Source organism: Diplotaxodon limnothrissa, linkage group LG6 (assembly GCF_057381915.1).
Source record: "Diplotaxodon limnothrissa isolate DT_005_m linkage group LG6, D_limnothrissa_male_GT1.1, whole genome shotgun sequence".
NCBI classification, from domain to species: Eukaryota; Metazoa; Chordata; class Actinopteri; order Cichliformes; family Cichlidae; genus Diplotaxodon; species Diplotaxodon limnothrissa.
This window is the reverse complement of record NC_140601.1, coordinates 11,784,319-11,928,497: the sequence shown is the minus strand read 5'-3', so window position 1 is coordinate 11,928,497 and position 144,179 is coordinate 11,784,319. Positions and strand designations below refer to the sequence as shown.

The 144,179-nt window shown below is 40.8% G+C and overlaps 2 protein-coding genes and 1 long non-coding RNA gene across 4 annotated transcripts; all 3 read left to right on the top strand.

Moving 5' to 3' along the window:
- The first annotated feature begins 13,857 nt into the window (after positions 1 to 13,857).
- Positions 13,858 to 20,761, top strand: LOC146630190 (beta-1,3-galactosyltransferase 2-like). The gene is made up of 2 exons (XM_085355648.1): positions 13,858 to 14,049; positions 19,782 to 20,761. Exon 2 carries the CDS (start codon positions 19,787 to 19,789, stop codon positions 20,759 to 20,761), a length of 975 nt encoding a protein of 324 aa, XP_085211774.1. The 5' UTR covers positions 13,858 to 14,049; positions 19,782 to 19,786.
- A 19,441-nt stretch (positions 20,762 to 40,202) lies between these two features.
- On the top strand, positions 40,203 to 87,238 carry LOC146630189 (vasorin-like). Of its 2 annotated transcripts, none has more exons than XM_085356790.1 (2): positions 40,203 to 40,438; positions 82,797 to 87,238. In XM_085356790.1, the coding sequence occupies exon 2, from the start codon at positions 82,818 to 82,820 to the stop codon at positions 84,906 to 84,908; it is 2,091 nt and encodes a 696-aa protein (XP_085212916.1). In that variant the 5' UTR covers positions 40,203 to 40,438; positions 82,797 to 82,817; the 3' UTR covers positions 84,909 to 87,238. The 2 variants fall into 2 exon arrangements, with proteins under 2 accessions (XP_085212916.1, XP_085212918.1); XM_085356792.1 differs by lacking the exon at positions 40,203 to 40,438 and adding an exon at positions 43,457 to 43,679.
- A 39,673-nt stretch (positions 87,239 to 126,911) lies between these two features.
- LOC146630188 (uncharacterized) lies at positions 126,912 to 127,636 on the top strand. The gene is made up of 3 exons (XR_014906252.1): positions 126,912 to 126,969; positions 127,108 to 127,207; positions 127,415 to 127,636. It is a non-coding gene; the product is annotated as an uncharacterized LOC146630188 (long non-coding RNA).
- The last annotated feature ends 16,543 nt before the right edge of the window (positions 127,637 to 144,179 follow it).

The following is a 144,179-nucleotide window of genomic DNA, read 5'->3' as shown; positions in this document are numbered from 1 at the left end:
AAATGAGTGTTTCTATTTCAAATCTGGAGGTGTTACAATGTTAACATTAACTCTTGACCTCTTAACTCTGAACTCCTAGAGGGGCTATGACACTAATAGAGTAAATTCACAGACTCCGCCCGCAGTACCACAGATTCTGATCCAAGCTGAAGTGAAGCCGTTTCAGAACATTTTGCTCTACATATTTCTGAGTTGTTTGCTATGCTTGGTAAGTCGTTTTTTTGTGAGATTGTTTCAATTATTATTATGAGCTTTTACTTCTGTGGCTTTTTGGAGTTGAGACAAAGCTGTGTGAAAGGCATTAGCCATGTTGCTCGCTGATAGCATAATAATCTGTTTTAGCTAGCTGAAATATATTGTCTGCGGGCAAATAGTACAGCCTTGAAAAAAAGCTTGCATATGAATTTTCAGTCAGGTTTTTGGTTAACTTAAATACACCTAAAACAATGTCTAGATTGTGAAATGTTGGTATAATGGTGCTTCTTCAAGCCTGAAAACGATCTCCCACAAAAAAAACGAGCAAACAGCAGTTGCAGACGTCCTGATTGGGTTGTACGTTTAAATCCCTCCAGAGTTTTGTGCACACGGTTTAGGTAAAAATGAAAAAGACTGAGCTTTTAAGTTTAGTTCACCATTAACTGTTGTCTGTGTTCTTCAGTTGTTTGAGAGAGCACCATTTCAACAAACATGTTCGGGTAGAATATTGCCTTTAAATACAAGTTACAGCTCAAAAATGATTTTTTTTTTTTACTGTGCTTCAATTGATTACCAGATTATTTGTGCAATTAATTAGTGCACAACTAATTTTTATTGAATCTCCACACAGGATATGCTTGTGAAGGTGGAATATGGGGGAAAGCAGAAGTGATGAATGGAGGACATTCATCACTTCCTCCATTGAAGAAAAGAACAATGAGCATGCTGTTGCATTTATCTATGTCAGAGCATTTGATAAACAATATTCTAATGAAAGTGAGAACATGTACATTGCTCCATATTGTTACATGTTTCAGAAAATGTTTTGAAATTGTAGTGCACAGTTCAAAAATAAATGTTTTTCAAAAACCATTGCCTCTTTGTAATACATGTTTATTTCCAAAGGAATTTCTAGAAGTTCAGAAGAGTAAAATTCAAACTTTTAAGAATTAATTAGAAGATCTCTTATGTAGTTAAACTAGAATACTCTGAGAGTTAGTATATAAACTCTTAACACCTAGTTAGCATTAATAAGTGTTAAATTATCAACTCCAGTTGATAGATGGCATCCATTGTCACGCAGCATACATTAAATAAAAATGTTGAGGAGGCAGAAAAATACCTTTTGATTCCTTCCTCCAGATCATCATTAACACTACTATAACAATACTAGAAATAATTTCTGAAGTAATTTGGAAACTGCGTCAACCTCAGAAGTAGCAAAAGCACAGACTTTCTTTACTTAAGTAGAAATAGAGATACCTAGGTTTAAAAATACTCCAGTCAGATTAAATGCTAATTCAGCTCTGTTGCACTAGGGATGGGTACCGGGTGTTGTGCCAAAAAGTGATTGTCTGCCAAAAACTGATTTCCAGTGTTTCTGTGTATTTTTTTATGTGTAATATCTTTACGTATGTTCGTAAATAGACTTCAGTGAACAGGGGATACAAAGGGGTTACATAAAGAATTAAAAAATTATCTGTTTTTTAAGTATCTTTACAACTTGTACTTACATTATAACCAATCCGGTCCTTTATCCCCACTTAAAATATTTTTACAGAACTATTGTAATATTTGCTGCCGTTTCTGCTGTCCTGTTGGGCAACTTACTCTTACAAAATACATTTTTAATGTTAATGAGATTTTTTTTACTGCATAAATAAAGGTTATATAAAAGTCGCTGCCAAAAACTGATTGCGGCTTGTATCTTGTTACACGAATGTTGTTTGTGGCTCAAGATGACTTTATGTCATCCATAAGGGATGCATTTGACATATGTTTAACATATTATAGCCCAACAAGTTACTTATAGCACTTTAAATATGAGCAATCGCTTTTTGGCAAATACCGGAAATCAGTTTTTGGCAGACAATCACTTTTTGGCACAACACCTGTTCCGGCACTGGTTCTGACATAAACGGTAGTAACCAGACCGAAAAGCAGCGCACATTTCGGTGCTTTTTTTCCCTGAGATGTCATACACTTTGGATTCTAGCCAATCATTTTACCTTTGCAAGCGTAGTAGGCGGGCAAACTCAGCAGCCTGCAACAAGTGGTATTATGTTGATACGGTGATACTGTGCAAAGGAGGTAACACCTCGAATCTGATGAAACACCTGGTGACGTATAGCATTTTTTTAAAAGCCGAGAAATGCGCCGTATTTGATAGCTTGCTGCAGGACCTCACACCGAGCATATCTACTGCGGGTGTGGTGCCTGTTATCGGACCCGGAGTTAGCAACATGAACCCAAAGAGGAGAGTCCTGGCCCCTAGCCCTGTCAGTGTAGCAGAAATGATGACGGATGATGATGGCAGCAGCAGCCGTTCTTCTCTGGGTCAGTAGCTTAATGTTGTTCGTGTGTAACCACGTTATTAAATTAATGCATGTAAGGTGAACTAGCAAACACCGTTGTAGTTACATGCGGCTGTCTTCTTGTTTGATGGCAGGTACTCCCTTCACCCTGGCCAAAAAGGCTAAAATGACCAAAGAAAATGTGGGAAACAGCTAAACATGAGAGGTTTTTGGATAAAGTTTGTGTTTTTTCCATTGTTTAAGCACTGCTTCCAGCCAAGAGTGATACCATAAATCCCCTATAGCTGCAGAAAAGGCTAACATTGTTATCTTTTTACAAAAAACAGCTAAACATGAGAGGTTTTGGACAAAGTTTGTGTTCTTGATTCTTTAAGCACCGGTTCGAGCACCGTTTAAGCACTGGCACCATTTCAAAAGTACCGGATTGGGACTGGTATCGGATAAAACCTAAACGATACCCATCCCTATGCTGCACTGTGCACCAATCCAACACAGTGCTTTACTGTGAATCCACCACACCAATTCAAATTAAGCTATATATTTATATACATAATATAACTACCCACTAACATGCAACATTTGAATAACAGCTAACAGGAGTTAGCACAGCTTAGCTTTATATATAAAACATGTGATAATATACGTAATTTATCAATGTGATTGATAATGATGACATCATATGTAAGCTTTAAATTTGCAGTTAATTTGCCCTTACCTTTAAATATAACCTCTCATCTTCCTCTCCTGTTCTTTCTGTTTTCCTACATCTTTCTCCATCACTGAGTGAAGTTAGTGCTCTCTCTTTTCTTTCCCTGGAAATACAGCAGCTGAACCTTTACCTGGCAACACACTGTGTGACAAAATGCAGACAAACAGTTTGTGTGATTGTTGATGTTTGTTTAGCTGATAGAAACATTACATTTGAAATGACCTAACACTTAAAAAATGCCACTCCTTTCATGCTTCCCCCCTTCTGTAGCACTAGATTCTGATGTATCACAAACACAACATACTTAGACCTACACTCCTTTCCCCCACTTAAATTCCCGAAGTAACAAGTCTGTTAGAAAATATAAGAAGTGGAAAACATAAATATTTATGTAAAAATGTAGAGAGTAAAGAAAAAAGTTGTCAGAAATTAAAATACTCAAATAAAGTACAGAATCCTAAAATTTCTACTAAAGTAGAATAACGTAGGTATTTGTACTTTGTAACTTTCCACCTATGGTCACCATTAGATGTCACAAAGTGTGGAGTACAGAGATGAGAACTCAAATGCAAATTTCACAACACACATTTAATAAACAAAATATGAAGCCCTACAGGTAATAACAAGTTCAATAGCTCAGAGAGAAAACCTCAGAAAAAGTTTCACACAAGGCATTGGTGACAGAAAATAATCTAAACAGGCATCCGTGACTCAGTTTCAGTGCTATCATTACAAAAAAAAAATGTGGAAAATCTTTATAGACCCTTTGATAAAACCTGCGCAAACAATCGTTTTCCAACAAAGGTCAAAGTGACTTCTGATGAAACAAAGAAATGGCCTGTTTTTCAAGTGTTATCATGACTGTATTATCTGCCTCCAGGAATTTGTTGCCATTTGTGAGTCCTTATATTGATGCTATAAATATTGTTCCCTATACTGAGGTAATGATTGTTAATCTTTCACTGATAAATTCAAAAAAGTAGCTGGAAACATTCAACAGAAATTGGCAGTACTAAAGAGGCTGAACACAATAGCTGTGGGCTGTGTTCACCTGGATTGTACTTTACATCATTAAGGAGGTGCATATCAAGTTGTTCCATAGGTTATAGCGCAGGATTTCAGAGGAGTGTTGATATGAGGCAGATTTCCCACTGAAGCATAAATCTTCAGTATCAGTGAGCTTAGAGATTTTCAGCTCTAACTCAAATGTTGTGAAGCTGTGCACTTTGTTAACAATGGCAAAGAAAGGTGATATAACTCACCACTTTTATCTTTCTTGTCTTTTTAGGGAACTTGTCCAGAGCATCTTTCCACAGAAGAAGATCTTATTTCATTCCTGGTTTCAGCTCCTGCTTCTATTTTGTGTTTTGGCCTTAGGCTTGTGTTACACCCTGTCCAGCCGCCCGCTGTCACTATGGCAGAGCTTCCCACTGCAGGAACAATACCAGTGGTTTTTAAACCAGAACAGTAGGGTTAATGCACCTGCTTACCGCATTCATCCCAAAAACAAAGTTATATTAAACAAAACCACTGAACCTTCGACTGTGCGATCTACCTCCCTCCAGTACCACCAAGCCTATCCACGCAACTACCATTTTCTTATGGATAACACAGAGGTTTGCAAGAACAAGATCCCATTCCTGGTTCTCATGGTTCCAGTGGAACCAAAAAATGTGGCAGCTCGGGACGCGATCCGCCAGACATGGGGCAAAGAAAACATAGTTCAGGGTGAGGTGGTACTCACTTTATTTATGTTGGGTGTCTCTAGAGAAGATGATGTTGAGAAGCTCAAACAGGAAAATTTGCAGCACCATGATCTGATCCAGAGTGACTTCACAGACAGTTATCTAAACCTAACAATCAAAACCATGGTGATCATGGACTGGCTAAGTACACACTGCCCTGCAGCAGCCTATGCCATGAAGATTGACTCTGACATGTTTCTGAATGTTGACAATCTAGTAATCATGCTAAAACAGCCGGGCATCCCCAAGACCAACTACCTGACAGGGATGCTTATGTGGAACAAACCAGTCGTTCGTTCCAAGAACTCCAAGTGGTATGTGCCTGAGGAATTGTATCCAGAGCCTGAATACCCGACCTACACACTGGGTATGGGATATGTCTTTTCTAATGATCTTCCAGAGAAATATGTGGAAATGTCAAAGTCAGTCAAACCCTTTAACATTGAGGATGCTTATATTGGGATGTGCATGAAAAAGCTTGGACTTGCCCTCACAGCACCACCAACACCCTCCCAGTTCAAGGCCTATAACTATGCATATAATCGCTGTGAATTTTCCAAGGTCATTACATACATTCTTGGTTCTTCTAAACAGCTGCTGGATTATTGGACAGACCTGAAAAAGCCTGGGCCACCTTGTCCTTAACACCTTAGCTTTATGCTAGAGTTTTAATGTATTTATAGATTGTTATAAACTACCGAAGTTATTTATTTTTTTAAATGTGATTTAGAGTTACTTGTTTGGAAAGGTGAAGGTGAACAATTGCTTCAAGGTTTTATAGGTTTACCAGGTCTCATTGGGGTGCACTTTTACATGTGTGATTATTATGTGAGAATGCTGAAGTTACTTAAATGCGTTTACAAATAATACAGCTGGGGTTAAACATTAAATTGACTGCTAATGAAAGGTGTAAATATTTTAAAAGATTATAAGGTTTATTTTACATATTAAAGTACATTTAATTAAATGGACTGTTCTTATTCATTTGAATGTAATGAATATGTTTTTCCAAAACCTCAACCTTTCAGTGTTCTCTTGAATGTTGTGAGAAACGCCATTCACATACTAGAGTCTATGATAATACCACAGTAGAGCACTGTCCTATTTTGTTTTCTATCACTGGCAAATCTGGGATCCTTAAAAGCCCTTAGAGGACAGTTTCTGACATACAGAAAGATACTAGTTACAGAATCCATATTTCTCTATAGTGCCTCAGATTGTTTTAATCTGCAAAGCAATTTCAATTCTTTTAGACTATTTCTTTATTTCAATTGTATTCATCTCTCATTGCATACATCTGTTATGTTCCCATTGTGTCCTTATCTCTCCCACCAGAAATAAGACACACAGACAGCAAAGACTCAAAACAGCCAAGGTTCACTGCACATCTTAACCTCCTAAGACCCAAACTCTTCCATGGCATGCATTTTTAATTTCTCTTTGGTATTTGGGCATATTGGGATCCGATGAATGTAAAAACAAAGAATTACCAGATTTTTTTTAAACTGAACTTTTGTTTCTGAGAAAAATGAGAGCCACATATGAGGATATTTGTTTTAAATTTTGATGAAACAGAGGCAGTATAATGTCCTCATAAGTTGATATCAGGCCCTTGTAGAGCAAAATTTAGTGATTTGGTCTAGACAACCAAAAATGTAATGGCCACATCATAGCTGGACTGGCCATCGGGCATACCGGTGGGCCGATGGCGATTTTTCGTTTTTAAAAATTTTTTTTTTTATGGTATAAACAATGAAAGGTGGTGGATTGGCCAGATGCTGGCCGATATGTAAAAGTAACTCAGTAACCAAATTTTTGGTGGCTGTGGCGGAGCTGCCACAGAGGCCAGCAGGTGGATGAGGGAGAGTGGAGGCAGGAGGAGGAGAGACCCGAGGCAGCTGCCGGTCCGAGTATCAGGTGAACTGAACTTCAGGTAAGAAGTTATGACCTGCAGTCTATCTGGGTCAGATATAAACCAAGTTTAGGTGGAGTTTATTTTCGTTGTGCTGACTTTTTACAGTTACAATAAGTTGTACTGCGTACTATGGGAGCTATGATGTTACTGACAGTGAACTTTATTTTATTCATAAGGTTAGTTAGTAGAGTTGCCAACTGTTCTGTAAAAAACAGAATCGCCCCGCATTCAGAGAAATTATTACGCACTTCGTACGGAGCTGAAAAAGAACACAGTTTGTCCTGGACGTCAGCTAGAATGGAAGAAGACACAAAGCTGGAGTTATTCTGCGTCTTTACGCTGTCAGCTGCCTCTTCTTCTCAAATTCTCTCACCCTCGCTCTCAGAAACGGCCCTAACCAATCTGGCGCCCTAGGCAAGATTTTAGGTGGTGCCCCCCTACATCAGCAGTGTAGTGTAATGTTGTAACAAATAATATTTCTATTAAATAAGCTTTACTTTGCATTTTAATTAACGTGGGATTATTTTTTGTATTTAGAAATAATAGTACCAACTTTTTTTTTTTTTTCTTTTTCAACATTTGTGGCACTGGCTGATGGACGGCGCCCTGGACGGCCCCCTGATGGACGGCGCCCTTAGCATTTGCCTATACGGCCTATGCCACGGGCCGGCCCTGCTCGCTCTCCTGTTACTACTTCAATCATGAAACTGATCAATGATCAGCTGGTCTTGATGCGTGCTTAATCATCCAGGTAAGTAAATCCCAAAAGGTTGATTCTGTTCATCTGGACATTTTCAGTTGGAGAAACGTTTCGTCACTCATCCAAGTGACTTCTTCAGTCTCAGCTGACTGCAGGTTTCCCCAACCTTATAAACACATGTGAGTGAAGTTGCCCCCCCTACCTTCTTCAAATCGAACAAAATTGATGTCAAACATTTGTCCTGCAAATTATTTTGTTTGTGCAGGTTATGTTTCCCTAATTTTATAAACAGTACATGTACAGTGAGAGAGAGATGTTACATCTGTCTTCACTTGCATCCCAGTCATAGAAGCGTTAGAGGTAGTTCATAAGAGATTACAGGATCACCCCAACCTCAGCAACAGGACCACTCTCAGCACTGATCAGTTGTGTTTGCTTTTGGAACTGTGTCTTAATTCCACCTATTTTGCATAAGGGTCAGTACAGGCAGAAACCTAGGTGTGCCATGGGTTCCCACAGGCCCCTGCTCAAAGTCACCAAACCAGTTCGTAAGCAGGTACAGGTGTGGCCAGAAGGGTCCTCAGAGGCACTGCAAGACTGCTTTTCCACCACAGGTTGCTACACACGACAACACCGCAGACTTTCAGGAATATACAGAAACTGTTACTGCCTACATCCCAAAATGCATCGATGATGTCACAGAGACCAGGTGTCACCGGTTGCTTAGAGGATCCACTCGCAGGACTCATGAGTAGTGTTTAAACAGAGATTGTTTATTACAGATCTTCACCAAGTGTATGTACAGACAGTGCGGGGTTAGTGCTATATACAAGACGTGAGGGGCAGGGGTCCAGGGAAAACGGGGAAATCACACACGCGCTCAGTTCAACCTCTCTCTTCTCCGCTAGCGACCAGTCACTCCTTCCACACTCCACACGGGGAAACACGGGGAATCTAGGAACAAAGAAACACTCGTTAAGTCTCTGAGACGGAGGCACAGGAAACTTGAGCTAGACGTGTACTGACTAGAGCCTTCACAGCAATCCAGCGTTGAACAGCTGATCTCCTCCTTCTAATATACCAGTTGGTCTGATGAGGCCCAGGTGTTCCCAATCCAGGAAGGCGTGGACCGAGGGCGTGAAGCCGCCATGAGTTCCACCCCTGCAAAACAGGGCAGAGAAGGAGAGAGGGGGAGAGAGAGGGAAAAGGAGAAAAGAAGGAGGGCTAGGAGTGGAGAGATTCTGATCAGCACCTTGCCGATCCTGCAGGTCGTGACACCAGGACTATCACTGTCCAGGCCAATCAGAAACCATGGCTCACAGGTCAGGTTTAAATGCTCCTAAAGTTGAAAAATGCAAGCCTTCAGAGCCGGGAATTAGGTGAGCCAAAGAACAGCAAGGGCAAACCTGTCACGTGGCATCAGCTACAGCAAAGCTTCAGCGACAGCAGAGATACTTGGAGGCAGTGGCAAGGAATACAAACCATCACAGACTACAAGCCCACTCTGCAGACCGTGGTGACACAATCCCCAGACAGTGTGTGGAGATCCCTTGCCAAAATCAGTACCGCCGTTCCCACGTGCCTCAAAGCCTCCACCATCATTACTGTACCCAAGAAGTCATCTACCTCCTGCTTTAAGGACTACCGTCCTGTCAAACTCACCTCCATCATTATGAAGTGCTTTGAACGGTTAGTCCTGCATCAAATCAAATCAAAATCTCTTTCGTCAAAACGCTCAAGTGATGATGGAATTTCAACTGCCCCTTACTCAGCCCTCACACATCTCAACACTAGAGACTCATATGTCAGAGTGCTGTTCATAGACTTCAGTTCAGCATTCAACACCATCATTCCCCAGCAACTCATTCACAAACTGGATCTGCTGGGGATCAGCACCTTGCTGTATAACTGGCTGCTAGATTTCTTGACAGGAAGACAGCAGATAGTACGGGTCGACTGCAACAACTCCAGCCCAAGAACACTGAATACGGGGGCTCCCCAAGGATGTGTGTTGAGCACCCTTCTCTTTACTCTGCTGACCCACGACGAGATCTACTACAGGGGTGAAGTTAACCATCTGGCAGAGTGGTACAGCAACAACAACCTGTCCCTGAATGTGGAGAAGACCAACAGCGACTCTACTTCCTCTGCAAACTGAGAAGCACAAGAGATTCAACCCCCATTATGAGCACCTTTTACAGAGGCACAGTTGAGAGTATCCTCACCAGCTGCATCACTGTGTGGTATGACTCCTGCACTGGGTTCTGCAGGAAAAAATGACAATGCACCTGCCTCATTTGGAAGGTCGTCTCCATTACAGGTGACCCCACTCATCCCTTCAGCAGCGTCTTCAGTTTGCTGCCATCAGGAAGGATACTGAAGAGCCTCCGGGCCAGAACACTCAGACTGAGAGACAGCTTTGTCCATCGGGCTGTCAGGATGCTGACCATCTCTGAATCGAGAAGGGGGGCCCAAGGGTACATCTTTCGCCATCCTACAATGCTATGATTGTAGCCATTCCCCACTTTCTGTGAATGGTACTCATGGCCATTCTTCAGTAGGCTTTGATTAGTTGTCATTGATCAATGCTCATAAGAATTTGCATACTAACAATCATGGAACTAACCCCCCAGCACTTTGTTCATTCAGTGGTGCTAGTTTCCATCCCTATGCAAATGTACTGTTTATAAGGTTGGGGAAACCTGCAGTCAGCTGAGACTGAAGAAGTCACTTGGATGAGTGACGAAACGTTTCTCCAACTGAAAATGTCCAGATAAACAGAATCAACCTTTTGGGATTTACTTACCTGGATGATTAAGCACGCATCAAGACATTATTTTATTAAAAATTTTAAAATGTTAGCAGCACAAACAAACATTTTTGCAGCACAAACCAGCACAAACGTTTGACATCAATTTTGTTTGATTCCATTAATGTGGGGGGGGGGGGGGGGGGGGGGGCTGGTTGACCTCTGTTGACCTCTAGAAATTTTTGTTAATTTCTTCAAAATGATAGCGGCACAAACAAAAATTTTTGCAGCACAAACCAGCAGAAACGTAGCACAAATGTAGCACAAACGTTTAACATCAATTTTCTTTGATTTGGGTAATGTGGGGGGGCTGGTTGACCTTTTGACCTTTACCTTTTCATTAATATCTTTAAAACAGAAGCAGCACAAACGACAATTTTAGCAGCACAAACCAGCACAAACATAGCACAACTGATTGACACCCATTTTGTTTGATTTAATTAATGTTGGGGGGGGGGCTGGTTGACCTCTGATGACCTTTAGAAATTTTTATTAATATCTTTAAAATGATAGTAGCACAAATGAAAATGTTTGCAGCACAAACGTAGCACAAACGTTTGATACCACTTTTGTTGGATTTGAAGAAGGTGGGGGGGGGCAACTTCACTCACATCTGGAAGACTGCAATTGACTCACACTCTCTAACTCATAGGTGTCTAACTCTGGCCCGCGGGCCAAATTTGGCCAGCAGCCTAATTATATTTGGCCCGCGAAGCCATACCAAATTACTATTAGAGCTGGCCTACTGGTATTATACAGCTAATATATATATATTGTTTAGTATTAAGTTTTGCTTGTTCCATATTCAGTTTTTCAGCAAAACTTGTTTGAGTCCATAAGAAAAGATTCATTCTTATACCTGGGGGAAGATTTTTTTTTCAATAAATATTAATGTTAGCCCGCGACCTTGTTCCAGTTTTGAATTTTGGCCCACTGTGTATTTGAGTTTGACACCCCTGCTCTAACTACACAAACAGACTGCATGAATTCAGATACCACCATGTAGTATTTCATTTATTATGCTGTAGTAACAAGTGGTACACTTACTGGAAATGACATTTGCAATGGTTGACTGATATTTGCAACATCTGCAAATTGCAAATATCATGTCAAAAATAGAAACATTTTAACTTAGACTAAACAAATGCCTAGTGGCAGCTAACAAGCATCTGTTGGTGGCAAGCTTGTTAGCACTGACATCGTCATTGTGGCTGATGATATTTTGTACTTATGCAACAGCTTTTGGTGGATTTTTTTTCTCTACAGCTCTTATAGATAACCATTTCCGGGTAGTTCAATTCTGTTGAATTGTCTGTTTAGCTATCAGTTATGCTCATCAGTTCCAGTTGCCCTTATGGTGCAATCTGATGATATCAGTCCATGTACCTGAGGAGGAATATAGTAGCACAGTTTTCAGCGTGGATATGAAAACTACTTTTATTTTTCTTGTAGAAAAAGTTCTCTCTCACAAGTAACTTTGTAACATAGGCATGTGTGCATATATGGAGTATGAGCATCAGAATGATGCATACATAGCTGATAGTTGAATATGAGGTATTATTGTGTTTTTCATGTGATGACTGCTAAGCAGGAGCATTCATGATGACTTATATGTTTCTTTTTATTTCAGTTCACATTAAAGGGACAAGCTGTGTGTCATTTTATTTGTTTATTTGCTGAAAACGTCTTCAATAAAGGAGCCCTCTCTCAACTCCAGATGCATTTTATGAATGGACACATTCTTCAAGACGGCATGCTGACATCCATTTTGAGGTCCCAAAAAAGAAAAATGTGAATAAAAATATCATAAAAGTAAAAACAAAAAACAATATGGTAGGATTCAAATTTAGAATTTTTGAGTATTTTATCAAGTGTGCTATAAAGAATTAACTACTGAGTTAATAAATTGTAGTTGCATTTTATTAAATTTATGACAGCAGCCATGCCTGCCCTGTAAGCATCCTGACAGATTACTGCCTGCAGGCAGTAATCTGTCAGGATGCTTTTGACAATGTGTTATTTCGTTGTTAGATGACACATGACTTCCTCAAAAGGCACCTGTTATGCAAATAACATGAAAACGCTGCAGAAATATGATACAAGAATAACACGCCTTCGTCTGACACCAAACACAGGCATTCAGTCTCAGCTACGTTTCTCTTTTTACTTTATTTATCCTTTATGAAATGCTTCATGTAATGCATCATTTCTCCTTTATGAAATAATAACAGTATTTCAGCAGCTCAACTGCTAAAATGCTTTTAAAACACTTTTTCATTAGGCTTAGAAATTCTTCACTGGTGTGCTGTTTGAACCTCTGCTGTCTGCATTCAAGGTCTGAAGTGTTGGGCTTGATGATGCTTGTACAGCTTTGCTCTGCTCACTGTGTAGTCTCATCTCATCTGGGCCATGATGGTCGTCTTACATTATACAGTTTTGCAGGCAGATAAAAGACACCATTATTTGTTAAAGATAAAGAAATTGTTTTGCATGTAAAGAAAAGCATTTCACTCTCACATTGACAGAATGCTGTTTCGTGTCAAAGCACTGTGCAGATATCATTTGGGGCCAGGGGAATTTTTCCAACCTCAGAAACGAGTGTCATAGTTTGCATTTCCAGGTAGGTCAGCCCTGGGCAACATTTACTTTGTATATTCATTTTGATTTCTTTGTTCTCTTTAGTCATGCAATAAAAATCAGATAAGGGCAGCCTGACGTCTACTTCGATCACACAAACATTACATAGAAGTAAGTCGTGGATAGGTACGGACTTTGAGCTTTACTTTACTTCATTACATATTTATATTTATTACATAAAATTATACTACAGTATATTTCAAAATAACTAACCAGTCAAATGTGACACGTTTGTGATCTTTAGAATCCCCGTACAGCGTACAAACAGAGGCAACCACATTTTAAGCACAACTTTAAAAATAAAAACATTTTATAAAAGTTTGGCCTTATTTGACCCGAAGAAGAGATCAGATGCCCATATTATTCCCTAAAGGTATACTGTATATACTGTGAATTTAAACAATGGCAGTAAGAAACCGTTTTCGATACCTCTGCACGAATGATCAGTTTCATCAAAACCTTCTAGGAAAGAATTGAGAAATAGCAGAATATTTTTTGACATATAGTCTTTGTTTAGGTTCCCCATACAAATATTTAGTACGGGTTTATATATTTCATTTTTAAAACGTTAATTAAAACACTAAATACATACATTTAGGATACTTTGTTTCTAATTGTAGTGTTTGGAAAATCCTCACAAGCGAACAGTTGGAAGTGTTTGGAGTGAAAAATATCAATTGTTAGAAATTTGTTCTAAATATAATTTCAAGATGATTTCCTGCCGACTGAGTTCATTGCGAATAAGCGGAAGAGACTGGATTGACGCGGGCGGTGCTCAGACTCGGCGTGACTTCAGGTAAACTCTGCACTGGGAGGTCCCCTGTCTGCGACCACACCGTTTAGGAACTCTTTGGAGTTTATCTGCGTAAAATCTGTTTATAAAGACAAAAGCGTAGAAGACCGCTTTTCACAAACAAGCGGATGGAAATCAAGGAACAACGCAACCTACGTGGGTTTCCCGTGTTGAATAAACTTTCCATCCACGCTTTACTTCGTGCTCCGATTTAATGCCCAACAAAAACAGGTGAGCACAGAATGATGTTATTACGTGAAAGGATTATTCTGGAATAAAGAAAAGTTCTCCTGATAAGACAAAGTCGGCTTGCATGCTTCGAGAAATTTCACCGAACGCGGAAATGATGGCTAAACGCCTACATTTATGGTGTCTGTAGTTTTTCCGTCTGCATAGCGGTTTCCGTTTGATCAGCAAACGTAGAGGGGGATTCACAAACGGCACACACTGCCGGTGTTCTGGAGAACAGGGCGATTCTAAATGTTAGCTGCACGAGGCTGGACACGGATGACCCATATGTAGGTCGAATGCTGATTGATTGATAAGTGGGCCGGAATAAGGAAGATCAACACAGATCTAAAAGTACAGCATGAAATGCACAGGCAGTGGTGGAGTGCATATTTTTTCATTGTTTTTGAACCCTCTTTTTCGCTTCTGTTTTTTGTTTGTTTGGACATCACTCATCTGTGCAGCTAGACTAACACTACACGTTGACTTCCTCATTGGAGTGTGGTGATCTCTAAAATGGAAAAAAGGCCAAGAGTTGCTCCTAGGCTTAATATTTTGTTATAAACAGCGAAAACAAGCAGAACTATTGTACACACCTGATTACCACAGTTTTCAAGTGTTATATTACAAGTGGAAGTGTTCTCTGCATTACACTCTATGAGTGTCTGTAGACTGCTTTCTGTCTACATCCGCTCCAGCATAAAACAAGTTATCAGGTTCAGTAGCCTATGTAAAACATTTCACTGAACCTAAAATACAGAATCTTTAACAGTGTACTCTGGACAGGGGCGTTTTTAGCGTTTTTAGCCCATTTCTGGCTAAAGCACCCCCAAAGATTTCTTACTTTTTTGACAATATTTGGTACAGGATATTGTCTTTTGTGTGTGTGTGATACACTACAAAAAATATAGAAAGCATGCAGTACTTGGTTGAGATGTAATATTTTAACAACAAAAGTATAGATACCCCCCTCCCAAAATGGTTTGTTCCAGCTCGCCTTGCCCCTGCTCTGGCTCTTGTGCCCTACGTGGTGTGCGATATTGCATATTTTGGTATCGATCCGATACCAAGTAAATACGGGCCAGTATCGCCGATACCATTACCGATACTTTTCAATAAATAAGGTGGATGCCTCATTGAATTGCTAAATCACAATTAATTTTCATGACCTTAAGTGTTTTTTGTGATTTTTTTCCTTTTGTATTATTAATTACTTAAAACCCAGGACATAATTAGGAGAAATCATTTATTTATAATTAAATAAAAAAATGCTTTATTATTGTGGCGGGCCATGGTCTGCGATGCTGCTGCAGAGGAGATGGACTCACCTTCACTGCATCTACAATGATGCCTCACCGGCTTAAAACCTGTGCGCTGCTTGTGCTGTTGTTGTTTTTGGTGTTGATGTGTACAGCTGGCAGCAGGATGGCTGCAGCCATTAAATGTAGGCTATAGTTACAGCAACCGGGTGATCACTGTAAGGGTGGACAGCGCGCGGCTTCGGGCGAGCCGGAGGCTGGCGCGCCAGCGGGACCTGCCAAGCTGGAGATGAAGGTCGAGGTGCGCGGGGGTCCTGCCTGGCCCTGAATGCTGTCCGCCCAGCTGCCTCTGAGCCCTGGCTCACTTCCACTGCTGCTGCGCCGCCGCTGCTTGCCACATGGGTGGCCATCAGGCCAGCTCCCGGGCTTCCGCTGGAGTCGCGGGCGACCACCAGAGTGAACACTTCCCTGTCGCTGGGCCGGGGCATGGGGCGCCGATGGTCCGGGCCGATTCCCTCGCCTGCTCGCGGGGTGGGGTGAAGCGGGCGATGGGGGTATGTGGCAGGGCGTGTTCTGTGATGCCGCTGCAGGTTTGGTGGTGGTGATGTGTACGGCTGCCAGCGGGAGAGCTGCAGCGGTTGAATGAACTGTTACAGCAACCGTGTGATTATTGAGCGCAACACCGAAATATAAGGGGGGGGGGAAGCAAAGTGTTTACTGCTGACACAGGAGCGGCGAGTCCAGCGACCTGGCTGTTTCGTTTTTGCCGAAAGCACAGCATAGCATAGCAAACAAGCAGAACTGTCAAACAAAACATAACATAAAAGAATCGATCTAACCAGGCTAGTATCGATCCGATACCGATCCCGACTTGGGATTGATACTATCGATATTTGGATCAATCCGCCCACCACTAGCCCTCACTGCCAGACCGATAGTCGCTGAGATGCAGAGGAGCGGAGGTGTAAGTGCCTGCCTTAAAACAGGACATATTAGCTGCATTTAACCTTCAGTTACTCTTTATATAGTTAGGTAGGAGTCAGACCATGTTTCTTTTTAGCTGAAAAACATTACACCCGAGTAACCTGCAGTGTTGAAAACGTGTTTTCCGATGATGTTTGCTACCCTACAATCCGTCCTGCTCTGTAGTAAAATAAGCGACAGTTGACGGTCCTGTTGCTCCCATTGAAATGTATAAAGCCTATTTAAAATCTAAAACTTAAAAGTGTCTGTAGCCTGCTGTTGTTACCACTGTCCTGTTTGAAAAGGAATGAGAGAAGCCGGTTATTTTGTCATATGTGCCGATATTAAACCCAAGGTACTTATCAGCTAACTGACTGCATTCCCATTAGCCTTAACTCCTGTTGTGTGTGTGTGTACAGAGAGACAGTCACGTTCATAATGGATATAAGGAAGTTTTTTCAAAAAAGTAGCCACATTTAGTTAAAAGTGTAAGATCAAATTATCCGTCAATAAAGGATAATGTTGGATCAGTGTTTCAGTATTTATATCTTTTATTAGATGTTCATGTGTTTGGTTATTTGCCTTTTGGTTGAAAGTACATTGAGAAGGGACTTTAATAGTGATTTCAATAGTATTTTTTTCATATTAATTTAACTTTTTTCATTCAATACAATCTATTTGTGTATGATTGTCAGTCCAAAGAGGGAGAGAGGAAAGAGGGGAACGTGAGGAGAAAGTACAAGGTCAGGAAGAACCAGGTAAGAAAACAGACAGGGAACAGTGACAGGCAAAACAGAAACTGTTAAACTGCTTGAGAGAGTTGACCACGAAACAGTGATAGATTTTCCAACCTCAAGGTGAGGCGACATAGGTTAAAATGATATAAAAAATCTGCAGAGCCATATTAGTAGTATCTGCAGTAAAGAGCTTTTCATACATTGTACCATAGGCACAGTTGTCTCCATTTTTATAATTTTTTTAATTAATATTTTGTACATTTCAAGGACTCTTCTATTTTTGGAGTGTATTTTTTATGTATCTGTATTATATTATACATACACTTTAAAAGTGAATCTCTGTCCAAAAAATGCATTCAGTTTACTTTTTACTCACTGTGAGCATCATTCATTATTCTCCCCCAGTAATTAAGGTTAGGATATGTATTTTTTTTTTTATTCCAATCCATTTTTCTTTTGCAGCATTTAAATAACCTTTGTCAGATTTGATGGTTTTGATACAGACTTTTCAAATAACTGTTTTGGTTTTCTTTCACAAATGTGGGGATTAGATTTTTTTTTAGAATTGAATATTGATTTATTGATTAGCATTCAAATATCTCAGTGAAAACAGAATAAAGATCTACCACAAAGCAAGAAACCAAGACAAGGCTAATGAAAAGGTATTGGCTGAAGCATATGCTTATTAAATTGTGTTAAAATGTACAAAACAGTGATCTCATGTTTTGAGACTTGATGAATTTAAGAATCTTATTATTTAATAAAGAAATTTGCAGACTTGCACAGAGATGGTAAAATTATGATGACTGATAACGAAGACGAAGACAACAGTCGATGAGGACAGGGAGGAACAGGGGTTTAAATGCACCAAGGAGACAATCAGAGAGAACTCGGGACAACTGGAGACATTTAGGGATACAGGGACTGACAGAGACAGGGAAGAAGTCTCATTGTGACAAGTAAAGTTTATCTTGCTTGGCTGGGCAGCTCTCCTGGTGCTCAGCACCCCCAAAGCCCTGATCCTAGAATCGCCCCTGACTCTGGATGTTGCTTCTGTATTGACTGTTAAGATATTTGACTTCATAAATGAATGGCAAGGGTAGAGGGTTTTTAGAAATTGCCAAAGCTTTCTGAGTCATTATCTACCGCGTATGTTGCAAAAAAAATTTTCCGAATGTGACCCTGCCCTGTAACATAGAGATGTACTGAATGTGTTTTGGTTTTGTGAAAAATTAGTTTTCAAAAAAGAAACTGTGAAATACATGAAGTTGACATCAAGTGACGATGAGCTGGTCCTGATGTTTCTGAACCAGAAAAGGAAGAAAGAGATTCTGGCTATGTCTAGTTCTCACCAGAAGCAACCATCAAACCATGAGATTTTCATCTGAGGAGGCAAACAAATAGGTTCAGTGAGCCGATTGACCCCGAATCGCGTCTAGCTGTGTGTCTGAGTTAAAATAGAATTATTTCCGAATTGTATATTCAACACGATGAGCGCATTTGTTGCCAAGTGCAGTGGTCTGATTAGGTTAAAGCTGTTTATTCGTGTCCAAAAAAAAAAGATAAATGTCAAAACATTGTTCTGTGTGAATGGCTGCAAGAAAGAAAATAGGTGAGGCCCAAATAAATTTTTAACAAGAAATATTCACACAAATATTACACATCTGGTGTGTAAAGGCCTTTTGATAGCGAATTTGGATAGGTAACTGAGGATAGATCTGCACAGCAGTCCCACCTGACTGCTGTTTTGAGCTTTTCAAGGGCCAGCCACTCAGAAAGGTAAGCGTGTCCTTGAGAGCAATGGAAACAACTTCTTTCAGACATTAGATTAATTGGGTGACCACACTAAGGCCCAGTACGAAACAATTATTTGAACTGTGAATCATGCGGCGCTCCTTTATCACATTGAGAGTAGGGGCATGCATCGATCAGTAAATCAACAGCTTTGCTTCTATGAGCGGCCGTCTCGTGCCAAACGGGTGCAACGTCTGCATTGCTGTTGCTGTGGCACCAAAACTGTTTGTCAGGCTCCCACTTTCTTCACTTGTGAACAAGACCCAGAGATACTTGAACTCCTCCACTCCCGGGCAGTGACTCGTCCCTGACCCGGAGTGGGCAGTCTGGCCTTTTCCTACTGAGGACCATGTTCTCAGATGTGGAGGTGCTGATTGTCATTCACACTTAGCTGTGAACCCCTCATGAAGCCTGCAGAACCACATTCTCTGCAAAAAGCAGATATGAGAAATTGAGGGCTACAAAGCTGGAAGCCTTATGACTTTAGTCAAAGGAGCTTGCAAAGAAAAGCGTCTGGACTTCTTTAAGTTACTTGAAGACGTTTCACCTCTCATCCGAGAAGCTTCTTCAGTTCTAAGGTCAAATGGTGGAGAGTCCCAGATATAAACCTAGTGGGAGTATCCCCCCACAGAGGGACAAAGGACCCCCTGATGATCCTCTAATCGCCTGAGACAAGGTGTGAAACTGGGTGTGGGTCCCAATCAGCCAGAGTTTCGGGTGTGTTCATTGTGCAACCTGGCCCCACCTTATCATGCGAATTCCTGAGATCAGATGGCCCAGGATGTGAGTGGGCGTTAAGTAACTTAAAGAAGTCCAGACGCTTTTCTTTGCAAGCTCCTTTGACTACGATGACCTGGATGACTGAGAACCTTCACAGACCTTATGACTTTAATTCTGTTATTTATTAATTTGTGTATTGCTGTGTTATCAGAATACGTGCTGTACAAGTTCTCGCGATAAAATATGTTTCCTTTCTCTGTAGTTTTCATGGACAAGAAGAGGCACCTAAAAGGCATCTTCATTTGCATTGCAGCAGCAGTGATTTTCTATCTCAATTCCAACAAAGTGGTTAGGAACATTCCTTATCAACCAGCATCAGCAGAGCCACGTTGGGAGGATCCAGGACCATATCATGTGGCCTACCCACGAAACTACAAATTCATCATGGATGACACGCCTACATGTAGGACCACAACTCCTTTCCTTATTCTGATGGTTCCTGTTGCACCCGGTAATGTGGCAACTCGGGATGCCATCCGGCAGACGTGGGCAAATGAGAAGCTGGTTCTGGGTCAGCAGGTAGAGACTGTCTTCATAGTGGGCCTCCCTGGTGGAAGTGATGCTAAACATCAGCAAGAGAAGCTTCAGCAGGAGAATCAGCTGTACCATGACCTGATTCAGAGCAACTTTCAGGACAGCTACTATAATCTGACTATCAAGACTATGGTCATGCTGGAGTGGCTGGCTGCACACTGTACTAAGGCTTCCTTTGTCATGAAGATCGACTCCGATGTTATACTCAATGTCCCGAATCTGGTGAAACTGTTGGTGGATCCTAGCACAGCTAAGCAAAACTATATGACTGGGCTGGTTTGGTGGCATAGTCCTGTTTTAAGGAACCCATTTATAAAGCTCTACATGCCTCGATCTGTGATTGCTGAATCAGAGTACCCCCCGTATCCGCTCGGCTTTGCCTACGTCATGTCACTAGACCTTCCTGGGAAGATCTTGGGAGTGTCACCTGAGATCAAACCGATCTACATTGAAGATGCTTACCTCGGCATGTGTCTGAAACGCCTGGGCGTATCTCCTACTGACCCTCCAGAAGAAACAATGTTTCTTGTCAATCCCAGCCATTCTCTGAGCAGCTGCAGTCTTTCAAAGGTGATCGCTTCGACAACAACAAGCATCTTGCAAATGAATGGCTACTGGGAGAGGATCAAACGGGGAGTTCAGTGCTGAAGGTTTTCCAAAAAAGGTATTGTTTATAGGATTTTGGATCAATGGAGTGGGAACCTGAATCTGGCCAATGGTTAAAACAAAAATAAAATATTGCATATTTATTATGTGGCAAAATGGAGACACCTTTGTTACGGTACATCTTGCAAAATCTGATCATTAGGCCAAGTTAATATAATTTTCTTTCCTTTGAAAAAGGTCAATATATTTAACTGAAGCACAGAGGTTGTGAGAGGCTTTTTGTCAGGGGTTAGTATTAAGAGTACATTTATATATTTACATGTTAGATCTTTGTGGTGATATTGGATTTTCAAATGATAAAATGATATTGTAATCACTTTTTATTGAAGTCAGCCAGGCCTCCTTTATCCTCAGCTCAAGTGTGAGATGTTTAAGTTACTTTTATATCCTCTTGTATTTAACTTTAGCTCTTTTGTCTTTCTGTACTTTTTACTCTCTGTGTTTGTCTTTTATATTTGGTGTTATGGTATGGATAACACCAAAGGATATACATATAAATAAAGGATATATAGGATTTAGGATATAAATGCTGTGGTGTTTTTCCTAGTTCATGTAACATACTTGTTTCTATGTCAAGTTAAACTGATGTTATCTAAACTATGTTGCATGTATGATCTTGATGCAATGCGATATAGGAAAAGTACCACGAGTTTAAACAAACTGGCCAGTACTGGGAATACAGTTGTAGTTTCTCATACTTCCACAAGATGGCAGACTTTGATTCGATAAAATTTAAGCCACAACACTCCTAACCACTTTAAACAACAACAACAACAATTTTTATTAATCTGCTGCATATTTATCAACCCCACTCATTTAAAAGTTTGATGTAAATTTCTTCAAAACACAATTAAAATATTTACATTAAATAAAAATCATTTTATGTCTGTTTAAGTCCAATTGAAGTTTTTCATTTTTAACCAAAAATCCAGCATCAAAGAAATGTACTATGTGGTGTTTGTTTTCCAAATGAATGGAAATTTTGAATTTTTAAGGTAAAATATATAATTGTTAAACTACTTTTAATTACATTTACCTAACATTATCTGGCCATATATTTGAGAACAGTGACATTCGTCTAAAACGAGACAATTTTAAAATACAACTTTTAGCATTTAACAGACATCTAAAGAAAGGTTTAGCTCACACAGAAGGATTTAGGAATGCTGACTTGAACGCATCAGGAAGCTCGGGAGGAATGCCAGGAACCTCTTCCTCATCATTGTGTCAAGAGGAGCAACGATGCTGAGGTGAAAGGCAAGTCTGCCATTTATCCTGTCAGCCAGTGAGTTCGCTCATAAACTTCCAAAAAAACTTCCAGAACATGTTGATGAACATAACGAAGCACCAAAACCTCTGACCCATCAAGGTCAGAGTTTTAGGCAAGCACTCATGGGTACTGTGTATTAAGAACTGAATCTTTTTTGGCTCCAGTAGAAATCAACAGTGAGTACTGAAATCTTTGGTAGGTTCCAAACCTAAAAGGAGAGACGTGCATTTGATTGTCTGACACTTTTAAATATCACTTATGTGCAGTTTCATGCTTAGAATAAAGAAGTATTTCTTTCACACAGTCTGCACAACTGAGTGCTGTATTGTGCCTACAGCAGGAGCGTTAATGCTATTTGGGGAATGATGGTTTGACATCATGGATTTTCTTAAAATTTAAAGATGCTTAAAGAATATGAAAAGCATGCATGAAAGAATTACAGTCATTGTTGGCAATTTTAAAAGCAATTTTCATATTGATAAAAAGGGGGGGGAAACCGGCGAGTAACATGCTCAGAACTAATGGTCATACAATGGTTTGTCTCTGTTCCACGAGGGTAATGTGATAGGTTTGTGTTTTCATTTATCTCCAGCTCTCTGATCCATTAACTTTCTGTCAAGGCCCTGTTCTAGCTCCCGCTGACTGCAGCCTTAACCAAGAAAACAGCTAAAAATTTAAATAGCGACAATTTGTTTGTCATACTCTCTCTCCCTTCAGTATTTTATGCCTTTGGTGACACAATGAAGTGGGCACACACTGTTCCTCACAGATTTATTGATTACTTAGCACAATTACCCACCAATTTTGACTCCCAGTACCTTAAACTCTCGTTGAGGTTTTGAAGTACCAGGCTGTGGGAGCTGTTGGAGTTGATCGCACTACATGTGTTAGTGATGTCTGGCTCCAACTGATCCACACAGGGGGCCACCTGTGAGTCCTGTAAGACCAGGACCAGTAATCCCACTAGTCAAACAAACTTTAAATTTGAAGGTCACACACACATGGGTGTGCTAGTGTGAGTGTACCATACGTTTGTTGGTTTAGCACTGCTGTGCTTTTTGTCACTTTAAATGTTAAATGTTGCAACCATTTTTTTCTTCCTCCTTTTCAGACTACTTCCTGTCTCTGCCCACTAGACAGATTGTTTGAGCATGTGTCTGCGGTGTGTGCATTACTAGGCCATATATTGTGTTCCTGTTTCAGGTATAAACACAAACCCTCACAGAGACTATACAGACTTTTCAATTTGTACACTCACAACACAGGAAATTGCTCATCTTCTTCCTTCCTTTGATGCTATCAAAAAGGATTGAGTTGATGGAGCTCAGAATTATTTATTGTGTGCAGTCTTTCTCCTTCTCTCTCTGTAGCTTTGAGGAGAATTGGATATCATTTATGTTCCTAAGAAACCAAAGCCTTTCTCAGTAGTTTGGTGCGGGGTAATAGAAAGTGTGTTTTGAATTTACTGAAGCTGAGAAGAAGTTAAGCATACACAGATAAAAATAGACATACCAAATACCAATGAATGACACAATTGCTGTTTTTTCAAAGCATAAAAAGGTGACTTGCTTCACAGATAAAGGGAAACAGAGGGATTAGGATGATTTTGCTCCAGGCTAACGTGCAAACCCAATTTAAACTTCATGTCCATTTAAATCACAATGACAAGGCAAAATTGGACACTCTGAAAATATATTTTTACAATTGCTTCAATGACTTTGAAAGTACAAAATACATAAAATACTGTCCAACTGAGCTCCTCGCAGACCAGGTGTCCTTCAGACTAGCCTCCTATTCCCCCTGCAGATCGGCTGTCTGCTCTGTCACCCTGAGAAGAAAGACTGCACTGCAGGGTCATAAACTTGAGCTGGTCCTGTTTTGGCCGTAGACACACACACACACACACACACACACACACACACACACACACACCAAAAACATCCATCAGTGCATGTATCTTTAAAGCAGGTACAGTGGTTTAAGTTGCACTGATGTGCAGAATATTATGGTTTTTTTATGGGAAGTAAACCACTGAACAGATAACTATATTGAAGAGTTTTAATTGCATATGTTAAAACAGCTCTGTGCTACATGAACATGCTCCTCTACATGAAAACCACAGTGACAGAGTTAAGCCAAGCTAGTAGTATAATGAATCCAATGACAATACGAAAAGAGCTCATTTTTTTTACCTGTACAGCCCTCAAATATTGACACACTCATTTGAAAAAAATCTGGAGACAAGCTGACAGTAGAGTGAATACTCACAAACAATGTCTTGAATAATCAGGCCCCATCTTATCTTAAAGACCTCATAGAGTAATATCACCCCAGCAGAGCATTTGGCTCTCAGACTGCTAGTTTGCAATTTTGGGAGGCAGAACCTTCAGCTTTCAAACCTCTCTTCTGTGGAACCAGCTCCCAGTTTTGATTGGATAGTTTCTATACTTTTGATATTAGGCTTTAAACTAAATAAACTTAAAACACCAGTCATTAAATGCATTTAATCATTAGTTATTAATAATCGTTGGATCTCTTCCACAGTGACCTGGCAGCCTCCTGGCCCTCCCCCAGCCTGGTTCTGCCAGAGGGTTCTTCCTGTTAAAAGAGAGTTTTTCCTTTTCACTGTCACTAAGTGGTTGTTCATAACTGAAGAAACTGAATTTTTTAAAATAAAATACTTGTTTTTACAACAAGAAAACAGAAAACAAAGGCTATACGAGGCTTTTGGACAAACAACCAAGTAGTTTAAGGACAAAAGGCGGCTCTTTTGTTCTTTCTGTGCCTGGCTCTTTCTCTCACTCACACAAACACCATGGACAAACCATTAATGTGAAAGTAAGCCAGACTCTGTGGTGATTTAGGAGTAGCAGACAGTGTGAGGGTAAAGGCCAAGCTCTGGGTCTCATTCAATCTCTCTCCATTCACCAGCCCATAAATAATAACACAGGCACAAACTGACACAAGTAAGAGTTTGAGATGAAGGACATAGGGGGAAAAAAACAGAGAGGACGTGGTGTCTTTTGATGACTAAGAGAAAGAAGAACAGCAGCAAAGAGCAAGAAGACAGGTGTGGGAACAGAAAGAAAATCAGATGTCCTGCTGCTTCCAGCTCAGTGTCAAAGAGCGATGAGGGACTTGAAGCAGTCATACAGAACAAAGTTGTTTGGAAAAATCACAGAAGAATGTAGTTACCTCCACCAAAGACTTTGCAGCTGTGATTATGAGCCTCTGACTGATTATAAATTTATTGTTATTTAAAAAACAACAACAAAAAAGAAACTTCTAAAATGGAAAAAAAAAAAATCAAAAGTAAAACAACAAACAAAAAAACATTTAAATTTACAAATTACAAATTACTTTCATCATAGACATATTAAATGTTGGAGCACTGTAAAGCATTTTAATTTACAAACAGTCAATTTACACTATCGCATTTTTCACATTGTTTATTTCACAATAATAATAACGATAATGACAATCAATTAAAAAATCAAATTCAGGGCTTGAGCAAACCATTTGAATTAAAATATACACTCACTAACCAATTCATTAGGTACACCTTGGTAGTACGGGGTTGGTCCCTTTTTCATCTTCAGAATTACCTTAATGTTTCATGACACAGATTCAACAACATTCCTCAGAGATTTTGTTGTTTGTCGTTACACTGTGGTCATAAAGGGATGGATACAGTCAGCAACAGAGCTTAGGTAGCCCGTGGTGCTTAAATGATGTACAATTAGTACCCAAAGCGTGCCGAAAAAATCATCCCTGATATCATTACCCCACCAGCAGCCTGAAACACTGATACAATGAAGAATGGATCCCTGATTTCATGTTGTTTATGCCAAATTATGAGCCTACCATTGAAAATTTTAGCTTGAATTGACACTTTCAGACAAGATTGGTTTTCCAATCTTTTATGGTCCAAATTTGGCCTCAGTTTCGACATGGCACAACGTGTGCTCCTCTGCTTCCTTAGCCCATCTGCTTCAATGTTCCATGGCAATTCAGAGATGCTCTTCTCCATACCTCAGTTGTAATGAATGGGGAAAATCCCAGTAAATCCAACCATGCCGGGTTCAGAGTCACTTGAATCAATTTTCTTTCATCTTTTGAGCTTTGGCAGGTCATGTCGACCACTTCTGCATGTTTAAAAACAATGAGTAATAATTTTTCATAATTATTATTTCTTTTAAAAAAAGAGGATGTTTCAGTGGCAAGGAGTATAATAGGAGAAAATCAAAGAGCGTCCTTGTTTCCCTGAGCAGAATTGCCAGATGCTCTGTGTACACTGCCTTTTCTCGTTTCTTTACATTTAGTCAAGTTCCTCTTGACCACAAGGACCCCTGCCACTCAGGTTCTCACGATCCCTGTCAAGGAGTCACTCTGCAGGCTGTGAGAAGCACTGGTAGCCCCTGCTGCTGGAGGCCTCCCGCTGTGGTCAGTTCCCTAAAAACACACATGCAGACACAGACAAAAACACACACAAACATGTCACAGGCCCATGTATGTTGTATACACACAGAATTAAACAAGCGTACATAATAGTATACAGTCTCTTACTCCCGATTCTTCTCCAGCATCCTCTCTCCTCTTTCTCTCATAACAAACACAGCTGTTCAGACTGCCCTGCTACAGGAAAAAAGAAGCTCCAGCATAAGATCTATGCATGTTCTTGATTTATTACATATCTCTTATATAATCACAATTTGTGCTATTTTATTGATGGTTGAAAGACCTGAAAATTGGAATAATTTGTTCTTAACACACATACTTCTTGTAAACATAATTGTAAAAATAATGGTGATACCGTAGTTCTTGTAGCCACAGTAATGATAAAGTGAGACTGTCCCTATCAGGGACAGTGTTTGGTTTTGTTTTGGTTATAATGAAGGTAGATTAACGCCTGTGTGTCATGGGAAATGCTTTCCATACCACTTGTGCTTTGACACTGTAAAATCTGACAAGTTGCCAGTACTTAAAAAGATTATGCAGACTCACTGCATTAGAAAACTTACAGTTTATTTAAGATATTTAAGTTAGGGCAACTTGTTCAAAATGAGTACTTAGAATAACTTGTTTTTTCCGAGTGAGCAATACTAAATGAATTACTTCAGTTGACATATATGTTATATGTCAAGTTCTTTCAAGTACCATGCACTCACAATGAACGTGTGCATTTTAGTCACTATGTCTCACTCTTTCCATATGCAGTCACTATATATAATGCATTTATGCATACATTACATATGAAATTCACAGATAACAGTGTATTTTTAACCAAACAACTTATCAAGATCTAAACATACCTTTAACTTGCTATTTCCTGGTCATGCCAGTACTCCTGGCTAAAGATGGGCAGATTGATCCAAATTTTGTTTGTATATGATATGATAGGACCGATACTTTGTTTTGGTCCTCTAAGATCAGTATGTAGATCTCTGAATTTTGTTAAATTATTATTATTATTATTATTATTATTATTATTATTATTATTATTATTATTATTATTATTATTATTATAAATATACTTTAACCTCATAAGACCTGAACTCTTTCATGGCATGAATTTTTAATTTCTCTTTGCTATTTGGGCTGATTGGGACCTGATGAATGTAAAAACAAAGAATCGTGGGATGCATTTTTTTTTTTACCTGATTTCAGTTTCTGAGAAAAATGAGATCCACATTTGAGGACATTCGCTTTAAATTTCGATAGAACAGTGGCAGTATGATGTCTTCGTAAGTGCATATCAGGTCCTTGAAGAGCAAAATGTAGTATTTTGGTCTAGACATCAGAAAATGTGATGTCCACATATGTGGACACCAGGTCCTAGGAGGTTAAATATGTCTTGATGCATGCTCAATCATCCAGCTAACGAAATCCCAAAAAGTTGATTCTGTTCTGTTCATCTGAAAATGTCACGTCTCGATCAACCAAATCAATGTTTTGGGTACCTCAAATATAAATAATAAAAAAAAAAGCCTTTCTGTGTTCACTTTCATGTCTATGATTTTTATAGCCTATATAATATTTAAACAGCAGGAGCTGATCCAAAGTGCTTTAGAGACAGAAACATTTACAAGTCCTCTATAAAAAAAACTCAATGTCAAAATAGATGTTTTGTTCCGTTCACCAGTTATCGTGAAAAGTAAAAATCACAATCATTTAGTGGTTTAACTAGTGACTAACCCATTTTAGTTAGTCACTAAAATGGGTTTGGGAATTTGCAAAATGATGATTCATCTCACAAACCATGACACGCTGCTCTCCCCTACATAAGCTGCATTTAAGTCAAAAGTATCAGTATTGGTGGTCGGCATGAAGCTGGACACTCTGGTGACAGTGGCAGAGAAAAGGACATTAAAGAAACTGCTGGACATTATGAACAATGCTGGGCATCCTCTGCACACGGCCATAAACAATCAGAAGAGTCTGTTCAGTGACAGGTTGCTTCTCCCCAAGACAAGAACTAACAGACTTAAAAACTCCTTTGTCCCACACGCCATCAGACTGTTTAACTCCTCTCTGGAGGGGAGAGGGAGGGGAAACAGGAAACAGGAGGACAAAGGAGGGGGGAACAACTAAGCTGTAGTGCCTCTTCACCTCACTGTACAATACCTTGTGCAATACTTTTTGTAAATAGTCAACAGTGCAATAGACTCAATACTTGAAATGTGCAATTCACTTGTATTTTTATTTTTTATTCCTATTTATTCTATTTATCCCCTTTGTATATTTTATTTATATTTGTCTCTGTATTTATATGTGTGTGTGTGTGTGTGTGTGTGTGTGTGTGTGTGTGTGTGTGTGTGTGTGTGTGTGTGTGTGTGTATATATATAACAATTCTGTAACTGTAACTTCGGTCGTTGCTGTGCTTTTTTTGGAAGTCGAATTTCCCAGAGGAACCCACCCGAGGGATTAATAAAGTTCTATCTTATCTTATCTTATCTTATTGAGAATATTGTCAATACTGGCCCTGTACACTATCACATACAGTACAGTAGCAGTACTGGTGATGATTTTGCTGAAATTGACACACTTTGGAAAGCACTCCAGCAGGCTGGACCGGGACTAATCTTTGACATTCCTGGATTATGATTTACAAAGGACAAATCTGGAAAATAAAAATAGGTCCATAAATATCTGGACAGAGAGAACATTTTTTTTCAAATTTTGGAGAACATTTTTTTTCAAATTTTGGTTCTTTGCATTACCACAATGCATTCTAAATAAGACAACTCATTTCAGTTATTTAATTGGACAAATTTAATGACTGAATCTTCTATCTCTGGGCATGAGGTCACTGAGGCAGCTAAAGAACTCCTTGGTGGCAGAGCCCCTGGGGTAGATGAGGTTCACCCTGAGTTCCTGAAGGCTCTGGATGTTGTAGGGCTGTATTAGTTGACACGTTTCTACAATGTTGCGTGGAGATCCGGGATGGTACCTCTGGATTGGCAGACTGCGGTGGTAGTTCCCACTTTTAAGCAAGGGGACTAGAGCATGTGTTCCAACTATAGGGGGATCACACTGCTCAGCCTCCCTGTGAAAGTCTATGCAAGGGTGCTGGAAAGGAGAGTCTGTCCATTAGTCAAATCTCAGATGCAGGAGCAACAGAGCAGTTTTCATCCTGGTTGTGGGACACTGGACCAGCTCTTTATCCTCTCAAGGATTCTTGAGGGTGCATGGGAGTTTGCCCAACCAGTCTATATGTGCTTTGTGGTATTGGAGAAGGCATTCAACCATGTCCGTCAGAGTGTCCTGTGGAAGGTGCTTAGGGACTATGGGGTGTCTGGCCCATTGCTACGAGCCATACAATCCTTATACAACCATTGCATGAACTTGGTCTGCATAGCTGGCAATAAGTTGGACTAGTGGGTGATGGGCTCCGCCAGGGCTGCCCTTTGTCACAGATTCTGTTCGTAATTTTTATAGACAAAATTTCTAGGTGTAGCCAAGTGGCAGAAGGCTTTCACTTCGGTGGTCTCAGAATCTCATCTCTGCTCTTTGCAGATGATGTGGTTCTGTTGGCTTTATCGGGTGATGACCCCCAGCTCACACTGGAATGGTTTGCAGCCAAGTGTGAAGCGGTGGGAATGAGATTCAGCACCTCCAAATCTGGCCATGGTCCCCAGCCAGAAAAGGGTGCAGTGTGCACTCCTGGTCAAAGACGAGTTCCTGCCCCAGGTGGAGGAGTATAAGTATCTCAGGGTCTTGGTTACGAGTGATGGGAGAAAGGAGCGGGAGATTGACAGACAGATGTTTTGGGTCATTGTCCATTTGTATTATGAAACGCCACCCAATCAATTTGACTGTATTTAGCTGGATTTAAGCAGACAGTATGTCTCTGAACACCTCAGAATTAATTCTGCTGCTTCTGTCCTGTGTCACATTATCAATAAAAACTAGTATCCCAGTTCTACTAGCAGCCATGCAGGCCCACGCCATTAGACTGCCTCCGCAGTGTTTTACAGATGATGTGGTATACTTTGGATCATGAGCTGTTCCACCCCTTCTCCATACTTTCTTCATACCGTCATTCTGTTAGAAGTTGTCTTGGTTTTTCCAGAGCTTTGCTGGATTTCTAGATGTTGTTTAGAAAAGTACAATTGAGCCTTGAGGCTCTCTTTATTTCTCTTTATTTTATACTTGGATATCATTATGTCTACTTCCTGGAGAGTGTTGTTAACTTGGCTGTTGCAAAGGGGTTTCTCATTACCATGTAAATGATTGTGCAATCATTCCCCACTGTTGTCTTCCATGGACATTCAGATCTTTTTGTGTTGCTGAGTTTACCAGTGCTTTCCTTCTTTCTCAGGATGTACCAAACTGTAGATTTTGTCACTTCTAATATTGTAGCAATTTCTCTGATGTTTTCACAGCTTAAGGATGGCTTGTTTCACCTGCATAGGAGCACCTTTGGCCACATATCGTCACAGCAAAATCCTCCAAATGCAAGCATCACACCTCAAATCAGCTCTAGGCCTTTTATCTGCTTAACTGATAATGACATAACAAAATTGCCCATAAAATAGCATTTGAGTCAACTGTCCATTGCTTTTGGTCACTTTACAAAGAGGCTGGCACATGTTAAGGAGTTGAATTTCCTAAACCCTTCATCCAATTTGAATGTGGATACTCTCAAATGAAAGCTGAGAGTCTACACATGGTGTCCATGTAAATTATATGACTATTCCAATATAATTGGAATATGTTTCAGTAAACAGGTAAAAAACAAAACCTGTGTCAGTGTCGATATATATGAACCTAACTGTATAAGTGAAGAAGCATAACAGACTACTTTTGGAAAAAAAAACAAACGTATTTTTGCTCTCTCCCTGAACTGCCACTGATTTACAGGATAATCCAGGCTTGCATTGCGGTTAGGCTGGCTCGGTGGGCTCCTTTTGTATTTTACTTTCAGCCACGCTTGAAAACAAACATTTAAATTGATTCACATTAAGATAATACCTTTTAAAATAAATGTTCAGCTGCACTGATGGGAAATCAAAGAGAATCAATGCTAATGAGCACTTCTGATAAACCAAGCTGTGGGAGTTTTGTGTAATTTGTCATTGATCTTTAATCATAATGTGGTGCATTGTTCTACTGTTGCTAATTATATGTTTTGTAAGAAACCTGTTACCACAGAAAGCCTGAATGGAATTCACCCCCAGCTGTAGCCACAAAGACTTGCACCACCGGCTTCTGTTTGCTGTGTGTTGACTGGAACTGCTGTAAACCCTTTAATATTGACATTTGTCAGGCCTCCACTCATCATCGTTGTAATGGTATAACTGTAAAGTAAGCAAATTGGGTTTTTGGCCAACATCGCCAAACAAATTTTTTTCACATGTTTTTGTTTCATGAGTGTTTCTGAGATTCTTTTTTCTTTTTTTTAACCTCTTTCTTGTTTGCTGGCGTCCATCCTCACAGGACGTCTCACCACAGCCCATTTGCAGCACTGATGACTTCGAGCACAAACTGCAGTGAGAAACGTCATTAACATCTGTTTGTGGTCCACACAGAGAGGTTTAAGGCCATGTGAAAACAAAACAACAACACTGACGAGGCCAACAACTGCAGAGTCTGGGGCAGGGACCGAATGTGGTTTCCCATGACTGTGTCATCCCAGCTTCCCTCCCCTGTCCACCCTCCCTCGGCCTTGTTGTTTTTCTTGCTCTCTTCTTCCCACTCACTCTCTGCCATTAAATCTCGCCTAGTCTTCCTCTCTACGCTCTTCTCTCTTCTCTTTTACTATACCCTCCCAGTTCCTGTCAGATCATTTTTCTTTCCTGTTGTGCTGACATCTCACTGTCACCTCCTCTGCCTCTTCTTTCCTTCTTGTCCTCCCTGTTCTCCCCTCCACCAGCTCCAGCACTCATTTCATTAAGATATTGAGACATTCATCACATTGGATTATATTTATAACCACACTGAAACTAAACTGAGTCAATTCTATAATTGGGCCTACTGATTCCAAGGCTTCACATTTTCTTCCAATTATTTCAATCTTTTCCTTTTTGTGGCTCAACATATTACACATTTTCAAAGATTCTATCATGCTAAGAACAGGATCTGCCAAATCTCCTCATTGAATTGCAAATTTTAGTCTCTTGCAGAGCTGCTCTTAACGCGTGCATCATATTTGATATATAGTTTTTGTGAGTTTTTCAGACTTCTACTTCATTGGTGTGAACACCCCCCTCCAAAAAACCTAAAATAAATTGCATTAAACACATAAATTTTTAAGTAATAAAGTGGGGGGAAAAGCAAGCAAGAATGTCCTGAGTTTGAATCCATCATCTGCTCGGAGCCGTTCTTTGTGCAGTGTACATGTTCTCTGCATGTCTGTGTGGGTTCTCTAGTGGTACTGGTGACTTCCACTGATTTGCACATAATATGTAAGTGAAATTGAACAATCTAAACATAACTACATTACTCTTTCATATTAAAACTGTTCTGTTCAGAATGTGAATGCTTTTCAATTTTCTCTGTTTCTGTGCAAATTTGAAAAAAAAAAAGAAAGAGATTTCTCAGAATCCCACAGAATCAGAATAATTGATGCTCATGAAGCTGAAAAAGGTAAAATAACTATTTTCTACAGTTTCAATTTAACTGATCTGTGATTGAACACATAGCATGGATTCTTTATTGTGCCATCATGTTTTTAAAGAAAATGTCAGGATGTTTTTCTGCAATATGAATATCAAGATAAAGTTATTCAATAAATGATGGAATTGCTAAACTAAAACGCAAACACTCACAACTATATTTTAAGCATTGATATTAATTTGATTTTATTCAGTTTAATTTTATTTATATGTAGCAACCAAGGTGCTTTATATTGTAAGACCATACAGTATTAAGAAGAAAACTCCAACAGTCAGACAAACCCCATTGAGCAAGCACTTGGCGACAGTGGGAACGAAAAACTTACTTTTAACAGGAAGGAACCTCTGGTAGAACCAGAAAAAATAAACCTGGTTAGCTTTTTCAGTGCTCTGTGCGTGGGTGATCTTTCTGTTAGTCTGTGACATACAGACAGATATGACTGACAAGTTTTGGGGATAGTCCAATAATAGTGAAAAACAATTACCTGATTTGAATTTGGCTATATCTCCATTCGAAGGCATCTTCTTGGCCATATCCAGACAGCTTCTAGTGCAGCTACTATTTTTAGATCACTCACTAGACGTCCCATTCTGACCACTTGTGCTGTGCACTTGGCAGTTTCATCATGGACCTCAATCCTGGACAGAGCAACCCCATGTTTGTGCTAAAGGTTATCACAGCTCAATGATCAGGGCAAGGGGAGAGACCAAAACCATGCTTGTCTTTTTTTCTCTCCCTAAATTCATTTGGTTGTGCACCATGACTTGGCACCCAAAGGCAAAACCTTCCATGCTGATTTCTATTATAAAATCCTGAGGCTCATGGAGAGAACACTGAGCAAACACCGACAAATTGAAAAGCCAGGAGCTTTTTGGCCACACCAGTCTTACCAACTGCCTCCCTTCCTTACCAGGTATGTCTCCCTGCTTTCCTGCCCACGTTCCAAAAGTCAAACTGAAAGTTTGACATGTTGAACACTGCACACATTGTCTGAGACACAAGTGCAAGGGGACAGAGTGGGACTTTCACTGAGACATCTAAGAGAAGCTGGAGAAGATATTCTTGAACTGGATATCAGACAAATATATTTTCATTTGCATAGACCCCTTCCCTTTTTTTTTTTTTATCAAATAAACTACTGCATATTCACTACCTTCTCTCATATGCATATTTTTTATTTGCTGTTAATTTCCTTGCAGTGATATTTCCTTACAACATACGTAGTGTCCTACATACATACATGTATACATATATTTGATATATATATATGTTGCCCCTCCCATACTGTAACCCCCCCCGCCCGCGCCACATGCGCGCGCACACACACACACACACGCACAGCCAATGAGTGTGTGTGTGTGTGTGTGGGGTGGGACTGTGATAGGGCGCAGGTGGCAACCTAATCATCACTGCAAAGTGCTATTAATATACCAGAGTGAGAGGAGCACACACTGACACAGGAAATATGAAACACAGATATACAGAAAGGCAAGGAAAGAAGAAGAATCATATGGAAGCGCTTGTTCTGCATTAAGAGAACAAAAAACCCCCAAACAAGCACACACAAAAAAATCAAAAAGACGTTGTCACAACTTAAGAGAAAGAGAGAATAAGAAAAGTAGCATGGACACTGTTCTCATTTTCCTTCAGTGTTCCTGGCTCCAGACCAAACGCAGTCTGCCTGCCTCCCGTGGGGAGAGTAACTCCAGGCCTGAATTCCATTGTGTTATTTCATGTTTTCCTCTCTGCCACAACAATCTCTGCCCGAAGAACTTGTAAAACACACTGCACAGGCAGCTATGTGCACAATAGAAGCACATGCACCCTGGCTGGCACTTATACACATAAAAACACAAAAGCACAGTGGCTGATACACAGAATGCAAGCACAAGCAACGTAACACTCCCTCTGCTTTAGCTACTTTCCTGTCTTATTTACATTTCCTAAAGCTTCAAATTAGGACTTTGGGAGAGACTGAAACAGAGAAGCTGAAGTCTTACTTAGACAGAAGTCATTTCCGCTGTGCTGGGGAGGTCTTTGGAGGGTCAAGCCTTCCACAGCCTCGGCTGTGTGAATCACATAAACACTGAGTGAAACACTCCCGCTTTGTACCCGACTGCAGTCCTCCTACTCTGCTCACACAGCAAGAGCCACACTTAGCCTGTTACAGCACACACCACTTTGTGCTGTGGTATTAAGAGTGTTTCTGGAAGGGAGTGCTGTTGCATGTCTTCAGTGTCCATTCATGGTCTGACGGTGTTCAAAAATTTACTTCTTATACATACATACATACATGCATATATCTATCGATCTATCTATCGATCGATCGATCGATCGATCGATCGATCGATAGATAGATAGATAGATAGATAGATAGATGCTCTACCAAAACAACAAAAGACATGATAGAATGATTTGCACAGGCTCAGTAATGTTACCAGATTTAATCTGGTAATCTATACGTGGAAAAACTAACACATTATTATGTGACATTTATTCTTATGCCCTAATTACCCTGCTCATCCATACTAGCCATTACTAGGTTTCCTACCTTTAGGTTAGTCATTTTGCTGTATTGATTTCTTCCCCTGAGAACAACCCAGATTAGTGTTGTGCTGTAAAGCAGCAGATCAAACATAGCTGCAAAGGATCTGGCTTGCTGTGTTTGTTTTCTCGCGCTCCTGTCAAAATCTGTTCCTCTTTCTCAGCCTCGCATGTGCGCTCACACAAACACCCAAGCACAGGCTCACACGAGGCAAAGCAGCTCTGTGATGGGACCCATCAAACAAAAGCCAGCTGATGTTCGTGAGAGATTCGGGGCTACGGATTGATTCCATGTACAGCAGATGAAGAATGGAGGTTAAATGATTAATCGCATCTGATTTTGTTAGAGTACCACTAGATGATGTTGTATCACATGGGAGTCAAAGTAGAAAAACACAAAGGCGAAGTTATGATTTACAACGACAAGAAAACAAGAAGCACTCAGACCGTTTAAACTTCAACCGAGGCAGCTCACTATCTGAGCAGTATTTAATCTAAGTGGAATATTATTGCATTTTTTGTAAACTAATTTTTTCTTTGTTCTTTTTAAACCTACTTTAAAAGGTTTGTAGTGCAGTAAAACCACGTGCCAAGTGCAGGCATTGTTTGTTTTCCACACTGTTTAAACATTTTACTAAACACTGAAACATCATTGCAGTGTTTAGTAAAATACATTTCATTTTTTTGTGATAAATATCAAGTGAAACAAGTTTTTGATCACAATTTTATTTTGTTTACCAAAAAAAAAATTCTTTTTCAGGAACATTGTACATGTATTTAAAATATTACTCATTTAAATGTTATGACCTGTTACTATAATGTACTTTACAATATCATAATAAAGTAAATTTAGAATAAGAATTTACAATACCCACATATCATTACCTATATATCTATACGTTGTCAGTACAAACAATGGCAGTATGCAACATAATTTTAAAATGCTCTACGTAGCATTGTTATGACCTTGGCCTTCTGTTGGCCTTGAATAAAAAGGTCAGAGGTCAAATGTGACATGATATTTTATATCTTTATACAATTCTTCCTATATGTTGACAATACACAGCACACTTGTAAGAATCATATTTTCTAAGTTACAAGGCATTTTGTCAGGTTTTACCAAGAAATCACTGAGTTGACCTTGAACCTTGATGTAAGCCAAATTGCAATGGATTATTAACATGAGCCACTCTACAAACCTCAGATATTCATTTAAAAAGCACTCACAGTAACGCTACATAAAACACAACCTCCTTGGTGGAGGTAAAAATGCCCAAAAAGAAAATATCATCATAAGAAGTAAAATATGAAATAAAAAAAAAAGGATGGCAAAGGTGTGCCTTTATTGCTAGTCTGGAGTAGGTTTCGCACAATAGGACCTTCAATTTTACCCTTCAAGGCTGCAGTGCAGATAATATAAGATGTACATGATGAGTAATTATCTATAGCTGCCAAAGAGAAGTAAAAAGCAATTATAAAACCAACTAAGTGTACTGTACCTGATGCCATCCCATGGTATGGCATGATCCACTCAGTGAAATGCGCCCCATGCTGTGGACTGCTAACAGGTGGTCATGGGTTACCTTGGGGAAGGCGTAAAGCTCGACAAACTGATTGTACAGAGAATTTAAAATGATCTTCTACACAATCAGCCGTGTCTCTGGCTAACTTTATATTTTTATTGTGCGTGTGTCACATAGATGGATTTCATCTGGACATTGCTCACACATGCCCCGGCTTGTCTGACTGACCGTCTCAGTTTAGACTGTCAGATCTCCCAGAATGTGTTAATGTGCGAGAGGCATGTGTGTGTGGGGAGCAGCTGTACATGTACCGAAGTTTTGTATTAAAAACATTTCTTTTTCCTCTGTCTTCTCTTTGGTGGATTATTAATTTTTGCCTTGCTGCATACCCTAGTGACACCAGTGAGCATGGTTCACTATCAACGATGTTGTTAAACACATTTTACCAGGTTGAGAGTTGGTGACCATGACGACAGTTTCAGGTTTCAGTGGGTTCCCGTCCACACAGTGCAGCTCTGCACTTGAATATAGTTTCTCCATCCAACAGCTCATTTACAGCTTAAGTGACGGGCGGAAGTATTTGGTTAGCGGTGCACCTGCAGCAGCTTTCCCAAGACCGTGTATAAATATACAGGCCTAATATGGAAATGCAAACTTGGAAAGACAGAGGAATGCGATAGGTGGCTGAGGTTCTGCAATGCAGTTGTCATGGAAATGTCTACAAGAGTAAAGCAGATTTATTGTACTTCCCTCTTTTAATGATAATAATAATAATAATAATAATAATAATAATAATAATAATAATAATAATAATAATAATACATTTTGAGGGCGCCTTTCTAAAATCCAAGATCACCTTACAAAGAGAAAAAGATATCAATAAAACAGTAGATTAAATTATTAGATTTTAATAAATTAAAATACCAAAAACAACAAAATACAAAAAACAACAAATAAAAACCCAAACCCCCCAAATAAACCAGGTGTGACAGCAAGTAAAATCTGCATTAAAGCTAGTAAGCTAGTTTAAACAAATAGGTTTTGAGTTGTGACTTAAATAAGGGAAGGGAATCTATAGTTCTTAAGGCTGAAGGAAGTGAGTTCAAGAGCCGAGGAGCAGAGCGACTGAGAGCTCTGTGCCCCATAGTGATAAGACGAGCAGAAGGAACAACAAGATGAGTGGCAGATGAAGCTCTGAGAGAGCGGGAAGCAATGGTGATATGAAGCAGTTCACAGAGATAAGGAGGCGCAATGTTATGAATACACTTAAACGTGAGAACTAAGATTTTAAAATTTATCCTGGCTTCTGGGCAACCAGTGAAGCTGTTGAAGAATTGGGGTAATATGGTCTCTTAAGGGAGTCCAAGTTATGACCCGAGCGGCAGAATTCTGAAGAAGTTGAAGTTTATGGAGAGACTTATTGGGGAGACCAAACTTTTATCATGAATGGCGCATATATGTTTGAATGATTTCAGAGCAGCTAATTATGACTTAGCAGGTTACCTACATAATGTTTATGAGATCACTTCAACAGGAAATGTGGACTCTGCACGAGGATTCAAGCTTTTCATCACTGTAGAAGGGACAGAAATAAGCATTTATAAAGGTATCGCTGACCTTACAGCATTTGTGTTAACTAACTAAAAATTAAGGCAAAATGCCTAGCCAATAAAAAAGAGGTTTACATTATGTATGTGTTCATTAGCTGTAACTGTGGCAAACGGGGGCTTGTGGAAAAACACTGAGAGAAAGCTGGGAGAACCATCAAAAGTGACCTGTAACTCATTCTAAACATGACAGACATATTTGTTATGTGTTGTAAATGCCCTTCATTTGTCTTCTATCTGGGTGAAACTAAAGGAAACAAAAGAGAAATCTAAGGACAGATTACACTGGTTGATTTCAGATGTCAACAACCCGATTCTTGTAAGCCTGTAAGCTCTCCTGTTATAAGATCATTTCCTGTAGCTGATTAGAGATTAAATTCTCACTTCTGTCAAATCTCCCTGCAGTTAGCTTGGAGGGGTGAAGAGAAGACATGGTATCTCACTTGAGTCTGCGTTTCAGCTTCATTGCTTTTTCTTGAGGATGCAGGATTTGGAATCTAAAAGCTACAAATTTTCCTATGGAAAAAGAGGGATGAATAAAAAATTCAAAGACACAACTTTAAAAATAAATAAATAAATATAAAATAGTATGACCCATGACTAAAGGTGTCATTACCCTGTAATTAAATGGAATTTTAATTAACTTTATTTGAAATGACAATATAACCATATTCAGATGCAAATATTTAAACACTTAAACGTAGGTACATATAGGGGGTAAAAAGTCCCCCCCCCCCCCCCCCCCCCCCACACACACACACACACAGACAATCCCCAAAAACAACTTTTAATACATTGAAGTAGTGCGTGAGTAATTTTAAGTACTGCCTTTTCCTGGTAATTTAGCAGGAAAACAAACACCATTTTCCCATCTGACTTAGTACGACGCCGTACTCAGGGTGCGGGTTGCTTTGCTTAACTTACCGAAAAGGAGACACGCAAGTAAACAAGGACAACTGAATAATAGAAAATCCATCACTGACATAATCACATTGATCTATATAACGAATATTAAGTAACAATGTAAAAAAAATGACGCTGTGAAAAAGTCAAGTCACACCAAAATATTGTTTTTCTTTAAAATGACCAGAAATGACGCAGCACTGAAAATGACCTATAGGGTAAAATAATTTCTTTGTTTCCTGGTGTTTATTATATTTGTATGTAAATATAATTTATTTTCAAAATAAAATAGGCCGTATTATAAAGTGAGGTGGAGAGTAATGGATGGCGCTCGCAGGTGCAGCCTGCCTCGAGGTCGCGCACGGCAGCGCGCTCCGGCTCTGCACCGTACCTCCCACTTCCCCAGCTTGTTTAAGTGCTCGCCTCCTTTACTTCAATGAGCAATATTGTTGAAAAGTCAGTGCGCCGCTGAACGCCAGCGGACCACAGTCTTCAAGCACAGCCTGCGCGCTGCAGTGCCATGAGACACCTTCTGGTCTGAACTCCGTGCACACGCCGACCACGCTGCGCTGCAAGAGGAGGTTTCTGAACTTTTCTTGGAGGGTTTTGCATTTGATAGGAACAAAGTGGATAAAACGTCCGGGTAGAAGCTGCTCCAGCGTATTCCTGCGGACTTTGGGTTTCTTTGCCAAGGTAAGCCTTTTTGATAGCCACACTGAAAGTTGTGTGCACAGTGAACTGTGTTGTGGTTCCTTTAATTCTTTGGATTGAAGCGATTTGTATTAAAGAAAATCTGCTCATGCGTTTGGGTGCTGTGATATCGATTAGATGTGCAGTGTTAATCCGTTCTTCTGCAAACTTGGACGCTCCGAAGCACACTCGTAATTAATCCAGCATCGGCTCCTTCTAGTACCTTTTACTCAGCCAGCTCCGGACGTGAAAGCTTCCTTTGTGGTTGTGATTTTGTCAGCATATCCTCGCATTCCTCTCCGCATATACGGGTCAGTATCTCGGGTCAGGATCTGTTGGACAGACGCGCTCAGAGGAGACGCACTTAACAGAAGAGACGCTGAGAGGACCGTTTCCTACAGAGATACATGGAAAACAGGATTAGCTCTTATCTTGGTCGTTGCTTCAGACCGTGTTGGAGTCGCATGTATCGGATTAGAACTCGTTATCTGCCCCTTCACCGTTTCTGTCTCTCCCACCTCTGGCTGCTTGAGACTTTAATCTCCGCAATTAGCTGTTGATTCCCCAGAGACAAATCAAGGTATCACCTCTGGAACATACCGCCAGTCAGTTCAGAGTGATGATTTCATTTTGTTTTCTTTGTGATGTTATCCTGTCAAGCCTGGATATATAAATATATATATATATATATATATATATATATATATATATATATATATATATATATATATATATATATGCACATTTTATTTAGTGGCTGTTTTAAAGAGTTTGCCTTCACTTATATTTTAAATATAAAAGTATGATGATGATCAAAAACACAGATTCCAACTCAAGTTTAAGGACTATTTTATTTTTTTGCGCTTGTCTTTGGTTGATGTTTCTGTAAACTGAACACTTAAAAAAAACTTTTGATATCAATGAAAAACTTTGTAAGTTGAACAAGGTGCTGTCATTTTTGGGATCATGTGGTGTGGATTTCTCACTTTCCCCCCTGACATTTTATAGAATAAGCAACAGAACACAAATGCATAAACCTCTGAACTTGATAATAGAAGGCAAGGAGTCAAAGATTCCTCTAGGGGTTTTGGAAAGCTGTGCTGGGCATTTTACTGTTTTCCAGTCATCCACTTCAGGGTAGCCTGTCATAGGACAAGAGGCAGGGTACAAAGGTTTTTTCTAACTTTTGAAAAATAAACAGTTATTCTAAACAATATTTATATCTTATCCATCCTTATCCTTCTATCTTTTCGATTCATCCATCCAAAAGAGCACTTTTAGTCATCAATATTCATGTCTAAACTCTCTGATACTGCAGTGGTAATATGTAGAAGGAATGCCTGCAATGCATGGCTGACTTGTTGATCTAATAAATCTAGACAGCAATATGCTGAATCTGACCTCCCGTCTTCTCCTTATATTGCAATTCGCTGCCTTCACTGTCTGCTCCGTGATGAGTTTGGGGTAGTATAACAAACCCAGCGTGGAGTATGACTATGGGAAAAGCAAAGAAAGGTGGAGACAGATGGGATGGACAGAAGTGAATACAGGAGAGTAAAGCAAACATTCCTGACGCGGTGTCTCAGCAATTTAATTAAGGTTTCTGGTGAGATGCTGCAGCGAGCACCTCGAGGTGAAGGCTTAACCTCAACTCTCCTCATCTCAAGCTTGGACTAATCCCAGGGGTCAGCTAATAAGTGTTCAGGTCGAGCCACCATGACAACTAAATAAGGGGGAACATGAAGGAAAGTTCCTCCATCAGGGAGTTAATAAGCTCATGAATGAAGTAAAGAGGTACAAGGTGAAGAGGGTCGGTTGGATGGATGTGTGTGTGAGATTTCACTTGTTATCAGCCACACCAGCTAACACCCCCCCCCTCTTAGTGGAGTTTAAATGAGCCCTGTGGTCCTCAGATGTTTCACAGCTAAAAGTAACCATTTATACAGAAGACATTACATTTATTTGCATTTCCACGAGTCTTCCTCTAAGCTCAACATTATTGACTTCTTTCCTAGCCTTAACATCTTGACTCTTTACTAAAGGAGTGAACATAGCCTGTGGATCCAAAAAGTGACTGATCCTTTCTTACTAATGGCCAACAGGTGGCGACCCACCAGCCACGTTCTACAGTAGTGAGCCCACTTCTCCCTTTATTTCTGACCTCAGTAAACCCGTTCTTAACGAGTTCATGGTTTCAGGTGCTAGTTTAAAAATCTTAGTCAATGCAGTCTGATGTTCATTTTGTAAATTATGATTTTGAGCGATAGAGCAGGGTTATGCCTTAGGGTGTGGCTGTCTTGTGATTTTGACTGGCAGTTCGTTACTGTCCCACTCCTGATCGTCTGCTTTCAAAAATCCAAGATGACAACACCCAAAACGCCAGGCCCACAAAATGATGGGTGAAGTCATAGTCGGTACATTCATTTTTATATATTCTAGGTATATAACACTAGGTAGACTTTCCATAATGTGACTTTGCAAATGCATTCACATCCACATAAGTTGAATAACACCTAGCTCTTACACACAAACACACACACACCCCTCCTTTGAGGTTAGAATTTGGTCACTGTACCAAACTTGAGTAGGCTTTTTATTGGTAAACAACATTAGTGACACAAAAAGCGGTACTTATTTTCTAGCCCTTGTAATGAAGTGAACTTCCCTCCAACATCGTGCTATTTATATTTCCGTAGATTTGTAAGCCTCGATGAGCTGGCGGCACTGTTTTTCTTGGCTTTCCTGAATGAAAAGTTTCTCCCTCCCTACTTCATCCTGACACTTTTACCATCCTGTCATTCCTTTCTTGTTTTCTCTGCGTCCGCTGCGTTTTACATGTGCAGATGTGACATTTTTACATTGCAGAGAGACTCCCGTCAAGCCTCACCCTCCTGCTCCCTTGTTCTGGTTTCTTCTTCTCTGTTATCCAGCTTTGTTTTTTTCTGTAAGACTAATGCTTTTTTGTGGCTTTCTCTTTTATGTGGAACAGAAAGTCCCAATTAATCCAAGGTAAATTGTGATAACCACCCTCCCTGTATCATAATCAGTAACAGAATTTGTTTACATTCAGTGACACTTTTTTAAGTTTTGGAGCGTTTTCACACCTTTTTTTACACTCTGTTCTAAATCAATTGACGAGTTTGTAAACTTGTATGTTTTTCCAACAGAGAAAACTCCAAGTGAACTGAAATGCGTCACTACAAAACCATGTGAGGAGGTTTGAGAAACCAGGAAGTAGTGTGAGGTCAGTGCATCGAAGCTGAAAAAATAATGGAAATATTAATAGCACAGTGTTGGAGGAAACTTTACCTTATTACAGGCACCAGACAGTACATACTCTCAATTATATTAATTATACTATATTGCCTATAAAAACTTTAGTCAGCTATTGACCAAATTCAGGCCTGAAGGTCAGATTGTGTCTGAGGTGGGAGCATCAAAGTCAGTATAGGAAGAAAGTGCTGTAGCCTGAACTAGTGGATAATTTTTACTCTTGACATTTGTATTTATCTGGGTGACTTTAATCATTTTACTTCTGGTTGTTACAGTTTGTGTACTTTGCATATCTGCGGTACTGCTGCATCCCAGAATGCACAGCGTTTAGCTCAAATTTGCAGCGTGCACATGGTGTTTGGCTTGGCGCGAGCTCACATTCAGATCATATTCTCAACATAAACGAACCACTCTGGAGTTCGCCTGATACTGGACTGAGACCACCTCCTATCAGGGGTGGTCATTTTGGTCCACACCCAAGTGCCATTACCATGTTCACATCTGCACAAGTGAACCGCACCAAGGGTGGAAATGAAACAGAGTTCGAGTTTAACTGACTCAACAGCGAATGTGCGAAAACACCCTCAGTCTGTTTAGAACTCCAAAAAGCTTTCAACAGAAGCCTTGCAATGGAAAAAATTAATGTAAGAGACCTCATTTGAAACTGACTTTCATCTGCTACCTTGTTTATTTAGTGCTGTTCTGGTGTTTAGCCTTAAATTTGTTTCAGTATACACTAATAACATAGAAATACGTGTCTGAATCTCAAATAAAGTCCAATACTGAGTTTATGTGTGTTTAATTTGTTGTTCATAGTTGTAAGAAATTTTAAAGCATATCTCCTCTCTCGGAAAAATCCATTCCTGGAATCGTTACATTTTCTACAAAAAAACATATCAGTTGAACAGTTGAATATTTACATAGATATGTCTTCACATTGTATCTTTAAACCAAACGCTTTATCAGTATCATCAGCTGTTATTCTGCTGTTATTCAGTTGCAACTGTCATTTCCATCACATTGGTATTTGAGCACAAAGTGTAAAGATAGAGGGAAGAATTCGCTCTTGCTGTTGTTGCAGATGTGCGGTGGGTTGAGCTGCTTGTCAGCTCAATTGAGAACATTTAAGGAAGTGAGGGCTACGCTGATGGAGCAGACGTCCAACATCAAGCCTCCGACTGCTAATAAATCATTCTGCCGAGTTGGGTCATTACGCTGCTCTGGATTTGCTCCCTTTTGTTATTTTAGCAGTTGATGAATGCATTTCTTTCTAACTTAACTAGTGTGATAAATTTAAACAATTTAAGTGTCAGAAAGAGGAACTTGTATCATGTTATTATCTCAATGACTGAAGTATCCTAATTTCCACAGTCACAAAAAACATCTTTGAATTGTTTTGTGCAAAACCTTTAAGACAGCAAATTTGCAACGTCATGAAACACACAACCACTTAAAAAATACGCTTATACTCAATTTACTTTAAAAAAAACCCCAAAAAATCGAGACAAAGATTGTTTCAGTTACTGGAAGTGGATGCCTCTTTTTTTCTTGCAGCCTGTTATGCATCTAATTTTTGCCTAAATCCACTAAAACATTCATTTGAATGACAGGATTTGGGCTATATTGCTAAATTTGGTCTCTGTTTTCAGCAACATTAAAAAAAAAGGCTCACGTTACATCTTTACAAGCCTCCTTGACAGCCGAGGAATTCAAGACTCAAACAACACATAACAACGTGAGGCTTAACACGCTCACCAGAGGGGAACCTCCTTGAGTTTAAACCCTGCCTACTCCCCTTCCACCACCAAGGATGGTTTAGGAGTTGTTACTCCTTTTACTAACCCGTGAAGCATGCCCCCCCCCCCGAACACCCACCCTCACAGTGTGTTGTATAAACACTGGCGGCTCAATAGTCAATAGGAAGGTAAAGAGCGTGACACATGCATGCTCCTTGTAACATTCCTGCGTGGTACCAGGAGACACCAGGAGATGTAAGATGCCTCCAGTAGAACAACTGTGTTGCTTTATGCAGAATGCAGGACAGTCAACCTTCTGATGACTTGAAAATACCTATTTTTCCACTCGGTCATAGCACTTAATGTGTGACGAGTTTAAGAACAAAATCTTAGTATTCAACAAAAGTTCCCCTTGGGGTTGAGACCTTAATAAAACTGCAAAATCAGCTTCTAAAAATGACAATGACCATTAAGCAAGTAAGCATTTTCCTTGCCAATTGAGAGCTGAGAGAATCAGTCTCTGTTCCATATAAAGAAAGCTTTCAAATTCAGACTTGCTCCTTAATCTGCCTTTAAGATAACACTTCACCACCCTGTCCTTCAGTGGGAGATATACCTGAGGGCAAGTGTGTATCTATGTATATGTGTGTGTGTGTGTCTTTGGATGGGGGTAGTGTAGTAGATTAGAGAAAGCCCAGCTTCCAGCCCCCTCTTTCTGAGCCCCTTTCCATCTTTTTTTTTCCTCCTGGGGGCACATAGTCTTGCTTTGCACGCATACACACCCTTTCATTCCCATTCACAGCACAAGTCAACACACACACAAACACACATGGCCTGGGGACTGCAGGGCCTCACAAAGCATTTCAAAGATCAGAGGTCTGGACCTGTGATATTTTCAACAAGTCAGACAGACAACAGGTGAGGACAGAGGCCGTTTGACAAACCGGCATTGTTGCTCAATACAGCCGCGTGCACTAAAGTTGACGTGTGTGCCTAACTAGTTGTACGCATCAGGACTTTTGAAAGATCGCTGAGCCATTGTTAGGTGAGGTGTTACTTTAGGGGACCTCTATAAGTCTGCATAGAGGTGCATGTGTAGTATCGTGTTTACTCTCAGACAGGTAAGACCTGATTTTGTCTGTTTTCAAATCTCCGTTTGCCTATTTGCACAATTCATGAGTGAGGTTTTTTTTTAAATAGAGAATATAATGCACATTAACATAAACAGTTATTCGGTTACATTAAACACCCTCTAAATTTCAGCTCTGTGAGACTGCACAGAGCTGACTACAGATGATTAAGTAGCTTGTAGAAGCACCTTTAGCAGCAATACCTCGACTTGCTGTTGCCTTTCCTGCTCTACATTGTCTTATAAAACAACAGAATTCTGCAAACTACAGAAACTTTTGCTTTTAGACGTATAGTGCGAAATAATGAGAGGATGTGAGGTAAATCTTCTATTATATGTTTCCTAAAATGTTAATGCTGGTCTGTCACAATATTACGCTGCTTAATGCTTGCCTTAGAAGTCAGATATCGGTGCTGGGAGTGACATCACTCCTGTGTTGAGTGCATTTTAGTAGTCAACTTGGAAAAGCAAGGAAAAACAGGACCTGTTTAGCCCCTTAGGAAGGTACAGGCATCCATGCATCACTAGCAATGCAATGTAATGGTTATTATTTTGGCTTAAAAGCACAGCTGCAGCACATTGAAAGGCAGATCCTGGTCAATGCCCTGATATCACTTATTTAGCCAATCACAAATACACAACAGTGACTTTAAAGATTGCAAGTTGTACAGTTTTACTAATGTTAACATGCATTACGTGCGTTGGTCGTGCGGGTGTTGGTGTAAGGCTGGAAGTCTGACCTGAGGGGACGTTCCAGTTGAAAATTCTATCTTGGACCTTAGACATTTCGACTTCAAATGGAGTGCACCAATGGCTCTCAAAGCATGCATTATCTTGGTAGCATTCTGCAGTCTTCTTTGGTGTTGTGTTGTCAGGATTGCACATTTAACTCAGTGAAGAGTTACTGAAAGCTTGCTATGGCAGAATGAAGTCAAGAGTATTCTTAGGACCGATTGCTAGCAAGTTTAGTACCTAATTTCTAGAGCTGGGCTCAGGCCATTGTTTTTCGGTAGGAATCTGGTTTTAAATTTTGTATTTTTAAATTACTAACTTGGAGACTGATATCTTAACTCTAAATAAGACCTTAGAGTTTCCCTGTGATAGCAACAGAACAGTCAGTTGGTACATGAGAGTACTGGAAGGATAATCTCTAGGCGGTTGATCAGGCTTTGGTGTAAGTTAAGGGAGTACCAACAAAAAACCCACAAACCAACTAATTAATGGTTGTTAGTTTCAGGATTCCTCTTTTTAAAATGCTAGGTGAAACTAAACTGGGTATTCCAGCTTCCTCCCACAAACGGAAGAAAAACATAGTCTTTGGTTAACTGGACGTTGGTGTGAATGTGAGTAAAAATGGTTGCTGATGGACTGGGGTGGGCTGGATAGTCCAGGTTGTACCCTGCCTCTAGTCATATGTCAGCTGGGATGGCCTCCAATAGATAGACGGAGTGTAACAGTGACTAATGAATGAAGAGGCATAATTGATCCCTTTGGGGGTAAAAGGAGTTGTGCAACAGTGAAAAGATATCAACAAAAGTTACTGTAAAGTCGGCTGAATCACATCCATGACTGCAGGTGTGATGCTACACTTGTTACCCAAGAAATTCAACAGTCAGACACTTAGTGTCTGTGAATAACATAAATCACTGCTTCGCTGTTCAATAACAGCCTCGGGTGGATTAGTAGCAACTTTATGGGCTCTTTGTATGAATGTTGAGTCTTGCCAGTTATGTTGTAACTGGCAAGTTACCATAACTGGCAAGACTACTGTTATCAATTAACAGAAATTCTTTCATGTAAGAGGATAAATGTCATGCACATGTCAATCCACAATGATGATGTGTAAAGAAAAAAGCTTTTAGACAGTGCTAATCAGTACAGAAGTGCATGCTAGTGCTCATTCATATCTTGCATAGAACTTTTGTTGCCTCTCTCACATACATACTGATAGAAACACACAGGCACGCACAGTCACAGGTCTTCCTTGGGGGCCTCGCTGCAGCTGGCAGGGGATTAAGGGGTCAGGAGTTAAAGGGGGACTCAGTCAACCAGAAGACTGGGACAAGAAACTGACCAAGCAGAAGAAGGACAGGCAAAAAAAAAGAAAGAAAAAAAAAGTGTTGAGTCTGAGTCAAAATTGCAATAGAGGTGATCCAAATAGGAAGAAACTCACTCGACTGGTTTCCGTTTCGCCAGGAGCCTGTGGTGATACTTGGAACACCAAAGCAAGACAAAAGAGTTTGAAGAGGCTTGTGCAACTGTTACTTGCTTGCTTATTAGTATGAGAGCAGGTTAGGGTCACGATGTTCCAAGGTGTGCGGCATTCTGAAAGGTGAAACTGACTGCAGTTAAGTCTGGAATATAAAACCTAGAAATTATTATATAAAGGAAAAGATAAGTAAGCTTTTCACAAGATGATAATATATCTTTCAGATTTTTCTGGCTTCACTGCTTTACAATGCCCAATGCATCTTGGGGTTTTGAACGAAAAAAAGATCAAAGTATTTACATATGTAAATGTTTATGTCTCACACTGCAGTGACAAAAAAAATCAAAGGCCAAAGCGTGTTTTATCGACTCAGCACTGTGTTTGCTGTAAAACGGAAATTCGGATTTTAAATTGAGCAGAGGCTGAGAAGAATTACGCCAAGTAATTATTGTTCATGAGAAACGTCTGTGCACGTCACCACTTTAAAGCTGTTCTTTTTATCTGTAACATGGATAAGATCATGAGGAGGATTATTTCCTGGTCAAGAATGACTCAGCTTTGCTTTTATTTTCAAGACAAACAATGTTTACCTGGGTACAACAACATTTTGGGTAAAAAGTGGCAATCACATTTTATTTAAACTCCCCCGGTGTCTGACAGCAGCTGTGTGTCTGAGTTACTGTAGTCTAACATGCATCTGACTTGGCACTTTACACACATTGCCGTCTCGCTAAATCCTGCATAGCAGAATGTGGCTGTGGGCGAGCCTGTGGTATTTTTAATTTGGACATCTTGTTCACAGATGAATTCCACTTCAAAGAGCGCAGAGGTGGATCAAGAGTTAGCTTTTAGCAGCTTAAACAACAATGGCAAGCAGAGGGGTTCATAGTGGAAATGTAGCCTGTGTATTCAAGTGTATTCATATCGATGCCAAACACGGATGGTATAAGATATGAAAATTCAACTTTGAGTGTATGCTTAAGATGGGACTCTTTTGATAATTTTATCCCCTAAAATTAAAATTATCCACACTTTTTGCTGCTTTGGGGTCTGTTAGTGAATTGTTAGCAGCAAATTAGCAGCTGTTCCATCAATTATTCCGTGGAATTGGAGATGGGTTGCAAAGCAGCCTGCAGATGTGCCGCAACTGTAGGCAGGATTAGCCGTGCCTTACGTCTTTGCATCCAAATGGATTGCATTAAGTATCAGCTGAGCCATGAGTAAAGGTGAGCTGATCTGTTGGGACTGCTGCAACTAATGCTGTGCTTGATTTTGAGACAGCAAATAACGACACGTTTTATTAATCTTTAGGATGCACTAACTAAAATTTGCTCTCAGATACGTGGCAGACTCTGTTTTAAGTTTGTAGATAGGAGCCAGTGTTGATTTACTAGTGTCTGTCAAATGTGCTCTACATTAGCTGTGACTGCTGGATAAGACACTCCATAAACATAGACAGACCAATGCAAAGTCCAAAACAAGCAGTCAGCAGGTCAGGCAACTGCAGAAACCTTATTCCATACCACGGATGAGGCCAAGACACACCAGACTCCCTTCCCCAGAACAGATGGGATATATTAGACAGACTGAGGTTGCAAGGATTGATGGAGCAGTTTCACAGGCTCAATTGCAGCAGTTTGGTCTTAATATATCTGTGCTGAGTCTTGATTGGGTTGCTGTTCAGTTCACAGACTTCTGGCGTTCACTAAACCCCCTCCTTAGTTAAATTTGATGGCTGCCATTATTCAAAGGGATAGAAAAAGTGTGCATATGGTGGGGTTCAGGATGGGATGTGTCCTGCTAAACCCAGAGTTTGCCAGTAAATGAAGGTGATAGATAACCTCACGCACCATTAACGTTAGCTGTTGTTCTTTAGTCTTCATATATGGTACTCTGCAAAAGTCTTGGTCCACCCCTTTATTTCTTTATATTTTGTGTCCAAGGAGCCAGACGTAATTGCTTTTTAATCATGGTCTTGAGCAATAGTTCTCCAGGTTTTCTGAAGGCCTTTCTTTTCACTCATTTTCAGTCGAGTCCTTGAAAACGAATATTTTCAGAGGAATGTTTTTTTTGTTTGTTAAGGCACTCAACACTGACCTATGAATCATTCAAACTTAAAAAAGGCGCCTGTCTCAAGGAATAAGCTAGTATTTTGTCATAAATTAGATTTTTAGGCACCTTGTTACTTGTACCCTGTTGCACAAACACAGTTTGTCCCCATTTATTTGTCAAATTGTGAACATAACACAGTTTGACAAATATAAATTGTTCCAAAGATTAGGAGCCACCACTGAAAAGACTGTCGCCTTTTTCTGTAGAACATTTCCTGAAAAACTTCCAAGCTTACTGGAATTGTACAAACTGTGTTTTTTACAACTCTACAAAAAAACGTTTTTAAGGCCAAAGACTAAATCCCTGCACCCATTTTCCAAGCAAAATATTAAAAAATGAGGAATAAGAAAGAGCAAAAGATCTTTAGGTGTTCTTTGTTCCTTCATTATTCTGCTTCAGTGAGTTTAGTTGTGAGAAAACACTAAGAAACTAAAGCTTAATCTATAAGGGTTGCTAAACGTTGCTAGATTTTTCAAAATAATTTGCACATTCTTGATGTTGTAACATAAATTGTTCTCATTAAAACAGTCGACTTTCGCCATTTTTTTTTAATGCAGGGATCTTTAAAGAGGCCTCAGAAGTTGCCAGATCTAGAGGGAACGTCACTATGTTTGCAACACTATAAAGAGCTGCCAGTTCTAATTTAGAAGTTGTTAAACTGAGATTAAACTGATTGTAGCATGGAGTGATTTCATGTTTTTCAAACTGAGCTTTTACCCCCTCTAACCAGTAAGAAGATCAGAGACAAACCAAATAAACTTACTACAGATTTTCTTTGCATGCCTTGCATGTAAAATGACTTGTAGATAGAAATCTAAGAGTTCATACAGGATCCAAAGGACTTTAAACTCCGTGTAGTCTGTCAGCTGGAGATAGCAACACAGGACAGCTGAATAAGCAGACACCAGAGCACATTAAAGTAAAAAGTGCACATTGACTCAGCCTTGTTCCTCTAGTTGAAACAAACAATTTTTTTTATAAATGGAAGCTTTACATGTTGTATTTTAGGAACTTTTGTCTTGTCTTGTTGTCGTACTTTCTACAAACTGATGCTTTCCTAACTAAAATAGTGTTATTTTAAATAACCTGAGCATTAGAGTACTACGCTTGATTGCTGTCACTGGCCTCTTTCAGCTTCTGTGAAACAGAGATGTGAAGCAGATACCATCAGCTGCTTTGCAAAAGTTAACACTCTGCAAATTAACTGTTATAGGTACCTACAATATATATCAAGTCTAGCTATTAAATGGAGCTGGCATACATAAAAAGCCAGCCTTATTTATCCCATCAGTGCAAAATCAAAGGAGGTTACTTGTGGCTTCAGTGGGAGTCTGTGTGTATGTGTTGCAATTGTGCATTCACACTCCATCCATCTACATAAACACGACACCATTTTTTCTTCCTGTTCCTTTTCCAAACATCCCTCCGAGCCTCGAGGCTTTTCTGAGTCGTGTGTCAACGCCTGGCCTGCAGTGAAGCGTGTCAGCACTGCTCCTTCACATTTGTCTTCCCAGGAGTCTGATTCCAGCACGCTGTGCATTTTACTGCAGACATGCAGAATGGCATGTCTGTTATTTAAAACAAAAAAGAAGCACTGGATTTGTCGCAGATAGGGCAGCATATGTGGAATTTAAATGTAATAAAAGTTTTCATGTCTTGTTCACCATTCTCCAGCAGCTACAGTGTTCTTTGCTATTGCACAGCAGTGTGACATGTGACTCTCCAGCATTCATATTTTTAGCTTCAACTAATGACTTTGTAGCATTTTCCACTTTTTTGCTTTCATGGATCTTTTTGTGTAACTGCTGTTAAATCAACATGCTGTCATTCTGCACCACAAGTTAAATTAAACCAGTTTGATTTGATTCTGTAGCACACTCCTTAAAAACAGTTTGTTACAAAAACAGTTTGTTACAAAAACATACGGCTACTGCTATTAACAGTACAGTACAGCCAAAAGAGGTGATGATAATCAGCCAGTCACAATTTTTGTAATGTCTAATAAGCTTCCTTTTCCACACACCAGTGGCTGTAGCAATTACCTGTTGATACGCTGAGTGAAGTGCTAAAACTATGTAGTTTTGTCTGACTGCTTCACAGCTACAGCTGCTCAGTGGCATGGGTATTAGAAGTCGTTCCTCCAAGCTAAATTCTTTATTGACTCTCTTATTGTTTGGAAATCAATTTTCTTGGACTCTGTTTGACATCAAGTGACATAGTGTCAGGATCAGCTGGTCGATGGTTAGGTCAGTCTGCTCTCATCCGATCTATTTTCACTGGACAGACAACCATGAGCATTACTTTATAAGGGAGAACATAAAAAGCCTGTCAGATTAATAATTTTTGGCAGCGGGAGGAACAAACAACCTTTGAAACCACCCTTTACTTTGAGTTCTGTGGAAGTGCCAAAACCTGTTAGCACCTGCAAACTTTATGTTTGTGTTTACTGAACTTTTGCTGATTGTCACCAATCTAAGTAACACCTTGTTAAAAACGAATGGGCCAAATGTGAGGTTAAACTTTGCAAACATTTGCATATTAAAATGACGTTAACGCCATAACTGCATTAACGCGGCAAATCTCCGTTAGCGAGTTAATGCGGATCACCCCGTGCGTGGGGCTGCACGGTGCTAAAGCGTTAACGAGCTAACCGTGCTAACGCTGAAAGCACTATTATATATTCTAAAGCATAAAGGAATAAAGAAAACACTTGGAATGATTACCATTTATTTTAGAAGGGTGTTATATGTAAACAAAGGCATTTCTTTTCCTTTTTCCTCCACATTCCAAAGATATGACATCACAACGTGATTGGTCTGTTGTAATATTGATCCTGGACAAACATTATTATGATGATGAAGAAACAACACCAACACTGAGCGCACTATATATGCTGTAGCAAATTAAGGTAATCTTGATTTAAACACTTACAGTACATCCTCCTCTACTTCAAGCAGTCGATCGGTTAAAGAGACGATACAGCTTTACTCATCACTGAAATCAACATATTTTTGGTTAGCTATAATACTAAAGTCATAGTTTTGCAATGTGGGGCCATCAAAAAAAAGCATGCTAGCAGCGATAACAGAAATGAATCGGTTGCACACAGAGGCAAATTTCTGATTTAACCTATTCCTTTTTCTGTATAGTTTGCTGTTTAACATCCATCACATTCCTTCTTGAATGAAAACAAACCTAAGAAGTAAGACAGACTGTTAACATGACCTTTGACCTCGTGACACTACATCATTCGTTGGACGACTTAAGTGGTTCGACTCGCAATCTTACACTCTGCGGTGCACCACAGTAAGTTATAGTCACTTTACTGCAGACTGACTGGAAGGCAGTTACCGGTTATTCGAGGTATGTGATGATGAGTTTGATTATCTGTGAGCGCTGATAGTGAGGCAAGCACAAACAGATAGAAAACCTGGTTCCTGCCATTATAAATGGTGTGCTGGGAAGATGAGTAATTTAGAGAGTGTGTTTGTTTGTGTGTATGTTTCATACGCATATATTTCCCGTCTCTCACCGACACAAAGGCTTCTCAGCAAAGTCGCCCTCCCAGGACACATTTTATGTGTCTGTAGCTGCGTTCACACTGTGGAAATGCTGGCAGGGAACAGGTCTGGTCTTGTAAAGCTGATAGAACAGACGGCCTGGTTTAGCTCTGAACAGCACTGCAAAGAGTTAAAAATCTGTTCCTGTGTAAAATGCAGCCTTTGTTTCTGGGTCATGAACCAGTCAAGGTCAGTGGCTTTAACTGAGCCAAACAAACATACACACAGTACATACACACATTCAGTTTGCACTAATTGATTCCCCTTCCAGCAGGGACAAGAATGGGCTTGTGTGTGTGTGTGTATGTGTGCGTGTGTTTATTTTAAAGCATCTGTCAGGAGGTAAAGTAAATAGATAAGTGACAAAGTAAACACTCATCCCACATCGATGCCAAAATCGTTCTTTAGTGATGCACGTCTACATACAAACATGAACCGCTTGTGCCTCATATTAATGGGTTTTTCAGAAGGTGAAATTTGATCTTTAGATGTGTGACTGTAAACAACAACACTGCTTCTGATTTTTCACCACCCCAGTGAAATTTCCGCACAAATTACAGAGTACATTTTGGTCAAGCGAGAACTCCCATGACAGTTGCGCAAGCGGTGCTCTAGCATCCGAAGCTTGTGGTGAAAATAAGTTCCGGCATGTTCACAGAACAAATTTGGTTCTATGTAATATTTTGAACACTAAAACATAAAGAAATATAACATAATATAAAGAAATGTCTGAATAAATATAGTGTAACATGCTGGAAAAAGAGAAGCTGGTTGCATATCACCTATATGCAGGTAAACGAAAGTATATAGTAAGAACATTTCTTTGCTTTTCTGTAATTATTTCAGCCCTTTTGTATATGTATAAAAGATTATTAACTAGAATATTAGTTGGATAAGCTAACATAATCAGCGTGAGCCAAAAATAAATAAATTCCCAGCGTTTGCACGTTTGCAGAAACCGGGGTCTGACTTAAAGTCAGGTGAAAAAACCTGAATACACGTTTTTAATACACTTTCTCCAGTAAGCTAAAAATGTTGTGGAAATGAGACCTCCAGTTTCTTCTAAATTAGACTGAATAAGTATTACGTTAACATCCTCAAACTAACTTCACATCCTCAAATTTATGAAATGTGAGGCTACAACAAAAAAGAGGTCAACACAACCCTAAATTAGATAAGTGGTTGAGGAAATCGTTGGATGAATTAATTTTATAACTGCTTATCCAACTAAACTCTTTCTAAGCATACTAGGAGTAACTATTGTTTCTTTTTTCTGAATTGAGCAGTTTTTGTCTTATATTAGGCCTGATTCCAGGACAAAATAACTGGGTTTGCATCAGAAGTTAGTGAGGGCGATTGGCTTACTAGACCTAGCCTTAGAAAAAACGAAAATCAAGTTGTCATTTATTGATGTATATTGAGTTGTCAAAATTCATCAGGGTACAGGTGAGGTTAAATGTAGTTTTCATGGGGGGGAAGATTTAAAGTTATGGACTTGTGCGTACCCCAGCTGAAATAGGCTAAAAGGCAGCTGTACACCCTGGACAGGTCACTAGTTCAATACAATCAAACACAAAAGTGATTATAACCCCTAAAATCAATAATTATCCAAGATAATTTTATTGTTGGGTTCTGGTAACTCAAAGTTAGTTGAGTGCATATGAATGGGATACTCTGTACACATGGTTACAGATGGTTCATGTGGACCAGTAAACGGCCAATTAAGATAAGCTTCAGTTCGAGTTTCTGCTTTCTTAACATTCTGTCTCTGTGTATGTTTGCGGTGATGAACCAAACAAATGAAATTAGTCTGAACCAAACCTGAGCTTGATGTCTCAAAGTGCAGATAAGCTGTGAAGATGCTATCTGTCTTAAACTTGCACAAACCGGAGAACAGGCCTCTACCACCCGACTTTTCCCTCACAGTCATGCCTAACAGGGACCCTGCCAGAGGGCTGAACACACATGAGGGCGCCCTGTTGGCAAACAGGCAAACATCAGTCAGTAACTGGGGTGGAGGTAAGGGAGAAAGATGAAGGAGGAACAGTTACATCACACGTGTGTTTAACATTAAAGACGTAATTTGTCATATAAAATAATGATTGTAGGATGCAATAGAAATGAAGATGGGGCGGGCTTACTTAATTGAGAAAAATGACAGTAAAAATCTCAGAGAACCTTGGCTCTTTTTCAAAAGTCTTCATTGCTGTTGTGACTTCTATCACTGTCTTTGCTGCAGAGATTCTGTTTACAGTGAACAGTGCTTTAAAGTGAGCGACAAGTGACTGCAGGCCAAGAAGTGATAGATCCAAGGAAGGTGAATGAGGAGGCTCACTGCTTCGGGGTGACTCTACAAACATTTCAAAAAGACAATAGCAAGTTACGTGTGCGTTACTTATATCAGACTTGTTTTTATGCACTTACTCTTGCTATAAGGAAAATACCCACAAAAGGAGCATCTGGAGGATTACATACCTCACTGGGACGGTTTAGAAATTTTTTTACAAATAGTAAGAAGAGAAGGTGGGTGAAAGAATAGGCATGCTTGTATGGGTTGTGCCTGTTGCCCTTTGCCTGCTGGCACACCTGTGTGAAGCTGACTCCAGGTGACAGGCTTATTTACAACTGTTGATTGACAAAACAGATTTGGAAGCACTTGAGCGTGAAGACATGCACACAACCTTCGATTTTGTGACTTGTTTGCTGCTCCAATTGTTACATCAGAATACCCAACTGTGCTTGTGGTGCCTCATTGCTGATGTTGAGGCTTCAACTCTGTGGAAAACCCGGTGTCACCAACATTCACCCTGAATGCAGGCATGTGGCCAGTGTACCACAAGTAAACACATCAAGAAGAAACAAAAGCATATCAAGATACACAACCTTTGCTAAGCTTCTAGAAAAGGTTGTGGCTAAGCAACTTTTGGCAGCTCTAGATAAACATGGCATTTACAATAAGTTTCAGTCAGGTTTTCATCGATTTCACTCCATGGAGACAGCGCTTCTTAGGGTCTCTAGTGAAAGCCTGGTGAATAATGATGCAGGAAAATGCTCTGTTCTACTCATGTTGGACCTAACATCAGCTTTCGACACAGTTGACCACCACATCCTCATTGAAAGGCTGAAAAATCTTTCAGCACTTTGTGATTCCGTCTTGAAAGGTGCTATATAAATAAAAATGTATTTATTTATTTATTTACACAGACATATTCTTCTAGTTAGCAAAATGAATGAAAGTTCAGTTTGTGTTCTGTTAGTGTGGTGTAGAGCTGTTTGATGAGTTAATAGCAGCAAGGCACAATAAATGTGTTTTCTGCCCTAGATTTTCTTATATAGCGCTTTTCTACTTCAACTGAGCAATCAAGGTATTTTTTACTATAAGCCTCATTCACACAGTTACACACACATTCACAGAAGTGAACTCAGTTGTACTCTGACAACTTGGGGTTCAGTGTCTTGCTTTACTTCAAACATGCAGTCTGGAGGAGCTGGGATGTGAATCACTCTGAGCCACAGCTGACCCCAAGTTTGAAGAGTTTACATCCCTGGGGTGAACCGTGAATGTTAAGGGTGATTTGTGACAGGAGTAGTGAAACGGAAGGTTTATAAGTTGATAGTGAGATCTGCTGGAGGCAGTGACACAGATAAAAAGACAGGAGGAGATGGAGGTGACAAAATTGAAAATGTTAAATTTTTCACTGGAAGTGACCAGAGTGGATAGGATTAGAAATTAGTACAGCTCAGGTTGATCAGGTTGGAGATACACTTAGTGAAGCAAGGCTGAAATGGTTTGGACATTTGCAGAGGGATAGTGGATTTACTGGACCAAGGATCTTGAGGATTTAGCTGGCAGAAAAGAAGAAGAAAAGAAGAAGACCACAAAAGAGGTTCATGGAGGAGGGGAGGACATGCTAGGGATCGGGTGGAATGAAGGCAGATTATCTGCTTTGGTGAACCCTAAAGGGAGCAGCAAATAGCTCCATAGCACCTTCTTGTTATGCTGGTGGATCAGACACAAAAACAACATAATTGCTTTTAACTTCACTTGGTAAACACCTTATCACCTTGGTAAACACCTTTCATCACGTTACCTTATAACGTGATGAAAAAAATGACTCTTTAAGGTTTGCCAGGCACAGAGAGACCAAAATGCAGTTCAGCAATTATCATTGTTGAAAGGTACATCTGGGGCATAACAGATGTGCTTGTTAGAAATTGTGTCCTAGTAAGTCCTGGTAATGGCTAAGATTCTGATTTTAAAAAGTAGATAGCAATGAAGAGTAATAAAGCCAACCAATTCTTAAGAATCATTCAGTCCCTGTAAGATTAGCCAAAGTATCTGCACCTATTTAAAAACAAAGTCCAATCAAATACAAAACGACAACAACACTAACACTGTTCTACTGTCAAGTACTTGTCAGTACAGCTCTGTTTGGATTTACTTCAGGAGGAAATCTAAATCTGTTCAGATATTCTTCTGTATACATTTGCCCATGAATACCTCAAGCTAAGCTTACCTTCTAGTATTCTACTGGGAAGGGGACTGGATTTCCTTACGGAAATGTTCCTTAAACCCACAGATAGGACTCAAGGTCTAACAGGCAGCCGCAGCACACTGCTCTGCATTTTCAGCATAGCAGGAGCATAACTGGAACACTTCCACACCTTAAAACACCACACCAAGGCATTGGTGAAACCGCCAGAGGCCAAAACCATCCACAAAGCTGACTGAGGTTACTTTGTTCAGTGCTTCTATAATGGCTTCTCCTGGTAATTACACATCCTCTGCACGAATCTCATATCTACAAGGCAATAACCAGGTTAATTGTCATTATGTGCTGGCAGACTTAAAGTCATAATACTTTCACTGATAGATTTTTGTTTACAGGATACTGCAACTCACCCATTGTAAGTTACTAGAGGGCAGATACTGGATCCCTACTCTGGCTTTTCAGCTCAAATTGCCATTTATCTGATATTTCAAACCTCATAATATATCTGAAGCTACCCTTACCAGTGTCAGAAAGGTTTTCCTATCATACAATTTAGCTGGTATGTAACTGCTTCTATTAACAGTACAAAAGCAGGTACGGTTAATGAGAGACAGAGGGGAACATAGTAAGAGGAGTCACAGATACGTCTCTAAGTGTGGAGCTGCTACTTTGCCAAAAACAATGGTTCTATTAAGAGTACACAGAAGAACAAGTCAAGGAGTAAATGCAGTTGAAGAGAATGACAAAGAAATATAAATTGTATTTGTACCTAAGCTTTTAATGTAATTTATTTATCGTGGCTTTCATGTGGCTCATTGTGCATGCGATTCTTCTTCATCCTAATATAGATTGTCAGCACATGTGATGCCAAAAACCTCACAGGCAATGACTAACTTTGTGGGAATGTTTCTTTTATAGTTTCGATCATTAAAATGTATTATTTCACATTAAAGGACTGCACGAGACTCAATACTTCAACAGATTGCTGCACTGTGCCAGCTCACAGCTGCTGTGCAAAGTAAAAAATCCTAGCTACAGTACAAGACTACTCCATATGGAGAATGAGAGGCTCATCGGAGACAGCTGATTATCTTTCTCTGTTATTTTTTCACACAGAAGACTTTTTAATTAATTATATTTGTAGAGGAAAACTACTACTAAAGTACTACTCCCATGAGTAAAAATCAAATCAATGGGAAAACAATACAATATATAAACATTTCCTTTGCGTTTTGTAATTTTTGGATTGTCATTTATAGTTTTTGGATGATTTGTATTTACAGTCATTGCATTGGTAATCTCAGACCATAAAGCCCTGATTATATATTCATTTAATCTCACCCAATGGTATATATTAATCTAATCTTCTGTTAATTTTTTTTACTATACTGATACTTGGGTTATGAGAATAGGTGATGCAACATAAATCCAGCTTGTTGACACTCTATCCAGATAAGACTGATGCAACTCTCCGTTATATGTTCCTAAGGCAAGAAAGAAAAGACGTCACGTCAGGCTCAGATTAACAAACTAATCCTAGAAGTCATCATAACTTTTGAGGTCATGGTAAAATAAAGAGACTTGCTCAACCACAAAATCCTTTACACAACTGAACTTTCATGCAGCACGCCCATCAGAATAACATTTCTATTTACTTTGTGTGTGTTAAGCCTTAATCTGTTTTATTTATAATATCCTTACACATGTTTGTCCATGTGCTTTCACATTCCTGTGCAACCCCAGTACAGTACAGATACAGTGCATGGCTATAATTGATCTTCTTACAAAACAGTTGTGGGGTAAGAGTTTTAGAAAGAAAGACCTTGTTAAACTGATTTTACTGGTAAGCTTTTCAAGCATGAGGTAACACGATATTCCTCTTTGGAAGATTTGGCACCACTAAATCAAGACTCCTTTATTTTCTAAAAGAAAATGAAGTAACCTCCCTGCAGAACAACTTTTTAACACAAATTTATGATCGCCACTTTACTTCTTTGTGCCCTCACCACTGATGTTTTTTCTTTCACATCTGCCAGTCTCTCCATCATCCAATTTAGTGTCAGGAGAAAAACAAATGTGAATAATTTGCTACCAAAAGCATTTGTGTTCTACATAATTTATCTAAATGACTGCTCAATTATTTGCACTTTTACACAGCTGTTGTAGTTGGTTCTTTTTTTTTTTTTTTAGCAGTTTCTGTTTACCAATCCTCATAATGCTGGTACACAGCAAAATCTCCAGTGTTAAATTAACACTGGAGATTTTGCTGTGTATGAAGTGTAATTAATACCAGTGTTTTAGGTAGCCTTCACCACCTAGCTGTCCTACTTTCTTTGACATGTAAGTACTTAAACTGGATAGGAATAAAGAGTAAAGACAATAATTATTCAATAATTAAACAACAATGTTCTAAATTTATTCTGCCCTTTTGCATTGGTCATTTATCTGGATATTCTAGCCAAGAGGGAAACGCAGCACAGCCTTTGGTAGCAGTAAGAACAATGCAAATTTCCGTAATTTGCATATTAGCTTTCAACACGAGCAATCTTTAACCTTCAACATACTATAAAATTTGCCATTATAAAGTTTCACAACTCCACAAATAATAAGATCAAATACAAAAGTTGTTTGACATTTGGATGATCTCCCCTTCATGGTTGTTTCCTTGTGCGTCTCTGGAATATTTCTAGTGCAGTTGCTATTTGTAAAGTTTCTGATATGACTATCATCTCAAGGGTCATCATGATAATCATTGATAAGAGCAGCATCTACCTCTACAATCTAGTGACCGAATGATAGTTTTCAGTGGGAGAAATGGCAGTGCAAACCCCCTAAGGTCATGCGTCAGATAACAAGCTTTCTGCAAAGAGTGTTGTTTCCATTGTTGATCTTCTTATGATCCTATTCTTGACAACTAACAGTGGTATACTTCTCTTTTGTACAATACAGTACAGCCAGCCATAGCAAGGGGGAGAAAGAGGGCAAGAGAGAGAGAGAGAGCATATGTTCTTTTTGAGGTAAATTATAATTCATAGCAAGTACCAATTTGAGGTTTATTTTTCATTAATTTCATTGCTGACATTTGGGAAAATAGTGACATCAGTCCAATAAAGTTTGATGGACCAGAAGTCATAGCAACAAACCAAAAGCAGAGCAGAATGTTTTGTACAAGCCTGCTCAGGTTTCTTGAGGTTGTTGTTATGACTTTTTTAAGCCATGTAACTGTTCTGCGGATTTTCAAAATAAGGTTCAACTTATAATAATGCTGCGGAATTTCTTTCTTATGTCGTCAAGTCACCATAGTTGTGCTTCTACAGGACCAAGACTCCTTGCACCTTGCTTTGAGAGAATACACAACACAATCATGTTTGGGTTTTGCCATGCACTTTAAGTTTAGATGAGTGAGTCTTTGTATACAGCAAATTGTGGATGAACTGTGGCAGGCGTCAACGAACCAGCTATTTAAACATCTTGCCTCTCACACTCGTTCTCTGCAATTCCCCATCTCCATTTATTCTTGCTGCCCACTTCTTATCACAGGGGAGGAGTAAAGTTTATGTGGGCCTTTCATTCTGTCTCACAGTGAGAGATGGCTGCAGTGTATTGTGGGTAACAAAATCCAGCTGTGTTGTAGACTCTGTGTTTGTGTGTGTCTCCTGGCGTGAACATGTGCAAGAATGTGTGCGTGCCTGTGTGAATACATTCAGAGGCCTGTGAGTTGCTGTTCTGCAGGTCGGGTGTGTGCCGAACTGTTTAATTTTCATCTTCTGATGAGCACGTTCCCCTTTCAACACACAGCCTCCATGGCTAAGGATATGCTGTGTGCCATTAAGTCCTACTGTGACAACAAAAAGCAGTGACATTTAATTATACACGTACGAAAGAATAAAGAGAACTGGTTTTGCAACAAGTTCTGTGACTGCAGCGTAATGCAGGATTACTTGCGTGCACTGTGTATGTCCATTTTTTTGGAGTGCTGTGCTTGGCAGATTCTTGGCTTTATGATGTTGGCACCCGGTTAATATCAGACAGCAGAAGAAACAGAGGAACTTAAAGTGCTTATGTTGAGATTGAGCTTTAAGCTTTCCTTATTTCCCCTCCTACTTATCCTGTCATTCCTTTGAAATTTCAAAATAGATGAGGTGTTTGTGAAGCAGAAAGTTAAGAATAAATGTGCTTTCCTGTAAGCTCTTTGAAAATATTATGTTTAAGGCATTTCATTTGGCCTGCCACAGTGGTGTTTAACACTTATCTAAAAGCCTTGCCAACTTATTTTCCTTTTACTTGACTGAAATTAACAATGGTCAAGATTAAACAAAGATGTAGAAAGTAAAGCATACACAAGTTTTAATAATTTACATTGCTGCTGTCTGACATCAGGTAAGTTTTATAAGTCTTGGAAAAATATTTCTGGTCAAAAAGGTCAAAAGACATAATGAGACAAGGTTTTGATAGATGACTGAAAATTATTTACACCAACTGATATTGATAATGGATTGGATTTATATAGCGCTTTTCAAGGCACCCAAAGCGCTTTACAATGCCACTATTCATTCACTCTCACATTCACACACTGGTGGAGGCAAGCTACGGTTGTAGCCACAGCTGCCCTGGGGCAGACTGACAGAAGCGAGGGTGCCATATCGCGCCATCGGCCTCTCTGGCCAACACTAGTAGGCGGTAGGTGAAGTGTCTTGCCCAAGGACACAAAGACCAGGACAGAGAGCCCAGGGATCGAACCGGCGACCTTCCGGTTACAGATACGCTTCCCAACCTCCTGTGTGTTGATATCAAACACACAGCTACAGTATTGTAGCTACAGCTTGTGACAACATTATTACAGTTTTTCTCAAATGTTAAAACACAAAAGCCAATCCTGTAACCCAAATGACCAGTAGTCTAAACACATTTACTAAATGTAGCCACCATATTCCAGTACCATAAACACATGTCACATGAAGACACAATTCACAAAACACAACCCTCTGTACTCATAAATCTAAACACATTTTTCCTTGCTAAAACACATGTTGCAAAACAACTCTGCTCATATCCTCAAATGAAAGCCCATGTGATGCAAAATGCTTGCCACAGTCACCAATCTTTGAACACAGGGAACACACCTGGCGTCATTCACTACACACAATGACTCAAAATTGAAGACACTTGTTGCTAATGCTGTACCCACATGTAAAAGCAAGTTCAGAGTGCACAGTATGCTGAAGGTTCCAAACAAACACAATGGATGAAGGCAGAGTCAGGGGAAGAGGAATTTGATGCAGAGGAGGGAGAAGAGCTGGCCCTGGAAGAAGAGGAGCAGGCCAATGAGGAAGAGGAGTTCAAATGAGAGGAGGAAGAGGAGCGACCAACGAGGAAGAGGAGAAGGCCAACATGGGAGAGGAGAAGGTCCAGGAGGGAGAGCAAGACAACCTCGCACCATCATTACGGACGAGATGCGAGCAACAGCTCAGCGACATGATGCCGCACAGTGATTGTGGTGTGTGTGTGGTGTGAATAACGTAAATAAAAAAACTTCACACCCTGTTCATGTTTTCAAGATTACTGTTGTGTGCAATAGATTCTGTTTTTGCATTGAGTTGTGTTACAGTAGTGTACGTACATGCAGGATTTTCTATAGATTTATACTACTCATATGAAACTCACAAATCTAAATGCCTAATCCTCTGCAGAGATCTACGACGATCCGTTACTGTATAGCTTCTAAAATATGCATTGGCAGTTATGAAACAAAGAACCTTCTCACAAATTGAGCATTGTGTTTTCAATTGTTTTGCTGTAGTGTGTAATGCTGTGTATAGTGTTTACAGTTTTGACAGCTTCGAGCTGCTCTCTTGGTGTGGGAGTTTGAGTTTTGCAGTGGGAAGGTGTGGTTGTGTTTATGTAGCTTTAGAGAAGGGTGTTGTGTTTGGACATTGGGGGACCTGGTGGTAACGTTTGTGACATGTGTTTTAGCATTTGAGAAAAACTGTAAAAGATATTTTGAAAGTTATTTAGTAAACAGGGACAAAGAGGCAGTTTATTTTATATTGTACTTTTTCTTTTTGTGAAACATGAAGAATAAAAACAGCTCATGAAATACTTATATGGGCAACTAAAAGTCACATTTAATTATACATGTACGCATGTTACTGTTACTGCTGATAAGTCATGTATGCCTTTGGATTACATGTTGGAATCAGCACATGGACAGTTCTGTGCACCATCTAAGATAAATATCACATGTGACATGGTTCTTTCCATTACTGTTGGGATGTCTGAATAAGGGCGTGAGTAACTTAAAGCAGCTTGTTAGGTTCAGCTCCTATATATATATATATATATATATATATATATATGTATATATGTATGACTACACGCCTTTGGAACAGAGGATCGCAAGTTCGATTCCTGCCTGGGGCGTCTGTATCCAGTAAGGGTCCTAAGGCTAGACCCCCTATGCTAAGCAAGCCTACCGCAGACATGAGCGAGACAGATAAATATGAAGGCATGCCGGCTCGGACGTCGCCCGGATCAACAAGGTCCGCGTCAGGTGTTGAGGAACCAGGGCACCCTGACGAAAAGTGGGCTACTGGAACAAGAAGGCATCGGTGGGCAAGAGACGAAAACAGGGCATTGTTGGAATGCTACTACGCAAGTAACCCTGGCGGAAGGGGCTACATCCACAATGACGGCGAAACAACTAGTAGCTCAGTGTTCCAACATTCGAAAGAAGGGACTGCTCTCACAGCTAGAGATTGACGAGGTACAACACAAATGCTACGGCAAGGAGGAGTCAGGACGCCAGGTCAGGGGGGAGATATCATCACCCGAGATTGGGTACATAGCCCCAAGTGCGATAGGAGAAGGATCGTTGAGTGCGAGAGGAACTGACCTGAAAAATAGGATCATGGCCAAGCTTGAAACCTGGATCCCCCGTAGCCGGTTACCAAGATTACGTGAAATACCCTCAGAAGGTCTGCTAGATGATGTTAATGCAGCACTACGGGCAATACCTACAACCACGATTATTAACAAGACTGGCTACGGATACCGACTACGGAACGGAGCAGTTGTCAGCCACCTCCTGTACATGGATGACATCAAGCTGTATGCCAAGAGTGAACGAGACATCGATTCACTGATCCACACTACCAGGCTATACAGCAATGACATTGGAATGTCGTTCGGACTGGAGAAGTGTAGTCGGATGGTAACAAAGAGAGGGAAGGTAGTCAGAACTGAGGGGATTGAACTACCAGAAGGCAACATTGCAGACATAGAGGACAGTTACAAGTACTTGGGGATCCCACAGGCGAATGGGAACCATGAAGAGGCCGCTAGAAAAGCTGCAACCACCAAGTACCTGCAGAGGGTCAGGCAAGTCCTGAGGAGTCAGCTGAATGGTAAGAACAAGATCCGGGCCATCAACACGTACGCCCTGCCCGTGATCAGGTACCCTGCTGGGGTAATAGGCTGGCCAAAGGAGGAGATAGAAGCCACTGACATAAAGACAAGAAAGCTCCTTACCATGCATGGAGGGTTTCACCCCAAATCCAGCACCCTGAGGCTGTACGCTAAGCGGAAGGAAGGGGGCCGGGGACTGGTGAGTGTCAGCACCACAGTCCAGGATGAGACAACGAACATCCAAGAATACATTGGGAAGATGGCCCCAACTGACCGAGTGCTCAGTGAATACCTCAGGCAGCAGAAACCCAAGAAAGAGGAGGGAGACGAGGAACCATCATGGAAGGACAGGCCCCTGCACGGTATGTACCACCGGCAGATAGAGGAGGTGGCTGATATCCAGAAATCCTACCAGTGGCTGGACAAAGCTGGACTGAAAGACAGCACAGAAGCACTAATCATGGCAGCACAAGAACAAGCTCTGAGCACAAGATCCATAGAGGCTGGGGTCTATCACACCAGGCAAGACCCCAGGTGCAGGCTGTGTAAAGATGCCCCAGAGACAATCCAGCACATAACAGCAGGGTGCAAGATGCTAGCAGGCAAGGCATACATGGAACGCCATAACCAAGTGGCCGGCATAGTGTACAGGAACATCTGTGCCGAGTATAACCTGGAAGTCCCGAGGTCAAAATGGGAGATGCCCCCAAGGGTGGTGGAGAATGACCGAGCTAAGATCCTGTGGGACTTCCAGATACAGACGGACAAAATGGTGGTGGCTAACCAACCGGACATAGTGGTGGTAGACAAACAGAAGAAGACGGCCGTAGTGATCGATGTAGCAGTTCCGAATGACAGCAATATCAGGAAGAAGGAACACGAGAAGCTGGAGAAATACCAAGGGCTCAGAGAAGAGCTCGAGAGGATGTGGAGGGTGAAGGTAACGGTGGTCCCCGTGGTAATCGGAGCACTAGGTGCGGTGACTCCCAAGCTAGGCGAGTGGCTCCAGCAGATCCCGGGAACAACATCGGAGATCTCTGTCCAGAAGAGCGCAGTCCTGGGAACAGCTAAGATACTGCGCAGGACCCTCAAGCTCCCAGGCCTCTGGTAGAGGACCCGAGCTTGAAGGATAAACCGCCCGCAGGGGCGTGCTGGGTGTTATATATATATATATATATATATATATATATATATATTAGGGGTGCAACGATACACAAAATTCACGGTTCGGTTCGATACTTTGGTGTCACGGTTCGATATTTTTTCGATACAAAAAAAGATGTTCATGCCTTTTTAATTTGTCATTTATTAAAATTATAAATATATATTTTAACTCAAAAGTACAGTTTTTAAATTTAACCCTAACCCTAACCCTTGTGCGTGTTTTTTATTTTGACAGCGAATGCGCACCTGCGGACCACTTATGTGCAGCCCTGGTTAATTAGCTCGTCATATTGCAGCCACGGAAATTCTTTTGTCCATGAAACCATAAAGCTGCACTTTCTTTTTGCCTTATAGTCTGATTTGTCATAACTTCTCCGTTTTGTGGTAAGCTTTTCTTTGGCTGTCACTTCTTCATCCTGACCTGTCTTATTTGGCTCAGCAGAACTGAAATATATATCCTGCTGCTTTTACACACGCACTCACATAACGCTCAGCGATTCTCTGCGCGATCAACCTCTCACATGTTTAAGCTGCGGGAGATTTCACTTGTCATGTTTGCATAGTAAGCTAACGATTGATAAGACGATGTCAGAGGAATTTGTGCGCAAATTATCATCACTCACCAATCAGTGCTGTCGCTCTCTATACACAGTTCGCGCGATTGCAAAGTGAAAGCAAAAAACAAGCGCAATTTCAAACGCGATTTCAATATGTCACATATTGACAGTGGCTCACCGATGCCAATGACATAATTACCCAGCTACATTTCCAAAAGAATGCAAAAGCATTGACATATATTTTTCCTTCCTACGATAGCCCGACGGGCAGGGCAGAGATAGATTTTGGTAGTCCGACTGGAAAAATCGCTAGCCCCGGGATGTCGGGCTAGCGATATTGCGAGCCCTGTATCTGATTGAGGAATCACTCATCTTTGGAAAAGAGAGTTTATTACAGAGAAATGTCTCTTTCCAAAATAAAAGCTATACTATCCGCTTCTTCTGGGCTATATTCTCAGCAGCATATTACAGTTTTTCTCAAATGCTAAAACACATGTCACAAACGTTTCCACCAGGTCCCCCAATGTCCAAACACAACACCCTTCTCTAAAGCTACATAAACACAACCACACCTTCCCACTGCAAAACTCAAACTCCCACACCAAGAGAGCAGCTCGAAGCTGTCAAAACTGTAAACACTATACACAGCATTACACACTACAGCAAAACAATTGAAAACACAATGCTCAATTTGTGAGAAGGTTCTTTGTTTCATAACTGCCAATGCATATTTTAGAAACTATACAGTAACGGATCGTTGTAGATCTCTGCAGAGGATTAGGCATTTAGATTTGTGAGTTTCATATGAGTAGTATAAATCTATAGAAAATCCTGCATGTACGTACACTACTGTAACACAACTCAATGCAAAAACAGAATCTATTGCACACAACAGTAATCTTGAAAACATGAACAGGGTGTGAAGTTTTTTTATTTACGTTATTCACACCACACACACACCACAATCACTGTGCGGCATCATGTCGCTGAGCTGTTGCTCGCATCTCGTCCGTAATGATGGTGCGAGGTTGTCTTGCTCTCCCTCCTGGACCTTCTCCTCTCCCATGTTGGCCTTCTCCTCTTCCTCGTTGGTCGCTCCTCTTCCTCCTCTCATTTGAACTCCTCTTCCTCATTGGCCTGCTCCTCTTCTTCCAGGGCCAGCTCTTCTCAAAACAAATTTCCCACGTGTGGGACTAATAAAGGTTATCTTATCTTATCTTATCTTATCTCCCTCCTCTGCATCAAATTCCTCTTCCCCTGACTCTGCCTTCATCCATTGTGTTTGTTTGGAACCTTCAGCATACTGTGCACTCTGAACTTGCTTTTACATGTGGGTACAGCATTAGCAACAAGTGTCTTCAATTTTGAGTCATTGTGTGTAGTGAATGACGCCAGGTGTGTTCCCTGTGTTCAAAGATTGGTGACTGTGGCAAGCATTTTGCATCACATGGGCTTTCATTTGAGGATATGAGCAGAGTTGTTTTGCAACATGTGTTTTAGCAAGGAAAAATGTGTTTAGATTTATGAGTACAGAGGGTTGTGTTTTGTGAATTGTGTCTTCATGTGACATGTGTTTATGGTACTGGAATATGGTGGCTACATTTAGTAAATGTGTTTAGACTACTGGTCATTTGGGTTACAGGATTGGCTTTTGTGTTTTAACATTTGAGAAAAACTGTAAACATATAAGGAGAATCATGTGCTAACGGCTGTCTAAATGACTCAGCTAAAGTTTGTAGCATGCTTGCTTGTTGTTTTTGTCTGCTTCCACTTGTCTTTGCACTAGGATGATGTCGGAGTAAATGTGCAGTCATATTCGTTGTGTTACCACTAGTGCTTTCAGGTTAATCTCGTTGAAATGACCTTAACTCCACAACACGGCAAATCTCCGTTAACGACCTACCCCTGATCGCCCCGTGCATGGGGCTAGACGGCCAACACGTTAACGAGCTAACTGCGCTAACACACTAGTTCCCACCCATGTAATTGAGCATTGCGTGGCACATCCAACATACTGTTTTACTTTAGTCCATGACGCACTTACCTTCAGGGTCATACGTCACATGAAAACCAAAATAATTCCAAACGCCAGATCTGAATGAGGGTGGGGGAGGTTCAATTTGCCATGTTGCAAGGAGAGCTTAACTTCTGTCTCGCTAGCTTGCCCTGCGCTCTTCCTTCTGACGACGCTGTCTGTGTTGAGCGCTCAGTGGATCTGCGCTCGACAGTGCAGCCTAGGCGGAGTAGTCGAACGCAGATTCACTGAGCGCTCAACACAGACAGCATCGTCAGAAGGAAAGTTAATAAAATAAATTACAAATTTTGTATTGTTCGATACATATGCGTACCGAACCGAAAGCACTGTATCGAATGGTTCAATATCGATACGAATATCGTTGCACCCCTAATATATATATATATATATATATATATATATATATATATATATATATATATATATATATATATATATATATATTTTTTTTTTTTTTTTTTTTTTTTTTCCCACCCTGATTTACGAATAAATTCTTTACAAATCCATGTGGATTCATGGATTTTTTTTTTTTCACATTCTGTCTCTCACAGTTGAAGTGTACCTCTGGTGCAAATTACTGACCTCTGTCATCATTTTAGGTGGGGGAACTTGCACAATCGGTGGCTGACTAAATACTTTTTTGCCCCACTGTATATATATATATATATATATATATATATATATATATATATATATATATATACACACACACACACACACATATATATATATATATATATATATATATGTGTGTGTGTATATATATGTGTGTGTATATATATGTGTATATATATATATATATATATATATATATATATATATATATATATATATATATACATATATATATATATATATATATATATATATATATATATATATATATATATGTATATATATACATATACACTCAACAAAAATATAAACGCAACACCTTTGTTACTGCTCCCATTCCCCATGGGATGGACGTAGAGACCTAAAATTCATTCCAGATACACAATATAACCATCCCTCCCAAACAGTGGTCACAAATCAGTCCAAATGTGTGGTAGTGGGCACATCTGCCATATTGAGATAATCCATCCCACTTCACAGGTGTGCCACATCAGGATGCTGATTTGACATCATGAGTAGTGCACAGGTGTACCTCAGACTGCCTACAACAAAAGGCCACCCTGGAATGTGCAGTTTTTTGCGCTATTGGGGGTCTGGGGACCCAGAACCGGTCAGTATCTGGTGTGACCACCATTTGCCTCATGCAGTGCAACACATCGTCGCATGGAGTCTATCAGATTGTCAATTGTGGCCTGTGGAATGTTGGTCCACTCCACTTCAATGGCTGTGCGAGGTTGTTGGATATTCGTGGGAACTGGTACACGCTGTCGTATACGCCGGTCAAGCACATCCCGAACATGCTCAATGGGTGACATGTCCGGTGAGTATGCTGGCCATGCAAGAACTGGGACATTCTCAGCTGCCATCTGCCCTGAACAATGGGAACCATGATTCATCCGTGAAGCGCACACCTCTCCAACGTGCCAGACGCCATCGAATGTGAGCATTTGCCCATACAAGTCTGTTACGGCGACGAGCTGGAGTCAGGTCAAGACCCCGATGAGGACGACGGGCATGCAGTTGAGCGTCCCTGAGATGGTTTCTGACAGTTTGTGCAGAAATTGTTTGGTTGTGCAAACCAATTGTTCCAGCAGCTGTCTGGGTGGCTGGTCTCAGACGATCTTGGAGGTGAACCTGCTGGATGTGGAGGTCCTGGGCTGGTGTGGTTACACGAGGTCTGCGGTTGTGAGGCCGGTTGGATGTGCTGCCATATTCTCTGAAACGCCTGTGGAGACGGCTTATGGTTGAGAAATGAACATTCAATGCACGGGCGACAGATCTGGTTGACATTCCTGCTGTCAGCATGCCAATTGCACGCTCCCTCATTGCTTGTGGCATCTGTGGCATTTTGCTGTGAGACAAAACTGCACATTCCAGGGTGGCCTTTTGTTGTGGGCAGTCTGAGGTACACCTGTGCACTACTCATGATGTCAGATCAGCATCCTGATGTGGCACACCTGTGAGGTGGGATGGATTATCTCAATATGGCAGATGTGCCCACTACCACACATTTGGACTGATTTGTGACCACTGTTTGGGAGGGATGGTTATATTGTGCATCTGGAATGAATTTTAGGTCTCTACGTCCATCCCATGGGGAATGGGAGCAGTAACAAAGGTGTTGCGTTTATATTTTTGTTGAGTGTATATACATATATATATATATATATTTTTTTTTTGTGTCCCGTTTGGATCTTTAGCCATCAGAATTGTTGTCTTAAGGCCAAGAAAGATGCCAAGCGGATTTATTTTACCAAGTGGATCATCATGGCCTTGCCATATTGGTCCATTTGATTGACCTTTATTATAATTATGAATTTATTTTATTTTCAGTTGCTACAAACGGGACAGACATGACTGGGGGATAGGACAGGGAGAAAGAATGAAAGAAAGAGAGGGAGAGAAAGAAAACCAAAGGGGAGAAGAGACGGTGAGAAGGAGGGGAAGAAAGAAAAAAAAACAAACAAACAAAAAAACAAAACACCTGGGTCACCTGTATGGAGAAAAAAAACAGAAGAGAAAGCAAACAACAAAGACCAACATAATAAAAAAAACAGCACCATCACAATAAACTAGCTAGCAGTAGATATCAGTAGATACTAAATAATAAACGATGTTGTGCAGCACGCAAGATAGACAGCGCACAATGTGCTTTGAGGCAGCAGCCAAGAAAGCTGTAGTCCGCGTCTGTGAATACCCGTGTGCACACCTGTGTGCATACCTGTGTGGATCAGCATGCTTGCATTCCAAAGGTTTCTCCATGTAACGATCTGCTAGGGAGTGTGGGGAGCCACAGCCCCGTCCTCCAGGGTATGAAGCAGGTATGGAGGAGATCAAAACTCCAGACATCCAGAGGCCCCCAGAACACAAGAGACCAAGGAAGACCAACAGAGGGGCAGCCACGCCACTGTCCCAGTAAGAGCTGAGGACAGTCCCAGATGAGGGCTCACTCAGCAGCCGCGGAGCAGAAGCCAGGGGGAGTTGCAGTGACGCGCCCGTGAGCTCCGCCGGCAGCCAGCTGTGCCTGAGTGACCGAGCCCCAGGCCGAGAGGCCGGGGGCACCCCACCTCCGAAGTGGCCCGAGCGAGCCCCAGGCTCCAGGCCCCGATAAACGGCCGCCAAGGAGTGAGCCGGTGTGTACCCGGACGCCCACCCCCAGACACAAAGAACCACCAACGCACCGACACCTGAGGGAGTCCGCCACTGGCAGGGGAAGTGGTGGTGGGTGGAGATAGGCCTCCAAACCTTGGAGGGCCTGAGATGTCCCCAGAGAGGTGGCGTCTGATACCCAACCTGACATATAGACACACACAGACACAAACATCCATTCACACCCTCATGCTCTCATATGCACTTACTCCACACTCAACCAACGTGGAGACAGACATAAAGAGACGCTGTACACACAATCACACTCCCCAAGCGTACTCTACGAACCGGGTCTAGGTACCCTTGCCCCTGGAGGGGGGAACTGCACCCAGACCCAGGTGGTGATATGTGTATATATATATGTATGTGTATGTATATGTATATGTATATATATATATATATATGTATGTATATATATATATATATATATATATATATATATATATATATATATATATATATATATATATATGTATTTGGGGTGCAACGATACACAAAATTCACGGTTCGGTTCGGTTCGATGCTTTGGTGTCACGGTTCGATATTTTTTCGATACAAAAAAAGGTTCATGCATTTTTAATTTGTCATTTATTAAAATTATAAATATATATTTTAACTCAAAAGTACAGTTTTTAAATTTAACCCTAACCCTTGTGCGTGTTTTTTATTTTGACAGCGAATGCGCACCTGCGGACCACTTATGTGCAGCCCTGGTTATTTAGCTCGTCATATCGCAGCCACAGAGATTCTTTTGTCCATGAAACCATAAAGCTGCACTTTCTTTTTGCCTTATAGTCTGATTTGTCATAACTTTTCCGTTTTGTGGTAAGCTTTTCTTTGGCTGTCACTTCTTCACCCTGACCTGTCTTATTTGGCTCAGCAGAACTGAAATGCTTTTACACACGCACTCACATAAGCTCAGCGATTCTCTGCGTGATCAACCTCTCACATGTTTAAGCTTGCTGTGGGAGATTTCACTTGTCATGTTTGCATAGTAAGCTAACGATTAATAAGACGATGTCAGAGGAATTGGTGCACAAATTATCATCACTCACAGATCAGTGCTGTCGCTCTCTATACACAGTTCGCACGATTGCAAAGTGAAAGCAAAAAACAAGCGCAAATTCAAACGCGACTTCAATATGTCACATATTGACAGTGGCTCACCGATGCCAATGACATAATTACCCAGCTACATTTCCGAAAGAATGCAAAAGCATTGACATATATTTTTCCTACAATAGCCCGACGGGCAGGGAAGAGATAGATTTTGGTAGCCCGACTGAAAAAATCGCTAGCTCCGGGACGTCGGGCTAGCGATATTGCAAGCCCTGTATCTGATTGAGGAATCACTCATCTTTGGAAAAGAGAGTTTATTACAGAGAAATGGCTCTTTCCAAAATAAAAGCTATACTATAAGATAAGATAAGATAAGATAACCTTTATTAGTCCCACACGTGGGAAATTTGTTTTGTCACAGCAGGAAGTGGACAGTGCAAAAGTTATGAGGCAAAAATTAGAATACAACAAGAATAAATACAGTACACAACTGTACAGAATAGAATAAAATAAAATACTATATACAGTAGAATAAAATAAAATAAATATACAATAAGATAAAAATAGAATACAAATACAAATACTATATACAACTGAGTAAAAATACAACGATGACAGAAAGGATTATTGCACTTAGTATTATTGCATATGTATGGATGTGTGTGTTTGATCAGTTAAAGTCTTTATTATGGAGTCTGACAGCAGTGGGGAGGAAAGACCTGCGAAATCTCTCCGTCCCACACCGTGGGTGCCGCAGTCTCCCACTGAAGGAGCTGCTCAGTGCTGTCACAGTCTGCTGCATGGGGTGGGAGATGTTGTCCATCAGGGATGACAGCTTAGCCGCCGTTCTCCTGTCACTCACCACCTCCACTGGGTCCAGAGGGCATCCTAGAACAGAGCTGGCCCTTCGGATCACCCTGTTCAGTCTCTTCCTGTCCCCAGCAGAGATGCTGCCGCCCCAGCAGACCACGCCATAAAAGATAGCAGAAGCCACAACAGAGTCATAGAATTTCTTCAGGAGTGGGCCCTCCACTCCAAACGACCTGAGTCTCCGCAGCAGGTACAGCCTGCTCTGCCCTTTCCTGTAGAGGGCGTCTGAGTTATGAGTCCAGTCCAGTCTATTGTTCAGATGAACACCAAGGTACCTGTAGCTGTCCACAGCCTCAATGTCCATACCTTGGATGTTCAGTGGTTGCAGTGGAGAATGCTTGTGCCTGCGGAAGTCTACCACCAGTTCCTTGGTTTTACTGGCGTTGATCTGGAGGTAGTTCAGCTGGCACCAGTCCACAAAGTCTTGGGTCAGACCTCTGTACTCCTTGTCGTCCCCATCAGTGATGAGGCCGACTATTGCAGAGTCATCAGAGAACTTCTGCAGGAAGCACTGGGTGGAATTGTGGGAGAAGTCTGCAGTGTAGATGGTGAAGAGGAACGGAGCCAGAACCGTTCCCTGTGGGGCCCCCGTACTGCAGACGACCCTGTCCGACACACAGCCCTGAGTCCTCACATACTGTGGTCGGTCGGTGAGGTAGTCCAGGATCCAGGTAGTGAGGTGATGGTCCACTCCAGAGTTCACCAGCTTGTCCTTTAGAACCGAGGGAAGAATGGTGTTGAAGGCACTGGAGAAAGAACATGATTCTCACAGTGCTTCCAGCGGTCTCCAGGTGAGCGAGGAAAACGATGTAGGAGGTGAATGACAGCATCATCCGCTCCAATACGCTTCTTCTGAGCTATATTCTCAGCAGCATAAGGAGAATCATGTGCTAACAGCTGTCTAAATGACTCGGCTAAAGTTAGTAGCATGCTTGCTTTTTTTTGTCTGCTTCCACTTGTCTTTGCACTAGGATGATGTCGGCATAAATGTGCAGTCATATTCGTTGTGTTACCACTAGTGCTTTCAGGTTAATCTCGTTGAAATGACCTTAACGCCACAACACGGCAAATCTCCGTTAACGAGCTACCGCGGATCGCTCCGTGCATGGGGCTAGACGGCCAACACGTTAACGAGCTAACTGCGCTAACACACTAGTTCACACCAATGTAATTGAGCATTGCATGGCACATCCAACATACTGTTTTACTTTAGTCCATGACTCGCTTACCTTCAGGGTCATACGTCACATGAAAACCAAAATAATTCCAAACGCCAGATCTGAATGAGGTTCAATTTGCTTGTTGCAAGGAGAGCTTAACTTCTGTCTCGCTAGCTTGCCCTGCGCTCTTCCTTCTGACTATGCTGTCTGTGTTGAGCGCTCAGTGGATCTGCGCTCGACAGTGCAGCCTAGGCGGAGTAGTCGAACACAGATTCACTGAGCGCTCCACACAGAAAGCATCGTCAGAAGGAAAATTGATAAAATAAATTACAAATGTTGTATTGTTCGATACATATGCGTACCGAACCGAAAGTACTGTATCGAATGGTTCAATATCGATACGAATATCGTTGCACCCCTAATATATATATATATATATATATATATATATATATATATATATATATATATATATATATATATATATATATATATATATATCCCCACTGCTGTTCTGCATAGGCCTGAACCTCCTCAGTGAGATCATTAACAAGACTGGCTACGGATACCGACTACGGAACGGAGCAGTTGTCAGCCACCTCCTGTACATGGATGACATCAAGCTGTATGCCAAGAGTGAACGAGACATCGATTCACTGATCCACACTACCAGGCTATACAGCAATGACATTGGAATGTCGTTCGGACTGGAGAAGTGTAGTCGGATGGTAACAAAGAGAGGGAAGGTAGTCAGAACTGAGGGGATTGAACTACCAGAAGGCAACATTGCAGACATAGAGGACAGTTACAAGTACCTGGGGATCCCGCAGGCGAATGGGAACCATGAAGAGGCCGCTAGAAAAGCTGCAACCACCAAGTACCTGCAGAGGGTCAGGCAAGTCCTGAGGAGTCAGCTGAATGGTAAGAACAAGATCCGGGCCATCAACACGTACGCCCTGCCCGTGATCAGGTACCCTGCTGGGGTAATAGGCTGGCCAAAGGAGGAGATAGAAGCCACTGACATAAAGACAAGAAAGCTCCTTACCATGCATGGAGGGTTTCACCCCAAGTCCAGCACCCTGAGGCTATACGCTAAGCGGAAGGAAGGGGGCCGGGGACTGGTGAGTGTCAGCACCACAGTCCAGGATGAGACAACGAACATCCAAGAATACATTGGGAAGATGGCCCCAACTGACCGAGTGCTCAGTGAATACCTCAGGCAGCAGAAACCCAAGAAAGAGGAGGTAGACGAGGAACCATCATGGAAGGACAGGGCCCTGCACGGTATGTACCACCGGCAGATAGAGGAGGTGGCTGATATCCAGAAATCCTACCAGTGGCTGGACAAAGCTGGACTGAGAGACAGCACAGAGGCACTAATCATGGCAGCACAAGAACAAGCTCTGAGTACAAGATCCATATAGGCTGGGGTCTATCACACCAGGCAAGACCCCAGGTGCAGGCTGTGTAAAGATGCCCCAGAGACAATCCAGCACATAACAGCAGGGTGCAAGATGCTAGCAGGCAAGGCATACATGGAACGCCATAACCAAGTGGCCGGCATAGTGTACAGGAACATCTGTGCCGAGTATAACCTGGAAGTCCCGAGGTCAAAATGGGAGATGCCCCCAAGGGTGGTGGAGAATGACCGAGCTAAGATCCTGTGGGACTTCCAGATACAGACGGACAAAATGGTGGTGGCTAACCAACCGGACATAGTGGTGGTAGACAAAGAGAAGAAGACGGCCGTAGTGATCGATGTAGCAGTTCCGAATGACAGCAATATCAGGAAGAAGGAACACGAGAAGCTGGAGAAATACCAAGGGCTCAGAGAAGAGCTCGAGAGGATGTGGAGGGTGAAGGTAACGGTGGTCCCCGTGGTAATCGGAGCACTAGGTGCGGTGACTCCCAAGCTAGGCGAGTGGCTCCAGCAGATCCCGGGAATAACATCGGAGATCTCTGTCCAGAAGAGCGCAGTCCTGGGAACAGCTAAGATACTGCGCAGGACCCTCAAGCTCCCAGGCCTCTGGTAGAGGACCCGAGCTTGAAGGATAAACCGCCCGCAGGGGCGTGCTGGGTGTTTTTATATATATATATGTGTATATCGTGTATATATATATGTGTGTATATCGTGTATATATATATGTGTATATCGTGTGTATATATATATATATGTGTATATCTGTATGTATGCAGGTGTAAGAATAAGTTGTACATATCTGTCTTGTGTAAATGTAAATCTGTCTGTGTTATTATGTAAATACTTGCTTACGCTATTGTGTATTTCACACGGAGAGATACCAAACTGCCTTTCATTGTTCTTGTAACAGTCACAATCCGGTTGTTCAGTGATGACGCGATGAATCCTACTTCCGGGCCTAAAGTAGTCTGCGTTTAATATGGCTTTTGTGTTGTTAACATGTTTAATGTTTTGTATTTTCTTCTATTTGATCTCAAAAAGCTCCTAAAACAGTCAGTGATCACTGTTGACCTCCCTCGGCTTTTATTACCGCTAATCATTTATTTAAGCTCAGTTTTTAAAACCTTAGGATGTAGCTACAGCCCAGCCCATGCAGCAGTATATGAATGACTAACCTCGTATTGTGGATGGATTATCTCAGTTGTTCTCCTGGCTGAAGTTTGGTCCTTTTACAGCATCCTGCCATGCGATTACATTTGTTCCTGACCACCGAGAACACTCACGTTAACGTTTATCGAGTGGGAAAAAAAGTTAGCTTGTTTATATTATGCTAACATAGCTGTGTCGCTAGTGGTCACGTAGCACATCATTATATACCAGCTAGCCAAACTTCAGTAACCCTACAAACATCACTGCTGTTTAGTTTTCTGTCTTCATTTATGTTGGAAGTGATAACAGAGCTGTACGTTTTAATTTGTTTCCAAAACCCCGCAGTCAGGACATGCTATATTGTATTTAGATAGAAGCTAGCGAGCTAACTTCCTGCTAACTTCTAACTCCGTTAAATGTCATAAATTCCGTTTTCATGGATGCCTGGATGTTAAACTCAATTGTTACACCTAGTAGAGCAGAACGCTGATCATTTTATTAAAGATGAAAGACTTTAGACAGTTTTTCAACTCTCAGTAATGCCATAGTGATCATTTGATATATGGACCTGCAGCGGAGTTTAGGTCCAGACACGGCTAGTGACGTCAGACTGAACAATCGGATAAAGAGCTATTCTATTCTATTCTAGAACATTCACAGAGGCTGTAAACGTGCATGTCCTGACAGTGGTTAGTTGGCAAGCGCAAGGCCTCAAGATTACCTACACACTTGGATTTGCAAACATATTCTATAAAAGCCTATAAAGGCTAGCTTTAAGAGTGTAATACTCCAACCATTCATATTCCAGTCGTTCCTCTCCTTTCATCACACTATTCACTTAGCAAGTGTGTCAGAGGTAGCACCCTAAAGAACTGAAAGGCAGCTATAATGTTCTGTAAACAACAACTGACTTCACACGAAGAAAGCTCCAGACTCTGGAGTGCAGTGGCTTTAAATAAAGACATTCTCCTGAACAAAAGCCCGTCATAGCAGGAATAGTTCAGTGGAGCACGCTGTCATCTTAGATCTTTTAATTGTATGCATTAGGGTGTGCATTGTAGTTTGTGTCTGTAGCTTTTGTTTGTTTTGTTTGTTTTTTTCCCACTAGTACTGGTTTGGTGACTAAAGCAAAGTAATGCCAGGCAAAGTTAGCCCTGCAGCAGACTGGTGACCTTTCTGGACAAGCAGAAAAAAACTGAATGATGGATGGATATATTGCTTTGATAAATGGCCACAAAATGTTACTCACACCAGTAACTTTGGGTCTGAAAACATGTCTTTGCATTGCTGTTTTGTTTTTTTACCTAAAAGTTCAAACACCAGTTAAAATTACTAGTATATGCAGACTTGCAGGTTTGTAAAGCTGTTCAATTTAGTGTCCGTGTTTATTTCTTATTGGACATGAAGTGTAACAGTGTTGTTCTCTTTGGCAAAAACTAGCAAAGTGACCAGTTTCCCACATAGATACAGTATGGCATCAAGAGACAAAAATCAGAGATAAGATTCTAATTCCCAGACAGTGTGCTGTGATCTGTATAAAACAGCATTAGAAACATTCTAACTGGTCCTGGAAGATCAGTTAAATAAAAGTGTGTCTTTAGGTTAACAGAGAATCAAGAGAGCAGCAGGTCAGAGCACCGTCCATATTAATTCATCTAAAAAAAATCTTGTGTTGTGTTCAAAACACTTGTCAGCACCACTTTTTTCCATTCCTGTCACTACATAAAGAATTTCCCAGAATATTGCAAATTCCTACTTTCATGTTATGAGGTGAAGGGAATGAATGGCGGAGAAATAGGGCAGGGAGGGAATAGAGGTATGGCCCTATGTGTGCACGCCTGACTTTAATAAAACATCTTAGGTTTCTCCTTGACTTCCGCCTCAGGAGTCCTGGAAAGGGCAATAGTGTGAGAGTTTAACAAATAGAAACCAGGCCAAGGGAGTGGAGGGGAGAGAGAGGAAGATGAAAGACAAAGAGCTGATGTAATGTTAAGGATGGTGACTGAAATGCACATTGATAAATGGTGTACCATAATAGGAACATTTAAACATGTGATTATAAAAAAACATCAACATATTTGTAAGTTAATTGTTTTTTACATTTTTCATTATTCCACAGCAGAACAGTTTGTTACTGTTTTTATGCTCAATCCAGACACATTATTAAAACTTCTTTACTCACTACACAGCAGTTATACATTTAAGTGCATTTTTTGTGTTTTTTCTTTCTTTTTGGGTGAGCTGCATACATGGGGCTTATTTTTATTCTTCCTATAAGACATGTGACTATAAACAATAAAAGTGGGCAAAGTAAAGACGCTTGATGACACAATTATCTCTTTGTAGAGCACTGTTTGTACACTACCTTGTAAAATCTTGTGCTGATTAAGAGGGAAGCGGGATGAGATTTAAAAAACATTCACACATCCACTGGAAAATTAGTTGGAAATTTTCAATGCAGTGCTTGAATTTTCCACAGTTTTCTACTGTCCTGTGTTTTTTGGCACTATAAAACAATAGTGTAATGTGTCTGTCAGCAAACCATATTCGCCTCAGATATGTTTGTATATGGGAGACTTGCGGCTGTGCATGTCATGCTTCACTGCAGCAGACTGGGTTTCACGGGCTAAAAACGATGCCATAAACACAAAGAAGTGGCTGAACTGACTTCTTATCTACTCAGAAATAGTCACCCTGGGTGGCCTGTGCTAACCTCTCACTTAACCTATGGGCCTTTATCCCTGGGGAGGATGATCATTACAGATATGAAAAGCAAAGGCACTATAATGAGGCTCTAGGCATTATATTTTGCATACATATTTGTGTTTATGGAAATAAAGTTTTGTTTTTTTTAGCATAAGTTAGGGCTGCTCAATTATGGCAAAAATGATAATCACGATTATTTTCACTGAAATTGAGATCTTGATTATTTGACGATATTTATTTAACAATAACAATGTATTGAATAATGACTTTAAAAAGATTGTCAAAAAATAATATAAAATAGTGTGCAAATACTGATAACAGTGCGAATGTTTGCAATATAAAAAATAAAAAAAATGTAAACATCTATGTTTAATGATCTTTGCAGTGTTGCTCTGTGGTGCAGCTACGACACCGTAGCAAAGTTTACACACTATGTCTACTTGATCCACGTCTGACTCCGCGAACCCATAATGTTTCTGCACCACTGAAGTTTTTTACCTCTCTTTTCAACCAACAGCAGTCACTCTCCTCTCCAAATAACTTCTGCTTAGCTTTCCGAGCTTCCCTCGGGTCCTCTTAATTGTTGTGACGCGTGTTCGAAATGCAGAGAGGTGCGCTCGATTTGCCACACAGCGCGAGAGTAAAGCACGAGGGAGGGGCTAATAATCGGCTCAGTCATTTTTACTAATCCTTGAAAGCCCAGATCGTAATTTAGATTTAAATTCGATTAATTGAGCAGCCCTAGCATAAGTATGTGTGTATCCACCTCATTGTACTTTTCTATATTTCTGTGTTCTTTGATACTTGAATTTCTTCCTTTGGACATGTTTTATGGAACTGTTGCATTTGTTATTAGACAAAACGAATCTAAGTTTGAGTACGAGGCTGACAAAATTCTTAAATAATATTCATTTATTTCATAGAGTAGTTAATTATATTACCTGTAGAGCTATTTATAAATTACCAGGGTTTATGTTTCAATTTGTCTTGTAAATATGGGCACCTTAGCAAGCAACTAATGATTGACACTAACCATTTTCTATTCCACTTATGTCTTTCAGATTTGCAAGCCTTTCATCGCCATGATACAATACTTCCTGCTCTTTGTCCTGTCTTCTGGGCTGGTGTTATCATCTGACTGCCCAGCAAGCTGTGACTGCCCAATGCAGGGGTCTATATTCTGCATTAATCTTCCTGCCCCCATTGTGCCTCGTGTCCCAACAACGACACAAAATCTCTACATCTTCCAAAATTCCATCATTACTTTGGCTCAAGAAGACTTCAAAGGTCTAATGGAGTTGGAGCTTTTAGATCTGAGCCAGAATGAGCTTACAGAGATTCCAGATGGTGTATTTGAGATGTTGTCAAAACTGAAGAACTTAGACTTGTCCACTAACCAGATTACCCATATATCCAAAGGCAGTTTTTCTGGCTTGGTACAGCTGGAGAGGCTGTATCTTCATTCAAATCGCATACAGAGCATTCATTTGGAAGCTTTTGAAGGTTTAGAAAAGTTGCTAGAACTAAAACTGCAAGGGAATCAGCTAACCTCGCTCCCATCACTTCAGTTCCCCAGTCTTCTCCTTTTAGACCTCAGCAACAACAATATTCCAACTTTGAGTCCCTCAGACCTACAGACTCCCCACCTGGAGACACTTAAGGTGGCCTCTCTAAAGCTTACTACTTTACATGAGGATCTCGTAGCCTCCCTGAAGAATCTTCATGAGCTAGACATTTCATCAAACCAGTTAGCTGAGGTGCCCAGGGCCCTAAAACATGATTTCCTAAAAGGGCTGACCAAGCTGAGCTTGGCTGGCAACCCATTGGGGGATCTGAGGGTGGAGGACTTTGATAAATTATCTGGGCTTCAAGAACTGGATCTCAGTAGTCTAAATCTCCAGGGATTCCCACCACATTTTTTTCACACTTTCCCCAAGTTGAGAACCCTGACAGCAGCTAAGAATCCATTTGACTGTTTGTGCCCATTAGCCTGGTTCCCTGTCTGGCTAAAAGAGAAGAAAGTGATTCTTGAGAGACATGAAGAGACCAGATGCCACTTTCCTCTAGTTAATGCTGGGAAGATGCTTTCAGAACTGGATCACAAAGATTTTGGATGTCCATCAACCACAACATTGCAAATGGGCTCTCCCATTGGAAGTACTTCTGTTCCACAGTTGCCATACACATCTCCAAGAACAACCCATACCAATGCTATTCCTCCTCCTCCACCACCTAGTGAAGAAACTATCTCTCCAAAAACAGAACCTCCAGTCTTCCCAAGCTCCACCAGTGGGCAATATGAGCACTTTTGTCCACCAAACATCTGCCTTAATGGTGGCACTTGTTATTTTGACCCAGTGGGAGAACTCGGCTGTTTGTGTCTGTCAGGGACATTTGGCCTCTACTGTGAAAATATGGATGATGTTCCTCAACCACCAGCAACTGAAGATTCTATAGTTACCACCGAGATGCCTGATAAACTTGATGCCATCAGTTCACGTCAGGTGACCTCCACATCAATCCTTCTTGACTTGCATCGGTTTATCAAGTCACAGCCGCATATTCGTGGCATCAAGTTGACCTACCGTAACCTCTCAGGGCCTGATCGCCGATCCATTACACTGAATGTTCCACCCAACTATCCTGAATACACTTTACGTGGTCTGAGACCAAACTGTACCTATTCAGTCTGTGCTAGTCCTTTGGGAGAGAAAATCAGCTCTCGGGCCAACAACTCTGCTGAAATGGGGTCATGTACAGAGGCTCGTACCGAAGGGATTCCAGTGACATCCTCAGAGCCCTGGGTGGAGACACAGCCATCTATGACATATACTCTCATACCTGCTTTAGCTGCTCTTGCACTGGTGCTGGGATTTGCTGTGGTGGCTGGGACAATCATCTGTCTAAGGAAAAGGAAGCAGGCCAATTCTGGATTGGAGCCTGAACTGGGCCCCACTGATCCTGATCCCATGGAACTGGAGGGGAAACCTTGTCTGGAGAATGGAGGAAACGGTACAACACCCCTCAAACAGCCGGAGATCGATCATTGTTTTACTCCTCAGCCACTTCCATACATGCAACAAAACGGGGGGTTGGACTATGTAGCACTCTTAGTGCAAGGCCACTGCCCTTCAAATAACAATGTTACGTCACTAAAACCATCTTATTTCTAACTGTTGGGAAGATTTTGTAAAGACTCCCCTTCCATAGTTTCTGATCCTGATATCGCTCACTTAGTGATTGAAATCGAATTTTCAGTCCAAACATCCAAAATTCAAAAAGTGGCACTTACTATCCTTTCAAGGTCAAAAGGTGGCACAACAAAGTGGATGATTTATTTCAGAGTCAGTGAATGGTAAAATTACGATGACATCATATTGGAAATTTGCAAAATGAATGGGAAGTGGTTTAAAAGTCATCAAGCAGGATTAGATGGTGGTGAAACCTAACTGAGTGCAATTTACTAGAAAGGTCTTAGCGAACTGAAAACGGAAGTGCCTTTTGCATTGACGCAGCTGTAACTGACAGTTCTTTTTTAAAATGTTTTTGTTTATAAAACAGAAACAATGTGACTGAGTTGTAATCCTGTTGCTGGATTTAGTAGATATGGTATGGGGAAAGTGCCTGAGTGTTTGAGCTACAGAACTGGATCACGTCACTGGTGTATATGAAAACACCTGGACCACACGTCCCAATACAAACTGGAGTTTCAACCAACTCTGACCGCACCATAAGGATTATAAAAAGATCTTGCACTGAAAAAAACATTTGGATTTTCCTTTCAAATGTTCCACTTATAGACTGTCACAAGGTTAATGCTCAAAAGGAAGTGGAATTAATAAAAATATTTTGAAAATCAACATTAAGCTGAAGACCATATGAGCTGTGTGAACTCTATATTATGTTGTGGACAGTATCTGAAACAAAAACATGCAAGTGTCTTGTGCAGATTTGGATTCTTCTGACCCATCAACCATAATTCTGCCACATCATTTGTTTTTTGTGGGAAATATATTTGCTGTGAAAGGTAAATGGGAACGGACTTTGCCTGCATTGTTCTGTGCCATCAGAGGCAGATTATTAGTGTTTAGTTGATATTATGGTATTCCATTTTTGTCATGTATTTTTGTATTTTTAGCATGTCTTTTGTTTTTTTTGTTTTTTTTTGCAGTATTGCTAACATGAGTTTAAACAGTAATTGTCCCTGCCTATAAACCCATGCATAAATGGTGGATTTTTGACTGTCCTGAGTGGAGAAGTAAATGGAGACGTAAATCAAAGCTAAAGTTCTCCAAAGATGAGATCCAAAAGCAGCGAGGAGTAATTAAATATCTACTAAAAGCTGATTCATAAAACTACTTTAATTAAAACTCAGCCATTCTTACATAAAATACAGACTGCTTTTTGTTTTTTCCAAAATTTAAACTGAATGTAAAAGTTCAGTGTCAGATACTTTAGTCTCTCTGCCAGGTCTGCCTCCACTCCACAAAGACATAGTTAAACAAGGCTCAGACTGTTTTTGAACAGTAAAGATCCCTAAACTGTTCAAAGGCCTTCAGCCTCAGAGCTCACTCCTATAAAGCAGCACACACGTGCCAAGAAAGGAAGTTCAAAGATTTAGAGTTTTAGGCACTAGTTTTCTCCTGGGGCTGCTGACTGTATCGTTCCAGTGATATCGTCTAGACAGTGGCCCCTTTAGCTTTTTGTTTGCTATTACCCTCTTACTTGTCTGCCACTTGACTTTAATCATCATCATTGTGTGTTTTTGGTCAGTGACTATTATTGGTTTGTGTAGTTTTGCTTGTTTACTGCCAACCAGACTGTGAAATGTAAACGCTAAAAGCAATGAAATGTATCTGTTTTATTTTTTTTTCTCCTGTCTGGGGTAGAGATTAAATAATTTTTTGCAGTTTTTTATATCTTCTTCCTTAAAAAAAAGGATTCATACTCTATCACTGAGTATAATAGGTTTACAGAGAAATGCCTAAGCAACATTGCTCCCGAGCCTTACCGACATCTTTTAGTGTCATATTACATGCTGATGTGGATTTCGAGAACAATAGAGCCTTTATTTTGTCTCACAACATATGGCATTGCATCAAATTACAAACTAAAAATGAAGCACCATGCAATCAATTTTTGTGAGGATTTTGACAAAAAAAAGGCCTTATTTGATTCTTAGTTATCTAACAGCAGTAACTTACATGAGTTTGATTGTTCAGATGTGTATGTGTGTGTGTTTTCACGGCTGTTTTTGTGTCCCCTTTTTTATGCTTCCAACCCCATATTGTCCTTATATAATACTCCCAAAGTGTCCAAAATCAAGCACCCATTTTCAGTTTTCACTGTTTTATTTTGTCAATTCTCCAGTCCAAACAAAGCCACAGATGTTCATGTTTTCCCCTTATCCCAACATATCAGCTGAAACACTCGCTGTGTTGCTTTGGACAGTCGTAGGAGAAGGAAATGTTTGAAATATTTTCAACATGCTTGTTACACTACTTTCCCTGTTTATTTAGGGAAACTTGTATTTTTGTCATTGTTGTATGTTTTTCTTCTGTCTGTCAATAGCATTTCTGTGTACATTTTTTTTTGCCATAAAAGCAATGCTGAGAAAACGAACAGTATTAAAATGCTCTGATGATAACACGACTGTGGTTTTGTGTTTGATCAAGAGGTGTTGGCTGAGGCCTGAAGATACTTTTATATGATCTTTCACTGCAGTGTATCCTGCCAGTGTGGTTTAGAAGAATTCGAGCTCATTTTGAGGCTTTATGTTAGTTTTAAATGAACGCGAGTGTCGTCATAGAAATATGGTAAACAACTGGGAAAAGGGTTTCCATTAACAACAGGAGCTGATTACACGCAGCCTGTAACTCCTTATTACCTCATTACACACATGCACACGCTTAAGCTAACCTAAACCACAACATGATTACTTTGTGACGTTGTGTTGGTTTGTGGATGGAGGTCTTTTTAAGTATTTTTCCCCTAATAGCGAAGAACAGATGCCAGTGGAAAATTTTACACACTAACAAACAGGTTTCGAATCAGATGTTAAGTGACTCTGCTACTTCATAGATATTGGAGCAGACATTCAAGTTTATCAGCTAACACTAGCAGGCTTTGTTAGCAAACCTCAGCTATACTATGTATGGGTGTCTCACACAGACTCCACAGAGGCTAATTTGCGGTCCCACACAAGTAAATGACCATTTTGTTCACCAAATCTCGAGCATTCGAACATGCTACAGAAAGCACAAAATGACAAACATGACGACAAAGTGCCATTGACTGACCTTGTCTTGTCAGCATCTCTCAAACACTCACACTGGCTTTAAGTTATGAAAATATCACCCCTGTTCACTTCTCTCAGACAGCTGGAAATGTGTTTTCTTTCAGCTGCAGAGTTGAATATTTTAAAATAGGAGTGTATGGCAGCTCAAGGAACGTCCATGGCTCTTAACTCTGTAGGAGGCATGTTAATGCCCATTTTCATGTGTAAGAGCCCCGACTTCAGTTCAGGAGAAGAGGAGGAAGAGATTTTATCCAGATGAGGGTCACATTATTGCTTTTCTTCACATTTTTTTTCCACTTTGTTGTACTATGTACTGTGGACTGTTTCTATCCATATACATAAACTGCAATTGGGCAAGAGGGCATTGTTCATCTCGGCCAAAGTATTGATGGAGAGGCAACATGGCAGCGTGTGCAATCCGGCGTCCCATTCCTATGTATTTTTAATGGATTAATTACATTTACAAAAATGCAGTAATTTGTTGGAAGACAGTTAAAAACGAAACAATGTATGTTTATATGTACAATTAAAAAAAAACTGCACCTTTGAGGACTTGCTATTCATGGACAATTTAGTATCCCGGTTGTCCAAGCAACTGACGAAAATCCAGGTAGCCAAGGTATTAATAATAACCATGTGGAAGTTTAGATTATTAGGTCAGGTAAACAAAAAGCCTGCTGATCCAAGCAAACAGCAACAATCTTGACCTCACTCTTCAGGTATGTTCTTCATGAAACATGAGTTATCTTTCAGATGTCTCATGCAAAAATGCCATGGTCTTGGAACAAAATGCCGAAATGCTATTAATTAGACTTATTCTGCTATTTTTAGCTTTGTGATATCACTGACTGGATCTTTCCTACTCTGCTTATCCAATTTTTGTGGGATAAGTTACACATTTACAAACTGCTCTGTTTGGATACAGTTTAAAAGAGAAGAACTAAAAGCAAGACTGAAACTAAATACACTTTCACTGCGTGAAAGTTTTGCATGAAGGGTTGACCCGCTGAACATAAAGGCAGGGAGTCTCTATAAAAATGCAAATACCTAATTATATATTCATGGTAAAGATTATAGCCTTTTGGAATCTAAAACATGGAAGAGATTAACATTAAGGAGATTTCTTTGAAAGAGCTGGAGAACTGACAGAAGCCACTGTGGCTTGGGGAGCAGGCTTTTATAGATTATCATTCTAAATTCCACAGAAAATTACTAGGAGGGTAAACTTTTTTGTTTGGGTGTTTAGTGTGTTTGCTGCAACTACTTTTGATGGGTGAACCCTTCTATGGCATTCTATAGCTGTGGTAAGAAAAGATGGGTTGCTTTTTTAGAAGTCACTCAATTAACCTAATAAAAAGAGCAACATGAGCTGGAAGACCAAAATAAGCTGTGGGAAGGGAGTTTGGGAATGTCTGATCAACAGTAAAACCTGTAAAATTCAGCGATGAACTTACAAAGAAGGCAAATTTTCGAGGGCATTTTCTAACAGACTCTGACAGAGGAGAGTCAGTGGAAGCTAAGAAACAACAAACACCTTTATTCTCAGTTTGTTTTAGCCTGACAAATATGGTGTTATTTTTGTGCCACTATTCTGAGCGCACGTAAAAAAAAACATTTGCAGGTGCAAGTGTTGCATTTTGAGAAGAAATTTATTTTGAGTGAAGAAAAGCTAAATTTGAGTGAACAAAATTCATTGCTGTGTGCAAAAAATGTATTTCAGTGTTTGCTATTATCCATAAACACACACAATAGCAGCCCCTCTCGCTCAGTTTTTGCACTTGTGCTTGCTCGCAATGTGTTGCTTGCGCTCTCAACATTTCTGCCCGTGCGTTCAACTCTTTGTGTACACCGTTATATATCTGGCGCAAAGTGGGCGATAAACAAACAAGAGAGGAAAGCCGATCAGCTGATCATTGATCAGTTTCATGATTGAAGTAGCAACAGGAGAGGGAGGGAGAGAGAATGAGAGAAGAACAGCCAGTTGTGCAGCAAAAACACAGAATAACGTCAGCTTTGTGTCTTTTTTTCATTCTAGCTGAAGTACGAGACGAATCGTGTTCCTTTTCACCTCAATATGGCTGTATTGTAATTGGTCCAGCCCAGAGTTGATCATGACCAAGTGGCTAATCCACCACCTTTCACTGTTTATACCGTTAAAACAAGCAAGAATAAAAATGTTGTGCGGTCATCTTGTGGGCAACAGGCATCTCCGAAAACGTTAGAGCACTTTTGCAAATATGTGATGTCTTGATGCAGTGGCGGTCCTAGCCTGTTTGGCGCCCTGGGCGAAGACTCCCTCTGGTGCCCCCCTCTCCCCCCCCTTTCCACGGGTTGTGTGTGAGACTTTAAATCATCAAAATATAAAATATAAATTTTAAATTGTTATTGATCCCTTTACCCCGAGTCCTAAAGTGCATATTTATTTTCTTACTCTTCTTATATTTATTGTTTGTTTACTTGCACTGCTGTAACTGGAGCCTCATCGTCTCGTCTCTCTATGTACTGGACTGTATGTAGCGGAGATGACAATAAAGTTTACTTTGACTTCAGCAGCGATCAGGGACTCAGGCGCAGGCCAGTTGTTTCCTATATGCGAAAGACAGTGCGTTTATTTACAGTGAACACAACACCAAGTGGCTATATACAATGTGCAGGGGAAAGGGGGTCCAGGTAGCCAGGGTCCGTGGGGAAACAGGGATCAGGGAAAAGGTACACTCTCTGTACAAAAGCTCCAAGTCCTCCTCCTCCTCTGCCACTCCTCTCGTAATCGGGTTCCAGAAACAATCTACACACAAAAAGGTCAGGTTAGCAGGATAGTTACAAAAGCTTACAGATTCAGATTTGCAGATGCACAGGTTGACTGACGCTGATAGCTCAACGATCCAGCGAAGACTAACGTAGATTCGCCATCTTCAGTAGTACTGCAATCAGTTGGGATCAGCGGCCGGTGTGGTGATGAGAGCAGGTGTGTGGGCCAGCAGCGGGAGCCCGCAATGAGCATCGCCGCAGCGACAGAGAGAGAGCAAGAGGGGGAGAGGGAGGAGGGAGAGAGCGAAAACCAAAACAAACATGTTGCCAGCGAGGCACAGGGACCATGAAAACACCTAGTCTTACTTTTTTATGTCTGGTGTTAGGACTGGGCGATATATCGAGTCTTTAAATATATATCGATATATTGTTATACGAGATATGAGATGTGACAATATTGTTTATATTGATATAGTATATGTTACGTTATAATTATATTTGTGGAGCCACAAGTTTGCCCCTCTTTTGTCCACTTTTGTCTCTACGCAACTGTAGGAGCCATATGAGTTGATTGTTTTCTAACAAAAAACAGTGTGAAACTTAAGTTAGACTTGTGTTTTTAAATGAACCGCCCTGTGTTGTGTAGCTTTCTGGATTTTATACTTATTGGGCTAAATATTTATTTATTATACAGGCTATACAGTACATACATAAAACATGTGTTTTGATTCTAACTAAAGTGTGTAATTATGTGGGCTACAGAGAATAATTAAGTTATAGAAAATATTTATATGAAAAACGTGTATACTTACCGCATTTGAATCATTTTAACCATATGTAACCACCTGCATATGTGGTTTTTTTTTTTTTTTTTTTTGGGGGGGGGGGTGCTTTGATTTTGCCACCCCATTTGATTTCTTTGCCACCCTAAGAAAATTTCTCTAGATCCGCCCCGCATTTGAGCATTCCTGGATTGCTTACCTGTGATCTCCTTTTTGGTCACCTGACTTCCCTTGGTATTGCAGAGATCATCTGCGGGTCACTCTTCTGAAGCCTCCATCGCAGCTGGTAGGTGTTTACTCAGTGTAGTGCGTACATTACCTTACTTGGTGGTAAACAGATATTATTTTTAAGTTGTAGCTGTGGAAGCCTCCAATGAGCCACTGTCCTCATGATTCGTGACGCTGTTTACTCGGTACGTAATTCAGTTTGTTACGATCTCTGCCTTTTATTGTTCTTTTATAGTAAATGCTTATTATACTTTGCAGGAAGTGTGGGCCTTTGCTTTTACCGTCTGTTCCTGTTGCAAGGTTTCTTTTCCTGCTGCTGCCAGCCTTTTAAAGTGGACATCGGCGTGGACAGCAGCCATATGCATGCTGGCTACGGAAGTCGGCTGGCGTGCACATTGATTGACTGGATGATTAACTTATAGTCGGGCAGACGGAAAGTTGGAATAATACGGCGATTCCGTCTGCTCCAGATTTTTAAGTTTTATTTAGATTGTATGTTGTTTTCTGTTGTTTTGATTTGTAGTTTTGATTTTTGTTACCACTGGTGGGAGGCCCTTTTTCTAGCTGCAGATCACCAGTGTGGTCCTGCAGTTGGGTTACCCCCCCCAGCACTGCATGTAAGTTTTGTTGTAATATATTATAATTTTCTTTTTTCTTTTATTCAGATGCGGAGAGCTGACGTGGAGGAGACTGGGGGCGCCTTGGTGGTGGGAACTTTTGAGTGTTACACACCTGTCTTCTTTTTGTTTATTAGTGTGAGTGTGTGATAGTGTGCTGCACTTGTGTATTAGTGTGTTTTCTTTTCTCTTTTTTTGAGTTTGTGCGTTGCATCCCTGCCCCTCCACTGCTAAGCCTCGGCTCTGAATACCCTTTTTTTTTTTTTAGCATATTTGTACATTGATATTTATGATTGTGCTTTTATATGTTGTTTTAAATAAGTGATGCTGAAAAACTACTTCATGCACTTATTACTTCCAGGCTGGACTACTGTAATTCATTATTATCAGGAAGTCCTAAAAACTCCCTGAAAAGCCTTCAATTAATCCAAAATGCTGCAGCAAGAGTCCTGACAGGGACTAGAAAGAGAGAGCAGACTTCTCCTGTATTGGCTTCCCTTCATTGGCTCCCTGTTAAATCTTCGCTCTCGCTCTGCAGGCCTACTTGTTGTTCCTAGAGTATTTAAAAGTAGGATGGGAGAGAGAGCCTTCAGTTTTCTGAAACTGCCCCACGCACGGGCCGTCCTGCCCCGTGCGTGGGGCAGGACGGCGTCAACGTGTTAACGAGCTAACCGGGCTAACGCATTGTTACAGGCATGGCCCTTTAAGGGTGAAGCCTGATGGGAAATGTATTCGGGATGTGTGTAGTGGGACTGCCCTGGTGTGTGTGTGTAGAGAGAGAGCGGGGAAGGGGAAAAGTAACGGTTAGCTACAGAAGAGACGGAAACAGAATAAATAAAAGGAATATAATAACTCCCTCGACAGCCAGAGTTGTGTCGGCGATGCTCGCTGTGAGTAAACTGTTTCAGCCCACTGTACGCGGTGTTCGTGCCTTGGAGAAGAAATAAAGTTCGGTAAAGCAGTTTCCTACGCCTCCTTCGATCTTTTTGCTAGCGGAGTTGACCTGTATAGTAAGCTGGTTGCCGGCTACGAGCCAGTTACAGAACCTTCAAGTAACTGCCAGAGGTTTCCTTACTACAACAGCATTGACACTAGGGGTGGGTTTTGATTATCGATTTATCGATTAAAATCTTCAAGCTACTTAAAGAAGTCCAGACGCTTTTCTTTGCAAGCTCCTTTGACTACGATGACCTGGATGACTGAGAACCTTCACAGACATCGATTAAAATCGATTCTCATTTGGATAACGCGATATCAATTCATTAAAATCCTGAATCGATTTTTCAATATAAATTTATTTTGACCGAAATGCCAGAATCTCAGGTTAAACCTCACAAAATTTCAACAACCACCAAACAGCTAAAACAGTAAAAAACTGAACACGGATTCTGCACAAAGACGTGAACACAAAGCACGGACCCGCCGACGCATCAGAATCAGTGAGATGTGACTTTCTCACCCGACGACACGGACACGGTCGGGGCTGAAAGCCGACAGCTCACTGATTCTGAAGTTTTGGCGGGTCCGTGCTTTGTGTTTACGTCCTTTTTGCGATGATTCTGAAGCTGCAGGTTTTATCTCTCTCCAAACAATATTTAGTAAACCAGCAGCAAAAGAAGCAGCAAACTACGCTTCACATAAACATTGTGTCATGATACGGCTGTGTGGCAGGCAGGATGAGGACCCAATCGCAAAAACTCACGGACTCAAGGGATGAACTCAAAAGGCAGCTTTATTGCTTAACAGAAGATGATAGGCGATACAAAACTAGACTGGGAAAAACTAACATAAAGCTCACCAAGGAACACGGGGAAATCCACGCAGCATGAGGGAGAACGCGACACAGAACTGAGGGAGACGCAGACATAAATACACCAAGGGTTAACGAGCGGAGTGGGAGCACATGGGGAACACAGGTGACACTGATAATAATCACGAGACATGGCAGGAGTGAACACAACACTGACGGGAGATGGGTGAGGTGAAACAGGAAGTACAGAGGTTCAGACAGGAGGAGAGAGAGCACGAGTAGAACACCAACATAACGGGCAGGGGAGACACGGAATAAACACGAAAGGGGACGAGGGCTCATGAATACACAGAGGGGCACACAGGGGGTGAGAGTCACAAAGGGAAAGCACTCAAGGAACACCACAACAGGGCAACTCAGGAAACAGAGCCTAAACAGGACACATGAGAACTAAGAATACTGGGCCAACATGGCCCAGGATCATGACACATTGTCATGAATTCACTCTTACTTTTGCTGTTTTGCTTCCACTACGATAAAATCGCACTTCACGCACAGCTCTCTCTCTCTCTCTTGCTCTCTCTGTATACTTCAAGAACAGTTTCCCGTCTAAAAATCTTTTTTTCTGCATTATTTGTTTGCTTGTTACGCACAAGTCTACCGTTGCAGCGCTGTCGGCCGCTGTTTGTTTCCTTTTACTTACTTCCTAAAAGAAAGCCTCATTTCTGCTGTTCAATAGGCTACTGAACAAATTTAAACTTTTTAGAATTATGCAAAATTGCAAAACGCTTAGCCGTGTCTCTAATAAAACCTCTGTAACTTTGCTCTGCTTCACTTCAGCAGTCTCAGGTAATGTTCACATGTTCATTAATGGTTTTCTTTTGTTTTTGATCTACTGCAGAATATTTTTATAAAATCCCAGGCCAGGAAAATCACCATCATGTTTTCCTGTGTTTTATCCTCAGTTACTTTGTCACAAAGGCATCTGCTGTGATGCTTACACCTTTGATTATGTCTCGCAAGGGTCAGATTTCTTTTTAGGGATATAAAAATATGGAAATGTACTGATGCATGATCTGAGTTATAATATTTCTGACTGTCTGAGGCAAAATTTCCCCGATTCAAATCGAATCGAATTGAATCGAATCGTGGATCGAATTGATTCGGGACCTTGTGAATCGGAATCGAATCGATTCTAGAAATTAGTGACGATACCCAGCCCTAATTGACACCACGGCCTAAAATCCTTACATTTTCTCAAAAATCAACAGTGCGCCTTATGTATAATAATGGATTGGATTTATATAGCGCTTTTCAAGGTACCCAAAGCGCTTTACAATGCCACTATTCATTCACTCTCACATTCACACACTGGTGGAGGCAGCTACAGTTGTAGCTACAGCTGCCCTGGGGCAGACTGACAGAAGCGAGGCTGCCATATCGCGCCATCGGCCCCTCTGGCCAACATCAGTAGGCGGTAGGGTAAAGTGTCTTGCCCAAGGACACAACGACCAGGACAGAGAGCCCAGGGATCGAACCGGCGACCTTCCGGTTACAGATACGCTTCCCAAGCCCCTGAGCCACGGTCGCCCCGTGGAATTCTGGTTGTGCTTACTGACCGCGAACCGATTTTATGTGATACACGGCGCTCAGTAATCTGTCAAAAAATGTTTTCGTACAACTTTGGTAAGCTACAAAGCGCACCACTTGATGCATTGTTGGAGCATGACGGCTACCAAAGTCGGGAGCCTCGTGGAGTAATACATATTTTGCTTCAATGTAATTTACCGTATTGTGTGTATATAAGGACCACAAATGGCACCTGTTAAGAGACATGTTTACGAAGTGGATTTCAAACTCCAGGCTGTCAGTCACGCAGTAGAACTTGGGAACAGAGCAGCTGCAAAATCAGTCTGTCTTTGTTATTATGCTCAGCGTCTTTTAGTTTACATTTTGAGCTTTTTGTTATGCACAAAAATAAAAAATGTTATTTTATTTATGGAGCATTATTATTTAATAAATGCCGATAATTCGTTTCTGAGTAATTTTTGTACATCTACACTGTATGTTAATAAAAGTGCCTGTGTGAGATCTGGGACACAGCTTTGACTAAGAACTCTCTTTTTGTTCTTACTTTATGGCTTTTAAAAAAAAAACCAAGATATATATCGTATATTACTATCCAGCTAAAGAATATTGAGATATGAATTTTGGGTCATATCACCCAGCCCTATCTGGTATCTATGTTTTTTACTAAAATGAACCAGTAAAACCAGTTAATGTTAACAGCCAGTCCATACAAAATATTAACTAAGGTTACTAAAAGTCCTTAGATTAAAACAAACCTTAACCTCAGAGTCTGTCACCCTCATTAGTTTTTTAATGTGCTTGGTGTTCAGAGAGAACGAAGAAGGCGGGGGATGGGGGAGAGGCTTGATTTATTTGAACAGTCTGGTTGTAATGAAAGCAGTCATGACTTGCTGGGGGTGGATAGATGGAGTGAGCGGTGAAAAGAGAGGTGAGGGAAGAGTGAATGAAGTGAAATCCAACTGCAGACAGATCGCTGGTCTTGATAATGATTTGAACAGACCCCAGAAATCCCTCAACTCACTGCTTCAATGTGCATGCATACTTATGTGTAGATACTGCACATAACTTCCAACCATGAATACCACACGCAGCTCATTTGTGCTGCAATATATCTTCCTATCAGTACTCACATACCTGTGTAATATATAAGTAAGTACCACACAGAGATAGAGAGATGTTTACTACTGCTGCTTGGACACTGCTTTATATCTTTAGGACAAAGAAAATTCTGGCACAAACAAGCTTACATATCTCAGTTCAAAAAGATTCACACGCTTCATAGGTTTTAAAATCTGTTTTGAATGCGCTAAACACTTTGGCAAGAATTCTTATCAGAGATCTGTGGTCTTTTTCTGGAATGCATTTCTAATCTTTGAAGGGAAATTTGCAACTTCAACTTTATGTCTTAGGGTTTGTAGCCAGGCCAGAGACTGCTGATTATCCACACTGGAGTTCCCTTAGGCAGAGCTGCAGTTTATTAAACAAATGTCTTGGTTACCAATTCACCTGCCTTACCAACTCCACTGTGTGATTGGTTGGTTATTGACTAGTTTGACAGATAACAAAAAAAATAAAAAGACCCAGCTGTTGTCTGTCATTACTCATAACATTACTGTTAAATTGCCATTCTGTTATTTAAGGCAGCCACATTAATGCTGTGGCATTTAAATTGGAAAATATTCTGGGACTAATCTTTGATGCCCTCAAGCACGAGATGTAGAGTTTAAGACTGGAAATTTGGACTTAAATTAGCTCACCAGTTTCAACATGTGAAACAAGACATGTACCAGACTGCTCTGCAACCCCAAATCCATTCTCTTACAGCTAAATATATTTACAAGCAAACCACTTCAAGCAAACTTTTTTGGTCATTTTTCTTCTATTGACCTTTGTTGGCATTACATGACCTCATGATGTTTGTTGTATTTAGTTGTTACTTACTTTTCCCTTTTTCTGTTGGGTTTATACAGTAAATTCAAAAGTTTATTTCTTTAACCGTGCAATGGGGGTAAAAGTAAAAATGTGATCCAACAGTCAGAGTTTCTGCAGAGGAGAGTGAAAGATTAAGTCCAATACATGAAGTATAAGCACATTGAAGTCAAGCAGCTAAAAAGCCCAAGCAAGCCTAGCATTTAATTAGTGAAACAATGTGGTGATGAGTGTGACGAAGGACTGGTGTTTTATCACAGCTGGTGTAACTGCCAAGGAGATACAGGTGTGCCAGTGGGAATAGTTTGGGGACTTGGAGGATGCCAGTCCTATGTGAACAAATAACTCACAAAGAAATGGCCATGATGAAAGAGGAGAAGAGAATGTACTGTAGTGTAGGAGGTGATCATGTTAGAAATGGCAGGTTGGCTCTGGGGGATAGACTCAAACAATCCTTTTGGTTAAGCAAATGTACAGTGGCTCTGACAGGGCAAATGCACTGTAACCTGCACTGCGAAAATGCTGCAAAAGTACTCAGAATGGAATTGCTATCGGTCACTTCAGAAACTGTTTTGTCACATTGTGTCCCCCAAGTCACTTCCACTGTTTGTTTTTTTGGGGTTTTTTTGGGTTTTTTTTTTTTTAAAAAAGCTTTTATTTTTTATTTCTAGGTTTCAGTGTGTTTAACCTCTCAGGAACACCCTAGTTTTGCTTTAATTGTTTTTTCACATCATTAGGGACTAAGTTGCTAAAATGCCTAGTCCCACTGATACAATGCACTCCAAAAATTAAAAATAATTATTACAATCTCTGAATTTTGTAGGCTTTAATGTAAAGCAAATGTAAAAAACTAAATCAAACAAAACAAGAAAAATAAATTCCAAACTAAAATCCACTGTGCTTCAGGTCTGAACTGAATAAATACATTTGATCAGGTGAAACTTGATGAATTTGCATTGGCCAGCTTTTCAGAATTAGTGAAACCCATGCAGTGCTCTGCCCTGGGTGTGTTTGCTCTAAGAAAACAAATATTAGCAAGCTAATATTTGTGTTTCACACCTGAAGTTGTTTCACACCTGAAGTTGTTTAATCACTTGCTAATCAAGGATGTATTTTATTTAATATTACATTAAATTGAGCATTAAATTGACAATGATTTCCATTTGTCCTGCCATAGTTTCAGATGTCAGCATACCTGCATATACCTGACATTTAACTCTTGGCACTCGGACATGCATGTAGGCACACAGCATCCATGCTGGCATACATGAATGCAAATCTGTTCACTGAAGGTAACAGATATCTTCCTCAGAGGAACATAATATCTGTAATGAACTTGTAACAAACTTTTTTGAAGCAGCAAAAATAAAAATTGACTGCTTATACTAAAAACAGTCTCTCCTTATTTCTAAGGAAACTTACCTTTTTCATGGGGAACAGACTGATGGTAACAGTGTTTACAGCACTGCTATTCGATAAAATGCATCACTTAAAGAGATGCAATGCTGGTTCACTTTGTAGTTGCCTTCAAAATGGCTTCCCACACTGCCTTGGTTAAGAGCTCAAGTTCCTTTTCTCATGAGCAAAACAAAGTGGATAAAGCTGTGAATAGCTCTTACCCTCTCTGAAATGCAATACAACATTTAATTGAATTAGCTTTAATTGCCATTCATCTGCTCATAGAACCCAAAGGTCTCCTCTTACCCAGGGCCCCTAATGATTTCCATGTTCTTTGAGGCAGAAGTTAAAATTTAAGTCTTTAACACTGCATATCACAGGACCACCCGACATGGCACAGAGAGCTGGATCTGCTAGCTAAAAACATTTTTGTAAAAGTATGCAAACTGGAGATCTTGCCATCTCTGCTGTAACTAATAAATGCAATGAAGTGATGATGACAAAGAAAGCCGAAAAGAGAGCAGAAAGGGAAAGGAATTTGAATTTGTGTGCCAATAAATTATTGTCTTGTCAAATGAAATCAGAAATTGTTGTTTTTTTTCTTTCTTTCATTTGGTACATCAGTTGCTGGATCCATAGAAGATTAAAGAGAAAAGTTAACCACCATGGACAGAGAGAAGCAAAAGGGAAGAACGTGCACTCAGCATAGGCAGCTTCCAGGTAGACAGTATGAGGGGAGGACTTCAGAGCCTTGGGGCAGCAGCTGAGGTTTTATTGGGCTCCAGTGCAGCTACTTCTCGGCACAACAATAGGCCCTCTGGGCCAGGCAGGGTCATGTTGTGATAGGAGATGACATGACTGCACAGAGGAGAGATTAGAAGAGGCTTGCACTTTTTAGGCCTTCACGGTGAAGCATAACAAGCAAGACTAATAGCACGCTAATATTCCACACCATAGTGCACTAACTGGCTGTAAAATACATGCTGCAAACATGCATACATTGTGAAAGAGGCATAAATCAGACAGGAGGATGGGAACTCCAAAGAAAGTTTTGTCATGCACCCTTGTTGTTTGCAAGGAAAATCTGTTTATAATTCAGACATGACTGAATGGCTTTAAGAGGAACTTTTAAGAAGTATCACTTTTTCATATATTGCTTGATGTCTTGAAGAAAAAGAGTGGACAAAGAAGAAATCTTACTGAGAGATCTTGTACTGAATTTTAGTTTTCTCTCTGAGAACGGCCTATTCACATGTGCTCATGCAGAGAGCAGATGCAGCGCTGACAAAGCTTGACTGAAATCCATCCATTCATCCATCTATCAGTGCATCCATGCATCCATGTATCTAATTAAGGGTTTGAAGTTGGACTGGAGTCTATCCCAGATGTCAGAGAAAGGGTAGACCTTGGAAAGGTCACCAGTTTGTCGCAGGGCTAACACAGAGAGACCAACAGCTATTCAGTCCTAAGGGAAGTTAATCTAACATGTCTTTAGACTTTGGGGGAAACTTGAAGTATGTAGAGAAAGCAAGCAACGTTCTTTTTGGGGCGGCTGTGGTTCAGGAGGTAGAGCAGGTCATTTACTAATCCACAAGGTTGGTGGTTTGATCCCTGGCTGATCCAGTCTGCATGCGGAAGTATTTTTAGGCAAGATACTGAACCAAGAGTTTATTTGTGCAATTCTTAATAATTTGGTTTCCAGCTGCTACACTCAGATCTACTCTACCATTGCTGCCACTCAGCTTTCCCGCAGAAAGCACCTATATAAACACTTTACTGCTGCAGGGCTTGTTCCCCTTGACCTTTCACCTCTTAACAGGTGACCTTTCACCCTGGGCAAAAATAGGGCATAACCAAGCTCTTTAAAGCCACTCATATATGAAAGGGTGTGTTTAGAGTATTTGGCTATTTTCAGTAACACGTCTCATCTACTTGTCAACTTTAATTACTTGCTTATTATCGTTCTCCTTCCTCTTTGCCTCCCTTTCTGTCTTCTTGCCATCCAGGCTCTCAACTACAGCATGACCCATAAGTTACATCCAAGCTCTTTTCTAGCAACTCTTTGCTTTAACCTGTCAGCTGTCATTATCTTATCCTTCTTCCTGCCTCTGTTTGTTCCTTCCCATTTTAAAGAATTTACTTGCAAGCCTCTGGGCTTTTCTCCTCCTCTCCTCAAATTGATACCAATTGAGTTATTGAACTGCCACCCGGGTAACAAAGAGCCTTGTTTGGTTGGTGTTTGTCAGGACAGATGTGAAGCAGGTTTTAACATGACCTGGCAGGAAGGAGAACAGGAAGGGGGTGGGAGAAATTGGAGGGAAAAGAGAGCAGTGAACTGGAGGTAGGAGAAGAGAATATATGCCGACAAATTTGGACATGTTAATGCCTCGTGACATGGCATTTATTCGTTTTAATAAATACAGTACATTTGTAAGAGTTCCACAATGGAACCATGGTGATTAGATGTTTTTGGAAAGTGGGATGCAGCAGCAAGAATCAGATAATTGTAGCTCTGCTCTAACAAAATTGTAACCTTGTAGTTGAAAATACATATAAAGCCATTTTTTACATGTTAGTGGCCTTAACTCTCAAATTCCAACTCCCATCAGACTTTCTGGAGGACAAATGGGAGAGAAGAGAAAGAAAAAAAAGAAACATACAAGCCAGTTAAGTATTCACGGAAACTTTGCATTTTTTATATTTCCCTGTTAGAGGCTCATACAGTAGGTCCCTCATTTCTCCCTCTGCCAGTTAAGACCAGATATGAAACATTTTTCTTCTTTTACTGTTTCCAGTCATTAACACTGAAACTAAAAATGCCATTAATTGATACAAGAACACAAAGTAGTCACGTTTTCCCTAATTTTGTATTTGTAGATTTGTAACCTGGAGCGCTATGATGGTAGAAAGAGCCATCAGAAGATGGCTGTAAAGGGATGGACATGGTTAGCAACAACATTATCATCTTAAATTTTGCAGCAGAAACTGAGACTCATCACACCACTCAATGTTTTTCTCATCTTCTATTGTCTAATCTTCATGAGCCTGCGTGAAGTGTAGCCTCGGTTTCCTGGTCTTAGCTGACAGGAGTGGCACCTGGTGTGGTCTTCTGCTGCTTCAAGGTTCAAGCTGTTGTGCATGCAAAGGTGCTCTTCTGCATACCTCGATTGTAATAAGTGGTTATTGAAGTTTCTTTTGGAAGAAGGCTGGCCATCTGGCATCAACAATGCATTTTAACCAGAGAACTGCTGCTGAATGGATATTTTCACCTTTTCTAGCAATTCTCCATAAACCTTAGAGATAGTTGTATGAGAACATCCTAGCAGAACAACTCTGTGTTAACAATCCGTTCAAGATATAATACCTAAAAAAGCGGCCGGTAAGTACATGTTGTAGCTCTGATTTAATCTGCACAAAAACAGAAGCATGAAATATGACAATATGTGGTACATTTATTAAGGTGGATTATTTCTTGGACGGATACAGTTACAGGTAATCAACAGAGACTCCTGGAAGTCTCTGCTCTCAGCCAAATAGTCAAGCACAAAGTTCTCTGTGAAACCACAGCTTTCCATTTTTTACCAGTTAAATACGAGAAATTATAATCAAGATATAATGAATGTGTTGGTACGATTTGGAGGCACTTTTTGGATTTCAGTGCAAACATATGTAGACCTTTTTTTCAAGTTCTTTCAACAGCAGCAGATAAATGAAAAAAGGAGCTTATGAACGCTTGTTGAGATGGGCAGTCATCATAACCTTTATATGTTTTTAACTCAAGGAGAATTATGTTGGTTTTTTTCCATTGCGGTTTTGGCAGCCCGCCTCTGAGCATGCCCTCTCTGCATTCACATTCACTGTTTCCTACCAAAAGTGGTTAAGCCTGTTTTTGTGACTCTGGTGAGTGACGGTTTATGAAGGTGAGGAAGAAAAAGGAAACCAAATGAGTGACATTTTTCTAAATTCTGTGGAGTATGAATCATAGGTCAGCAATATGAACTGTGAGCAGACTGTTTGCAACTTTACAGTTAGCAAGAGCAGGAAACATTAGGCTTCATATAGGGTGTAGTCTGTCTCAAGTCTCCAATATTTCATAAAACCCATATTGTTTCTGCACTTTTATAAGCATATTAAGCCCTTTTACTTCTCTTCATTAGATTTGAAATAGTTTTTCAGTTGTCAGCAGAGATAAATCTGTTCTCTCCTATAAGGAATCCTTCCATGTTAGATGAACTGCAGCCAAATGCTGCGTGTCTAAGCTATCCACAGTGTTGATATAACAGACTCTTTGAGTTTTATATACATTTTTTGTAGCTTTTGTATTTCATATTTGGCTGCCTGGAGCTTGTTGACTGACAAACACCAGTTCATTTCCTTTCACACAGATAAGTCCCCAAGAGTCTCTAAACAAAAGACTGACCTCCACTCTCAGATATGAGGTTTTGCTCCGCCAACAAAAGACATTATTGTGTCTCCTTCGACTCAAATAACTGTGAGTGTGATGAAATCTTTAATCTTGTTACACTCTGCGTGTAGAACGGACTTGATCAGCAGGTGCAGCAGAGAGAAGACACAATGTCTTCACCTCGGAGACCAGACAGACAAGGTCAGCTATGCGCCCATTCTGAGAGAAACCCATGGACGCAGGCTAGACTGCATGTTCCCAAAGGCTGTCAAGCAACGCTCATAAAATCATGTAACACGTCAAACCATTCAGATGTTAATAAGCGATCTTTGTTAGGATTAATGCCACACATCCAAAGTTGGTCAAGCTGACGAGTGGCTGGATGAGGCTTATTGTGATTCTGGAAAGTAATTACTAACTTCCATCTGAAAATACAGTTGCAATGTTAAAAGTGATAAACTGTAGATAAAAGATGGACACCGCTAATAATACACAAAATTAAGCATTAAAACTATTTCATCTGTTGGGCTGGATGAAAAATCAGAGTAAAACTAGCTGTAAATGCCTAACTGTTGTTTGTACCAGGCTGTACGCATATTCATTGATTTTCATTTGGTTTGTTTGGATTAACTCAATTTTAGAGCAAGGCTCAATTTGTCACAGAAAAAAAGAAAAGAAAAATGTAATCAGTCAGACAGAAATAATGACAAAAAGTAAAAAACAAAAGCAAAAACAAAACATGGAGGGTAAATTAATAACTTATATTATTTTCTTTATGAAAACCAACAAGTACACTGTGTAAGCCTCTGTGCACTCATGCCTCATGGATGGATCTGTTTTAAGACTTGGAAAGTAAATCTTCTGACTATAGTATGTTTACGTGCCTTCAAGTTGGCATTTAGAGGCAACCTGGAAGACAGCAGTGTGGCTATTGCTCTAGAGGTAGAGGAGGTCATCTGGTAAATGTTAGAAATTAAATGCAAATAGAAATATTTTTACGACAAAATATAAGGTGCCAACCATAACAATTGCTTTTTCTCCTTGGTTATGTATATCAATGTAGGTTATGCTTTACAAGTTGTGGTTCAAATCTGAGGGGCTATCCTTGTGATTTCATCATACATCATTTCATACATTTCACACACCAGTAAATGCCTGAAACACATTCACTGGAAAGTTATGTTATTTTTATGTTAGAGACAAAGAATCACAATATTTTTTCATGTCTCCTGAATTTTGCTGCACATATTCAAATGTCTACTCGCACAGGGTAACAAGTTGTTTCTCTGTAAGAGCAGCACACTTATATAGAATTTACAAATTATCGAATCATTTTTTGGGAGTTTAGCTAAAATCCAGTGTTAGAACTTCAGCAATCTGTTGAACTGATAGTGCTACCCTTACATAATTAATCTCATGCCAAAAATGTTTTAGAAACTTTTCATCAAACACTTTAGAACAGCTATCTCAGCTGCCATAAGGTGAGAGGCAGGGTATACCTTGGACGGGTCACCAGGCTAACACAGAGAGCGTCCATTCACACCTTTCCACCACCAGTTATCTGAACCACAGTGTGAGGAAACCAGAATACCTGGAGAAAACCCAAGCAGACACAGAGAGAGCATGCAAGCTCCACATAGAAAGGACACACACACACACACACACACACACACACACACACACACACACACACACACACACACACACACACACACACACGCTTAAAAGCGCTTCTGTTATTTTAATTTTAACTTCATAAAAACAGTTGGAACTCCCCGCACTGCAACTGCTGTGCCAAACATAATACAAACACACACGCACACAGACACACACACTGTTGTCCTCCTTGTTCTATCTTACAGGGAGATTATGATTGTGTGAGACCAGCAGTGAGCTGTGTGATCACTGAAAAGCTCGCTGGCGGGAGATCGAATATTAAAACTCAGCTGCAGGTCATATGGAGCCCGTTGAGAGGAGATATGAGAGAAGGAAACACTGAGAAATTACCGCAGCGTGTTGATAGGATCCCTGGAGGTGACCAGCAACAAAAACAGGACATGGAGCAGAGGTGTTTGAGAGAGTAGACACTGCATTATGAGTGCATCACAGACAGAATTTACTGAACATGTTTGTTCAAAACAAACACGTCTATAAGTCTTTTTTAATATGTGAGTAATTATCCTTCCTTTATAATTTAGCTGTCATCATTCCTTAAAAACTGACAGTAGATTAAATGTCTGCATTTTCAATAATCTATTTACTAATTATAGTTTAACCTCATACAGGGGTTTGTATTTGTTTACAGTTTTTGCCCGTTGCTTGAACACTATAAACCCATGCTCAGACTAAAGTAACACAACGTGAAGCTTTTGTTACCATACCTCAAACACATGTACCCATACCTTAAACAAAAGCGCTGCTTTGCACCCCAGTACCAATTATGCAACACTCCTACTCCTTTATGCAACACACCTACCCCTTTATGCAACACACATGGTCCTGCATGCTACACTCTATTTCATACATAAGACACTTCGCTCACAAAATGAAATCTCAGGGTGCCATTCGGAAAACACATGTATCCAAAATACAAAACACATCGGATAATTGCAACCACTCAAATACACACCTGAAGGCACTTACTTGCAAAACCGAACACCAATTAGCCAACTACAAAAAGCCCTCAGCGTAGCCATTTCAAGAACTTTGCAAGCATGGATGGAGGGAGAGCAAGAGGAAGAGGAAGAGGTAGAGGAGGAGGAGGAAGAGGAGGAGAAGGCCGAAGAGGCCATGAACGGACCCATATTTCTGATGAAATAAGAGCAACTTTGGTGGACCATGTCATCAACCATGGCCTGACTATGAGGGAAGCTGGGCAGAGAGTCCACCCACATCTAAGCCGCTTCACAGTGGCATCTGTAATACGAACATTCCGACTAGAAAACAGGTATGTCTTCACCTCCATACCTTCTGCTCTACTCAGATGGTTTCATAGCACTGTTCTACAGTATATCACATTACCATATCAAGTGTACGGGGTGCTAATGCTCCTTTTGCAGCCAAAGTGGCTGATTCCTTATATTGAAGTACAGTGTTGTACAGTGGATGACACAGTACGTACAGTAAAGTACTGTATGAAAAATAAGCAAACCGATGACAATATGTGGTTGTATTCCTCCAGAATGACCCGAAGACCTTCTGGGGGAGGACGGCAACGCCTGTTCACACAACAGCAGGAACTTGCCGTTGTGGACCTAGTGAGGGCAGACAATGCCATCCGTCTCCACCAGCTACGACGGAAAATACTTGCAGACAGGCGAGTGTTCAGCAACATAAACCATGTGAGCATCACCACCATCAGACGCATCTTGGGTAAACTCAGCATCACCATGAAGCAGCTCTACAGAGTCCCATTCGAGAGGAACAGTGACAGGGTCAAAGGACTTCGAGCTGAATATGTACGGGTACGTGTAACTGTCCCTTACATTTACAATAGAGTATTGGTGAAGTCCAGTAGCAGCTGAATATGTACCATATCAGTACCACATGGATCTATTCTGAGAGCTACACAGGTACCTGTGTGATGGGGTGAGGGTGCCGTATGTGTAGCACTGTAGTACAGTGACATGTTCCCCTTTTTTTCAGAGAATCTCGGCCATGGATGGAGCTGCACAGCCTCATGAATACATTTTCATTGATGAAGCTGGATTCGACCTGAGCAAAACAAGACGACGGGGTCGTAATGTAATTGGCCAAAGGGCAATTGTGCACGTCCCAGGGCAGCGCGGGGGAAACATCACATTATGTGCCGCCATATGCCTTCGAGGGCTTCTGCACCATCATGCAATACTAGGTCCATACAATAGCCAACACATACTCACATTTCTAGATGCTCTCCATGATATAGTTGTACAGAACAGAGCAGATCAGCCCAGGTTTGTGGTGATATGGGATCATGTCAGTTTCCATCGGGCTGCTCTGGTCCAGGCCTGGTTCTCCAACCACAATCAATTTGAAGTGGTATACTTGCCCCCTTACTCACCATTTTTAAACCCTATTGAGGGTTTTTTTAGGCTTGGAGATGACGTGTATATGACCGCCAACCACATGCCCGCATGCCTCTTCTGCAGGCAATGGAACAGGCCTGCGGCGACATTCAGGTGACAGCAATCCATGGATGGTTTCGACATGCAAGAGGATATTTTCCCCGGTGCCCAGCGGGAGAGGACACTGCTTGCGATGTTGATGAGGTCCTGTGGCCAGACCCCAACAGACGGCGGGATCCATGAGCCCACTTATGCACAATTGTCATGGTTTTTTGTGTTTACAGTATAGTGTTTTTTCTATTGCAGTATTATTGTGTTGTGGTTTTTTTTTTTTTTGCTTTATCTGAATTCATGGTACTGCGATGTACACTATTGAGTAGGTCTATTTGCGTTTTTGGTTGTTTGGAAATGTGTCTCCTGTAAATGTGCCTTCTGAATACACAATGGAAATCAAGGACTGCAGTGTTTTATGTAAAGAAGACTAGTGTGTTCCCCCTGATCTGTAAGTGTTTGCATATGATGCAAGTATGTGTCATTTTGTCAACAGAGTTACATTTTGACAGAGGAATGTTAGGTTTTGACAGCAGAGTTTAGGTTTTGGGAGTGGAGTTTCATTTTGGCACAGATGTGTATGGTATATTTCCCAGTGTTGTGTCGTGTTTACTTGTGTTTAGAGTTTTGGCACAATGAGCGACGTTTTGCCAAATGTGTTCAAGCAACGGGCAAAAACTGTAATCTTGAGCACCCCTTTTAAAGCCCCAACTTGCTGAGACTCATATAAACACAGTTAAGTGTCTCTGAGGAAAAATTTCCACTGTTCATAAGCCTGTCATTCAAAATGTCAGACATGTGTGCATTAGCTGTGACAGACAGTGGAAGAAGCTGCAGCAGTCAAACAGGAAAAACACAAGTAAGTTCCAGCAGAGGCTAAAACTAGACCTGCGATGACAACTTAATCTTCAGGCTTTTGACAAAGCTCCCGCTTCTTCTTTGAAAGTCAGCCTGTCCGACCACTTCTGCACAATCATGAAGCTGCATGCAACGCGCATGCATGAGTTTGTGATTTTTTGAGTCCAAGACAGCTCCTGTAAAGCAGTTCCTTACTCGTCCTGGTGCCACAGAGTCTCTAAATTAAATACTAAAACATTTTTTTCACAGTGTGATCTGTTTATTTTCCTTTAAATGTTTAAATCTGGGTTTGATACTGTCAAAAATATATAAATGAAAATTACGTTTTGGTGTTTTCTTTGCAAATGGGTCTCTGGTTGAATTCAGTGTTCAAAATACTGGTGCAGGGAGATGTTATTGGAATGACTCATGGGGCTTATTTGATTTGTTGTAACGCAATTGCTGCTTTTTGTAATCTGATTTTAAAACTCTGTGAATGATTTTCTTTTTTGTGAATCCAGAAACCCGTTCAGACTTGTGATCACAGATTTCAAACTTAAATGATAAACCACAGAAAAATGTACATTAAAAATATAAATCCAACATATTTTGGCTTTATGATGGCGTTGTGAGAAAGTCCATGCTTCATGTAATAATGATCATATATTCAAATTAAAAAACAGGTTTAAGACAGCTGGGATATGTTGGCTTTTTGTCCAGTAATTATTAAATAACAAAATTCTATTTCCCTTTTCTTAAAAGGAAAGGGATAAGGAGACTTTGTTGCTGCGAATATTCTCCCAGTCTTCTTAGTGGAACTTTCTGATTTCACAGTCTTAGCGAATGACAAATGTGACAATTACCTTTTTTTTTATTCCACACTTGGCCAGTATTTATTATAAAAGGTGCATTATGCAACATTAAATATAGTTGAAATGACATTATGAATAGATGGATTACAGAAAAACATGAGCTGGTGTTGCACAACACACGCTCATAAAACCCCTGGTCCAACTCCCAAATGCCATGACGCAATCTCATGCGGCCGAGAGCTCGTTTGAATATCAGTGAACATAAAACAAAACCCCAGCTGACTCATTTGTCTTGCCTGTGCTCTCGTCTTACACTCTCTGTCCTGCTTTCAGTCTTGAATAAAGTTCCTTTCTTTCTTCCTCGGCCTCTCACTGGGTCAATTTAGATTTTGGATACTGTATACTGACTGTTACTTTCTTCAGAGGAGTGAAGCTCCAAACCATAATCTCTAAACTAATCCCTTCAACAGGAGCGGATTTAATTTGGTGACTCATTCTCGTCCACCTCCATGCAATGTTGAATCACTATTCTTTATCCAAAAACATTAAAAAGTGGCCATTGTTCCTCAACTTGCCATTTTTCATTGTCGACACACTGACTGTCACCAAAGTGGTGTTTTGGATGGAAACAGCTGAAGAGACTGCTGGTCTATGTCAACAAATCTTATCAAATCCTTTGGAAACTAGTCCTCCACTTTAAGGAAAGAAAACAAAAATCTAATGATGATGAGGGTTTTTTTTTTAAATGCAGCCAATGCAGAAGCAGCAAAACTGTGGCTCCTTTAATGAGGCCGATTGCAAAAGTGAATAAATCCCTGCAGACACCCTTTATAAAACATCCAACTTCATAACAGAAACAAAAAATAGGCCTTTATAGCTTATTCCTCTTCTTTTATATATAGTTAATGTATACAGTGTGAATTATTTCTGTATCTTGTCCATTTGAAGTATAATAACTTAGCATCTATCTATCAGCCCTCTGTGGGTTGATAACTCTCTCTTCAGTCAAATAATGCAACATCCTGTCATTCCAGTTACCCAATCTATATCAGTATAGGTATCCAGCACATTTTGGAGTGTTTCTTTGTTTTTCTTTTTGTTTGTTTTTTTAGCATTGGATAATCTAAAAAGTTACATATAAGCTCAACAGTTGCTCAACAGTTCCACCAGTGTTGCTTAAAATTCACCAATGAATTCATTGCATGCATCATGTTTCCTTAGCTAAAGCTCCAATCTGCTTTTCTCATTTAATGTCTTTCCCTCTCTGAGGTACGACTCGACTGAGTGCTGACTGACATCCAGAATTACCAATGTGCAAACACTCTGGCAGCTCTCCCTACAATACCTCATAACATTTAATGAAAACCATGCCCAGCTTTTGCCCCCGACTTTGCCCCGACTCCTTCTCAAACACAAATTAAAGTAGTTCTCCCCCCCCTTTGTCAATCTTTTTTTCATACAGCGGAAAGTATGCACAAAGGAGAGCCTTTATCCCTGGAGACTGCCTCTTGGTCCCTTCCAAATACCTGCAGGATAAAATCAAACTCCCTTTTGAAAATTACATTATAGTTCCCCTTCTCTCTTACCTTCACTTTCTCTGTATTCCTTCTAAGCTTGTCAAATCAGTCCAGCGTTCCCACTATCCAGGAGGGGATCAGCAATCATTGTGTGGGCGTCAGAAGCCTTTGCAGGTCTTAATTAATGCATGCAGGCTTTCACGGGAGAAAGCTGGAGCTATGCAGCTTTTTGCCAGAAAAAACAAAGGAAGTTGGAACAGGTACTGTTCAGCCAGATGGATGATGCATTCTTATTAGGTGACACATGATTATCTGTTCCTAATTGTTTCCAGGTCATATGAAAGTACAGTATATATGTAACTGAAAATGAAAAAAAAAAAAGAATTCTGGACAAAACAAACCTAAGTTTAAACTCTGTGTGACCTAATAATAGTCTAAAGGTAAGAAAGCACCCTGTAACCAAAACATGGTTCAGAATGGTGAGACCCAAAAAGACACTCAACTCTGACCCGTGAAGTTCCTTCTTTCGTCTCCATGGCAGTTAGGAAATAAAGTCAAAACATGAGGGTGAATATTTTAAATATGTCACCTGTCTGTTTTTTTAGGCTTAATTTTTGGGTTTTACTCTGATTTGCCTTGCAAATGATTTGGCTTTCCACCCACCAAAAATTGGTGAATTTCACTCACCAAAGCTGGTGGGCGAAACTTGTGTATTTTGTTCATTAGATGTGTGTGTCTCTGTGTTAGAAAATCACAGTTTATAGATGTGACTTGCTAGACTAGCTGACGATTTAGAGAACATTGCTAAAAACCAATGGATGACATCACGGTGGCCCATCGTTTATAACCACCCTGTGATTAAGAAACGGTACTAATGGCCTAAACCTCTGACCGAAGACAGCAAGCAGCAGTCAGCAAGTCAGTGATTATGAACTGGATGTTTTATTGCTTTAAATATTTCTCTGAGAAGATAGGAAAGCTAGGCTATTGTAACGCATCTATCATGTAACACTGTGCAGCAGGCATGTTTTGAAGACCCAGTATGTGGGACTCGAGAGGCAAGACGTGAAAACAAAAACTGCTTTGATGTATAAGACTTTTCAAAATCACAAGATACAAAATAAAGAAAGCGTAGGAGCCAGGAATACAAACACTAGGGATCTGGGGGAATCTAGGGAAAACCACAGAGCAAGGGAGCACATGGAGCAAGGAAACACACAGCAATGACAGAGGACTTGACAATGAACAGAGGGTGTCACAGACAATAAATACTCAGAAGTCAACCAGGAGAATGGAAACAGTTGGGAACACGGTGGACACTAATTAGGGGGGAAAAAAAACTAAACACAGAGCATGCAAGACAAAGGGCTAACAAATTAAAACTGGACGTAACTAAACATGGCATCACAGACAAAAACGTGACAAACACAGAGGAAGCACAATATGGTGGATAGAATAGAGCAAACTTTAACTGACAACAGAACCTCAGTAAAAGTAAAACTAAGAAGGCCAAAAACTGAAAGCACTGAACACAGAGAGAAAGGGATAACAAGGGGATTAAACACCGAAGAATTACAACGAATGCAACACGAAGGCATACAAGACAAAACAAAGAACCAACCATTTCACCTGACCAGACAAGGGAACATAAGGGAGGCAGGAATACAGTACGTAGAGACACCGGACTCAGAGACTCAAGTATTTCTTATATAGCGTTATGCTACAGACATGCTTGGGCATTCTGACGTAATGTAGAGCTAGCTCTGTCTATGGTTGTAGAGACACACAAAACAACTAAAATCAACTAAAATGAAATATACTGCATGCAGTTATTGCACACAACTAGCCAATGTTATTCTCAGAGCACTCTGGTATGTGACAGGAGGAACAAACAGATGCTTTTTTCTGTGTGTCTGTGTTTCAGAAGCAAAGGTAGCACCTTCTCAAGTAGATCTTCCAGTTGGGTATCGGACGGTCACGTCAGCAGATGGAGTTTTCACTCCCAGGAGGTTCATTGCTCAGATATAGCTGTATCAGCTCTCCTCTTCATGTGTGGCATACAGGGAATGCCCCACCTGCCTCAGGTAGGCGTCTCTAATGTTCCGATAACTGCCAAAATGGGAAGTTCCCCATCCAAATGATGAAGGCAGTGATAGCATCTGAGTCTTTCTTCTTTATGATGACTGACAGAATATCCCTTTCCCCCCTTGTGTTACTTTAACTTAGTGCATTATGGCAAACATTAAATGTAGAAATACCAATTCTTTTTTAAAACTGCAGAGGCAGACTTGGGTGCTTTTGACTCCAAAACATTTGTATTTTTATAAAGCACTAATCAAAGCAGCAATAGAAAACAATGTGTCATGGGCTGGGTCGTGTGACCCAGTGTTTGAGTTTTGTGTATTTTTGTATCCATTTTTTAGTTAATTTCTAGGTGGCTATTTAGTCCTTTATTTCTTAGTCGTTTCTGTCATCTCCCCCTGTACTCAGTCTCCCTGATTCGTGCGTCTACCTGTCATGTTTCATGTCTGTGTGGTTATGTTAAGTTCATGTCATGATTTATCTTCATGTCTCTGGGTTTCCTGTTTTATTTTGAAAGAGTCTGGTGTTCTTTGTTCACTGCATTTAGGTTTACGCTCCCCTGTGCTGTAATCAGAGATGGGCAGTAACGCGTTACTGTAATCTGATTACTTTTTTCAAGTAACGAGTAAAGTAAGGGATTACTATTGCAAAAACGGTAATTAGATTACCGTTACTAGGAACGCTGCGTTACTGCGTTACTAAAACCGTGATTTTTTGAGAGAATGTCTCACGACAGTGACGTAAGCGAGTGCGCCGTTAGTGACAACAGCTGTGTGCAGATCAACAATGGATCATATATCGAGTGCGGGAGAGAGTATGAGCGTGCAGCGTTTAAAGCGTGGAAGTACTGACCTTACTTTGAGTTTGATTCCATAAAAAGTGACAAAAACGTTAGCGTCCATCGTGCGTGGGAAGAAAACTTCTTTTTACAGCGAAAAAAACCCCTAAACTTCCAAGCAAGCACCGAGTGCGCAACGACGTAATGGGAAACTCACAGAGAAACTCGCGGATTCTTCAACTGACCGTGGCACACCTGCACCAGAGTAAACCTCCGCCTACCCTCAGTCCTGCTTTACAGGTGAAAATAGAGCAACAGGACCGCTGAGTCTTTGACTTTATTTATTTTCTGCTGTGTTTTACTTGCATCTATTTGAAAGAGTGAGTGTAAACACAAAAAATATTTTATCTTATGTGCTGGAATGTGTAGAAAATAGGTTTAAATGTTAAACTAATTTATTCAAGTCAGAGAATGTTGCATATAATTAAATTTTTGCTTGATGCATAAAGTTAAAAGATTAAAACTGATAAAACAAGTTAAAAAAAGAGACTTTTCCATTGGATTACATTTTGTAGGATGGATTATGCAGAAAAAGTAGAATTGGGCTGAAAGATCTATCGCTTTATCACCTCTTCAGGTTGTAAATCGTGTTTTTAAAAAGTAACTAAGTAACTTAGTAACTAAGTAATTAATTACTTTTGAAAATAAGTAATCAGTAAAGTAACGGGATTACTTTTTTGGGGAAGTAATCAGTAATTAGTTACTGATTACTTTTTTCAAGTAACTTGACCAACACTGGCTGTAATTATGTTTCATTCTAGTCAGCTGTGTCCTCATGTGTCTCCACTTCCCCTGATCACCTCATGTGTGTATTTAGTCCTCAGTCTTGCTGTGTTCAGTGTCGTGTCGTCTGTGTTCTCACCTCCATGTTTTCACGGTCAGTCTTTGTAGTGATCATCATAGTCTCTGAGTCTTCTTAGTTTGTCACAGTATTCGTTTTCCCACTTTAGTTATATTCTAGTTTAGTCACGCTATCCCTGCTTTGTTTGTACACTTTGTCTTCGGCCATAATAAAGGCTCGCTTTCTGTTAAGTTCACTCCCGTCTACTCACTTGTGTACGCACCTGGGTCCATCACACACACCACCGCACGGCCTGTCTCCGCAGACCGTGACACAATGATGTTGTAGCATTAGGAACAAACTGGCCGACATAGCCGTAAACTAAATAATTGATTATGATGAATGTTGTCATGTCTCACAGCTGCTTTAAACTCTGAGATATGACAAAAACATATACCTCTGTGGCCTGCACAGATCTCAGTTGATAGGAGGGCTAACTAAAGCAGGTATAACTTCTTAGTAACCTTGCTTTTATGTAAGAGTATAACCAGAATGTAACAGTTGGCAACTAGTTGGTTTAGAGATCCACTCACTGATGCATTTAAACATTAGATGGCTCTGTATGTCTGAGAGTGACCCTAGTGAGTTGGACTATGACAGTTGGGAGACAGTTTGCCTCCCACCAGTTGACCCAGATGTTGAGGGTGTCGCAAGTTCAACCTCGGGAAGACCAGCTGGTCACTGCAACTGTGAACTAAAAATTCAATCACTGACCAGCCGCGAATTTTTTCCCATTACAACGATGTTTCTTTCAACTGACACTAAACCACTTGAAATGATAGATATGGAAATTATAGTTGAGTTTTATCTGTGCATTTAGTGTATTCAATTTTTTTCTTAAATAAGCTGTGTTTAAAGAACTGCTGCTGCGCAACACCACGGTGACTCAAGAGTGAAAGCACAAAGGCTGTTTAAGCATGAAGGAAAACCTTACTTGGCTTAATAATCTGGAAAGAAGGAGTGCACTGAAAATTGCTGTCGATGAAATGGTTTTCCACTGAGTGTTCCTGCTGTAAATCTAAGGTGTAATTTACAGTAGCCCAGCACGGTGATCCACAGCTCTTGGCAAAATTTATTTCATCTCAAGGAAGATTTTGCACAGAGATGACGAAACAATTCCTGGATCTGACACATGTTCCTCTTCAATTTATAGTCCATAACCCAAAACTCACATTTCTATGTTCTTCAAGTCCAAAAGTCTTTTATGCCTTCTCTGGGTTGGGCGTTTTCCCCCTGTAGAAATTTCCTCTGAATTTTTCCCTCCTAAACCTCTGCAGCCGTTCAAGACTAGAGAGCTTCCAGTAAATCATGTTAAGCATATTAAAAGAGCTTAAAGAAAGAGGTTAAAATGAGCTCTGAATATGAGTGTGCATGTGCGTCTCTGCAGTTTTGCTGTATAAATAAACATAAACAGCTCTCTTCAAGGCTCACCACTGTTAGAGCCCGAGGGGAGAGACATCATCTGTCTGTAATTTAAAGTGGGCGAGAAGGGAGGGAAGTCACAAGAACAAAACTGAGGAGAAAAAAAGCTGCAGAGAAAACAAGAAGGCTAAATTACTGAATACACAGTTGTCCCCTTTTCATGGTTATTTATGGGTCAGCTGCAAAAATTCCACAATCCTGTGGGCAAAGTTACTTGGAATATGGAATTATTGCTCATTATTTATTGCATGTGATCACATAACTTTTACTGCTCAACAGTAGCAGTAAAAGCTACAGTTTCTGCCTCGCTGCAGTCTTGTTTACCATTCAATCATTCTCACGTGGACACACACTGGATTCTTTGGTGTGGATCGTTTGAAATGATATACAGTTTCTACAATGTACAGCTGTACAGTTTTTAGCTTTTCAAGGCTTGTAACATTTTTCTTTCCGTTGTTTTATCGTAGTATATGAGTATATTTTCTGCACGCAAACACTCGGTGAAACATGTATTTCTGGTTTCCTGAAAAACTAAACATATACTAGTACAAGTTAAGACTGATACGTAAACTCTCATTTCTTGCATTAAATGATGTAATCTGTTGCCTGATTATGGGGTGGTGAGTCAGAATTACATGTTAATATGCTTTGTCAAATCTCAGCACATGTACAAAGAAGTTATAATTAAGTTATAATTATATTCAGTGACTATATAGTCTTTAAATTAGTATAGTATTAGTACTAGTATAATATTTAAATTAATTCAAAAACATCACTTTTCTTTGCTCTTTAGTTTGGTAAAACAAGTGGATCTTAATGCATTCTACATTAAGAGTCCATTCAGGTCTCACAGTTGGAGAAAGGTCATAAAGTCTGAAAATATGATGTATATGACTAATTGTATTCCAATATCTGTAAAGTAAAAGCTTTACAAACTGTCAATAATTGCGCAAAAAACCCCAAAACTTTTCAAAAAAAACTTTTCAAAAACTTATTTGACAATTTTTACATCAATCAAAATGAATGCTGCTTGCGATCCATGTGCTCCTGTTTTTCTTTTGTATTTGTTTAAATCTGCCTGCAACATAAAGGATGCTCATTAGGGAGTTTCTGATATGTCATTCTGAATTACCCTTCCCACTGTGTTTTGGATAGCCAGGGAGTACAGAGTCTTTAACTGTTGCTTAGGTAATTCAGTTCAGTTCACTTCAATTTTATTTCAGTAGCACCAAATCACAGCAACAGTCAACAATAATAGAGATTCAACCCCAACAATCAGACCTCAAACCCCGTGTGAGGAAGGACTTCATCTTTCGTCTTTTTAGAAATAGCACCTTTTTTGTTTGTTGTTTGGCCTTGGTGACCTTGTATTATGGAGGGAGTTTGAAATACTAAGGACAGCTTTTTGCTGTCTGACTTTAGTTAGCCTAACAGTGGCAATCAGGCTAAGTAGTCACACAAAGCTGGTTGTGTTCACATGAAAAGGGTGGTGTCAATAGACTCTGATCAGTCACAAACAGGGATTGGCAGGAGATAGACTGATATTAAGGAAAAGTTGGGAAAGACCTTGCACTTTAAGAATGCATATTTTTTAGTGATGCTCTCCACTGGAAAACAAAAACTTTAGAGTGCCCTATCAGTGCACTGAGGCCTGACTTATCACATGTGCTCTTTCTCATTCATTTAATTTTCTCTGTAAATTATCACTTTGTGAATGGAAAAATGAAAACTTTATATAAAGAATACCTTAAATAACAGCATAGTTTACCAAAATACATTCTAGTTATAATATTGCAATAAAATATAAGAAATATTTATTAAACTTAACATTAATAAAACTGTAAAAATAAAAATAAAATAACAGCAAAGCTTAAAACTAGAAAACCACAAATTAAATAGACAATAAAATGTACAGTAAATAAAACTAATAATAAATTTTTTTTATTAAAAGTGATAAAAATGGACAAAAACTGATTAGAGACAGCTAACTCACTACTCCTAAAATGCCATGGAGAAAATGTGTGTTTTTAAATGTGATTTAAAAACCTGATGGAGAGCCTAACATGAAGGGGCAACTCACTCCATAATTTGTGGACCACAAAAGCCAAAATTCGCTTCCCTCGGTGTTTCAGTCTCCACATGGGCACCACGAGGAGTGGTGTTCACCTGATCTGAGAGATCTTTGTGGGATAATTTGTGTACATCCCATAAAGTTTCCCATTTGCCAGGCTGTGTAAAATTTTAAAAGCAAACAATAAGATTTTAAATTGAATTCTAAAATGGAAAGCCAAAAAGGCCATAACACATTTAACTGTGTCTATCTGTGTGTGTGTAGAGATATTTGTGCTTGTTTACCAGACAGTCATTACAAAAGTATGGGTCAATTTCAATCTGAGAGAAAGGACCAAGCCCCAGTAGACCCTGTCAAGGTAAACAGTCAGGTCAAGGCAATTCATGACCCTGACAACTTTAATCAGACAAGCAGCCTGACAGACGGGCCGGCTCTCACCTCTATTCTGTTTCTGCCAGGACCTCCACACAGGGCCACCGGGCTTAAAGCAACACTTGGCTCCAAAACCTTAGGTGACTCAACCCAAGCCCCTCACTTTAACACTAATCAAACTGTTAGAGATTTATGGTGCTATTTGCAAAGAGCTGTGAAAATTCCACAAACACAGCCAACAGCTTTTGCTTCTCATAGGCTGAATATTTATTAGCTGACAAGTAAAAATTTCACCTACAGAGAAGAAAGTGGGAAAAAAAAGTCTTGACCAACAACAGCACACACATGAGCATAAACAGCCCACATTACCAGTAATTCCATATATTCATGACAATGCCCCTATGTGAGCATAGACCGCTATAAAACATAGATGTAGGTCTGCAAAGCTTTCTATAGCACCTAGGGAGTACCTATCCCTCCTCATGTCAGGACCTTCGGTCACCCCATCTGCTTCTGTGTTTGGTATATTTATCCACTCACAGCACAGCAACTGATGGACTAATGGTCTCAGTCATTGAGTATATGATATATAGGTATGTGAACATGTGAGTGCAAAGCCTGCAGGGGTAGGGTTGAAAATAAGTTAATATTTTATTAGTTGCTGTTAATAACAAAGACTCCCACTGCTGTCAGTCCTGTCACGCATCATCTGCAACCCCGAATGTTATTTTTACTGCACTGAGACTCTCGCACGCTCCCCTTCCCACACACTGAAAGTTATAGATCTTTCTCTCTCTTAAACACAACCCAAAGCCACTTACATCACCAGTTTCATCACTCATGTTTTTTTGTGTCTTGCATGGTTAATTGCACTTACTATTTAAATATCAGCGTCCTGCCAAACGATCTTGTTACACTGACGCAGAAAGAGCCACACCTTTCAACAAAACATCTTCTGCAACAAGTTCAAGAGTTCAAAACGGACACTTTTCAACTGTGCTGCTGGTTGAAATGAAATCATACTTGCAGGACTAAGAAGACACAACTAAACCACACTGTGATTTGATTAACAGCTTTCAAAGATGAGACATAAGAGCGGTTATTCTAGTGAAAACTGAACAAGTTATCTCACATTTTTTTGTAAAATTAATTCCTCCTCAAGCTAGAGAGGCCCTGAGACTTGGGTATTTAGCTAATGTAAAAAATGTAGCTTGTTGTTTTGGTCTGGGAGCTTTGTTCTAAGTGTGTATTGTATATGAGTGTAGATTTGTGTATAGTTGAACATGTATACTGTGGGATTATATAATTTTGAATTCTGCATATTGATTTGGAATTTGAAATAAGGGGTAGAAACAAAGCAAAGTCTAGATCTATCTATCTATCTATCTATCTATCTATCTATCTATCTATCTATCTATCTATCTATCTATCTATCTATCTATCTATCTATCTATCTATCTATCTATCTATCTATCTATCTATCTATCTTATCAACATCATGCAAGTTAATGGGCAGCAGGATATTTCACCACAGCATTTCAGCCTCAAGTTGTCTGCAATACTTTCTTAAATAACAAATTAACAGCATGAATTTGAATTTTCATGGGTGTCACAAGATCAAGTTCACTTATGTTTAGATCACATGGCATGGATCTAACCCATGTCATTAGGGATGGGGTTTCCTGAAAATGAAAATGTAGCCGCTTCACTGACTTCACTTTCCTACTGTTTGCATATGCCTGAGAAATACTGAATAGCTAGCACTGGAAAATGTACACTGAACATTTATAGTCAAAAACAGTGATGTTACTGATGTGACTAAGAATAGTGTTAAGGTTGGAGGAGTCCACGAGAAGAGGCTAGAAATTTGGTTTATTGTGAATCTGATTTCTTCTCATGTGAAATCCAGATATGCCAGATATGCCTAAATCACATCCACCACTTCATTATCACAACATTATCAGCTCATGCTTCTTTATTTGTTTCTTGGGTTAACACGATATTTCCCCTGCAGCTGCTATTTTTAGATAGCTTCCTGGAAGCCTGACCACTTGCACTGGGTCTGAGATGTGTGTTGGATATCCTCCAGTGTGTTTCAGTGACCCTTTAACTGAATTCTCAGTTTGGTAAAGAGCATAAAGTGGCAGAGAGTCACATGCGGTGGTGCTGAGTAACAGCTGTTTTGGCATGACCCCCCCCCCCACCAAAAAAACAAGACTTCCTGTTAGCATGTAGTTGTACCTGCCAGAGCACAAAATAACTGTATGAACTAAAATTATTGCAAATCTAAGGAGTAAATGACATATGAGGAGTGAAATGCCGTTCACTATTTGGCCAATCACCAAGTCGACTGTGTGATCTTATGAGGTAATTATATTTGTTTGACTTCATCCAGTGTTCAGCTCCACCCGGCTGTAACTGAAACTCCATGTTGAGAGTTCTCTTGTATTGACTCACGTCTGACACTGCTGTGCATTTGTGTGTTTGTGCAAACTCATTGGACGAGATTGATAGAGGAGAGGAAATTCTTGTGAGTTCATGTGTTCCATGAAAACTAATAAATTATTCTTTCTTTTTTTTTTTTGTAGATCTCTTCAGGCATCTCTTATTCATTTTTCTTTTATCTTAACTAAAACAAGATCACTTCTACAGTAAGTAGTGCAGTCTCCTACACTGTGTGCTGCAGCAATGGAAAAACAAACATTTTTCTTCTTTTTTTTTTAATGCACTTTGGTCGTGCACGCTTTTATTAAACTGTTAGTGTTCAAAATAAAACTCAGGCTCTCCTTTAACAAAATGTTATGCTTTTTGCAAGGTAACAGTATTTATTGCTTGCAAAGTTAATATGCTATCCTGAAAAGGGACTTAAAAAAATTGTTTTTCTTCTGTTGAAAAAATGGCAGTATGAAATTTGCCAACCAAAGTTATTGATATTGGTGCAAAGGTAACTGCAGATGATATCCTATGCTGATAGTGGGAAGGTGAAAACTTCCTTTTAACGGGTCCAGGGAGGGGAAGCTGTCTCGTTTGACCGGTTGGGGATGAGTGTGAGGGACACAGGCCAAAGGCATGCTGCGGAAAGAACCAGCTATTAATAATAACTCATGATTAAATGCAGAGTATATAATCACATAATGAGTGAAAAGAGGTATATGATGAATAACACTGAGTGCATCATGGGAATCCCCCATCAGTCCAAGCCTATTGCAGCATTACTAAGGGATAGTCACCTGATCCAGCAATAACTACATGTTTTGTCAAAAATCCTAATCTTAAAAGTACAGAGGGTGTCTGTCTCCCAAATCCAAACTGGGAGCTGGTTCTGCAGGAACAGGCTCAAAAGCTGAAGGCTCTGTTTCCCATTTTGAAAGTAAAGTGCTCTACTGGTGTGATACAGTAAGTAGGACAGCTTTCAGATGAGATGGAGCCTGATTATTCAAAACTTTGGATGTGAGGAACAAGATTTTAAATTGGATTCAGATTTTCACAGGGAGCAACTGAGAGAAGCAAGTATGGAAGAAATATCCTCTCCTTCTAGTCCCTGTCAGTACTATTGCTGCAGCATTTTGGATCAGCTCAAGGCTTTTCAGAGTCTTTAAGATAGCCTAATAATAACTCATTACATTATTCCATGCAATAAATGCACAAACTAGTTTTTCAGCATCACTCCCCACATAGCAAGCAGGTCTGGCCTGGATCTGGTATCAAGCCGGCACTGCTGGTTGACTTCTGGCATGATAAGGCATATGTCATTCAGATATGGGCCAGGCCTGGCATAGATGGCACTGTCTATGTAATGGCATGCCATATATGGCTCGATTGTGGTTTGGGTTATGTGGCCCAGGGTCATAGAAAACAGATCTGGCCCAGATCTGCCATCAAGCTGGCACTTCTGAATGACTGGTGTCATGGCAGAGTGTATGTCAACCATACAGGGAGTGCAGAATTATTAGGCAAATGAGTATTTTGTCCACATCATCCTCTCCATGCATGTTGTCTTACTCCAAGCTGTATAGGCTCGAAAGCCTACTACCAATTAACAATATTAGGTGATGTGCATCTCTGTAATGAGAAGGGGTGTGGTCTAATGACATCAACACCCTATATCAGGTGTGCATAATTATTAGGCAATGTCCTTTCCTTTGGCAAAATGGGTCAAAAGAAGGACTTGACAGGCTCAGAAAAGTCAAAAATAGTGAGATATCTTGCAGAGGGATGCAGCAGTCTCAAAATTGCAAAGCTTCTGAAGCGTGATCATCGAACAATCAAGCGTTTCATTCAAAATAGTCAACAGGGTCGCATGAAGCGTGTGGAAAAACCAAGGCACAAAATAACTGCCCATGAACTGAGAAAAGTCAAGCGTGCAGCTGCCAAGATGCCACTTGCCACCAGTTTGGCCATATTTCAGAGCTGCAACATCACTGGAGTGCCCAAAAGCACAAGGTGTGCAATACTCAGAGACATGGCCAAGGTAAGAAAGGCTGAAAGACGACCACCACTGAACAAGACACAGAAGCTGAAACGTCAAGACTGGGCCAAGAAATATCTCAAGACTGGTTTTTCTAAGGTTTTATGGACTGATGAAATGAGAGTGAGTCTTGATGGGCCAGATGGATGGGCCCGTGGCTGGATTGGTAAAGGGCAGAGAGCTCCAGTCCGACTCAGACGCCAGCAAGGTGGAGGTGGAGTACTGGTTTGGGCTGGTATCATCAAAGATGAGCTTGTGGGGCCTTTTCGGGTTGAGGATGGAGTCAAGCTCAACTCCCAGTCCTACTGCCAGTTTCTGGAAGACACCTTCTTCAAGCAGTGGTACAGGAAGAAGTCTGCATCCTTCAAGAAAAACATGATTTTCATGCAGGACAATGCTCCATCACACGCGTCCAAGTACTCCACAGCGTGGCTGGCAAGAAAGGGTATAAAAGAAGAAAAACTAATGACATGGCCACCTTGTTCACCTGATCTGAACCCCATTGAGAACCTGTGGTCCATCATCAAATGTAAGATTTACAAGGAGGGAAAACAGTACACCTCTCTGAACAGTGTCTGGGAGGCTGTGGTTGCTGCTGCACGCAATGTTGATGGTGAACAGATCAAAACACTGACATTAATGAGTTTTTTGGGTTCATTGAGAACATGGTTGTTGTTCAATAATAACATTATTCCTTTAAAAATACAACTTGCCTAATAATTCTGCACTCCCTGTATGTGGGCCAGGTCTGGCAATGATGGCACTACTTATGTTCCTATTTTCCTATTTTAGTTAGTAGACCCAAATGCCGTGTTGCAATACTATACTGCTATGGTAGCCAACGTTTCAAATGTAGGTTTGGCAGGTTTGTGAGTGTACACTTTATCCTAAACCTAGTCACCTACTCATGTTTATCACTGGGTGGCTGTAGCTCAGGAGGTAGAGAAGGTCACCTAAGAATCAGTCCATTCACTGTCTGAACAGAGTTTCATCATGTTACTTTTGCACTATTATGTTCCAGCGCATGTTGTTATTACATGGTTTGATTAAGGCACACATTAGGCTGATATCTGGGGCCAGAGCTGAAACTGTTCTGGGCAAGCAGTGTGTCTGCAACTGGCCTTGTGCTGGCCCATGTGTGGGCCACCTCTGGCAAACCAGATCTGGGCCACCAAAGGGCCGTCATGCTTTGCGGTATGTGAGCCATGTGTAAGCACATTGTGTGGGCCAGATCCAGGCCATACCAATTTTGCTATATGGGTCTGAGACAGGATGTTTCTAATTTTAGAGATATTTTTTTAGAGATATTGAGAAATGCAGGTAAGCAGTCCGACATATTTGTTTATTATGCATACTGAAGGACATATCCTGGTCAAAAACAACTCCAAGATTCCTAACAGTGCAACGCTAAATGTGTGGTTTTATTTTTAATTCAAACCCTATTACATGTTTCTGTTAAGAAAAAACAAAATGTGAGATGACAGGTTTTGCAAAATGATAAAAATGAAAATACATATATGCACACTGATATTTAATTGATTAAAAACAAATGTTAGAATTATTTCACAGTTCATACTTTATATGGTTAAACAACATGCTAATTTAGCCAAAATCAATCAATCAATCAACCAATCAGTCTTTATTTATAAAGAACTTTTCATACAAAAAATGTAGCACAAAGTGCTTCACATAGTTAAAAGCAGCCCACCCCACCCTCCAACTCACTCCCCACACTCTCATTAACATAAATGATGTGAATACACACATATCCCCCCCCCCACACACGCACACTTAAAGAGTAAAAATTGGGCTGGGTCCACATGAGCCAAGTGAGGAAACACTATAACAGGGAGCCGTCTGCTCGAAGCTCGAAGATTTTATGTAAATATATATGTCATTCAAATAACCTTTGAATATTGAACAAAATACTTTTTCTGTTCATGAAGCCACATGTTAAAATCTTTTTCATAAGTTAATTAAAAGAAGCAAATTTCTTTTTATCATGCCTTCCAAACCAAAAAAATGTAAATCACTTGTTCCAGATTCTATGATAAAATTGCAGAACCTCTTATTTAAAAAAAACATGTGTTTATGTTTCATTTGTAAACTGCAAAGTAAACAGGGTCTGTATTACAGTACAACTTCTTCATCCTGGCGGTGTTCCCGCTGGTGCAGGGTCCGCTCTTCGGCAAAGGTTTCTCCATTTGGTTCTGTCCAAGGCGTCCTCAGGTGATGCGTTGACGGTCTTAATGTCCTCCTTAATTTTGTCCATCCACCGTTTCTTCGGTCTGCCTCGAGGCCGGCATCCTTCTGGGTCGATCATCATAGCCGTTTTTGCTACAGAGTTCTCATCGCTTCGAATCACATGTCCATACCACCTCAGGTGGGACTCGAGCATCTTTTCCTTAATTGCAGCTACGCCTAGTCGCTTCCGTATGTCTTTGTTCGTAACATGGTCCCGTCTTGTAATTCCCAAGCTCCATCAGAGCATGCACATCTCCATGGTGTTTAGGGCCTGTTCATGTGTGTTCACATGCGGAGCCATACAGGGCTACTGGGCGGACCACTGTTTTGTAGATTTTTCCCTTGAGTCGATCTGGCATTCTTGTATCGCAAAGGACACCAGTGACCTGTCGCCATTTTAACCAGGCTGCATTTATTCATGCTCGGACATCGGAGGTGATATTTCCATCGTAGCTGATGACTGAGCCCAAGTAGTGGAACTCTTCTGTCTACTTCAACTCTTCGTTGTTAATTATGATGGTGCCATCAGTTTGATGGCCTGCTTCCAGGTATTCGGTCTCTGTATTACAGTACAACTAAAGATCTAAATCTTGTAGAACATCAACCAATAAACCATAGCTCCAAAAACATTTTCTAGTGATGCTGACAGCTAAGAGGTCATGGCCATGCCACCTGCTGGGTGAACTGTCTAGTTTTTATGGTGTGTTCTAAAAAAAAAAACCGAGTTGAGCACTTGGAATGAGCAGGAAGAAACAACATTCCTCTATTTTTATCTTGGAAAATAAACAGTAGAGGCATTACACTCCGGATGGCAGAGCGGTTTTCCTGGGAATACATTCATCAATCTGACAAACATGTCATACTCTCTAACCTCCATCTGATCTCATCTGCTGCACTGTTGCTAAAAACAATATGAAAAAAATGAGGGGCATAACTTGGCAACATTATGGTACAACAAAGCCTCTAAAACTCTGAAGAAATAGTTGAGGCTGTAATTACGTAGAAACAACTGGACTGATTATTTATGTAGGAAACTGGAGATAAAAACATGGCTTGGATTTTAAAGAGTCATGTTTTTAAGAGCAAAGAGCAAGACTTTATAAGTCTTGACTAGGAGAAACATAAGATTTGGAATGAACATCATGCTAACGTCACTGGTGCTGTGTGCACTTTCTGGTGATAAAAAACAGTGGAAATAGGTGAAATAGGTGTCACTCAAAACACTTCAGACTACAAGTAAGATTTTTACCATAGATGCAAAAAAAATAATGCAAGTGTACCTCACATTCTTGTCCAATGAGGAATCGTCGACAAACCTAACATGCTCATCTTTGGTCTGCAGAAGCGAACCAGAGTGCCAGTAGGAACTCTAGATTTACCCCATTGGCCAAATTAGCATTTAGCTGCAACTGATAATTGTCAAACATAATTACTAAAAAGAAGTGCACATTAGCAGACGAGGCACAAGAGGACCTGATGATGCTGTGAGTAGTATGCTAACCAAAATAATACAGTGCAGGTTTTTGTTTAATGGAAACTGTCATTCTGTCTGTGAGGAGACAGTGCTGACCATTGTGCCATCCAACATGGCCATTATTTCTGTAGAAATACTGTCCTTCAGAGCTCTAAATGTGATTTTAATTGTTTTATATTGTTTATCATACACTGTTAAGATAAGTTGAACTAAAATGAGCTATCTGGATGTATTGGTAAATGGTATATGGCCTGTATTTGTGTAATGAACCGCTGATCTGTACCATAAGTCATCCTTGCGGGGGTTGTCGGAACTGTATGCGCAGTCGCACTAAGGACAGATGTGATCAGAGGCATGCCCCGTAACGCGTATAGAGCAGTCTGTCGCGGCAGGAATAAGTTGTACAAAGTCCATGTAAGTTACGATAATACTTTGATAAGTATGATAAGTGTGTTTCTAATGTAAGGTATGTTGCTGCGTTTGTATTGTGAGCTATCTGAAAACCCTTTTATTCTTTATTTACGTTACTTACATCCATGTGCTATTTTTTAGCTAGACATGTGTGTCATGCAAGCTAGCAGCACCCCATGAGAAACGGGCCGAAGTGTTTAAGTGTTTACCGGAGTTTTGCACCCTTGGCAAGCGGACTGAGGTATGTGATGAGAGATGATCTGTTGTTATATTTTATTTAACTGAACTGTGTAATCCCTTGATGCTGTTTGAAGTAACCCCTTTTGTTTTATTTAATCTGTGACTGTATATCTCAGAATTACTTGTTTGAACTTGCCTGAATTAACTTAAGCTCATTGTTATAGTTCAAAGGGTACTGTACGGGTATCAATTTTTTCTTATTTTATAGTTTTCACGGTGCTCAACGTCCAGAGAATGAGCCGTGTGTGGTGAGGAAATAAATGGCTGCACCCGTTAGAGACTCTTCTGTCGTTCTTGATGCCAAGGGCTGCTACAGTGAAAACTCATCGCTGCCTTGCAGCCATCTACACTCATCTTATTCTTTCGTCGAACTGTGAGTAAAGGAGTGTATCGCATCATCTAGAGACTACTGGATCAGTAAAGGACTCAAAATAAGGACATTATAAATACAATGTCATGCACACCTTCATCTTGTAAGCTGTGTGAGCAAATGATCTTCAACATGGCAGTCTAAAGTAATGCAAGAAAGAAAGACCTCTTCTGTATTTAACACAGTAGCATGTAAAGTTGTGATGCTGAATATCCCACATTTCTTGCATCAGAATGTCTAAGACTGAATCTGGGCTTTATGCTATCAGTTGTACTTCTGTAAAAACTTAAGTGGCAAATTGTCTGATTTGAGGGCATCATCAGTATTATTTTGGTTTTGTTGCCAGTCTGTGAGGTTAAAGGTGTAAATATCTAAGTTGAGTGTTAATAAGTTTGAAACCACCACTCAACCCATTTGAGTTAAGATATATACACTTAAAAGGGCAGGTGCAACAAGCCAAAAATAAAATTAATAATAATGTTGTCCCCTGTTGAAGAAATAGACAAATCTACAGAGGCACAAGAGGCCAGGTCCAGCTCCAGAGAGCGAAGACTAACAGAAAAGGGGCAGGAGATGCATGAACAGGAGGCCAAGAAAAATGAAAGGTCATTTAGCAAGGCATATGAGTCCTGGAAGGAGTTAGCAAGAGGAGTTAGAACAAGGCTGAAAGGTTTCTGCTCAAACGAAGACCTTGTTAGAACACAAATGGACATTAAGGCTAAAGAAGCATTAATGCATGAACTGTATGAGCCTATCCGACGTAATCATACTTCTACTCCAGATGTTGTCAAGAAAATGGATGCGTGTGTTGCCCTAACAACAGAAATTTGTGATCTCATTAGTAAACGACTAGAAGATATAGATAAGACTTTTAATGACAGGCTCGAGAAGGAGCGTGTAAGGATGATATTAAGTAAGGAGGAGTATGGATCTGTTTTTGGGAAAACTGAAACAGAAACAGTTATTTCAGAGCATTCAAAGGGCTCAGATTCATACTCTGGAGCCACATCTACGACTTCTAGCAAACGTGTGGATGCCGAAGCTGACCTTGCAGCTAAACTAGAACAGGCGAAGGCAATGCAACGAATACATGAACAGCAAGCCAAGTTGAGTAGCTTAGAGCATGAGTGGAAAATCAAGGAAGCACAAATGATTGCAGAAATGACAGCAAAGCTAGAGGAAGAGAGAACTAAACTGCAACAGCTACAGGCAGAAAATGAGGTAAAAGTAGCAGCAGCCAGAGTGAGAGCTTACAACAACTACGATGGATTGGAAAGCCTTAAGTATGAAGCAGATGACAAATCACAACTTGATAGCCAAATCATTGAATCTCAGAATCCATTGAATCCACAGGCTGAATCATTTCGACCTCAGTGTGCACCACCTGAGATTTTGCAAAGGCAACAGGAGGTCAGCTTAACACAGGAGCTTGCAAGCTTGTTCGTCTCCAACCGTCTGCCTGCACCTGAATCCACAGTGTTCACTGGTAACCCTTTAAAGTTTATAGACTGGAAGATATCCTTTATGGCATTGATTGGCCACAAACCCCTCCCCGCAGGCGAAAAAATGTTGTACTTGAAAAGTTATCTTGCTGGTGAGGCACGGAAGGCGGTCGAAGGATTCTTCTATCGAAACTCAGAAGATGCATATCAGGGTGCCTGGGAGATTCTTCAGGAGAGGTATGGAAGTTCATTTGTCGTCCAAAAGGCTTTCAGGGATAAACTGATGAAATGGCCAAAAATAGCTCCCAATGACCCAGTAGCCCTCAGAGAGTTTTCAGATTTCCTTCAAAGTTGTGCCGAGGCCATCCCTCATGTTAAAGGGCTGGCAATTCTAAATGATTGTGAAGAAAATCATAAACTTCTCAAAAAACTGCCCGAATGGCTGGTACGCAGATGGGGTCGTGTTGTTGTGGATGAACTAGACAGATGTCAAGAGTATCCACCATTTGCTCATTTCACCAGATTTCTACAAAGGGAAGCTAGAATAGCCTGCAACCCCATTGCTTCTCCCTTCTTATTAACCACTAAAGTTACAGATGAAAGGCTTCCTAAGAGAACCAAGGCACTCAGCACCAATGCTCAAGCTAAGCACTCTGCAGGTAAACCAGGGACCTTAATTTCAAAGCCAAGACCACCATGCTTCGTCTGCAACGATGAAACACACGGTGTCGCCAAGTGCCCAACCTTTGCCACAAGGCTTCCTGATGAAAAGAGAGCTTTCATTCGTGAAAACCGTCTTTGCTTTGGCTGTTTAAGAAAGGGTCACACTAGTAAAGAATGCAAAAGAAGGCACACATGCACTATATGTGGTCGAAATCATCCAACTTGCTTGCACATAGAGAGAATTGAGGGAGCCAGTGAAATGTTAAACAGTGATTCACCATCTGCAGGAAATGAGACAAAGGAAGTCCGCAATGTCATGTCACACACATTGACAAGATACTCCTCAGCTACGTCTAGCATTGTTCCAGTTTTTGTGTCATTGGCAGAAGACCCCCACAGTGAGATTCTCACATATGCTCTGCTCGACACACAGAGCGATTCAACTTTCATCTTAGGAGATCTGGTCTCTGCACTAAATGTGAAGACTCAGCCAGTGCAATTAAGGCTCAGTACAATGACAGCAGTAGACACAGTCATAGCTAGCAAAGTGGCTTGTGGATTGCAAGTTCGTGGGCTCCATAGTGAGTCGCATGTTCAGCTACGCCAGGCATATACAAGGGATTTCATCCCAGTCGATAAGTCTCACATTCCTACAAAGGACACCGCACTTCAGTGGCCACATCTGAGGCAACTGGCAAACAAGCTGCAGCCACTTCAAGACTGTGAAGTGGGATTGCTGATTGGCTATGATTGCCCATCAGCACTGGCCCCTCTAGAAGTCATTGTAGGGTCAGAAAACCATCCATTTGCTCAAAGAACCGTGCTTGGCTGGAGCATCATAGGATCAGCAAATCCATATCTTGATAGAAAGGAACATCAAAGCTTTGTACACAGAGTGGCAGTAAAGGAAATGCCATTGCCTCCGGTCAATGATGTGTTGAAGGTCCTAGAAATGGATTTCAGCGAAAGAAACTATCAAGATAAATATGTTTCTCAAGATGATGTTCATTTTGTAAAACTCCTCAGCAGCACAATCACAAAAAGGAAGGATGGACACTATGAGATGCCACTTCCTTTCAAGGGCAGCTCTCCACCTATGCTGCCAAACAACAAGTGACTGGCTGAAGCTCGTTTGCAACACCTCAAGAGGAAGTTAAGGTCCAACAGGCAGTACCATGACCATTACACAGCATTCATGGAGGAAACCATCAGCAAAGGTGTTGCAGAACCAGCCCCCCCAGCACATGAGGGAGAGACAATTTGGTACATCCCACATCATGGGGTGTACCATCCTAGGAAACCAGATAAACTTAGGGTGGTCTTCGACTGTTCAGCCAAGTTTCTGGGCATCTCTCTGAATGACACCTTATTGACTGGCCCTGATCTGATAAACTCTCTAGTAGGAGTTCTCTGCCGCTTTAGGAGGGAAGCAGTAGCCATCACCTGCGACATTGAAAAAATGTTCCATCAGTTCTATGTTCCACCCAACATGCGGAACTACCTGAGGTTCCTATGGTGGAAGGGCGGTCAGCTGGAAACAGAACCCCAAGAGTATAGAATGGCGGTGCACCTTTTCGGTGCTGGTTCCTCTCCAGGGTGTGCCAATTTCGGCCTTAAATATCTTGCACAGCAATGCGAAGCCGATTATCCTTCGACTGCTGCTTTCATTGAAAAGAACTTTTACGTTGATGATGGACTGACTAGCGTCCCATCAGTCACAGAAGCTACAGACCTGATTATCAATGCACAGCAGCTGTGTAAGACTGGAGGTTTACACTTGCACAAATTTAACTCAAACAAGGTGGAGGCGCTATGTGGTGTTGCGCCTTCAGAAAGGGCAGTAACCACCGGACCTCTCAACCTTAGCCTGGATTCAACAGCGGAGGGTCACGTACTTGGCATTCAGTGGTCAATAGAAAGTGACACCTTCAGCTTCAACATTGACAAAAGGGACCAACCCTCAACTCGTCGTGGTATCCTGTCCGCTGTCTCCTCCCTCTACGACCCTCTGGGTCTTGTAGCTCCCTTTATCCTGAGTGGTAAATGTATTCTCCAGGAGCTGTGTCGCATGGGCGTAGGTTGGGATGATCAGCTTCCCGATAGCCTACATGCACGGTGGGAGCAATGGAAAAGGGATCTACACAGGCTAAAGGAAATAGCGATACCCAGATGCTACCATCCTCCAGACTTTGGCAACATAGTGAGGGTGGAACTGCATCACTTTTCAGATGCCAGTAACATAGGTTATGGTGCATGTTCCTACCTCAGATACAAGAATGGAAAGGATGAAGTACACTGTAGCCTTGTGTTAGCCAAAGCAAGAGTCGCACCAACAAAGCTCATGAGCATCCCAAGGCTGGAGCTTTCGGCTGCAGTAATCTCCGCAAGGCTAAGCGTCATCTTAAAAACAGAGCTCGGCATGCAGATTGACGAGGAATTCTTTTGGACTGATTCCCAAGTTGTATTGGCCTACATCAGCAATGAGGCACGGCGATTCCATGTGTTTGTCGCAAATCGTGTTCAGCTAATCCGAGAAACCACAAACCCTGCTCAGTGGCACTATGTGGATACGGCAGAAAACCCAGCTGACCACGCTTCGAGAGGTCTATGTGCAGGGGACATTCTGTCAACGAACTGGTTATCGGGTCCTAAATTTCTATGGAAACCTGAGATACACCCAACACTACATTTTTCACCAGATTTGCTAGTCTGTGACCCTGAAGTTAAATCGGTGAAAACCTTTGCCACCCATGCCAATGAGCAAAATGACATTCTGAACCGTCTAAGCCGCTTTTCCAGCTGGACAACGCTCATCAGAGTAGTTGCAAGAATTAAGAGACTAGGCATGAAGTCAGATCGTGTCAGTAGCATTGTGACGGTAGAGGAAAGGAGAAAAGCTTGTGAACTAGTAATCAGTCTGGTTCAGCGACAAGCCTTTTTGCAAGACATAAAGACACTTCAGAAGGGCAACTCTCTTCCATGCTCTAGCCCCCTAAGTTGTCTTGATCCCATCTTAGATGAAGGACTTCTTCGTGTAGGTGGAAGACTGACAAAGGCAACGCTCAGTCGAGAACTAAAACACCCGGTTATCCTTCCAAAGGAAAGTCACATTACAAGACTAATACTGTCTCATTACCATGCCACCATCTGTCATCAGGGTCGCAGTCAAACCCTAGCAGAACTCAGAGCAAATGGGTTTTGGGTGCTTGGGGGAAGCAAAGCAGTTGCCAAGTTAATACATAAATGTGTGCAATGTCGAAAACTTCGGCGCCCCACCGAGGAGCAACGCATGGCAGAGCTCCCGAAAGAAAGGACTGAAGCCTCCGCTCCTTTCTCGTACTCTGGTATGGATTGCTTTGGTCCATTTTCCATCAAGCGGGGCCGTAAGGAGTACAAAAGGTATGGGCTTATCTTTACATGCCTGTCTTCACGTGCTGTTCATATCGAGATGCTAGAAGACCTATCAACAGATGCATTCATCAATGCCCTTAGATGCTTCATCAGCCTCAGAGGAGCTGTTTGCCAACTCCGCTGTGACCAAGGCACAAACTTTGTAGGAGCCAGAAATGAGTTCAGAGAGGCTCTCAAACAATGTGACATGCAGGCACTGGAGGCTTTCCTGGCAGACAAACAGTGTGAGTTTGTTTTCAATGCTCCTTCTGCAAGTCATGCTGGTGGCATCTGGGAACGCCAAATTAGGACCATTCGTAATGTGCTAAATGCCACTACTGCTCAGTGTGCAGGAAGACTAGACGATGCCTCTCTTAGAACTTTGTTTTATGAGGCCATGGCTATTGTAAATAGCCGCCCCTTGACTGTGGGCAGTATCTGTGACCCAAAGGCACCTGAACCTCTTACTCCGAACCATCTTATACTGATGAAGTCCAAAGTTGCTCTACCACCACCTGGGAAATTTGTGAGAGAAGACTTGTATGCAGCGAAGAGGTGGCGTAGAGTACAATACTTAACTGAGCAGTTCTGGGGTAGGTGGAAAAGAGAATACCTCATGAATGTCTCCACAAGACAGAAGTGGCACAAAACCCGCCGTAATCTAAAAGTGAATGACATTGTTATCATCAAGGAAGATATGTTACCAAGGTGTCAGTGGCAACTGGGGCGTATCGTTGAAACTATCGAAGGCGATGATGGTTTAGTCCGTCGGGTCAAAGTTCAAGTAGGAGTCCAAAGTCAGACCAAGAAACAGGACCGTGCTTTCAAGCCCCCCATCATCGAGCGGCCTATTCAAAAACTGGTGGTTCTTGTTGAAAGAGAATAATAACAACCATGTTATTATCTGAGAGGAACTGACATACTGACATAAACAATGTAACAGTCCAGGTGGCACCTGCTCTATGATGTTTGTACACCTGTATATTGGTTGAAGTGGTCTCATTTTGTTGTTGTTCAAATCATGTATGATTAGCTAGTTTGTAAATCATAGCATGATTGGTGGGAGTGTAATGAACCGCTGATCTGTACCATAAGTCATCCTTGCGGGGGTTGTCGGAACTGTATGCGCAGTCGCACTAAGGACAGATGTGATCAGAGGCATGCCCCGTAACGCGTATAGAGCAGTCTGTCGCGGCAGGAATAAGTTGTACAAAGTCCATGTAAGTTACGATAATACTTTGATAAGTATGATAAGTGTGTTTCTAATGTAAGGTATGTTGCTGCGTTTGTATTGTGAGCTATCTGAAAACCCTTTTATTCTTTATTTACGTTACTTACATCCATGTGCTATTTTTTAGCTAGACATGTGTGTCATGCAAGCTAGCAGCACCCCATGAGAAACGGGCCGAAGTGTTTAAGTGTTTACCGGAGTTTTGCACCCTTGGCAAGCGGACTGAGGTATGTGATGAGAGATGATCTGTTGTTATATTTTATTTAACTGAACTGTGTAATCCCTTGATGCTGTTTGAAGTAACCCCTTTTGTTTTATTTAATCTGTGACTGTATATCTCAGAATTACTTGTTTGAACTTGCCTGAATTAACTTAAGCTCATTGTTATAGTTCAAAGGGTACTGTACGGGTATCAATTTTTTCTTATTTTATAGTTTTCACGGTGCTCAACGTCCAGAGAATGAGCCGTGTGTGGTGAGGAAATAAATGGCTGCACCCGTTAGAGACTCTTCTGTCGTTCTTGATGCCAAGGGCTGCTACAATTTGTATAGCGCTTTACTAGTCCCTAAGAACCCCAAAGCGCTTTACACAACCAGTCATCCACCCATTCACACACACATTCACACACTGGTGATGGCAAGCTACATTGAAGCCACAGCCACCCTGGAGCGCACTGACAGTGGCGAGGCTGCCGGACACTGGCGCCACCGGGCCCTCGTATTGACGACACAGGTCTGCTGTGCTATTTAGTGGTGACCCGAAGTCTGCCATAGAAACAGATTTTGGAGACCATAAATTGAAGTGTAGGTGATGTATACTAAATGTGAAGCAAATGGAAAAATGAAAATTTTTCAAATTCTACATCTACGAGATCAAGAAGAAACTGGTATGAAGCCATTAAATTAAAAATTAAGACATTATCCAGTGTGGAATGATCAGAAAAGAGACAAAGATAACTGTCTTTGTTTTTTTTCTCTCATATCTTCATTCTTGACCTTAACAGAAGGCACTGTGCTAACTTATTTCCACAGTAGATTATTGATATTAACCACAGCTGACTTCAGTTCTCTCCCATTCCTTGGGAACTGTCAAAATGCATTAGGAGAACTGAAGTAACTAGCAAACATGAAACAAAACCTAAAAGCTGGTGGGCCTCTGCATGTCTCCTCCACGACTATTATTAAGCTACTCTGTAAGGTCACATTTAACAGTGTTATGAGTGAGGCATGACTCATTCATAACAATGACATGGCTTACTGAAGGGGAGAGGAAGGTTGAAAGCAGGTAGAAAATAGTAAGATTGTATAAATAATTTTACCATCACAGGGTGATTTCTGAGTAAGAGTATCTGAGGCTTTGATGCAAGTAACAACAGCTTCCCTCTTGGTACTGCAGTAGTTTCCTTTGTGAAGCGCAGGTGAAACGTGCTTCACCATCTCCTGCAGTTTTTTTTCCTTAACAAACAGAGACATGTAAATAAATTGCAGCCTTGGGGCATGACAGTAGGTCAAGTTTCTTTTATCTCATCACTGGAATGAAACAAGCATGCTTTTACCCCACATACGACACCACATAGAGACCACCAATGTTGTTTGACTTGAATTCCTGTCAGTGAAATAGGCCACAACATGCACATGGATCCATCCGTGTTTGTTTTTCCAGTAAAAATCCTGCGGATTTCTGCGCAGTTTTGTTTCACAAGCTGCAAAAGTGCACAGCTTCAGCAGAACAATACAAGCAAATCCCACAGATTCCAATTTATTGAAAAGATGTTTTCTCTGTTACATCTGTCTTTGAGAGAAAACTATGGTTCGGGTGACATGCAGATTTTGTTTTGTTTTTGTTTTTAATAACAGTGATTTGTACAGTCCACAAATTGACTCTGAAAAGTCACATCAGTTATCATAAATACACATCAAACTGTGACTGTTTGGCTCTCACTAAATAATGACTAAAATAACATTGGAATACTGGTTAAATTATTATTCTGCATGTTGCCTCCTTGTAGGTGTTACACTGTTACCCACAAACAGTTCAAATTTCGAAAACTTTATTGAATTCAGTATATTATAACTCTGGAAAGTAAATACACTCTTGATTATAGAATTGTGTATAATTGCCTTTAGCAGCAGTAGCCTCCATAATATATTTCTATACCCAGATGTGCTATAAAACTGTTTTAATTCATCAATGTTTCTGGGATGTCTTAAATGAACCGTTGTTTTCAGGTCTTCCAATGGCATCTAAGTTGGGTTTAAGATCAGGATTCTTTATTCACTAACTTTATTCAGAAAAAAGTTTAGTTCAGTTTTTGTTATTCTCCCTGTGCTATCATAGCTCTCACTTTGGGCGCTTTAATTTTCTTTCAAAGTCCCAGAAAAAAATGCCTTAGATTAATTAGTGATTTCAAATTGAATATGAACATGAATAATTGTCTTTCTGTGTGTTACCACTGTGATACTCTGGCAGTCTGTCTGCGCTGTTTCCTACCTCTTTCCCATTTTTAGCTGGTGGAAGCTCCAGACAGTCTGCAAGCCTGAACTGGATAAGCAGATGAGGAAATACATGGCTGTACAAACTGATGGACTGACATCTGTCTTTCACTTTGATTTAGATGGAAGTAGTGAATAGTGAATGGAGTAGTGAATACAGAAATTCTTGTGCAGAAATTCCAAAGGGTTCACAAAATGTTTCCTGCAACACGTAAGCATACATGCATTCATATATAGAGCAATGCTAATTAAAAATAATCAGGTAATCCCATTTCCTGTTTTTTTTTTTTTTTGTTCAGTCAACACGGGTCTTCTCGAACATGGGAAAAGTAATTGTGAATATAGAACCAAAAACAATCTGCCTATTCACCCAGTAAAGCCAGCCTCAACTATTTATATTATCACATACTAAGCAACATGAGGCAGACACATGACAGACATTATAAACTATACTTGCACGTCAGAAAGGTCTGTCATAACTGTAAAACCAGAGGTGCAAACAAAAGGTACTATAGGAGCCAAGACTAAGTGCATAAAACAGTTGGGAAATAGCTTTCTTGTACAAAAGCCCATTAGCGAAATTAAATTTTAAGGCTCAAAGCACTGAATAAGAGTAAGACTGTGTCCCCAAACATGTAACAAAATCTGCATATAAGCTTAGAAATTTTTCTTCATCTGGATAAAACATGAAGTGCCAAAAAAAAAGAAATGACTGTATGTACCCAGGATATCTTTCATTATCTGGCTTCACTAACACAAGCTATTGGGATAAAGTACATTTTCATGAGAAATGATTTGACGGTAGGTGGCAATTTTGTACCCAACAAATTAGATCTGCAACATAGGTTACCACTCTGATATAAAAATTCTTAAAACTAAAACCCAGGTTTAACCTTAAGTTGCCTTGATAAGCTTGAATCCTGCTTTGTAGTACTGGCAATAGGAAACTTGCAGGGTATAAGGTACAGTGAAGAAAGAACAAATTATGCTCATAACATTTGAACATGACTTGCTAGTCATTTCTTATTTTTAGCCTTAATGCTAAGTCATGCTAACCATAATCTTTGTGTTTTTTAAGAGCAAAGGAAAATTCTGTTCATTTTATCTAGAAACTGGTATTGTTCTAAATTTAGAAATAAATATTGTCAAAAACTTTAGCTGTTCTTTTAGTTAAAAGCAAAAGTATTTTACAGATTGTTCTTTCACTTCTTCCAGTTTCCGGCAGCCTCGCCTCTGTCAGTGCACCCCAGGGCAGCTGTGGCTACAATGTAGCTTGCCATCACCAATGTGTGTGTGAATGGGTGGATGACTGAATGTGTAAAGTGCTTTGAGGTCCTTAGGGACTAGTAAAGTGCTATACAAATACAGGCCATTTACCATTTAATTTCCTCAGTCTATTTAAGCAGCTACTGTGAACAGTCGTGATATGTTCTTCTGACTCAGCTATTCTACCCAGCTCTTTTGCACTCTGTCTCCTGAGGTTATTGATGTTGAGTAGCAATGGCCTCTCCAGACTGAGCATCATTTCCAATGTTCTGTGAAGCTGCTGGCCAAAGACAACAATGGGTTCTTCAAGTTTCCCCAAAAACCACTTTAATCAATACCATGGCCGTTGCTAATAACTGCTAAATGGTGTGATGTGGAGAAAGTTTGGGATCAAGCCGACATTTTGAGTTCATTTGAAACACAAAGGTCGTGTCCAAATTCATGGGCTGCATCCTCCTGAGGCCGCATTTGTAGACCGATTACATCACAGCGACGTGCCGAAGGCTGTCCAAATTCGTAGACTCCTCCGAATGCAGCCGACAAATGCGTCCTCATTTTCCCCGAATTTGAAGGATTTTCAGATCTCTGCAGACTTTCGCTACTCAGGTTAAACGTAATATAATATAATATATACACTCTAAAAATGTTATTGTTGGGCTTTTTTCAGTGTTTTAATTGTTCGTGAGTCAATCGGTTTGGCTGAGATTAAAGTTATTCGATTAGATTAGATAAAATAAAACTTTATTAATCCCCCTGGTGGGTTCCTCCGGGATTTTCACACACCTGAATAAACGTCAAACAGAAAACTGATTAAACAGAAGTATGAGACGGTCGAGAATTTACACCAGTGTCCTGTTATATTTTAGATAGCAAGGAGCAGACGGCTGAGTTTATTAAACTCCACCGAGACAGCGGTGACGCTAATCACAAGGCTAGACCGTCCAATTTCCCCAGCCATTTACTTCTGGCCTACCCGACCTTCTGAGGACCCGGCCTTCGCGGTCTACGTGGGCCGGGTCCTCAGGAGGATGCAGCCCATGAATTTGGACACGACCAAAGCGTTTGTGGTAGAATTTTTGTTGGCAATATTCAGACCATACTGCCTCAGATGGTTAGAATGTTTTGCGCTTGAAAACTCCCCTGTGCATCCGCAGTCTTGTCCACTGAATGGGCTTTATTGGGGGAAAAAAATGAAGGTTAAAGGGAATATTTGACTGCTGGGGATTCTCATATATCATTGATTTTAACAGCTACTTGTGGAAATTTTAGAGAGGACCTTTTTTGGTGCACCCACTTTCCAGTCCCCCGCTTTCTCTCTCTTCCATTAAACTTTGGAACACATGTAAACTCATTGAAATTAGATGTTGATTACCTATGGAGAGGAAATAAGAGTTGCATTCAGACCAGATGTCTTGTTTTTGCATCTCATTCTGAGGTAAACCTGAGAAGAATTCACCTTCACTACTGAGTGCTTTTGTCAGATTGGTTTTCTAGAAAGAGAACAAAAAATGGTTGATTCCTCCAGTCAATGCTGTGAAGTGAAAGTGCTTTATGCTTCATGTCTAAAAAGTTGAAAAACTTTTAACTACTGCAATATCAGGCCTGGAAAAGTGTGCAATTCTGATATATGGGTCTGTAACTGCAACAATTAACTCATATATAACATGACATGAGATATAATTAAGTTTGTTTTCCATGTTTATAATTTCTAACTTCTAGAATGTTTTGGTGACAAGGAAATCAAATACTGAGTGACCTGCCTGAATTATAGTGTATTAGTGAGTGGCAATCTCTAGCAGTGCCGTAACCTTTAATCTGAACTGAAACCTTGAGCATTTACTTGTTGAATTAGTCAAAGAAAAGTAACATAGACAGATGGTGATCAAGTTTGAACTGCACACATTGTGAAACTGTTAAGCAAACCTTAATGAGGTGGATAACAACCAAGATGGCGCCGCGTATGGATGCCCTGGTGCTTCAGTGCGTTACTTTTGTCTTGTTTTTGTGCATTTCTTCTGTGTCTGGGAACTCCTCTGGATACTCGTACACCAGAGAAGAGCTCCTTAACTGCAGGACTACAACGCCTGTGGATTTATTTCCAATATTTGTCGCATCTGCGGCAGATTTACTGCTGACTCTGATCAGGAAAGTGAGACGTCGAAAGAGAGGTAAGCGAGCCGGCGTACTCGTGCGTTTGAGGAAACGCGGACTGAGAACGGCCCTTCCTGGGATCTTCCTTTCTAATGTACGCTCACTCTGGAATAAGATAGACGAACTGGCCCTGATGAGAAGCATGAACAGAGACTTTGCCTCCTCCTGTGTCTTATGTTTTACGGAGTCGTGGCTCAGTGAGGACATCCCGGACTGCGCGCTCAAGCTGGAGGGCTTTCATCTGCTGCGCACGGACCGGCAGGCCGCTCTCTCCGGTAAAACCAAAGGTGGAGGTGTCTGCTTCTACATCAATAGTGGCTGGTGCACAGATGTAACAGTGATTGCTCAGCACTGCTCTCCCTCTCTGGAATATCTTTTTATTCACTGCAAACCGTTTTATTCTCCGCGGGAGTTTGCTTCATTCATCCTGGCCGCTGTTTACATCCCGCCAGACGCGGCTGCGCAAGCAGCTCAGTGCGCACTCGCAGAGCAGATTCTCCACACGGAGCGGACATACCCGGACTCTCTCATCATTGCTCTTGGGGACTTTAACAAAGCCAATCTGAGCCATGAGCTTCCGAAATACAAGCAATATATTAAATGCCCGACCAGAGAGGAGAGGACATTGGACCACTGCTACAGCACTATCAGCGGGGCCTATCGCGCGGTGCCGCGCGCTTCACTCGGACTTTCTGGCCACGTCATGATCCACCTAATCCCCGCGTACAGACAGAGGCTGAAGCTCTCCAAACCTGTCGTGAGGACCAAAAAACTGTGGAGCAACGAGGCTGTGGAGGAGCTTCGCACGTGTTTGGAGACCACAGACTGGGACACAATGAAGGCTGCTTCTAACAGCTTGGACGAGTTTACGGACACTGTCACCTCCTATATCCACTTCTGTGAGGACAGCATTGTGCCATCACGCACCAGGGTGAGTTATAACAATGACAAACCCTGGTTTACTCCTAAACTCAAAAAGCTGTGGCTGGAAAAGAGTAAGGCGTTCAGAAGCGGAGACAGGGACTGCTACAGAGAGGCCAAGTACAGGTTCACTAAGGAAGTGGACATTGCCAAACATCAGCACTCTGAGAAGATGCAGCAGCAGATCTCAGAGAATGACTCGGCCTCTGTGTGGAAAGGTTTTAGGAATATTACAAACTACAAGCCTAAAACCCCCCACTCCACTGACGACTTGCTCTTGGCCAACACCCTCAACGACTTCTACTGCCGTTTTGACGAGCCATCAGGCAGCCTTCACACCTCCAACGACCCCAACAATAGAGGCACTTTGGACACTCATTCCCCCACCTCTCCCCCCTCCATAGAGCCATCACCACCTTCAAACTGTTCACCTGCAACACCCGCCCCCTCACCCCACACAAAAGAGGATTTCACACCACCTCCTCCGACCACAACTCTTCATATTCATGAAGCAGATGTGAGGAAGCGATTTAGGAGTCTGAATGCTCGGAAAGCTCCCGGCCCAGACGGTGTGTCTCCTGCCACCCTCAGACACTGTGCAAACGAGCTGGCCCCAGTGTTTTCTGGCATCTTCAACTCCTCACTGCAGGCATGTCATGTGCCTGCCTGCTTCAAGTCCTCTACCATAATCCCTGTCCCCAAGAAACCTAGGATCACTGGACTAAATGACTACAGACCCGTGGCTCTGACATCTGTGGTCATGAAGTCATTTGAGCGCCTAGTTCTCTCCCATCTCAAGACCCTCACGGCCCCCCTCCTGGACCCCCTGCAGTTTGCATATAGAGCCAACAGGTCTGTAGACGACGCCATCAACATGGCCCTACACTTCATCCTGCAGCATCTGGACTCCCCAGGAACCTACGCCAGGATCCTGTTTGTGGACTTCAGCTCTGCCTTCAACACCATCCTTCCAGACCATCTCCGAGGCAAGCTTTCCCAGATGAATGTGCCTGATCCCATCTGCCGGTGGATCACTGACTTCCTGACGGACAGGAAGCAGCACGTGAGGCTGGGGAAGAATGTCTCGGACTCCCAGACCATCAGCACCGGCTCCCCTCAGGGCTGTGTTCTTTCTCCTCTGCTCTTCTCCCTGTACACCAACTGCTGCACCTCCACCCACCAGTCTGTCAAGCTAATCAAGTTCGCAGATGACACCACCGTCATTGGGCTCATCTCTGACGGGGATGAGTCTGCCTACAGGAGGGAGGTTGAACGTCTGGTGTCTTGGTGCAGCCACAACAACCTGGTGCTGAATGCCCAGAAGACAGTGGAGATTATTGTGGACTTCAGGAAGCACACAGCCCCACTCCCCCCCATCATCCTGACTGACACCCCCATCACCTCTGTGGACTCATTCCGCTTCCTGGGTACCACCATCACCCAGGACCTGAAGTGGGAGCCCACCATCACCTCCGTCATCAAGAAAGCCCAGCAGAGGATGTACTTCCTGAGGCAGCTGAAGAAATTCAACCTGCCAACACGGACGATGATGCAATTCTACACTGCAATCATCGAGTCCATCCTCACCTCCTCCATCACCGTGTGGTACGCTGGAGCCACTATCAGGGACAAACAGAGACTGCAGCGTGTTGTGCGCTCTGCTGAGAAGGTGATTGGCTGCAGACTCCCATCTCTGCAGGACCTGTACACCTCCAGGACACTGCGGCGTGCAGCCCGGATCTCAGCTGACCCTTCTCACCCTGGACACAGTCTGTTTGACCTGCTCCCCTCAGGCAGGAGGCTCCGGTCCATTCGCACCAGAACCTCTCGCCACAAGAACAGTTTCTTCCCCTCTGCTGTTGGACACATGAACAATAACCACATGACTGTCCCCGCCACTAACACATGACCCTACGCTGTGTTACTGCATCATTTCATGTCTGGCACTGATCACCACCTGCACTCATGTATATATCTTTCTACGTAGCACTCATAATTCTTATTCTCATGTATATATGTTTGGCACTGATCACCACCTGCACTCATGTATATATCTTTCTACGTAGCACTCATAATTCTTATTCTCATGTATATATCTCATGTATATCTCATGCACATATCTTTCTTTCTACATAGCACTTTAATTCTTATTGTCTGCACTGAAGCACCGCAGCAATTTCCTAATGTTGTAAACCTCAACATCTGGCAATAAACCCATTCTGATTCTGAGTCTGATTCTGATTCTGATATATTGAGCCTGCACTGGACATGTGTGAGTACTTAAATTGTTTCTGGCAGCTCTTTGAGTTTGGCGTCTGAAAACATAACAGCAGTGGAGCGAATGGAAGAAATGAAAACATGCTGAATAAGCCCAAGAAGCACTGTGTTGTAAAAGTTGAGAAATCAAAAGATGACTCATTGGTCAAAGTGCATACCAAACAATGAGCTTTGTTCTCTTTTGAATGCATTTACACTTGAGTTGGCTGAAATCTGAACTAGGTTTTCAGGGATCAGCAAAGCAGGGAGGTCAGGGTGATCGTTCTTTTCCTGGTAAACCCTTTCCCTTTTGTTCATCTCTTGAGTCCAGTTCAAAGAGGCTACACCCAGTCTGTCTTATCTACTCTCTGATTTTTAATATTTAGTAAGTAAGTCATCGCCACCTCTGCATCTGTCTCCATAGACTTCAAACTCATTAATCGCTGCATTTTCTGCCATTTGTTCACCATTCACCATTAATTGCAAAGAAAGTCCCATTTAAAATTTAGTTACAGGACTTGCACATGAATAAGGGTGAAATATTATGCAGCTAGTGGTTTATCTGGCTGTTGAGGACTCTACTGTTGACATGGATGCTAAAAATCATCAACACAACCTCCATGAGAAAACTCAGCAGTCAATACTTGAAGTGAACAGGGGAGGCAAAATGTTATTCCCACTATCCCATTTCACTTATAGTTCTTCCCATTTCACAACACAATATATTTTTTTGTTGACCTGGGAAAGCTTTCAGGGTAGGTATGCTGGAATCCAGTTCTGTCCAAAAGGAG

What these genes read in the sequence shown, in the direction of transcription:
- LOC146630189 (XM_085356790.1), top strand. Translation starts at nt 82,818, where the DNA reads ATGATACAATACTTCCTGCTCTTTGTCCTGTCTTCTGGGCTGGTGTTA.
- LOC146630190 (XM_085355648.1), top strand. Translation starts at nt 19,787, where the DNA reads ATGGACAAGAAGAGGCACCTAAAAGGCATCTTCATTTGCATTGCAGCA.